The sequence below is a fragment of the Stegodyphus dumicola genome, chromosome 11 (genome assembly GCF_044657685.1).
Source record: "Stegodyphus dumicola isolate Sdum_Otavi_A_Nest chromosome 11, ASM4465768v1".
Classification (NCBI taxonomy): domain Eukaryota; kingdom Metazoa; phylum Arthropoda; class Arachnida; order Araneae; family Eresidae; genus Stegodyphus; species Stegodyphus dumicola.
Genome location: NC_140778.1, coordinates 167,879,616 through 167,998,086, shown reverse-complemented (window position 1 = coordinate 167,998,086; position 118,471 = coordinate 167,879,616). Strand labels below are relative to the sequence as shown.

The 118,471-nt window shown below is 49.1% G+C and overlaps 1 protein-coding gene, 2 non-coding genes and 21 pseudogenes across 3 annotated transcripts; all 24 read right to left on the bottom strand.

Moving 5' to 3' along the window:
• Nucleotides 1–2,336: 2,336 nt before the first annotated feature.
• Nucleotides 2,337–2,486, bottom strand: LOC146994797 (U2 spliceosomal RNA; annotated as a pseudogene).
• Nucleotides 2,487–4,290: 1,804 nt separating this feature from the next.
• Nucleotides 4,291–4,464, bottom strand: LOC146994796 (U2 spliceosomal RNA; annotated as a pseudogene).
• Nucleotides 4,465–10,281: 5,817 nt separating this feature from the next.
• LOC146994795 (U2 spliceosomal RNA) lies at nt 10,282–10,431 on the bottom strand (annotated as a pseudogene).
• Nucleotides 10,432–12,234: 1,803 nt separating this feature from the next.
• LOC146994794 (U2 spliceosomal RNA) lies at nt 12,235–12,408 on the bottom strand (annotated as a pseudogene).
• Nucleotides 12,409–18,229: 5,821 nt separating this feature from the next.
• On the bottom strand, nt 18,230–18,379 carry LOC146994793 (U2 spliceosomal RNA; annotated as a pseudogene).
• A 1,804-nt stretch (nt 18,380–20,183) lies between these two features.
• Nucleotides 20,184–20,357, bottom strand: LOC146994792 (U2 spliceosomal RNA; annotated as a pseudogene).
• Nucleotides 20,358–26,180: 5,823 nt separating this feature from the next.
• Nucleotides 26,181–26,330, bottom strand: LOC146994791 (U2 spliceosomal RNA; annotated as a pseudogene).
• Nucleotides 26,331–28,238: 1,908 nt separating this feature from the next.
• Nucleotides 28,239–28,431, bottom strand: LOC146994790 (U2 spliceosomal RNA). Its single transcript, XR_015044230.1, has one exon. It is a non-coding gene; the product is annotated as a U2 spliceosomal RNA (small nuclear RNA).
• Nucleotides 28,432–30,329: 1,898 nt separating this feature from the next.
• Nucleotides 30,330–30,525, bottom strand: LOC146994789 (U2 spliceosomal RNA). The gene has a single exon (XR_015044295.1). It is a non-coding gene; the product is annotated as a U2 spliceosomal RNA (small nuclear RNA).
• Nucleotides 30,448–36,059, bottom strand: LOC146994788 (uncharacterized). Its single transcript, XM_085826213.1, has one exon. It carries the CDS (start codon nt 35,349–35,351, stop codon nt 30,729–30,731), a length of 4,623 nt encoding a protein of 1,540 aa, XP_085682339.1. The 5' UTR covers nt 35,352–36,059; the 3' UTR covers nt 30,448–30,728.
• Nucleotides 35,942–36,065, bottom strand: LOC146994787 (U2 spliceosomal RNA; annotated as a pseudogene).
• A 1,907-nt stretch (nt 36,066–37,972) lies between these two features.
• On the bottom strand, nt 37,973–38,146 carry LOC146994786 (U2 spliceosomal RNA; annotated as a pseudogene).
• A 5,823-nt stretch (nt 38,147–43,969) lies between these two features.
• On the bottom strand, nt 43,970–44,119 carry LOC146994785 (U2 spliceosomal RNA; annotated as a pseudogene).
• Nucleotides 44,120–46,017: 1,898 nt separating this feature from the next.
• LOC146994784 (U2 spliceosomal RNA) lies at nt 46,018–46,191 on the bottom strand (annotated as a pseudogene).
• A 7,649-nt stretch (nt 46,192–53,840) lies between these two features.
• On the bottom strand, nt 53,841–54,021 carry LOC146994783 (U2 spliceosomal RNA; annotated as a pseudogene).
• Nucleotides 54,022–65,032: 11,011 nt separating this feature from the next.
• LOC146994782 (U2 spliceosomal RNA) lies at nt 65,033–65,213 on the bottom strand (annotated as a pseudogene).
• Nucleotides 65,214–78,425: 13,212 nt separating this feature from the next.
• Nucleotides 78,426–78,599, bottom strand: LOC146994781 (U2 spliceosomal RNA; annotated as a pseudogene).
• A 5,660-nt stretch (nt 78,600–84,259) lies between these two features.
• LOC146994780 (U2 spliceosomal RNA) lies at nt 84,260–84,441 on the bottom strand (annotated as a pseudogene).
• Nucleotides 84,442–89,952: 5,511 nt separating this feature from the next.
• LOC146994779 (U2 spliceosomal RNA) lies at nt 89,953–90,056 on the bottom strand (annotated as a pseudogene).
• A 1,913-nt stretch (nt 90,057–91,969) lies between these two features.
• LOC146994778 (U2 spliceosomal RNA) lies at nt 91,970–92,143 on the bottom strand (annotated as a pseudogene).
• Nucleotides 92,144–98,019: 5,876 nt separating this feature from the next.
• On the bottom strand, nt 98,020–98,168 carry LOC146994777 (U2 spliceosomal RNA; annotated as a pseudogene).
• A 1,908-nt stretch (nt 98,169–100,076) lies between these two features.
• LOC146994776 (U2 spliceosomal RNA) lies at nt 100,077–100,257 on the bottom strand (annotated as a pseudogene).
• An 11,476-nt stretch (nt 100,258–111,733) lies between these two features.
• Nucleotides 111,734–111,883, bottom strand: LOC146994775 (U2 spliceosomal RNA; annotated as a pseudogene).
• A 1,908-nt stretch (nt 111,884–113,791) lies between these two features.
• On the bottom strand, nt 113,792–113,967 carry LOC146994774 (U2 spliceosomal RNA; annotated as a pseudogene).
• Nucleotides 113,968–118,471: the final 4,504 nt, after the last annotated feature.

Sequence of the window (118,471 nt, the reverse complement as noted above, 5' to 3'; positions counted from 1 at the left end):
CGGCGATGGGCAATAGGCAGTGTGCACACCAGTTCCGAGTGCTAGCAACATCTATGCCATGTGTGTACAAGAGGTGTCTGCAGAGCGAGTGGCGGAGTTGGGTCCAGCGTTTCGAATGGAATGTCCTATGGCAGTCCCTTTCGGTGCAGTGGAGTGTGTCTTGCATCGGGAAGAGTAGATGGACAATAGAGTCACGTCGGCAGGATGTCTCTGGGCAGGACTCATGATTCTCCACATGAGTGGGCATAGGCAAAGGCTCCCTCACTGACAGGTTCTGCAATGGCCTGCTAGGACGTGGGCCAGGTGCAATTTGCTCAGTAGAAGTCGTAGCAGCATGTGAGCGTATTACATTGCTGTCTGGTGCGGGCAATTCAGTAGAGAGCAGATCAGTCCTTTCTGAGGGAGTGAGGCATAGGATGAGGACGTCCGCATCAGTCGTGTCTCCAGCGCTGGAGGTAGTATCCAAGCGTGTCTGGCAGGGTACTTGAGGTGCGACATCGGATTCACCAGGTAGGTCTTTACTAGGCGAAGTGGTCACCGGGACAGTGGCAGTTAAAGCAGGTTGAGGAGCAGCGTCTGTTGAGCCAGAGGCAGTGCAGTCCGTGTGGACGGGGCCTGGTGCAGGAGCAGCGGGCGGTGAAGAAGCGGCGTCAGTCAGTGTCTCAGGAGTTGAGGAGGTAAAGTCATCGTCTCCAGGAGAGGTGGGAGGCGGAGCCTGTCTGTGACGGAGGTGACGATGGGACCGCAGCTGTTTCTTATTCAGGCAGGAGCGACCACAATCCGGGCAGGTGACGGCAGACGCCAGTTGAGGTGTGGAAGCATTAGTCTTTGGTCCAGGTATGACGGTGGGAGTAGAATTCCTGGCCGGGAGGGTGAAGTATGGTGTCGACGGGATTGACGTCTCCGAAGGTGGCAGCAAGTTCCTTGTGTTCTCCGCAGGAAACACCTTGGATTTAGCAGGTACGTTGGACGTCAGAGACTCCGTCCCCGCGGTGGAGGTGATCACTGCGCAGAGAGGACCGGTTGAAGCAGGATGAGCAGAACTCTCTCTCATGGATGGCGAAGAAAGAGCTTCAGCGTAAGTGCGTGGGGGTGAGATCGTGAGTGTGTTCGATGAGCAGGCATGACCAGCCGCCGTCCGAGCCCGTGTATGATGACATACGGGCGAGATCAATGACCCAGGAATGCTCGCAGCTACCCTTCTGTCAGGAGGTGGGTGGAGCTGACTGTCTTTCTCCTGCACGTGCGTCCTTGTATGCCTTCTGAGGCCCCTTCTGCTCGTACACTCCAATCCGCAGACGTAGCATGCGAATGTAGACTGGGGTGTGGTGGGCGTGTCCTTGGCAGAGGAGGACGTGTGAGCAGACTTGGCGAGTGATGAACCCTCTGGTGTCCTTCGTTCACTAGGTTGACAAGTGACCACAGGTAGGAGCGGTGTGTAGCCAGAAGTCTTGGCTTGAATTCTATCCAACAGTTGGCGTAACTGTCCACCTTTGGAAAGGGGCGGTCCAGAGGGTGTAACGAAAGCTGGCACGTGTCTGGGCAAGGAGGACGACCCGGTGGGCGTGGCTTCACTAGTGGCGATACTCCCGTAGTAGTAGGTGGGCACACTCCTGGCAGACGAGCCGGCTCCGGGCAGGCAAGGCGTGGCACTAGGGACCACAGCGGCGACTCCAGGATGAGCAGTGGCACTAGAAGATGCAGGAACAGCTCTGGAACCTCCAGTGGCAATTTCGGGAGAGGCACTCGCTCCAAGGGCAGGAATAGCTCCGGCAGATCCAGCGACGACACAAGAGTTTCCATCGGAGGATCCATGGTCTGCAGCGGCGACTTGGGAAGTAGCCGGAACGGATTGGATCAATTCAGGGACAGATGCAACCGGGAAGGCTCCGGCCGTCACAGGGATGTCTTCAGAAGCTCCAGGGTAGGCAGGAATGGCCTCAGACAATCCGGGGGCCTCAGCTTCTGCATCAGGCGCACCAGGAGAGGCTCCAATAGATCCAGGGATGGCTTGGGAAGCATCAGCGGCTGATCCCGGAGCAAGAGGGACGACTCCATTGGATCCAGGGATAGCTCCAGCGGGAACGGCGGGCACTCCATGGTCAACAGCTGCTCCAGGGACTCCATGAACAGCACGGGAACAGGTTCCAATGGATCCAGCAACAGGACCTCCAGCGGGAACGGCAGGCACTCCACGGTCAACAGCTACAACAGGAACGTCTCCAGGGACTCCATGCACCGTATGGGAACCTGCTCCGGCATCCAGGACTCCAAAACTGGCTTCAGGAGGCGGTGAGCGTCTTCCAGGGCTCCGAACTCCAGGCGGTGGGCGGCCTCGGCGGTGGGCGAGGCCTAGAAACAGGAAACATCTTTAGCCACCAGTCTACCTGTAAAAACAGTAAGAAGTGACCAAAAAAGATGAAAAAGTATCGGCAACTTGACCGATTTACTACACTTTGATCTTAGCCAAAAGGCCGAGAAGCGATGCAGAATTCTCTGGCGTGATGAATTCACTTTCAATTTTTCATATTTCAAAAGTCCTGAGCATTCGTGCAGGGGGAGAAGGGGGTGCAGAAGACTCAGGTTAGCGAGTGCTGCTTGGGGGGTTTTTATGATATGTCGTTATTTCATCCTCCTCCTGTGTTACAAAAATAGAGGTGTACAAGGATGACCAATTTCTGTCTAGTCAAGTGGATCATTTTGCGGTCCTTTCTAATGTTCCCATTCTGGAGGCGTCAGTCCCCTCCTCCTTGGGCGGGGCTAGTTTTAAAAAGCCAAGGACGTCAAAAGTTCATTTCATTCAAGATTCAATTGCAAATTTTATTCTTACTACAGCAAATGAACCACAAAAAGTTAATCCGATCTCAACGCGAAATCGCTACAGTCAATAACAGCAGTAAGTAAACAACTGAATTCCGGTGTTTTCCTCCAGCTTTTATAAGCTTATGCACCATGCAACATAATATTCTCGTATTTTCTCAATTTTTTTTCAGATGGGAAAAGAGGACAATGAAATATTCATGAAAGTGTTCATTTCTCTGGAGTAGCTTCCTCCTCCGAAAAATCTCATTCTTCACTGCAGGTGAATATAAAACAAATGTAATTACAAAGGCAATAAAAATAGCAAAACCAAAAATAAATAAATAAATATTCCTGGAGTTATCGAATGCCCATGCTTGGGAAGAAATTATTTTTTGTGATTAAACAAATATTGAGACAGTAAAATTTATCAGCGAAAACTGCATTACATAATGCCAGAGTTTGATTGACACAAACTCGACATGCACAGTCCAGCACATGGTTTCCAACTCAGAGATACTCTCTCTCTCTCTTCAGTTCAAACGTTGCACTTGAAAACACAGAGTGAAATATTAGGAACTTAAAACAATTAAACAAACAGAAAAATTACAAAAAACACTTTACAAATTCATTTGTAATATGTACAATAAAACAGTACTTTTTAATTTACAATTAATGATTACTTTGTATTCTACACTTCCACACTAGTGGCGGGCAAGCCATCTCAAAACTCAGAATAAACTGCTTCCTGCATAGTGCAGCCATCTATTGGCATTTTCCCGTTTGTTAATATTAATGTGCCAACAAAATAAATGAATGAATGAATAAAAACATAAATACAACAATCCTTAACAATAATTGTAGACCATTACAATTAGCTGGCGTTTAGAAATCATACAGAGACAAACAAAACATTAGGAAACAGACAGAAAAATCTTTGTTGCTGCAGTGTGCCTACAAACATTTTACACCCTTTTGAGAGTTATTTACAATAAAAAGGCTCGTGTGTTGAAAGAAGCAATGTGTATACGCGTGCTGTAGTGGGAAAGATCTGGCAAATGTGAATAGGAATTCTCTCAAACTTACATGAAATGAGACAAAAATGTTACTGCAAATGAAATTTGAGTGATATTTCGAGGCCGATCTTCCTTCAATCAGTCAGACAGAATGAGTAAGTTGTTAACAGTACGGGGAAAAAAATGTGGATTTTATGGGATTTCTGTAAATACGAATAAAACTTCGTATTTACAGAAACCAGAACTTGACACTGAAAAGAACGAGGGTTAAACCCGAGGCTCCAGAATGTTCCCATTCCGAGGAAAAGAACGAGGGGCCCGAGCAATAGCAAGTTAAAAAAAAGGCAGGTCGCCGCACACTCGTACAAAGGTATGATGTTGTCAGACCTTCGGTTTTCTGAAATTTGAAGGGGCCATTTTAAAAGGACGTTTTCCTGAGGATGCAGTGGGTGAGTGAAGTTTCTGCTTTTTGGATATATTGTGGGCCGTATCCTGCAAGTAGTGCCATAGCAGGCCAACCCGTGGCGAGGGCGGAATAAATTCCTAACCACAAGACTATCTGCAAAAATTAGTTTAATATCTTGACGTCATGTCGACGTCGTATCAGATATTAAGCTGATAAGAACAGATGTTTTTTATTGAACAATATTTTTGGCCACTTTACAGAAGAATGATATTTGCGTGGCAGAAATATCATTTTACAATTCTATTATACATTAATTTTCTATTTACAATTATTTACAGAGCGAAGCAGATATGTACAACAACTATTTTCAGAACCAAGCACTTATGTACAACATACTAGGTTTTTCTTTCTACTTACATATTTCGGGGGTTTGTACTTTGTGAACACTTAATCGGATAGTTCAGTGAGTCCATGTTAAATTTACCAGTTCTCCTGTCTGACGTCCGTGAGATGCTCCACATAGATATCCCTTGATTTACTTATTGTTTCACTTACGATGAGCTTTCGCATAAGTGATGCGTACTTCCTGCTGCAGATCCTGCTGAGAACTTTATCGTTGTTTGGATCCCATGATCCTAGTGCTCCGATTACAATTGCTTCTACGCGCACATCGTTGTATGTAGATTTCAGTGCTTCGATTAGCGGACGGTACTTGTTCATCTTCTCTCGGCGAGCAGCATCAAATGAAGACCGACGGTTGTCAAAAGCAACTGTTATGTCTAGGATGAGGCATGCGTTGTCTCTTGTTAGGATGATGTCCGGGCGTAGCGGGAGTCCTCTGACTGGCCGGTTCTCGGAGAGGAGCTGCCACCTTCCACTGGCTGCCTTTTTAATCCTCTCTACCACTGCATTGTGCCTCGCTTGGTAGAGACGGCTGTATCTCATGCAGTGGCAGAGGACATGCGGGAGGGTCTCGAGCTCAAAGTTGCATCTTCTGCAGCCACGGGAGCCATTCACATTGCGACGAACACCGTTCAGGGGGACGAGGTTTAGCCTTGCACGATGTATAAATCGCCAGTCGGCGAATCGTGTAAATGCCCCGTTCCGGAAAAAGTGAGAGCTTGCTTTGGCAGCCGCTGCGCATTCCATCGCCTTGCCCTGGTTGGGATAAGTGATGAGTTTCTCTGCGCGGGATTTCTTGATGGCATTCCGCAGGGTGCGGAATACAAGGCGTCGCTTGCCGGCTGTTATGGTGGTACCGTCATGAGAGATCTCCACAGTGTGGTCGTCAGAAATTGTCCACGTGACTTTTAGGCGACGGGCTGCGCTTCTGGCCGCGGACCAAACTGATGAAATTGGGTTGGAGGTGCTCCTGGGAAAGTCTTCGTCACATCCCGAAAGGAAAGCTGCAATCTCAGAGAAGGAAGGAACCCTTTTCAGTCGTCCACTTACAAGTCGCGTAAGGTCCTCCCAAGCGAGCTGTTGTATCCCAGGGTCCAATGAAGTGAGCAACTTGAAAGCGCTGTCAATCCTTGCTATATCTGAGCTTTCGGCAGCCAGCGGGATACCAAAGCATGCAGATTCCTTCGCGCCGTAAAGATATTCATTTGCCGCCTCGGGAGGTAGGTTGAGAGTCCTCTTTAGTAGCGGGCGCACATGTGAGTCAATCTTTGCCCAGTCGGTTTTCTTCAACCGGGCCGTCCTCATATCAAAATCCATTGATGGAAACACAAAGGATTTGAGCGCGTCAATGCGCTGCCAGGGAGCAAGTGGCGAATTCAGGATCATCTCGCATTTCTGTAGGTAAGTATTGAGTGCCTCGATGTCCGGTGGTTGGTTGAATCCAATTGGTTTCCCCAAAAATTCCTCACCTTCACCCTCACGAAGACACCTGATGGCAGTGCCGTCGATCGAGAACTGAGAGTGGCGGACACCCGTTGGGCGAGCTCCGGAGATATGTAGGGAGAAGCATTTTCTGGGGTTGATGTAGAGGCCAAGCTTTCCAACCAGGTTGTGCGTCAGATTGAGTTGAGTTTGCAGCTCCGCAGGGGAGGGCGCGAGTAGCAGTAGGTCGTCGGCATACGCCAGTATGCGGTGTAGAGGACTTTGCCCTTGGACTGCGACAAGTATCGGGTTGATGGTCAAGTTGAACAACAGCCCACTTAGGGGGCAACCCTGACGTACTCCGATGTCAATTGGAATTGGATCCGTGGGGCCTTCCTCTGTGAAGACGCGTGTGGACGCATCCGTGTACAGCTCCTGTATCAGCTCGGTGAAATGATTCCCAACTCCAGAGGCTCGAAGCGCAGCAAAAATTGCATCGTGGGGCACGGATCCGAAGGCATTGGATAGGTCCAATGACGCCAGGCAGGTGTCAGATTGGCTGGTCCGTGCTAGCTGGATTCTCTGCTGAACAACGAAGTTATTTTCAAACACCCCGTCGAAGGGTAGAAATCCCTTCTGTGACGGGGAGAGGATGCAGTTGTCGATGAGCCAAGAAGTGAACCGTCGTGCCAGGCAACCACAGAACAGCTTGGCAATCGTAACACTCAGCGAGATAGGACGCCAGTTTTTGATGTTATACGGGTCACCCCCTTTGGGTAACAGGATAGTACGAGAGTCTTTCCAAGCTGCAGGGACTTTCCTAGCTTTCAAGCAGATGTTGAAGATGGCTGCGAGTACTGTACAGTCCGGATCAACGGCCTTCCAATGGTTGTATGAGAGTCGATCGTGTCCGGGTGCCGAGTTTTCAGCTGAATAGAGTTTCCTTGCGATCTCTGCAGGAGAAAATGGAGAGAGGTCAAGTTCTCTGGGGAGAGGGGATGGTGAGGTGTACACTGAGGTGTCAACTCGGTTGTTGCATAGGGCAGCAGCAAAGTGATCTTGTATATCCTGTCTTCCAATTGGGCATCTCTGTGAATCATCCCCGCAAATCAGTCGGACCGCTCTGCGTCGGTTACGACGGTAGAGTTTCTGGAGCAACTTTGGGTCATCACGTATCTTGGCGGAATTGTTGTTGTTTCCAGTTACATCCTCGCTAGCGGGAGGAAGACGAACTGCACTCGCGGCGGCCATCAAGATCTCGTCAAGTAACGTGGAAAAGGCATCCCACTGCTCAGTGGTCATCGGGTCGGAAAACTCTTCCAGTCGTTCTACGAAGTGTTCAAGGGGGGACGTGACTTGTATTTCTACACCACCCAGTGGAGATCTCTCGGCATCATCCGATACGGCTTCTGGAACCGGTGAGTCGGGTGTAACTGTAGGACCGGTAGGTGAAGGCGAATCCGGGAAGGACGGCTCCGGGGAGTGTTCTTCAAAGGAAGGGTTGGTTCCCAGATTGTCAGTCAAAGGCGCATCAACCTGTGGGGTAGTCCTCATGTCTGTTCCTGGAGGTGCGGCATCCTCTTGATAGGGCAAGGTATTAGGGTCTGTTGCACTTGTCGATTGGTAGGCAGTGGAAGGTCCATCAGTTCTAGCATCATCTTGGCGAGATGTACGGAATCGTGCAGTCCGTGCCTGTCGTCTTGCCGAGGTGGAGGGAAGGAGAGGCGTCACTAGAGGTGGCTGGAGTAAGCGCTGCCGTTCACGTCGGTGGCGTGCTTGGTGGTTAAGGAATCCACCCCGTGTTTGGCATGAGAAGTCGCACTGGGTACATCTCCAACGATGTTGAATGCCCGATTCGACGACTACGGGCCGGTCTCTAAAGCATTGATGGGTCGAGACCTTAACGGCGATGGGCAATAGGCAGTGTGCACACCAGTTCCGAGTGCTAGCAACATCTATGCCATGTGTGTACAAGAGGTGTCTGCAGAGCGAGTGGCGGAGTTGGGTCCAGCGTTTCGAATGGAATGTCCTATGGCAGTCCCTTTCGGTGCAGTGGAGTGTGTCTTGCATCGGGAAGAGTAGATGGACAATAGAGTCACGTCGGCAGGATGTCTCTGGGCAGGACTCATGATTCTCCACATGAGTGGGCATAGGCAAAGGCTCCCTCACTGACAGGTTCTGCAATGGCCTGCTAGGACGTGGGCCAGGTGCAATTTGCTCAGTAGAAGTCGTAGCAGCATGTGAGCGTATTACATTGCTGTCTGGTGCGGGCAATTCAGTAGAGAGCAGATCAGTCCTTTCTGAGGGAGTGAGGCATAGGATGAGGACGTCCGCATCAGTCGTGTCTCCAGCGCTGGAGGTAGTATCCAAGCGTGTCTGGCAGGGTACTTGAGGTGCGACATCGGATTCACCAGGTAGGTCTTTACTAGGCGAAGTGGTCACCGGGACAGTGGCAGTTAAAGCAGGTTGAGGAGCAGCGTCTGTTGAGCCAGAGGAAGTGCAGTCCGTGTGGACGGGGCCTGGTGCAGGAGCAGCGGGCGGTGAAGAAGCGGCGTCAGTCAGTGTCTCAGGAGTTGAGGAGGTAAAGTCATCGTCTCCAGGAGAGGTGGGAGGCGGAGCCTGTTTGTGACGGAGGTGACGATGGGACCGCAGCTGTTTCTTATTCAGGCAGGAGCGACCACAATCCGGGCAGGTGACGGCAGACGCCAGTTGAGGTGTGGAAGCATTAGTCTTTGGTCCAGGTATGACGGTGGGAGTAGAATTCCTGGCCGGGAGGGTGAAGTATGGTGTCGACGGGATTGACGTCTCCGAAGGTGGCAGCAAGTTCCTTGTGTTCTCCGCAGGAAACACCTTGGATTTAGCAGGTACGTTGGACGTCAGAGACTCCGTCCCCGCGGTGGAGGTGATCACTGCGCAGAGAGGACCGGTTGAAGCAGGATGAGCAGAACTCTCTCTCATGGATGGCGAAGAAAGAGCTTCAGCGTAAGTGCGTGGGGGTGAGATCGTGTGTTCGATGAGCAGGCATGACCAGCCGCCGTCCGAGCCCGTGTATGATGACATACGGGCGAGATCAATGACCCAGGAATGCTCGCAGCTACCCTTCTGTCAGGAGGTGGGTGGAGCTGACTGTCTTTCTCCTGCACGTGCGTCCTTGTATGCCTTCTGAGGCCCCTTCTGCTCGTACACTCCAATCCGCAGACGTAGCATGCGAATGTAGACTGGGGTGTGGTGGGCGTGTCCTTGGCAGAGGAGGACGTGTGAGCAGACTTGGCGAGTGATGAACCCTCTGGTGTCCTTCGTTCACTAGGTTGACAAGTGACCACAGGTAGGAGCGGTGTGTAGCCAGAAGTCTTGGCTTGAATTCTATCCAACAGTTGGCGTAACTGTCCACCTTTGGAAAGGGGCGGTCCAGAGGGTGTAACGAAAGCTGGCACGTGTCTGGGCAAGGAGGACGACCGGGTGGGCGTGGCTTCACTAGTGGCGATACTCCCGTAGTAGTAGGTGGGCACACTCCTGGCAGACGAGCCGGCTCCGGGCAGGCAAGGCGTGGCACTAGGGACCACAGCGGCGACTCCAGGATGAGCAGTGGCACTAGAAGATGCAGGAACAGCTCTGGAACCTCCAGTGGCAATTTCGGGAGAGGCACTCGCTCCAAGGGCAGGAATAGCTCCGGCAGATCCAGCGACGACACAAGAGTTTCCATCGGAGGATCCATGGTCTGCAGCGGCGACTTGGGAAGTAGCCGGAACGGATTGGATCAATCCAGGGACAGATGCAACCGGGAAGGCTCCGGCCGTCACAGGGATGTCTTCAGAAGCTCCAGGGTAGGCAGGAATGGCCTCAGACAATCCGGGGGCCTCAGCTTCTGCATCAGGCGCACCAGGAGAGGCTCCAATAGATCCAGGGATGGCTTGGGAAGCATCAGCGGCTGATCCCGGAGCAAGAGGGACGACTCCATTGGATCCAGGGATAGCTCCAGCGGGAACGGCGGGCACTCCATGGTCAACAGCTGCTCCAGGGACTCCATGAACAGCACGGGAACAGGTTCCAATGGATCCAGCAACAGGACCTCCAGCGGGAACGGCAGGCACTCCACGGTCAACAGCTACAACAGGAACGTCTCCAGGGACTCCATGCACCGTATGGGAACCTGCTCCGGCATCCAGGACTCCAAAACTGGCTTCAGGAGGCGGTGAGCGTCTTCCAGGGCTCCGAACTCCAGGCGGTGGGCGGCCTCGGCGGTGGGCGAGGCCTAGAAACAGGAAACATATTTAGCCACCAGTCTACCTGTAAAAACAGTAAGAAGTGACCAAAAAAGATGAAAAAGTATCGGCAACTTGACCGATTTACTACACTTTGATCTTAGCCAAAAGGCCGAGAAGCGATGCAGAATTCTCTGGCGTGATGAATTCACTTTCAATTTTTCATATTTCAAAAGTCCTGAGCATTCGTGCAGGGGGAGAAGGGGGTGCAGAAGACTCAGGTTAGCGAGTGCTGCTTGGGGGGTTTTTATGATATGTCGTTATTTCATCCTCCTCCTGTGTTACAAAAATAGAGGTGTACAAGGATGACCAATTTCTGTCTAGTCAAGTGGATCATTTTGCGGTCCTTTCTAATGTTCCCATTCTGGAGGCGTCAGTCCCCTCCTCCTTGGGCGGAGCTAGTTTTAAAAAGCCAAGGACGTCAAAAGTTCATTTCATTCAAGATTCAATTGCAAATTTTATTCTTACTACAGCAAATGAACCACAAAAAGTTAATCCGATCTCAACGCGAAATCGCTACAGTCAATAACAGCAGTAAGTAAACAACTGAATTCCGGTGTTTTCCTCCAGCTTTTATAAGCTTATGCACCATGCAACATAATATTCTCGTATTTTCTCAATTTTTTTTCAGATGGGAAAAGAGGACAATGAAATATTCATGAAAGTGTTCATTTCTCTGGAGTAGCTTCCTCCTCCGAAAAATCTCATTCTTCACTGCAGGTGAATATAAAACAAATGTAATTACAAAGGCAATAAAAATAGCAAAACCAAAAATAAATAAATAAATATTCCTGGAGTTATCGAATGCCCATGCTTGGGAAGAAATTATTTTTTGTGATTAAACAAATATTGAGACAGTAAAATTTATCAGCCAAAACTGCATTACATAATGCCAGAGTTTGATTGACACAAACTCGACATGCACAGTCCAGCACATGGTTTCCAACTCAGAGATACTCTCTCTCTCTCTTCAGTTCAAACGTTGCACTTGAAAACACAGAGTGAAATATTAGGAACTTAAAACAATTAAACAAACAGAAAAATTACAAAAAACACTTTACAAATTCATTTGTAATATGTACAATAAAACAGTACTTTTTAATTTACAATTAATGATTACTTTGTATTCTACACTTCCACACTAGTGGCGGGCAAGCCATCTCAAAACTCAGAATAAACTGCTTCCTGCATAGTGCAGCCATCTATTGGCATTTTCCCGTTTGTTAATATTAATGTGCCAACAAAATAAATGAATGAATGAATAAAAACATAAATACAACAATCCTTAACAATAATTGTAGACCATTACAATTAGCTGGCGTTTAGAAATCATACAGAGACAAACAAAACATTAGGAAACAGACAGAAAAATCTTTGTTGCTGCAGTGTGCCTACAAACATTTTACACCCTTTTGAGAGTTATTTACAATAAAAAGGCTCGTGTGTTGAAAGAAGCAATGTGTATACGCGCGCTGTAGTGGGAAAGATCTGGCAAATGTGAATAGGAATTCTCTCAAACTTACATGAAATGAGACAAAAATGTTACTGCAAATGAAATTTGAGTGATATTTCGAGGCCGATCTTCCTTCAATCAGTCAGACAGAATGAGTAAGTTGTTAACAGTACGGGGAAAAAAATGTGGATTTTATGGGATTTCTGTAAATACGAATAAAACTTCGTATTTACAGAAACCAGAACTTGACACTGAAAAGAACGAGGGTTAAACCCGAGGCTCCAGAATGTTCCCATTCCGAGGAAAAGAACGAGGGGCCCGAGCAATAGCAAGTTAAAAAAAGGCAGGTCGCCGCACACTCGTACAAAGGTATGATGTTGTCAGACCTTCGGTTTTCTGAAATTTGAAGGGGCCACTTTAAAAGGACGTTTTCCTGAGGATGCAGTGGGTGAGTGAAGTTTCTGCTTTTTGGATATATTGTGGGCCGTATCCTGCAAGTAGTGCCATAGCAGGCCAACCCGTGGCGAGGGCGGAATAAATTCCTAACCACAAGCCTATTTGCAAAAATTAGTTTAATATCTTGACGTCATGTCGACGTCGTATCAGATATTAAGCTGATAAGAACAGATGTTTTTTATTGAACAATATTTTTGGCCACTTTACAGAAGAATGATATTTGCGTGGCAGAAATATCATTTTACAATTCTATTATACATTAATTTTCTATTTACAATTATTTACAGAGCGAAGCAGATATGTACAACAACTATTTTCAGAACCAAGCACTTATGTACAACATACTAGGTTTTTCTTTCTACTTACATATTTCGGGGGTTTGTACTTTGTGAACACTTAATCGGATAGTTCAGTGAGTCCATGTTAAATTTACCAGTTCTCCTGTCTGACGTCCGTGAGATGCTCCACATAGATATCCCTTGATTTACTTATTGTTTCACTTACGATGAGCTTTCGCATAAGTGATGCGTACTTCCTGCTGCAGATCCTGCTGAGAACTTTATCGTTGTTTGGATCCCATGATCCTAGTGCTCCGATTACAATTGCTTCTACGCGCACATCGTTGTATGTAGATTTCAGTGCTTCGATTAGCGGACGGTACTTGTTCATCTTCTCTCGGCGAGCAGCATCAAATGAAGACCGACGGTTGTCAAAAGCAACTGTTATGTCTAGGATGAGGCATGCGTTGTCTCTTGTTAGGATGATGTCCGGGCGTAGCGGGAGTCCTCTGACTGGCCGGTTCTCGGAGAGGAGCTGCCACCTTCCACTGGCTGCCTTTTTAATCCTCTCTACCACTGCATTGTGCCTCGCTTGGTAGAGACGGCTGTATCTCATGCAGTGGCAGAGGACATGCGGGAGGGTCTCGAGCTCAAAGTTGCATCTTCTGCAGCCACGGGAGCCATTCACATTGCGACGAACACCGTTCAGGGGGACGAGGTTTAGCCTTGCACGATGTATAAATCGCCAGTCGGCGAATCGTGTAAATGCCCCGTTCCGGAAAAAGTGAGAGCTTGCTTTGGCAGCCGCGGCGCATTCCATCGCCTTGCCCTGGTTGGGATAAGTGATGAGTTTCTCTGCGCGGGATTTCTTGATGGCATTCCGCAGGGTGCGGAATACAAGGCGTCGCTTGCCGGCTGTTATGGTGGTACCGTCATGAGAGATCTCCACAGTGTGGTCGTCAGAAATTGTCCACGTGACTTTTAGGCGACGGGCTGCGCTTCTGGCCGCGGACCAAACTGATGAAATTGGGTTGGAGGTGCTCCTGGGAAAGTCTTCGTCACATCCCGAAAGGAAAGCTGCAATCTCAGAGAAGGAAGGAACCCTTTTCAGTCGTCCACTTACAAGTCGCGTAAGGTCCTCCCAAGCGAGCTGTTGTATCCCAGGGTCCAATGAAGTGAGCAACTTGAAAGCGCTGTCAATCCTTGCTATATCTGAGCTTTCGGCAGCCAGCGGGATACCAACGCATGCAGATTCCTTCGCGCCGTAAAGATATTCATTTGCCGCCTCGGGAGGTAGGTTGAGAGTCCTCTTTAGTAGCGGGCGCACATGTGAGTCAATCTTTGCCCAGTCGGTTTTCTTCAACCGGGCCGTCCTCATATCAAAATCCATTGATGGAAACACAAAGGATTTGAGCGCCTCAATGCGCTGCCAGGGAGCAAGTGAGGAATTCAGGACCATCTCGCATTTCTGTAGGTAAGTATTGAGTGCCTCGATGTCCGGTGGTTGGTTGAATCCAATTGGTTTCCCCAAAAATTCCTCACCTTCACCCTCACGAAGACACCTGATGGCAGTGCCGTCGATCGAGAACTGAGAGTGGCGGACACCCGTTGGGCGAGCTCCGGAGATATGTAGGGAGAAGCATTTTCTGGGGTTGATGTAGAGGCCAAGCTTTCCAACCAGGTTGTGCGTCAGATTGAGTTGAGTTTGCAGCTCCGCAGGGGAGGGCGCGAGTAGCAGTAGGTCGTCGGCATACGCCAGTATGCGGTGTAGAGGACTTTGTCCTTGGACTGCGACAAGTATCGGGTTGATGGTCAAGTTGAACAACAGCCCACTTAGGGGGCAACCCTGACGTACTCCGATGTCAATTGGAATTGGATCCGTGGGGCCTTCCTCTGTGAAGACGCGTGTGGACGCATCCGTGTACAGCTCCTGTATCAGCTCGGTGAAATGATTCCCAACTCCAGAGGCTCGAAGCGCAGCAAAAATTGCATCGTGGGGCACGGATCCGAAGGCATTGGATAGGTCCAATGACGCCAGGCAGGTGTCAGATTGGCTGGTCCGTGCTAGCTGGATTCTCTGCTGAACAACGAAGTTATTTTCAAACACCCCGTCGAAGGGTAGAAATCCCTTCTGTGACGGGGAGAGGATGCAGTTGTCGATGAGCCAAGAAGTGAACCGTCGTGCCAGGCAACCACAGAACAGCTTGGCAATCGTAACACTCAGCGAGATAGGACGCCAGTTTTTGATGTTATACGGGTCACCCCCTTTGGGTAACAGGATAGTACGAGAGTCTTTCCAAGCTGCAGGGACTTTCCTAGCTTTCAAGCAGATGTTGAAGATGGCTGCGAGTACTGTACAGTCCGGATCAACGGCCTTCCAATGGTTGTATGAGAGTCGATCGTGTCCGGGTGCCGAGTTTTCAGCTGAATAGAGTTTCCTTGCGATCTCTGCAGGAGAAAATGGAGAGAGGTCAAGTTCTCTGGGGAGAGGGGATGGTGAGGTGTACACTGAGGTGTCAACTCGGTTGTTGCATAGGGCAGCAGCAAAGTGATCTTGTATATCCTGTCTTCCAATTGGGCATCTCTGTGAATCATCCCCGCAAATCAGTCGGACCGCTCTGCGTCGGTTACGACGGTAGAGTTTCTGGAGCAACTTTGGGTCATCACGTATCTTGGCGGAATTGTTGTTGTTTCCAGTTACATCCTCGCTAGCGGGAGGAAGACGAACTGCACTCGCGGCGGCCATCAAGATCTCGTCAAGTAACGTGGAAAAGGCATCCCACTGCTCAGTGGTCATCGGGTCGGAAAACTCTTCCAGTCGTTCTACGAAGTGTTCAAGGGGGGACGTGACTTGTATTTCTACACCACCCAGTGGAGATCTCTCGGCATCATCCGATACGGCTTCTGGAACCGGTGAGTCGGGTGTAACTGTAGGACCGGTAGGTGAAGGCGAATCCGGGAAGGACGGCTCCGGGGAGTGTTCTTCAAAGGAAGGGTTGGTTCCCAGATTGTCAGTCAAAGGCGCATCAACCTGTGGGGTAGTCCTCATGTCTGTTCCTGGAGGTGCGGCATCCTCTTGATAGGGCAAGGTATTAGGGTCTGTTGCACTTGTCGATTGGTAGGCAGTGGAAGGTCCATCAGTTCTAGCATCATCTTGGCGAGATGTACGGAATCGTGCAGTCCGTGCCTGTCGTCTTGCCGAGGTGGAGGGAAGGAGAGGCGTCACTAGAGGTGGCTGGAGTAAGCGCTGCCGTTCACGTCAATGGCGTGCTTGGTGGTTAAGGAATCCACCCCGTGTTTGGCATGAGAAGTCGCACTGGGTACATCTCCAACGATGTTGAATGCCCGATTCGACGACTACGGGCCGGTCTCTAAAGCATTGATGGGTCGAGACCTTAACGGCGATGGGCAATAGGCAGTGTGCACACCAGTTCCGAGTGCTAGCAACATCTATGCCATGTGTGTACAAGAGGTGTCTGCAGAGCGAGTGGCGGAGTTGGGTCCAGCGTTTCGAATGGAATGTCCTATGGCAGTCCCTTTCGGTGCAGTGGAGTGTGTCTTGCATCGGGAAGAGTAGATGGACAATAGAGTCACGTCGGCAGGATGTCTCTGGGCAGGACTCATGATTCTCCACATGAGTGGGCATAGGCAAAGGCTCCCTCACTGACAGGTTCTGCAATGGCCTGCTAGGACGTGGGCCAGGTGCAATTTGCTCAGTAGAAGTCGTAGCAGCATGTGAGCGTATTACATTGCTGTCTGGTGCGGGCAATTCAGTAGAGAGCAGATCAGTCCTTTCTGAGGGAGTGAGGCATAGGATGAGGACGTCCGCATCAGTCGTGTCTCCAGCGCTGGAGGTAGTATCCAAGCGTGTCTGGCAGGGTACTTGAGGTGCGACATCGGATTCACCAGGTAGGTCTTTACTAGGCGAAGTGGTCACCGGGACAGTGGCAGTTAAAGCAGGTTGAGGAGCAGCGTCTGTTGAGCCAGAGGAAGTGCAGTCCGTGTGGACGGGGCCTGGTGCAGGAGCAGCGGGCGGTGAAGAAGCGGCGTCAGTCAGTGTCTCAGGAGTTGAGGAGGTAAAGTCATCGTCTCCAGGAGAGGTGGGAGGCGGAGCCTGTCTGTGACGGAGGTGACGATGGGACCGCAGCTGTTTCTTATTCAGGCAGGAGCGACCACAATCCGGGCAGGTGACGGCAGACGCCAGTTGAGGTGTGGAAGCATTAGTCTTTGGTCCAGGTATGACGGTGGGAGTAGAATTCCTGGCCGGGAGGGTGAAGTATGGTGTCGACGGGATTGACGTCTCCGAAGGTGGCAGCAAGTTCCTTGTGTTCTCCGCAGGAAACACCTTGGATTTAGCAGGTACGTTGGACGTCAGAGACTCCGTCCCCGCGGTGGAGGTGATCACTGCGCAGAGAGGACCGGTTGAAGCAGGATGAGCAGAACTCTCTCTCATGGATGGCGAAGAAAGAGCTTCAGCGTAAGTGCGTGGGGGTGAGATCGTGAGTGTGTTCGATGAGCAGGCATGACCAGCCGCCGTCCGAGCCCGTGTATGATGACATACGGGCGAGATCAATGACCCAGGAATGCTCGCAGCTACCCTTCTGTCAGGAGGTGGGTGGAGCTGACTGTCTTTCTCCTGCACGTGCGTCCTTGTATGCCTTCTGAGGCCCCTTCTGCTCGTACACTCCAATCCGCAGACGTAGCATGCGAATGTAGACTGGGGTGTGGTGGGCGTGTCTTTGGCAGAGGAGGACGTGTGAGCAGACTTGGCGAGTGATGAACCCTCTGGTGTCCTTCGTTCACTAGGTTGACAAGTGACCACAGGTAGGAGCGGTGTGTAGCCAGAAGTCTTGGCTTGAATTCTATCCAACAGTTGGCGTAACTGTCCACCTTTGGAAAGGGGCGGTCCAGAGGGTGTAACGAAAGCTGGCACGTGTCTGGGCAAGGAGGACGACCCGGTGGGCGTGGCTTCACTAGTGGCGATACTCCCGTAGTAGTAGGTGGGCACACTCCTGGCAGACGAGCCGGCTCCGGGCAGGCAAGGCGTGGCACTAGGGACCACAGCGGCGACTCCAGGATGAGCAGTGGCACTAGAAGATGCAGGAACAGCTCTGGAACCTCCACTGGCAATTTCGGGAGAGGCACTCGCTCCAAGGGCAGGAATAGCTCCGGCAGATCCAGCGACGACACAAGAGTTTCCATCGGAGGATCCATGGTCTGCAGCGGCGACTTGGGAAGTAGCCGGAACGGATTGGATCAATCCAGGGACAGATGCAACCGGGAAGGCTCCGGCCGTCACAGGGATGTCTTCAGAAGCTCCAGGGTAGGCAGGAATGGCCTCAGACAATCCGGGGGCCTCAGCTTCTGCATCAGGCGCACCAGGAGAGGCTCCAATAGATCCAGGGATGGCTTGGGAAGCATCAGCGGCTGATCCCGGAGCAAGAGGGACGACTCCATTGGATCCAGGGATAGCTCCAGCGGGAACGGCGGGCACTCCATGGTCAACAGCTGCTCCAGGGACTCCATGAACAGCACGGGAACAGGTTCCAATGGATCCAGCAACAGGACCTCCAGCGGGAACGGCAGGCACTCCACGGTCAACAGCTACAACAGGAACGTCTCCAGGGACTCCATGCACCGTATGGGAACCTGCTCCGGCATCCAGGACTCCAAAACTGGCTTCAGGAGGCGGTGAGCGTCTTCCAGGGCTCCGAACTCCAGGCGGTGGGCGGCCTCGGCGGTGGGCGAGGCCTAGAAACAGGAAACATCTTTAGCCACCAGTCTACCTGTAAAAACAGTAAGAAGTGACCAAAAAAGATGAAAAAGTATCGGCAACTTGACCGATTTACTACACTTTGATCTTAGCCAAAAGGCCGAGAAGCGATGCAGAATTCTCTGGCGTGATGAATTCACTTTCAATTTTTCATATTTCAAAAGTCCTGAGCATTCGTGCAGGGGGAGAAGGGGGTGCAGAAGACTCAGGTTAGCGAGTGCTGCTTGGGGGGTTTTTATGATATGTCGTTATTTCATCCTCCTCCTGTGTTACAAAAATAGAGGTGTACAAGGATGACCAATTTCTGTCTAGTCAAGTGGATCATTTTGCGGTCCTTTCTAATGTTCCCATTCTGGAGGCGTCAGTCCCCTCCTCCTTGGGCGGGGCTAGTTTTAAAAAGCCAAGGACGTCAAAAGTTCATTTCATTCAAGATTCAATTGCAAATTTTATTCTTACTACAGCAAATGAACCACAAAAAGTTAATCCGATCTCAACGCGAAATCGCTACAGTCAATAACAGCAGTAAGTAAACAACTGAATTCCGGTGTTTTCCTCCAGCTTTTATAAGCTTATGCACCATGCAACATAATATTCTCGTATTTTCTCAATTTTTTTTCAGATGGGAAAAGAGGACAATGAAATATTCATGAAAGTGTTCATTTCTCTGGAGTAGCTTCCTCCTCCGAAAAATCTCATTCTTCACTGCAGGTGAATATAAAACAAATGTAATTACAAAGGCAATAAAAATAGCAAAACCAAAAATAAATAAATAAATATTCCTGGAGTTATCGAATGCCCATGCTTGGGAAGAAATTATTTTTTGTGATTAAACAAATATTGAGACAGTAAAATTTATCAGCGAAAACTGCATTACATAATGCCAGAGTTTGATTGACACAAACTCGACATGCACAGTCCAGCACATGGTTTCCAACTCAGAGATACTCTCTCTCTCTCTTCAGTTCAAACGTTGCACTTGAAAGCACAGAGTGAAATATTAGGAACTTAAAACAATTAAACAAACAGAAAAATTACAAAAAACACTTTACAAATTCATTTGTAATATGTACAATAAAACAGTACTTTTTAATTTACAATTAATGATTACTTTGTATTCTACACTTCCACACTAGTGGCGGGCAAGCCATCTCAAAACTCAGAATAAACTGCTTCCTGCATAGTGCAGCCATCTATTGGCATTTTCCCGTTTGTTAATATTAATGTGCCAACAAAATAAATGAATGAATGAATAAAAACATAAATACAACAATCCTTAACAATAATTGTAGACCATTACAATTAGCTGGCGTTTAGAAATCATACAGAGACAAACAAAACATTAGGAAACAGACAGAAAAATGTTTGTTGCTGCAGTGTGCCTACAAACATTTTACACCCTTTTGAGAGTTATTTACAATAAAAAGGCTCGTGTGTTGAAAGAAGCAATGTGTATACGCGTGCTGTAGTGGGAAAGATCTGGCAAATGTGAATAGGAATTCTCTCAAACTTACATGAAATGAGACAAAAATGTTACTGCAAATGAAATTTGAGTGATATTTCGAGGCCGATCTTCCTTCAATCAGTCAGACAGAATGAGTAAGTTGTTAACAGTACGGGGAAAAAAATGTGGATTTTATGGGATTTCTGTAAATACGAATAAAACTTCGTATTTACAGAAACCAGAACTTGACACTGAAAAGAACGAGGGTTAAACCCGAGGCTGCAGAATGTTCCCATTCCGAGGAAAAGAACGAGGGGCCCGAGCAATAGCAAGTTAAAAAAAAGGCAGGTCGCCGCACACTCGTACAAAGGTATGATGTTGTCAGACCTTCGGTTTTCTGAAATTTGAAGGGGCCATTTTAAAAGGACGTTTTCCTGAGGATGCAGTGGGTGAGTGAAGTTTCTGCTTTTTGGATATATTGTGGGCCGTATCCTGCAAGTAGTGCCATAGCAGGCCAACCCGTGGCGAGGGCGGAATAAATTCCTAACCACAAGACTATCTGCAAAAATTAGTTTAATAACTTGACGTCATGTCGACGTCGTATCAGATATTAAGCTGATAAGAACAGATGTTTTTTATTGAACAATATTTTTGGCCACTTTACAGAAGAATGATATTTGCGTGGCAGAAATATCATTTTACAATTCTATTATACATTAATTTTCTATTTACAATTATTTACAGAGCGAAGCAGATATGTACAACAACTATTTTCAGAACCAAGCACTTATGTACAACATACTAGGTTTTTCTTTCTACTTACATATTTCGGGGGTTTGTACTTTGTGAACACTTAATCGGATAGTTCAGTGAGTCCATGTTAAATTTACCAGTTCTCCTGTCTGACGTCCGTGAGATGCTCCACATAGATATCCCTTGATTTACTTATTGTTTCACTTACGATGAGCTTTCGCATAAGTGATGCGTACTTCCTGCTGCAGATCCTGCTGAGAACTTTATCGTTGTTTGGATCCCATGATCCTAGTGCTCCGATTACAATTGCTTCTACGCGCACATCGTTGTATGTAGATTTCAGTGCTTCGATTAGCGGACGGTACTTGTTCATCTTCTCTCGGCGAGCAGCATCAAATGAAGACCGACGGTTGTCAAAAGCAACTGTTATGTCTAGGATGAGGCATGCGTTGTCTCTTGTTAGGATGATGTCCGGGCGTAGCGGGAGTCCTCTGACTGGCCGGTTCTCGGAGAGGAGCTGCCACCTTCCACTGGCTGCCTTTTTAATCCTCTCTACCACTGCATTGTGCCTCGCTTGGTAGAGACGGCTGTATCTCATGCAGTGGCAGAGGACATGCGGGAGGGTCTCGAGCTCAAAGTTGCATCTTCTGCAGCCACGGGAGCCATTCACATTGCGACGAACACCGTTCAGGGGGACGAGGTTTAGCCTTGCACGATGTATAAATCGCCAGTCGGCGAATCGTTTAAATGCCCCGTTCCGGAAAAAGTGAGAGCTTGCTTTGGCAGCCGCTGCGCATTCCATCGCCTTGCCCTGGTTGGGATAAGTGATGAGTTTCTCTGCGCGGGATTTCTTGATGGCATTCCGCAGGGTGCGGAATACAAGGCGTCGCTTGCCGGCTGTTATGGTGGTACCGTCATGAGAGATCTCCACAGTGTGGTCGTCAGAAATTGTCCACGTGACTTTTAGGCGACGGGCTGCGCTTCTGGCCGCGGACCAAACTGATGAAATTGGGTTGGAGGTGCTCCTGGGAAAGTCTTCGTCACATCCCGAAAGGAAAGCTGCAATCTCAGAGAAGGAAGGAACCCTTTTCAGTCGTCCACTTACAAGTCGCGTAAGGTCCTCCCAAGCGAGCTGTTGTATCCCAGGGTCCAATGAAGTGAGCAACTTGAAAGCGCTGTCAATCCTTGCTATATCTGAGCTTTCGGCAGCCAGCGGGATACCAAAGCATGCAGATTCCTTCGCGCCGTAAAGATATTCATTTGCCGCCTCGGGAGGTAGGTTGAGAGTCCTCTTTAGTAGCGGGCGCACATGTGAGTCAATCTTTGCCCAGTCGGTTTTCTTCAACCGGGCCGTCCTCATATCAAAATCCATTGATGGAAACACAAAGGATTTGAGCGCGTCAATGCGCTGCCAGGGAGCAAGTGGCGAATTCAGGATCATCTCGCATTTCTGTAGGTAAGTATTGAGTGCCTCGATGTCCGGTGGTTGGTTGAATCCAATTGGTTTCCCCAAAAATTCCTCACCTTCACCCTCACGAAGACACCTGATGGCAGTGCCGTCGATCGAGAACTGAGAGTGGCGGACACCCGTTGGGCGAGCTCCGGAGATATGTAGGGAGAAGCATTTTCTGGGGTTGATGTAGAGGCCAAGCTTTCCAACCAGGTTGTGCGTCAGATTGAGTTGAGTTTGCAGCTCCGCAGGGGAGGGCGCGAGTAGCAGTAGGTCGTCGGCATACGCCAGTATGCGGTGTAGAGGACTTTGCCCTTGGACTGCGACAAGTATCGGGTTGATGGTCAAGTTGAACAACAGCCCACTTAGGGGGCAACCCTGACGTACTCCGATGTCAATTGGAATTGGATCCGTGGGGCCTTCCTCTGTGAAGACGCGTGTGGATGCATCCGTGTACAGCTCCTGTATCAGCTCGGTGAAATGATTCCCAACTCCAGAGGCTCGAAGCGCAGCAAAAATTGCATCGTGGGGCACGGATCCGAAGGCATTGGATAGGTCCAATGACGCCAGGCAGATGTCAGATTGGCTGGTCCGTGCTAGCTGGATTCTCTGCTGAACAACGAAGTTATTTTCAAACACCCCGTCGAAGGGTAGAAATCCCTTCTGTGACGGGGAGAGGATGCAGTTGTCGATGAGCCAAGAAGTGAACCGTCGTGCCAGGCAACCACAGAACAGCTTGGCAATCGTAACACTCAGCGAGATAGGACGCCAGTTTTTGATGTTATGCGGGTCACCCCCTTTGGGTAACAGGATAGCACGAGAGTCTTTCCAAGCTGCAGGGACTTTCCTAGCTTTCAAGCAGATGTTGAAGATGGCTGCGAGTACTGTACAGTCCGGATCAACGGCCTTCCAATGGTTGTATGAGAGTCGATCGTGTCCGGGTGCCGAGTTTTCAGCTGAATAGAGTTTCCTTGCGATCTCTGCAGGAGAAAATGGAGAGAGGTCAAGTTCTCTGGGGAGAGGGGATGGTGAGGTGTACACTGAGGTGTCAACTCGGTTGTTGCATAGGGCAGCAGCAAAGTGATCTTGTATATCCTGTCTTCCAATTGGGCATCTCTGTGAATCATCCCCGCAAATCAGTCGGACCGCTCTGCGTCGGTTACGACGGTAGAGTTTCTGGAGCAACTTTGGGTCATCACGTATCTTGGCGGAATTGTTGTTGTTTCCAGTTACATCCTCGCTAGCGGGAGGAAGACGAACTGCACTCGCGGCGGCCATCAAGATCTCGTCAAGTAACGTGGAAAAGGCATCCCACTGCTCAGTGGTCATCGGGTCGGAAAACTCTTCCAGTCGTTCTACGAAGTGTTCAAGGGGGGACGTGACTTGTATTTCTACACCACCCAGTGGAGATCTCTCGGCATCATCCGATACGGCTTCTGGAACCGGTGAGTCGGGTGTAACTGTAGGACCGGTAGGTGAAGGCGAATCCGGGAAGGACGGCTCCGGGGAGTGTTCTTCAAAGGAAGGGTTGGTTCCCAGATTGTCAGTCAAAGGCGCATCAACCTGTGGGGTAGTCCTCATGTCTGTTCCTGGAGGTGCGGCATCCTCTTGATAGGGCAAGGTATTAGGGTCTGTTGCACTTGTCGATTGGTAGGCAGTGGAAGGTCCATCAGTTCTAGCATCATCTTGGCGAGATGTACGGAATCGTGCAGTCCGTGCCTGTCGTCTTGCCGAGGTGGAGGGAAGGAGAGGCGTCACTAGAGGTGGCTGGAGTAAGCGCTGCCGTTCACGTCGGTGGCGTGCTTGGTGGTTAAGGAATCCACCCCGTGTTTGGCATGAGAAGTCGCACTGGGTACATCTCCAACGATGTTGAATGCCCGATTCGACGACTACGGGCCGGTCTCTAAAGCATTGATGGGTCGAGACCTTAACGGCGATGGGCAATAGGCAGTGTGCACACCAGTTCCGAGTGCTAGCAACATCTATGCCATGTGTGTACAAGAGGTGTCTGCAGAGCGAGTGGCGGAGTTGGGTCCAGCGTTTCGAATGGAATGTCCTATGGCAGTCCCTTTCGGTGCAGTGGAGTGTGTCTTGCATCGGGAAGAGTAGATGGACAATAGAGTCACGTCGGCAGGATGTCTCTGGGCAGGACTCATGATTCTCCACATGAGTGGGCATAGGCAAAGGCTCCCTCACTGACAGGTTCTGCAATGGCCTGCTAGGACGTGGGCCAGGTGCAATTTGCTCAGTAGAAGTCGTAGCAGCATGTGAGCGTATTACATTGCTGTCTGGTGCGGGCAATTCAGTAGAGAGCAGATCAGTCCTTTCTGAGGGAGTGAGGCATAGGATGAGGACGTCCGCATCAGTCGTGTCTCCAGCGCTGGAGGTAGTATCCAAGCGTGTCTGGCAGGGTACTTGAGGTGCGACATCGGATTCACCAGGTAGGTCTTTACTAGGCGAAGTGGTCACCGGGACAGTGGCAGTTAAAGCAGGTTGAGGAGCAGCGTCTGTTGAGCCAGAGGCAGTGCAGTCCGTGTGGACGGGGCCTGGTGCAGGAGCAGCGGGCGGTGAAGAAGCGGCGTCAGTCAGTGTCTCAGGAGTTGAGGAGAAAAAGTCATCGTCTCCAGGAGAGGTGGGAGGCGGAGCCCGTCTGTGACGGAGGTGACGATGGGACCGCAACTGTTTCTTATTCAGGCAGGAGCGACCACAATCCGGGCAGGTGACGGCAGACGCCAGTTGAGGTGTGGAAGCATTAGTCTTTGGTCCAGGTATGACGGTGGGAGTAGAATTCCTGGTCGGGAGGGTGAAGTATGGTGTCGACGGGATTGACGTCTCCGAAGGTGGCAGCAAGTTCCTTGTGTTCTCCGCAGGAAACACCTTGGATTTAGCAGGTACGTTGGACGTCAGAGACTCCGTCCCCGCGGTGGAGGTGATCACTGCGCAGAGAGGACCGGTTGAAGCAGGATGAGCAGAACTCTCTCTCATGGATGGCGAAGAAAGAGCTTCAGCGTAAGTGCGTGGGGGTGAGATCGTGAGTGTGTTCGATGAGCAGGCATGACCAGCCGCCGTCCGAGCCCGTGTATGATGACATACGGGCGAGATCAATGACCCAGGAATGCTCGCAGCTACCCTTCTGTCAGGAGGTGGGTGGAGCTGACTGTCTTTCTCCTGCACGTGCGTCCTTGTATGCCTTCTGAGGCCCCTTCTGCTCGTACACTCCAATCCGCAGACGTAGCATGCGAATGTAGACTGGGGTGTGGTGGGCGTGTCCTTGGCAGAGGAGGACGTGTGAGCAGACTTGGCGAGTGATGAACCTTCTGGTGTCCTTCGTTCACTAGGTTGACAAGTGACCACAGGTAGGAGCGGTGTGCAGCCAGAAGTCTTGGCTTGAATTCTATCCAACAGTTGGCGTAAGTGTCCACCTTTGGAAAGGGGCGGTCCAGAGGGTGTAACGAAAGCTGGCACGTGTCTGGGCAAGGAGGACGACCCGGTGGGCGTGGCTTCACTAGTGGCGATACTCCCGTAGTAGTAGGTGGGCACACTCCTGGCAGACGAGCCGGCTCCGGGCAGGCAAGGCGTGGCACTAGGGACCACAGCGGCGACTCCAGGATGAGCAGTGGCACTAGAAGATGCAGGAACAGCTCTGGAACCTCCAGTGGCAATTTCGGGAGAGGCACTCGCTCCAAGGGCAGGAATAGCTCCGGCAGATCCAGCGACGACACAAGAGTTTCCATCGGAGGATCCATGGTCTGCAGCGGCGACTTGGGAAGTAGCCGGAACGGATTGGATCAATCCAGGGACAGATGCAACCGGGAAGGCTCCGGCCGTCACAGGGATGTCTTCAGAAGCTCCAGGGTAGGCAGGAATGGCCTCAGACAATCCGGGGGCCTCAGCTTCTGCATCAGGCGCACCAGGAGAGGCTCCAATAGATCCAGGGATGGCTTGGGAAGCATCAGCGGCTGATCCCGGAGCAAGAGGGACGACTCCATTGGATCCAGGGATAGCTCCAGCGGGAACGGCGGGCACTTCATGGTCAACAGCTGCTCCAGGGACTCCATGAACAGCACGGGAACAGGTTCCAATGGATCCAGCAACAGGACCTCCAGCGGGAACGGCAGGCACTCCACGGTCAACAGCTACAACAGGAACGTCTCCAGGGACTCCATGCACCGTATGGGAACCTGCTCCGGCATCCAGGACACCAAAACTGGCTTCAGGAGGCGGTGAGCGTCTTCCAGGGCTCCGAACTCCAGGCGGTGGGCGGGGCCTCGGCGGTGGGCGAGGCCTAGAAACAGGAAACATCTTTAACCACCAGTCTACCTGTAAAAACAGTAAGAAGTGACCAAAAAAGATGAAAAAGTATCGGTAACTCGACCGATTTACTACACTTTGATCTTAGCCAAAAGGCCGAGAAGCGATGCAGAATTCTCTGGCGTGATGAATTCACTTTCAATTTTTCATATTTCAAAAGTCCTGAGCATTCGTGCAGGGGGAGAAGGGGGTGCAGAAGACTCAGGTTAGCGAGTGCTGCTTGGGGGTTTTTTATGATATGTCGTTATTTCATCCTCCTCCTGTGTTACAAAAAAAGAGGTGTACAAGGATGACCAATTTCTGTCTAGTCAAGTGGATCATTTTGCGGTCCTTTCTAATGTTCCCATTCTGGAGGCGTCAGTCCCCTCCTCCTTGGGCGGGGCTAGTTTTAAAAAGCCAAGGACGTCAAAAGTTCATTTCATTCAAGATTCAATTGCAAATTTTATTCTTACTACAGCAAATGAACCACAATGCTGAAATATCCTCACAGATATTTCTACAATATCGCAATAACTTACAGTAGTTATATTGGACGTTTTACGGAAACGTTGGCCGGAACAAAATTCAAAGTAGAAAAAGTTAATCCGATCTCAACGCGAAATCGCTACAGTCAATAACAGCAGTAAGTAAACAACTGAATTCCGGTGTTTTCCTCCAGCTTTTATAAGCTTATGCACCATGCAACATAATATTCTCGTATTTTCTCAATTTTTTTTCAGATGGGAAAAGAGGACAATGAAATATTCATGAAAGTGTTCATTTCTCTGGAGTAGCTTCCTCCTCCGAAAAATCTCATTCTTCACTGCAGGTGAATATAAAACAAATGTAATTACAAAGGCAATAAAAATAGCAAAACCAAAAATAAATAAATAAATATTCCTGGAGTTATCGAATGCCCATGCTTGGGAAGAAATTATTTTTTGTGATTAAACAAATATTGAGACAGTAAAATTTATCAGCCAAAACTGCATTACATAATGCCAGAGTTTGATTGACACAAACTCGACATGCACAGTCCAGCACATGGTTTCCAACTCAGAGATACTCTCTCTCTCTCTTCAGTTCAAACGTTGCACTTGAAAACACAGAGTGAAATATTAGGAACTTAAAACAATTAAACAAACAGAAAAATTACAAAAAACACTTTACAAATTCATTTGTAATATGTACAATAAAACAGTACTTTTTAATTTACAATTAATGATTACTTTGTATTCTACACTTCCACACTAGTGGCGGGCAAGCCATCTCAAAACTCAGAATAAACTGCTTCCTGCATAGTGCAGCCATCTATTGGCATTTTCCCGTTTGTTAATATTAATGTGCCAACAAAATAAATGAATGAATGAATAAAAACATAAATACAACAATCCTTAACAATAATTGTAGACCATTACAATTAGCTGGCGTTTAGAAATCATACAGAGACAAACAAAACATTAGGAAACAGACAGAAAAATCTTTGTTGCTGCAGTGTGCCTACAAACATTTTACACCCTTTTGAGAGTTATTTACAATAAAAAGGCTCGTGTGTTGAAAGAAGCAATGTGTATACGCGCGCTGTAGTGGGAAAGATCTGGCAAATGTGAATAGGAATTCTCTCAAACTTACATGAAATGAGACAAAAATGTTACTGCAAATGAAATTTGAGTGATATTTCGAGGCCGATCTTCCTTCAATCAGTCAGACAGAATGAGTAAGTTGTTAACAGTACGGGGAAAAAAATGTGGATTTTATGGGATTTCTGTAAATACGAATAAAACTTCGTATTTACAGAAACCAGAACTTGACACTGAAAAGAACGAGGGTTAAACCCGAGGCTCCAGAATGTTCCCATTCCGAGGAAAAGAACGAGGGTCCCGAGCAATAGCAAGTTAAAAAAAAGGCAGGTCGCCGCACATTCGTACAAAGGTATGATGTTGTCAGACCTTCGGTTTTCTGAAATTTGAAGGGGCCATTTTAAAAGGACGTTTTCCTGAGGATGCAGTGGGTGAGTGAAGTTTCTGCTTTTTGGATATATTGTGGGCCGTATCCTGCAAATAGTGCCATAGCAGGCCAACCCGTGGCGAGGGCGGAATAAATTCCTAACCACAAGCCTATCTGCAAAAATTAGTTTAATATCTTGACGTCATGTCGACGTCGTATCAGATATTAAGCTGATAAGAACAGATACTACACTTTGATCTTAGCCAAAAGGCCGAGAAGCGATGCAGAATTCTCTGGCGTGATGAATTCACTTTCAATTTTTCATATTTCAAAAGTCCTGAGCATTCGTGCAGGGGGAGAAGGGGGTGCAGAAGACTCAGGTTAGCGAGTGCTGCTTGGGGGTTTTTTATGATATGTCGTTATTTCATCCTCCTCCTGTGTTACAAAAAAAGAGGTGTACAAGGATGACCAATTTCTGTCTAGTCAAGTGGATCATTTTGCGGTCCTTTCTAATGTTCCCATTCTGGAGGCGTCAGTCCCCTCCTCCTTGGGCGGGGCTAGTTTTAAAAAGCCAAGGACGTCAAAAGTTCATTTCATTCAAGATTCAATTGCAAATTTTATTCTTACTACAGCAAATGAACCACAATGCTGAAATATCCTCACAGATATTTCTACAATATCGCAATAACTTACAGTAGTTATATTGGACGTTTTACGGAAACGTTGGCCGGAACAAAATTCAAAGTAGAAAAAGTTAATCCGATCTCAACGCGAAATCGCTACAGTCAATAACAGCAGTAAGTAAACAACTGAATTCCGGTGTTTTCCTCCAGCTTTTATAAGCTTATGCACCATGCAACATAATATTCTCGTATTTTCTCAATTTTTTTTCAGATGGGAAAAGAGGACAATGAAATATTCATGAAAGTGTTCATTTCTCTCGAGTAGCTTCCTCCTCCGAAAAATCTCATTCTTCACTGCAGGTGAATATAAAACAAATGTAATTACAAAGGCAATAAAAATAGCAAAACCAAAAATAAATAAATAAATATTCCTGGAGTTATCGAATGCCCATGCTTGGGAAGAAATTATTTTTTGTGATTAAACAAATATTGAGACAGTAAAATTTATCAGCCAAAACTGCATTACATAATGCCAGAGTTTGATTGACACAAACTCGACATGCACAGTCCAGCACATGGTTTCCAACTCAGAGATACTCTCTCTCTCTCTTCAGTTCAAACGTTGCACTTGAAAACACAGAGTGAAATATTAGGAACTTAAAACAATTAAACAAACAGAAAAATTACAAAAAACACTTTACAAATTCATTTGTAATATGTACAATAAAACAGTACTTTTTAATTTACAATTAGTGATTACTTTGTATTCTACACTTCCACACTAGTGGCGGGCAAGCCATCTCAAAACTCAGAATAAACTGCTTCCTGCATAGTGCAGCCATCGATTGGCATTTTCCCGTTTGTTAATATTAATGTGCCAACAAAATAAATGAATGAATGAATAAAAACATAAATACAACAATCCTTAACAATAATTGTAGACCATTACAATTAGCTGGCGTTTAGAAATCATACAGAGACAAACAAAACATTAGGAAACAGACAGAAAAATCTTTGTTGCTGCAGTGTGCCTACAAACATTTTACACCCTTTTGAGAGTTATTTACAATAAAAAGGCTCGTGTGTTGAAAGAAGCAATGTGTATACGCGCGCTGTAGTGGGAAAGATCTGGCAAATGTGAATAGGAATTCTCTCAAACTTACATGAAATGAGACAAAAATGTTACTGCAAATGAAATTTGAGTGATATTTCGAGGCCGATCTTCCTTCAATCAGTCAGACAGAATGAGTAAGTTGTTAACAGTACGGGGAAAGAAATGTGGATTTTATGGGATTTCTGTAAATACGAATAAAACTTCGTATTTACAGAAACCAGAACTTGACACTGAAAAGAACGAGGGTTAAACCCGAGGCTCCAGAATGTTCCCATTCCGAGGAAAAGAACGAGGGGCCCGAGTTAAAAAAAAGGCAGGTCGCCGCACACTCGTACAAAGGTATGATGTTGTCAGACCTTCGGTTTTCTGAAATTTGAAGGGGCCATTTTAAAAGGACGTTTTCCTGAGGATGCAGTGGGTGAGTGAAGTTTCTGCTTTTTGGATATATTGTGGGCCGTATCCTGCAAGTAGTGCCATAGCAGGCCAACCCGTGGCGAGGGCGGAATAAATTCCTAACCACAAGCCTATCTGCAAAAATTAGTTTAATATCTTGACGTCATGTCGACGTCGTATCAGATATTAAGCTGATAAGAACAGATTTTTTATATTTTCAATATTTCATGCCATTTTACAAAGCTATTGTTCTGATCATGGCACATCAGACAATAACGCACGCAGTGCGATTTTGATAATAATAGCATGAGTAAGATAAAGAGAAATTATAAAAAAATTGTCAAAATTTAGATTAGATATTTACATTAAACAAAGAATATTTACAGATGTGATGTGTACAGTTCCACACAGTATATACATGTAGTATAACTTTTTCAGGAGTGTCCATCTTTAATTTGTCTGCTGGGTCTGGCGAATTCCGGTAAGATGTTCGATGTATATATCCCTGGAATGTCTTATCGTCTCGCTGACGATGAGTTTTCTCATCAGGTTTGCATATTTATTTGAGCATAGTCTCCTGATGATCTTGTCGTTTTCTGGGTCCCATGATCCGAGCATACCAACAATGATAGCTTCGACGCGAACACTTCGGTAGGAACGGCGAAAGAGGTCGACGAGGGGAAGATATTTGTCCTCCTTGGCCTTCCTAGCGTCCCGAAAAGCTTGCCTCCGGTTTTCAAAGGGGACTGTGACGTCAATAATAATGCAGCAGTCATCCTTGGACAACACAAGGTCAGGCTTGAGGGAAGTCCCGGCAACGGTCTGGTTTTCATGTAGTACGTGCCATCTTCCGGAAGCGGCGTCTTTTATCCTTTTGACGATAGCGTTATGACGTTGCTGGTAGATTCTGGAGTTCCTCATGCAATGCCCAAGAACATGTGGAAGGGTCTCATCGGGGCAACGGCAGCGGCGACATCCCCTGCGTGAACGATCCCAGGGCTTGGCAGCATTCAAAGGTACCAGGTTAAGCCTGGCACGATGAACAAACCTCCAGTCGGCGAAGCGCAGAAAGGAACCATCTTGGAAAAAGTGTGAACTAGCCGGCGCAGCGGAGACACACTCCATGGCCTTTCCTTGATTTGGAAGCTGAATAAGATCCTGGAGCCTGGATGACCTTCTGAGGTGCCGAAAGGAGCTGAAGATGGTATTTCTGCCACTGGGGAAGATGGTGGACGTCCCACAGGAGATGGAAGGAGAGCCATCAGCATCCAGTGTCCAGGAAACGTGAAGACGGCGCGAGGCAGCACGTGCGGCGGACCAAAGAGAAGAGATGGGGTTGCAGGTGGCCGTGAACGGAGCTTCGTCCGAGGCGGAAAGGAACTGACTGACAAGTGCTGGGGAGGGCTCAAGATGAATCCGTGCCTTGATGTAGTTTCGCAGATCGTCCCAGGCAAGTTGGCGAACCAGGGGGTCCTTGGAGCAGAGTAACTTGAAAGCTCCATCCACAGCAGCAATGTCAGCATCCTCGGCAGCGATTGGAATCCCAAAAGCACCCTGTCCGGAAAGACCATAAAGATAATTGTTGGAGGCTTCCGGAGGAAGATTAAGGGTACGCTTGATGGCAGGCTTCAGGAAGTCATCTATCTTCTTCCAGTCCCCCTTCGAGAGCTGAGATGTTCTCATGTGAAAGAGGAGCGAAGGAAAGAAGAAGGTCTTTAGGGCGTTGATCCGTTGCCACGGAGCAAGCTTGGAATTCACAATGTCTTGGGCCAGAGAGAGGAAGTCCCGGAGCTGAGCACGAGCGGGGGGGAGATGGAACCCAATTGGCTTTCCCAGAAACCTGAAGAAGTCGCATTCCTTAAGGACAGGGATGGGAGTACTGTCAATGCAAAAGGTGGTCGGAAGAACCCTTGATCTGCGGACAGCAGAGAAGTGTAAGGAGCAACACTTCCTGGGGTTAAGGGCGAGACCAAGTCTTGTGCAGGCAGCATGAACTCTGTGGAGATTTTCTTGCAAGATGTCAGGAGATGGGGCCAGCAGAAGGATATCGTCAGCGTATGCCAGGATGGGCGGAACAGATGACGAAGTGTCAATACTGCGCAGGACAGGGTCAATAACAAGATTGAACAAGAGACCACTAAGGGGGCATCCTTGGCGTACACCGGCATTGATGTCCACAGGGCCAGACGTACCATCACTGGAGAGAAAGGTAGTGCTCGATCCACTGTAAAAAGACTTGATCAGAGAGACAAAGTCCTCACCAACTCCAGAGGAGGCGAGAGCAGAGAAGATGGCCAAGTGAGAGACGGAACCGAAGGCATTCGAAATATCTAAGGAAGCGAGGCAGAGACTGGATCTGGAACGTCGGGTAAGCTGTAGCTGACTGCTGACAATGAAGTTGTGCTCGAATACTCCATCATGAGCCATAAAGCCCTTCTGGCACGGACTAAGCACATCATTGGATGACAACCAGTTCGACAGGCGACGAGCCAAGCAGCCGGCAAAGAGTCTGGATATAGAAGAACTCAGGGCGATGGGTCTCCAGTTGTCAATATTATCTGCGTCACCATGCTTGTGGATCATGAAGGTGCGAGATAACTTCCAGGCAGGAAGAATCTTCTTGAACTTCATGCAGATGTTGAAGATGGCACATAGAGCTTTACAATCAGGATCAACTTCCTTCCAATGCAGAAAAGAGAGCCGGTCAGGGCCGGGCGCAGAATTCTCACAGGCAAGGAGTTTAGAACGAACTTCCATTGGAGAAAACGGTGACCAGTCCAGAGGAGGGCGATCCGCAGGGCACTGAGTGAAGATTGTAACATCGGCATCACGATGGGAGTACTTGTCAGTGAAGTAGGAAGCAAGTACTTCAGCAGGGATGGAGCAGAAGGAGGAAGAGTTAGAAGTGATCAATCGAAGAGCTCTTCTTCTGTTAGTACGATAAATCCGCTGGATAACTCGAGGATTGGAAGCATCAGGAGGGCGTCTGGCAACAGAGCCCGAGAAAGGCACAGGAGGCGGGAGCTTCACAAACTCTGCAGAAGAAGAGATGATGTAGTCGAGGCAGACCACGAACTCAGACCAGGACTCATCATTCACAGGCGAAGTCAGAAGGCGGGTGAGAGTGTCATTAAATTGTAGAAGCGGCGACTCGGGTGGCAGCAAGACATCAGTGGACGAGATCGGAGGTGAATCTTCTGCAGTCCCAGGAGGCGGGACAGAGTCAGAATCAGGCTGGAAATCCAACAAAGTGTCATCCATGGGAGCGGAAAGAGAGAGAGCAGGCGAAGAGCCTGAAGGCGAGGTCTGCAGAGAGGGAGTCCCAATGATCCGGGCAGGAGCGACGAAGTCCTGAGCAGGAGGAGAGGTGGAGCCAGTAGTGAGCGTCTGGGCTGGCGAAGTGTGGGCAGGCACAGCAAACAGGTCGGACACTCCAGACGGGCATGGAGGCGGGATGGGGCCAGAACAAGTCGGAAACGGCACAGAAGCTGAAGAAAGAGCAGGGGGAACATCAACGACAGGCGGAGGAGTCGTGCTGGAGTCACTGACGACAGGCGTGGTAGCGGCAGGAGCGCGTGACATGGAGGTGGTCAGTGGAGGCCGACGCGTAGTCCTTGATCTTTGAGACACAGGCCGAGGAAGGGGAATGGCATTCGACTCAGCATTTCGGGAAGCCCGTTGATGAAACGAGACGTGATTGAAGAGTCCCTTCTTGGATGGGCAGGAAAACGAGCATTCCGAACATTTCCAGCTAAAGGAGGCACCGGACGGGATCACAGTGGGAGAGTCTCTAAAATAGGAGTGCGTGGAAACCTTGTTAACGAGCAACGATGAGCAGAGACAACACCATTTCATGGTCGTCAGAATGGGAAGCTGATGCTCTTGAAGAAGGTGACGTACAAGAGACTTCTTCATCCGGGACCAAGAAGCACACTTGAACTGAAGACGGCAGTTCACCTCCGGGCAATCGAAGACATCTTTGACGGGGAAGACCAGATGAAGAAAGGAGTCGATACGGCATGTAGACGGCGGGCCCTGCGGTCCAATAGGAGGAGGCTCCAACGAGGTGGACGGTGATGTGCTGGTGTCGCGAAGTGCATTAGAAGCAGGTAGCGAAGAAGTACCAACATCGGTAAAGTCATTCTCTCCCGGAGAGGCAGAGAGCCTGGTCAGTCCATGACGACGATATCTGTGGAAACGTAACTGCTTCTTGTTCAGGCAGGGTCTACCACATTCAGGACACGGAAAAGTCGGAGATGTAGGAACCGAAGCATCTTCAGGGGTGCAGGAAACCAGGTGAGGCAGAGTCATGGAAGCAGGAGTCCCAGAAGTAGGCTGACCGGCAGGCGCAGATTCCTGATGCAAGCAGGGCGTATCTGTGGACGACGAGGCAGCAGCGGAAAGAACCATGGCAGGCGGCGAAGTGAGGGAGGAGCATGCATGGCCGGCGGCTGCACGAGCACGCGTATGATGGCAAACAGGAGAGTGAGCAGGCAGGTCAGAAACAGTGTCAACAGTCGTCTGAACAGTCCCAGAGTGGGCGGAGTCATGCGTCAGCATGTGAGTCTGCAGGCGTTTCGCATTCGAGAAGATCATACCGCAAACATAGCAAGAAAACTCCGAATGGCAGTCAGGAGTCCCGACAGGAACACGGTCATCATCCAGGCAAGCATGTGAGGAAGCCAAGCGAGGCGATGTGTCAGTCACAGCACTGGATGAAGGGCCCAGTAGCAAGGTTTCAGCGTGGGAAAGGACCGGTGAGGGAGTCTTAGCAGTGATTCTCGCAAGCAGCTGGCGCAGGTGACCACTTCGCAGCAGGGGTGGTCCAGACGTTGTGACGGAAGCAGCCACATGTCGACTAGGCACAGAGCATGAAGTACCAGCAGGGGGCGTGGCATCAGTTGCAGGCGTGTGAACAACACTGGAAGATGAAGGTCGCGCAGGGGACTTCCACGAAGCATAGTCATCAACCGGCACCAGAAGTGGCGTCGTAGGCATCGGCGGTAATCCAGGAGCAGTCGGAGAGCGAATCCGAGGAGGCCTCTCAGGCACTGGAAGGTCTTGTGAAGACATACCTGCATGGGAGTCACAGACAGGGCACAGACAAGTAGAACTGGCAAGATCAAAGCCGCACCAGAGAGCAAGAGCGTTCGACGGAACCAAGGGTCGACCTTAAAAAAAAAAATAGGAAGGGAGAAGAGAGAGACGGGTCGAGGAGGATAAGAAGACAGAGCGAAGAGGAAGAAACGAAGGAGTATACACGCCCACCACAAAGGGTAGGGTAGCGGAGAGGAAGAAAAGAGCTAATCACAACGAGAAAGACACTGCAAGCAGTGCTTTCCGAAATGAAAAGCGAGAAGTAATAGAAAAGAGACCACTTCCTTACTGAAAGAACTGTAAAACAGCCGAGACAGAAAGAAAAGGGGAGGGAAAGGAGAGACCCGTACAAACACCAAAGTAAGCTGCACGCAGCTTATTCAGTGGAGACGGGAAAGAACCGCTCACTCACAGGCAACCTGCTCGCTCGCAGGGGACAGGAAAGGGCCCCATTGAACGCAAGTGAAGAACGTATTCGAACCATCAAGCGTCAATGGGAAAAGAGGGAAATAAAGCAAAAAACATACTTACAGACCGCGTTGGCTCCGCCTTAGCTCCGCCCTCCAGAAGAGTGAAGTTAGTCCATCAGCATAGTCACCACTGTAAAAGTAAAAATAAAATAAGTGCACAAATTAAGCTGATAAGAACAGATACTACACTTTGATCTTAGCCAAAAGGCCGAGAAGCGATGCAGAATTCTCTGGCGTGATGAATTCACTTTCAATTTTTCATATTTCAAAAGTCCTGAGCATTCGTGCAGGGGGAGAAGGGGGTGCAGAAGACTCAGGTTAGCGAGTGCTGCTTGGGGGTTTTTATGATATGTCGTTATTTCATCCTCCTCCTGTGTTACAAAAAAAGAGGTGTACAAGGATGACCAATTTCTGTCTAGTCAAGTGGATCAATTTGCGGTCCTTTCTAATGTTCCCATTCTGGAGGCGTCAGTCCCCTCCTCCTTGGGCGGGGCTAGTTTTAAAAAGCCAAGGACGTCAAAAGTTCATTTCATTCAAGATTCAATTGCAAATTTTATTCTTACTACAGCAAATGAACCACAATGCTGAAATATCCTCACAGATATTTCTACAATATCGCAATAACTTACAGTAGTTATATTGGACGTTTTACGGAAACGTTGGCCGGAACAAAATTCAAAGTAGAAAAAGTTAATCCGATCTCAACGCGAAATCGCTACAGTCAATAACAGCAGTAAGTAAACAACTGAATTCCGGTGTTTTCCTCCAGCTTTTATAAGCTTATGCACCATGCAACATAATATTCTCGTATTTTCTCAATTTTTTTTCAGATGGGAAAAGAGGACAATGAAATATTCATGAAAGTGTTCATTTCTCTGGAGTAGCTTCCTCCTCCGAAAAATCTCATTCTTCACTGCAGGTGAATATAAAACAAATGTAATTACAAAGGCAATAAAAATAGCAAAACCAAAAATAAATAAATAAATATTCCTGGAGTTATCGAATGCCCATGCTTGGGAAGAAATTATTTTTTGTGATTAAACAAATATTGAGACAGTAAAATTTATCAGCCAAAACTGCATTACATAATGCCAGAGTTTGATTGACACAAACTCGACATGCACAGTCCAGCACATGGTTTCCAACTCAGAGATACTCTCTCTCTCTCTTCAGTTCAAACGTTGCACTTGAAAACACAGAGTGAAATATTAGGAACTTAAAACAATTAAACAAACAGAAAAATTACAAAAAACACTTTACAAATTCATTTGTAATATGTACAATAAAACAGTACTTTTTAATTTACAATTAATGATTACTTTGTATTCTACACTTCCACACTAGTGGCGGGCAAGCCATCTCAAAACTCAGAATAAACTGCTTCCTGCATAGTGCAGCCATCGATTGGCATTTTCCCGTTTGTTAATATTAATGTGCCAACAAAATAAATGAATGAATGAATAAAAACATAAATACAACAATCCTTAACAATAATTGTAGACCATTACAATTAGCTGGCGTTTAGAAATCATACAGAGACAAACAAAACATTAGGAAACAGACAGAAAAATCTTTGTTGCTGCAGTGTGCCTACAAACATTTTACACCCTTTTGAGAGTTATTTACAATAAAAAGGCTCGTGTGTTGAAAGAAGCAATGTGTATACGCGCGCTGTAGTGGGAAAGATCTGGCAAATGTGAATAGGAATTCTCTCAAACTTACATGAAATGAGACAAAAATGTTACTGCAAATGAAATTTGAGTGATATTTCGAGGCCGATCTTCCTTCAATCAGTCAGACAGAATGAGTAAGTTGTTAACAGTACGGGGAAAAAAATGTGGATTTTATGGGATTTCTGTAAATACGAATAAAACTTCGTATTTACAGAAACCAGAACTTGACACTGAAAAGAACGAGGGTTAAACCCGAGGCTCCAGAATGTTCCCATTCCGAGGAAAAGAACGAGGGGCCCGAGCAATAGCAAGTTAAAAAAAAGGCAGGTCGCCGCACACTCGTACAAAGGTATGATGTTGTCAGACCTTCGGTTTTCTGAAATTTGAAGGGGCCATTTTAAAAGGACGTTTTCCTGAGGATGCAGTGGGTGAGTGAAGTTTCTGCTTTTTGGATATATTGTGGGCCGTATCCTGCAAGTAGTGCCATAGCAGGCCAACCCGTGGCGAGGGCGGAATAAATTCCTAACCACAAGCCTATCTGCAAAAATTAGTTTAATATCTTGACGTCATGTCGACGTCGTATCAGATATTAAGCTGATAAGAACAGATGTTTTTTATTGAACAATATTTTTGGCCACTTTACAGAAGAATGATATTTGCGTGGCAGAAATATCATTTTAGAATTCTATTATACATTAATTTTCTATTTACAATTATTTACAGAGCGAAGCAGATATGTACAACAACTATTTTCAGAACCAAGCACTTATGTACAACATACTAGGTTTTTCTTTCTACTTACATATTTCGGGGGTTTGTACTTTGTGAACACTTAATCGGATAGTTCAGTGAGTCCATGTTAAATTTACCAGTTCTCCTGTCTGACGTCCGTGAGATGCTCCACATAGATATCCCTTGATTTACTTATTGTTTCACTTACGATGAGCTTTCGCATAAGTGATGCGTACTTCCTGCTGCAGATCCTGCTGAGAACTTTATCGTTGTTTGGATCCCATGATCCTAGTGCTCCGATTACAATTGCTTCTACGCGCACATCGTTGTATGTAGATTTCAGTGCTTCGATTAGCGGACGGTACTTGTTCATCTTCTCTCGGCGAGCAGCATCAAATGAAGACCGACGGTTGTCAAAAGCAACTGTTATGTCTAGGATGAGGCATGCGTTGTCTCTTGTTAGGATGATGTCCGGGCGTAGCGGGAGTCCTCTGACTGGCCGGTTCTCGGAGAGGAGCTGCCACCTTCCACTGGCTGCCTTTTTAATCCTCTCTACCACTGCATTGTGCCTCGCTTGGTAGAGACGGCTGTATCTCATGCAGTGGCAGAGGACATGCGGGAGGGTCTCGAGCTCAAAGTTGCATCTTCTGCAGCCACGGGAGCCATTCACATTGCGACGAACACCGTTCAGGGGGACGAGGTTTAGCCTTGCACGATGTATAAATCGCCAGTCGGCGAATCGTGTAAATGCCCCGTTCCGGAAAAAATGAGAGCTTGCTTTGGCAGCCGCTGCGCATTCCATCGCCTTGCCCTGGTTGGGATAAGTGATGAGTTTCTCTGCGCGGGATTTCTTGATGGCATTCCGCAGGGTGCGGAATACAAGGCGTCGCTTGCCGGCTGTTATGGTGGTACCGTCATGAGAGATCTCCACAGTGTGGTCGTCAGAAATTGTCCACGTGACTTTTAGGCGACGGGCTGCGCTTCTGGCCGCGGACCAAACTGATGAAATTGGGTTGGAGGTGCTCCTGGGAAAGTCTTCGTCACATCCCGAAAGGAAAGCTGCAATCTCAGAGAAGGAAGGAACCCTTTTCAGTCGTCCACTTACAAGTCGCGTAAGGTCCTCCCAAGCGAGCTGTTGTATCCCAGGGTCCAATGAAGTGAGCAACTTGAAAGCGCTGTCAATCCTTGCTATATCTGAGCTTTCGGCAGCCAGCGGGATACCAAAGCATGCAGATTCCTTCGCGCCGTAAAGATATTCATTTGCCGCCTCGGGAGGTAGGTTGAGAGTCCTCTTTAGTAGCGGGCGCACATGTGAGTCAATCTTTGCCCAGTCGGTTTTCTTCAACCGGGCCGTCCTCATATCAAAATCCATTGATGGAAACACAAAGGATTTGAGCGCGTCAATGCGCTGCCAGGGAGCAAGTGGCGAATTCAGGATCATCTCGCATTTCTGTAGGTAAGTATTGAGTGCCTCGATGTCCGGTGGTTGGTTGAATCCAATTGGTTTCCCCAAAAATTCCTCACCTTCACCCTCACGAAGACACCTGATGGCAGTGCCGTCGATCGAGAACTGAGAGTGGCGGACACCCGTTGGGCGAGCTCCGGAGATATGTAGGGAGAAGCATTTTCTGGGGTTGATGTAGAGGCCAAGCTTTCCAACCAGGTTGTGCGTCAGATTGAGTTGAGTTTGCAGCTCCGCAGGGGAGGGCGCGAGTAGCAATAGGTCGTCGGCATACGCCAGTATGCGGTGTAGAGGACTTTGCCCTTGGACTGCGACAAGTATCGGGTTGATGGTCAAGTTGAACAACAGCCCACTTAGGGGGCAACCCTGACGTACTCCGATGTCAATTGGAATTGGATCCGTGGGGCCTTCCTCTGTGAAGACGCGTGTGGACGCATCCGTGTACAGCTCCTGTATCAGCTCGGTGAAATGATTCCCAACTCCAGAGGCTCGAAGCGCAGCAAAAATTGCATCGTGGGGCACGGATCCGAAGGCATTGGATAGGTCCAATGACGCCAGGCAGGTGTCAGATTGGCTGGTCCGTGCTAGCTGGATTCTCCGCTGAACAACGAAGTTATTTTCAAACACCCCGTCGAAGGGTAGAAATCCCTTCTGTGACGGAGAGAGGATGCAGTTGTCGATGAGCCAAGAAGTGAACCGTCGTGCCAGGCAACCACAGAACAGCTTGGCAATCGTAACACTCAGCGAGATAGGACGCCAGTTTTTGATGTTATGCGGGTCACCCCCTTTGGGTAACAGGATAGTACGAGAGTCTTTCCAAGCTGCAGGGACTTTCCTAGCTTTCAAGCAGATGTTGAAGATGGCTGCGAGTACTGTACAGTCCGGATCAACGGCCTACCAATGGTTGTATGAGATTCGATCGTGTCCGGGTGCCGAGTTTTCAGCTGAATAGAGTTTCCTTGCGATCTCTGCAGGAGAAAATGGAGAGAGGTCAAGTTCTCTGGGGAGAGGGGATGGTGAGGTGTACACTGAGGTGTCAACTCGGTTGTTGCATAGGGCAGCAGCAAAGTGAACTTGTATATCCTGTCTTCCAATTGGGCATCTCTGTGAATCATCCCCGCAAATCAGTCGGACCGCTCTGCGTCGGTTACGACGGTAGAGTTTCTGGAGCAACTTTGGGTCATCACGTATCTTGGAGGAATTGTTGTTGTTTCCAGTTACATCCTCGCTAGCGGGAGGAAGACGAACTGCACTCGCGGCGGCCATCAAGATCTCGTCAAGTAACGTGGAAAAGGCATCCCACTGCTCAGTGGTCATCGGGTCGGAAAACTCTTCCAGTCGTTCTACGAAGTATTCAAGGGGGGACGTGACTTGTATTTCTACACCACCCAGTGGAGATCTCTCGGCATCATCCGATACGGCTTCTGGAACCGGTGAGTCGGGTGTAACTGTAGGACCGGTAGGTGAAGGCGAATCCGGGAAGGACGGCTCCGGGGAGTGTTCTTCAAACGAAGGGTTGGTTCCCAGATTGTCAGTCAAAGGCGCATCAACCTGTGGGGTAGTCCTCATGTCTGTTCCTGGAGGTGCGGCATCCTCTTGATAGGGCAAGGTATTAGGGTCTGTCGCACTTGTCGATTGGTAGGCAGTGGAAGGTCCATCAGTTCTAGCATCATCTTGGCGAGATGTACGGAATCGTGCAGTCCGTGCCTGTCGTCTTGCCGAGGTGGAGGGAAGGAGAGGCGTCACTAGAGGTGGCTGGAGTAAGCGCTGCCGTTCACGTCGGTGGCGTGCTTGGTGGTTAAGGAATCCACCCCGTGTTTGGCATGAGAAGTCGCACTGGGTACATCTCCAACGATGTTGAATGCCCGATTCGACGACTACGGGCCGGTCTCTAAAGCATTGATGGGTCGAGACCTTAACGGCGATGGGCAATAGGCAGTGTGCACACCAGTTCCGAGTGCTAGCAACATCTATGCCATGTGTGTACAAGAGGTGTCTGCAGAGCGAGTGGCGGAGTTGGGTCCAGCGTTTCGAATGGAATGTCCTATGGCAGTCCCTTTCGGTGCAGTGGAGTGTGTCTTGCATCGGGAAGAGTAGATGGACAATAGAGTCACGTCGGCAGGATGTCTCTGGGCAGGACTCATGATTCTCCACATGAGTGGGCATAGGCAAAGGCTCCCTCACTGACAGGTTCTGCAATGGCCTGCTAGGACGTGGGCCAGGTGCAATTTGCTCAGTAGAAGTCGTAGCAGCATGTGAGCGTATTACATTGCTGTCTGGTGCGGGCAATTCAGTAGAGAGCAGATCAGTCCTTTCTGAGGGAGTGAGGCATAGGATGAGGACGTCCGCATCAGTCGTGTCTCCAGCGCTGGAGGTAGTATCCAAGCGTGTCTGGCAGGGTACTTGAGGTGCGACATCGGATTCACCAGGTAGGTCTTTACTAGGCGAAGTGGTCACCGGGACAGTGGCAGTTAAAGCAGGTTGAGGAGCAGCGTCTGTTGAGCCAGAGGCAGTGCAGTCCGTGTGGACGGGGCCTGGTGCAGGAGCAGCGGGCGGTGAAGAAGCGGCGTCAGTCAGTGTCTCAGGAGTTGAGGAGGTAAAGTCATCGTCTCCAGGAGAGGTGGGAGGCGGAGCCTGTCTGTGACGGAGGTGACGATGGGACCGCAGCTGTTTCTTATTCAGGCAGGAGCGACCACAATCCGGGCAGGTGACGGCAGACGCCAGTTGAGGTGTGGAAGCATTAGTCTTTGGTCCAGGTATGACGGTGGGAGTAGAATTCCTGGCCGGGAGGGTGAAGTATGGTGTCGACGGGATTGACGTCTCCGAAGGTGGCAGCAAGTTCCTTGTGTTCTCCGCAGGAAACACCTTGGATTTAGCAGGTACGTTGGACGTCAGAGACTCCGTCCCCGCGGTGGAGGTGATCACTGCGCAGAGAGGACCGGTTGAAGCAGGATGAGCAGAACTCTCTCTCATGGATGGCGAAGAAAGAGCTTCAGCGTAAGTGCGTGGGGGTGAGATCGTGAGTGTGTTCGATGAGCAGGCATGACCAGCCGCCGTCCGAGCCCGTGTATGATGACATACGGGCGAGATCAATGACCCAGGAATGCTCGCAGCTACCCTTCTGTCAGGAGGTGGGTGGAGCTGACTGTCTTTCTCCTGCACGTGCGTCCTTGTATGCCTTCTGAGGCCCCTTCTGCTCGTACACTCCAATCCGCAGACGTAGCATGCGAATGTAGACTGGGGTGTGGTGGGCGTGTCCTTGGCAGAGGAGGACGTGTGAGCAGACTTGGCGAGTGATGAACCCTCTGGTGTCCTTCGTTCACTAGGTTGACAAGTGACCACAGGTAGGAGCGGTGTGCAGCCAGAAGTCTTGGCTTGAATTCTATCCAACAGTTGGCGTAACTGTCCACCTTTGGAAAGGGGCGGTCCAGAGGGTGTAACGAAAGCTGGCACGTGTCTGGGCAAGGAGGACGACCCGGTGGGCGTGGCTTCACTAGTGGCGATACTCCCGTAGTAGTAGGTGGGCACACTCCTGGCAGACGAGCCGGCTCCGGGCAGGCAAGGCGTGGCACTAGGGACCACAGCGGCGACTCCAGGATGAGCAGTGGCACTAGAAGATGCAGGAACAGCTCTGGAACCTCCAGTGGCAATTTCGGGAGAGGCACTCGCTCCAAGGGCAGGAATAGCTCCGGCAGATCCAGCGACGACACAAGAGTTTCCATCGGAGGATCCATGGTCTGCAGCGGCGACTTGGGAAGTAGCCGGAACGGATTGGATCAATCCAGGGACAGATGCAACCGGGAAGGCTCCGGCCGTCACAGGGATGTCTTCAGAAGCTCCAGGGTAGGCAGGAATGGCCTCAGACAATCCGGGGGCCTCAGCTTCTGCATCAGGCGCACCAGGAGAGGCTCCAATAGATCCAGGGATGGCTTGGGAAGCATCAGCGGCTGATCCCGGAGCAAGAGGGACGACTCCATTGGATCCAGGGATAGCTCCAGCGGGAACGGCGGGCACTCCATGGTCAACAGCTGCTCCAGGGACTCCATGAACAGCACGGGAACAGGTTCCAATGGATCCAGCAACAGGACCTCCAGCGGGAACGGCAGGCACTCCACGGTCAACAGCTACAACAGGACCGTCTCCAGGGACTCCATGCACCGTATGGGAACCTGCTCCGGCATCCAGGACTCCAAAACTGGCTTCAGGAGGCGGTGAGCGTCTTCCAGGGCTCCGAACTCCAGGCGGTGGGCGGGGCCTCGGCGGTGGGCGAGGCCTAGAAACAGGAAACATCTTTAACCACCAGTCTACCTGTAAAAACAGTAAGAAGTGACCAAAAAAGATGAAAAAGTATCGGTAACTCGACCGATTTACTACACTTTGATCTTAGCCAAAAGGCCGAGAAGCGATGCAGAATTCTCTGGCGTGATGAATTCACTTTCAATTTTTCATATTTCAAAAGTCCTGAGCATTCGTGCAGGGGGAGAAGGGGGTGCAGAAGACTCAGGTTAGCGAGTGCTGCTTGGGGGGTTTTTATGATATGTCGTTATTTCATCCTCCTCCTGTGTTACAAAAAAAGAGGTGTACAAGGATGACCAATTTCTGTCTAGTCAAGTGGATCATTTTGCGGTCCTTTCTAATGTTCCCATTCTGGAGGCGTCAGTCCCCTCCTCCTTGGGCGGGGCTAGTTTTAAAAAGCCAAGGACGTCAAAAGTTCATTTCAATCAAGATTCAATTGCAAATTTTATTCTTACTACAGCAAATGAACCACAATGCTGAAATATCCTCACAGATATTTCTACAATATCGCAATAACTTACAGTAGTTATATTGGACGTTTTACGGAAACGTTGGCCGGAACAAAATTCAAAGTAGAAAAAGTTAATCCGATCTCAACGCGAAATCGCTACAGTCAATAACAGCAGTAAGTAAACAACTGAATTCCGGTGTTTTCCTCCAGCTTTTATAAGCTTATGCACCATGCAACATAATATTCTCGTATTTTCTCAATTTTTTTTCAGATGGGAAAAGAGGACAATGAAATATTCATGAAAGTGTTCATTTCTCTGGAGTAGCTTCCTCCTCCGAAAAATCTCATTCTTCACTGCAGGTGAATATAAAACAAATGTAATTACAAAGGCAATAAAAATAGCAAAACCAAAAATAAATAAATAAATATTCCTGGAGTTATCGAATGCCCATGCTTGGGAAGAAATTATTTTTTGTGATTGAACAAATATTGAGACAGTAAAATTTATCAGCCAAAACTGCATTACATAATGCCAGAGTTTGATTGACACAAACTCGACATGCACAGTCCAGCACATGGTTTCCAACTCAGAGATACTCTCTCTCTCTCTTCAGTTCAAACGTTGCACTTGAAAACACAGAGTGAAATATTAGGAACTTAAAACAATTAAACAAACAGAAAAATTACAAAAAACACTTTACAAATTCATTTGTAATATGTGCAATAAAACAGTACTTTTTAATTTACAATTAATGATTACTTTGTATTCTACACTTCCACACTAGTGGCGGGCAATCCATCTCAAAACTCAGAATAAACTGCTTCCTGCATAGTGCAGCCATCTATTGGCATTTTCCCGTTTGTTAATATTAATGTGCCAACAAAATAAATGAATGAATGAATAAAAACATAAATACAACAATCCTTAACAATAATTGTAGACCATTACAATTAGCTGGCGTTTAGAAATCATACAGAGACAAACAAAACATTAGGAAACAGACAGAAAAATCTTTGTTGCTGCAGTGTGCCTACAAACATTTTACACCCTTTTGAGAGTTATTTACAATAAAAAGGCTCGTGTGTTGAAAGAAGCAATGTGTATACGCGCGCTGTAGTGGGAAAGATCTGGCAAATGTGAATAGGAATTCTCTCAAACTTACATGAAATGAGACAAAAATGTTACTGCAAATGAAATTTGAGTGATATTTCGAGGCCGATCTTCCTTCAATCAGTCAGACAGAATGAGTAAGTTGTTAACAGTACGGGGAAAGAAATGTGGATTTTATGGGATTTCTGTAAATACGAATAAAACTTCGTATTTACAGAAACCAGAACTTGACACTGAAAAGAACGAGGGTTAAACCCGAGGCTCCAGAATGTTCCCATTCCGAGGAAAAGAACGAGGGGCCCGAGTTAAAAAAAAGGCAGGTCGCCGCACACTCGTACAAAGGTATGATGTTGTCAGACCTTCGGTTTTCTGAAATTTGAAGGGGCCATTTTAAAAGGACGTTTTCCTGAGGATGCAGTGGGTGAGTGAAGTTTCTGCTTTTTGGATATATTGTGGGCCGTATCCTGCAAGTAGTGCCATAGCAGGCCAACCCGTGGCGAGGGCGGAATAAATTCCTAACCACAAGCCTATCTGCAAAAATTAGTTTAATATCTTGACGTCATGTCGACGTCGTATCAGATATTAAGCTGATAAGAACAGATGTTTTTTATTGAACAATATTTTTGGCCACTTTACAGAAGAATGATATTTGCGTGGCAGAAATATCATTTTACAATTCTATTATACATTAATTTTCTATTTACAATTATTTACAGAGCGAAGCAGATATGTACAACAACTATTTTCAGAACCAAGCACTTATGTACAACATACTAGGTTTTTCTTTCTACTTACATATTTCGGGGGTTTGTACTTTGTGAACACTTAATCGGATAGTTCAGTGAGTCCATGTTAAATTTACCAGTTCTCCTGTCTGACGTCCGTGAGATGCTCCACATAGATATCCCTTGATTTACTTATTGTTTCACTTACGATGAGCTTTCGCATAAGTGATGCGTACTTCCTGCTGCAGATCCTGCTGAGAACTTTATCGTTGTTTGGATCCCATGATCCTAGTGCTCCGATTACAATTGCTTCTACTCGCACATCGTTGTATGTAGATTTCAGTGCTTCGATTAGCGGACGGTACTTGTTCATCTTCTCTCGGCGAGCAGCATCAAATGCAGACCGACGGTTGTCAAAAGCAACTGTTATGTCTAGGATGAGGCATGCGTTGTCTCTTGTTAGGATGATGTCCGGGCGTAGCGGGAGTCCTCTGACTGGCCGGTTCTCGGAGAGGAGCTGCCACCTTCCACTGGCTGCCTTTTTAATCCTCTCTACCACTGCATTGTGCCTCGCTTGGTAGAGACGGCTGTATCTCATGCAGTGGCAGAGGACATGCGGGAGGGTCTCGAGCTCAAAGTTGCATCTTCTGCAGCCACGGGAGCCATTCACATTGCGACGAACACCGTTCAAGGGGACGAGGTTTAGCCTTGCACGATGTATAAATCGCCAGTCGGCGAATCGTGTAAATGCCCCGTTCCGGAAAAAGTGAGAGCTTGCTTTGGCAGCCGCTGCGCATTCCATCGCCTTGCCCTGGTTGGGATAAGTGATGAGTTTCTCTGCGCGGGATTTCTTGATGGCATTCCGCAGGGTGCGGAATACAAGGCGTCGCTTGCCGGCTGTTATGGTGGTACCGTCATGAGAGATCTCCACAGTGTGGTCGTCAGAAATTGTCCACGTGACTTTTAGGCGACGGGCTGCGCTTCTGGCCGCGGACCAAACTGATGAAATTGGGTTGGAGGTGCTCCTGGGAAAGTCTTCGTCACATCCCGAAAGGAAAGCTGCAATCTCAGAGAAGGAAGGAACCCTTTTCAGTCGTCCACTTACAAGTCGCGTAAGGTCCTCCCAAGCGAGCTGTTGTATCCCAGGGTCCAATGAAGTGAGCAACTTGAAAGCGCTGTCAATCCTTGCTATATCTGAGCTTTCGGCAGCCAGCGGGATACCAAAGCATGCAGATTCCTTCGCGCCGTAAAGATATTCATTTGCCGCCTCGGGAGGTAGGTTGAGAGTCCTCTTTAGTAGCGGGCGCACATGTGAGTCAATCTTTGCCCAGTCGGTTTTCTTCAACCGGGCCGTCCTCATATCAAAATCCATTGATGGAAACACAAAGGATTTGAGCGCGTCAATGCGCTGCCAGGGAGCAAGTGGCGAATTCAGGATCATCTCGCATTTCTGTAGGTAAGTATTGAGTGCCTCGATGTCCGGTGGTTGGTTGAATCCAATTGGTTTCCCCAAAAATTCCTCACCTTCACCCTCACGAAGACACCTGATGGCAGTGCCGTCGATCGAGAACTGAGAGTGGCGGACACCCGTTGGGCGAGCTCCGGAGATATGTAGGGAGAAGCATTTTCTGGGGTTGATGTAGAGGCCAAGCTTTCCAACCAGGTTGTGCGTCAGATTGAGTTGAGTTTGCAGCTCCGCAGGGGAGGGCGCGAGTAGCAGTAGGTCGTCGGCATATGCCAGTATGCGGTGTAGAGGACTTTGCCCTTGGACTGCGACAAGTATCGGGTTGATGGTCAAGTTGAACAACAGCCCACTTAGGGGGCAACCCTGACGTACTCCGATGTCAATTGGAATTGGATCCGTGGGGCCTTCCTCTGTGAAGACGCGTGTGGACGCATCCGTGTACAGCTCCTGTATCAGCTCGGTGAAATGATTCCCAACTCCAGAGGCTCGAAGCGCAGCAAAAATTGCATCGTGGGGCACGGATCCGAAGGAATTGGATAGGTCCAATGACGCCAGGCAGATGTCAGATTGGCTGGTCCGTGCTAGCTGGATTCTCTGCTGAACAACGAAGTTATTTTCAAACACCCCGTCGAAGGGTAGAAATCCCTTCTGTGACGGGGAGAGGATGCAGTTGTCGATGAGCCAAGAAATGAACCGTCGTGCCAGGCAACCACAGAACAGCTTGGCAATCGTAACACTCAGCGAGATAGGACGCCAGTTTTTGATGTTATGCGGGTCACCCCCTTTGGGTAACAGGATAGTACGAGAGTCTTTCCAAGCTGCAGGGACTTTCCTAGCTTTCAAGCAGATGTTGAAGATGGCTGAGAGTACTGTACAGTCCGGATCAACGGCCTTCCAATGGTTGTATGAGAGTCGATCGTGTCCGGGTGCCGAGTTTTCAGCTGAATAGAGTTTCCTTGCGATCTCTGCAGGAGAAAATGGAGAGAGGTCAAGTTCTCTGGGGAGAGGGGATGGTGAGGTGTACACTGAGGTGTCAACTCGGTTGTTGCATAGGGCAGCAGCAATGTGATCTTGTATATCCTGTCTTCCAATTGGGCATCTCTGTGAATCATCCCCGCAAATCAGTCGGACCGCTCTGCGTCGGTTACGACGGTAGAGTTTCTGGAGCAACTTTGGGTCATCACGTATCTTGGCGGAATTGTTGTTGTTTCCAGTTACATCCTCGCTAGCGGGAGGAAGACGAACTGCACTCGCGGCGGCCATCAAGATCTCGTCAAGTAACGTGGAAAAGGCATCCCACTGCTCAGTGGTCATCGGGTCGGAAAACTCTTCCAGTCGTTCTACGAAGTGTTCAAGGGGGGACGTGACTTGTATTTCTACACCACCCAGTGGAGATCTCTCGGCATCATCCGATACGGCTTCTGGAACCGGTGAGTCGGGTGTAACTGTAGGACCGGTAGGTGAAGGCGAATCCGGGAAGGACGGCTCCGGGGAGTGTTCTTCAAAGGAAGGGTTGGTTCCCAGATTGTCAGTCAAAGGCGCATCAACCTGTGGGGTAGTCCTCATGTCTGTTCCTGGAGGTGCGGCATCCTCTTGATAGGGCAAGGTATTAGGGTCTGTTGCACTTGTCGATTGGTAGGCAGTGGAAGGTCCATCAGTTCTAGCATCATCTTGGCGAGATGTACGGAATCGTGCAGTCCGTGCCTGTCGTCTTGCCGAGGTGGAGGGAAGGAGAGGCGTCACTAGAGGTGGCTGGAGTAAGCGCTGCCGTTCACGTCGGTGGCGTGCTTGGTGGTTAAGGAATCCACCCCGTGTTTGGCATGAGAAGTCGCACTGGGTACATCTCCAACGATGTTGAATGCCCGATTCGACGACTACGGGCCGGTCTCTAAAGCATTGATGGGTCGAGACCTTAACGGCGATGGGCAATAGGCAGTGTGCACACCAGTTCCGAGTGCTAGCAACATCTATGCCATGTGTGTACAAGAGGTGTCTGCAGAGCGAGTGGCGGAGTTGGGTCCAGCGTTTCGAATGGAATGTCCTATGGCAGTCCCTTTCGGTGCAGTGGAGTGTGTCTTGCATCGGGAAGAGTAGATGGACAATAGAGTCACGTCGGCAGGATGTCTCTGGGCAGGACTCATGATTCTCCACATGAGTGGGCATAGGCAAAGGCTCCCTCACTGACAGGTTCTGCAATGGCCTGCTAGGACGTGGGCCAGGTGCAATTTGCTCAGTAGAAGTCGTAGCAGCATGTGAGCGTATTACATTGCTGTCTGGTGCGGGCAATTCAGTAGAGAGCAGATCAGTCCTTTCTGAGGGAGTGAGGCATAGGATGAGGACGTCCGCATCAGTCGTGTCTCCAGCGCTGGAGGTAGTATCCAAGCGTGTCTGGCAGGGTACTTGAGGTGCGACATCGGATTCACCAGGTAGGTCTTTACTAGGCGAAGTGGTCACCGGGACAGTGGCAGTTAAAGCAGGTTGAGGAGCAGCGTCTGTTGAGCCAGAGGCAGTGCAGTCCGTGTGGACGGGGCCTGGTGCAGGAGCAGCGGGCGGTGAAGAAGCGGCGTCAGTCAGTGTCTCAGGAGTTGAGGAGGTAAAGTCATCGTCTCCAGGAGAGGTAGGAGGCGGAACCTGTCTGTGACGGAGGTGACAATGGGACCGCAGCTGTTTCTTATTCAGGCAGGAGCGACCACAATCCGGGCAGGTGACGGCAGACGCCAGTTGAGGTGTGGAAGCATTAGTCTTTGGTCCAGGTATGACGGTGGGAGTAGAATTCCTGGCCGGGAGGGTGGAGTATGGTGTCGACGGGATTGACGTCTCCGAAGGTGGCAGCAAGTTCCTTGTGTTCTCCGCAGGAAACACCTTGGATTTAGCAGGTACGTTGGACGTCAGAGACTCCGTCCCCGCGGTGGAGGTGATCACTGCGCAGAGAGGACCGGTTGAAGCAGGATGAGCAGAACTCTCTCTCATGGATGGCGAAGAAAGAGCTTCAGCGTAAGTGCGTGGGGGTGAGATCGTGAGTGTGTTCGATGAGCAGGCATGACCAGCCGTAGTCCGAGCCCGTGTATGATGACATATGGGCGAGATCAATGACCCAGGAATGCTCGCAGCTACCCTTCTGTCAGGAGGTGGGTGGAGCTGACTGTCTTTCTCCTGCACGTGCGTCCTTGTATGCCTTCTGAGGCCCCTTCTGCTCGTACACTCCAATCCGCAGACGTAGCATGCGAATGTAGACTGGGGTGTGGTGGGCGTGTCCTTGGCAGAGGAGGACGTGTGAGCAGACTCGGCGAGTGATGAACCCTCTAGTGTCCTTCGTTCACTAGGTTGACAAGTGACCACAGGTAGGAGCGGTGTGCAGCCAGAAGTCTTGGCTTGAATTCTATCCAACAGTTGGCGTAAGTGTCCACCTTTGGAAAGGGGCGGTCCAGAGGGTGTAACGAAAGCTGGCACGTGTCTGGGCAAGGAGGACGACCCGGTGGGCGTGGCTTCACTAGTGGCGATACTCCCGTAGTAGTAGGTGGGCACACTCCTGGCAGACGAGCCGGCTCCGGGCAGGCAAGGCGTGGCACTAGGGACCACAGCGGCGACTCCAGGATGAGCAGTGGCACTAGAAGATGCAGGAACAGCTCTGGAACCTCCAGTGGCAATTTCGGGAGAGGCACTCGCTCCAAGGGCAGGAATAGCTCCGGCAGATCCAGCGACGACACAAGAGTTTCCATCGGAGGATCCATGGTCTGCAGCGGCGACTTGGGAAGTAGCCGGAACGGATTGGATCAATCCAGGGACAGATGCAACCGGGAAGGCTCCGGCCGTCACAGGGATGTCTTCAGAAGCTCCAGGGTAGGCAGGAATGGCCTCAGACAATCCGGGGGCCTCAGCTTCTGCATCAGGCGCACCAGGAGAGGCTCCAATAGATCCAGGGATGGCTTGGGAAGCATCAGCGGCTGATCCCGGAGCAAGAGGGACGACTCCATTGGATCCAGGGATAGCTCCAGCGGGAACGGCGGGCACTCCATGGTTAACAGCTGCTCCAGGGACTCCATGAACAGCACGGGAACCGGTTCCAATGGATCCAGCAACAGGACCTCCAGCGGGAACGGCAGGCACTTCACGGTCAACAGCTACAACAGGAACGTCTCCAGGGACTCCATGCACCGTATGGGAACCTGCTCCGGCATCCAGGACTCCAAAACTGGCTTCAGGAGGCGGTGAGCGTCTTCCAGGGCTCCGAACTCCAGGCGGGGGGAGAAGGGGGTGCAGAAGACTCAGGTTAGCGAGTGCTGCTTGGGGGTTTTTTATGATATGTCGTTATTTCATCCTCCTCCTGTGTTACAAAAAAAGAGGTGTACAAGGATGACCAATTTCTGTCTAGTCAAGTGGATCATTTTGCGGTCCTTTCTAATGTTCCCATTCTGGAGGCGTCAGTCCCCTCCTCCTTGGGCGGGGCTAGTTTTAAAAAGCCAAGGACGTCAAAAGTTCATTTCATTCAAGATTCAATTGCAAATTTTATTCTTACTACAGCAAATGAACCACAATGCTGAAATATCCTCACAGATATTTCTACAATATCGCAATAACTTACAGTAGTTATATTGGACGTTTTACGGAAACGTTGGCCGGAACAAAATTCAAAGTAGAAAAAGTTAATCCGATCTCAACGCAAAATCGCTACAGTCAATAACAGCAGTAAGTAAACAACTGAATTCCGGTGTTTTCTTCCAGCTTTTATAAGCTTATGCACCATGCAACATAATATTCTCGTATTTTATCAATTTTTTTTCAGATGGGAAAAGAGGACAATGAAATATTCATGAAAGTGTTCATTTCTCTGGAGTAGCTTCCTCCTCCGAAAAATCTCATTCTTCACTGCAGGTGAATATAAAACAAATGTAATTACAAAGGCAATAAAAATAGCAAAACCAAAAATAAATAAATAAATATTCCTGGAGTTATCGAATGCCCATGCTTGGGAAGAAATTATTTTTTGTGATTAAACAAATATTGAGACAGTAAAATTTATCAGCCAAAACTGCATTACATAATGCCAGAGTTTGATTGACACAAACTCGACATGCACAGTCCAGCACATGGTTTCCAACTCAGAGATACTCTCTCTCTCTCTTCAGTTCAAACGTTGCACTTGAAAACACAGAGTGAAATATTAGGAACTTAAAACAATTAAACAAACAGAAAAATTACAAAAAACACTTTACAAATTCATTTGTAATATGTACAATAAAACAGTACTTTTTAATTTACAATTAATGATTACTTTGTATTCTACACTTCCACACTAGTGGCGGGCAAGCCATCTCAAAACTCAGAATAAACTGCTTCCTGCATGGTGCAGCCATCTATTGGCATTTTCCCGTTTGTTAATATTAATGTGCCAACAAAATAAATGAATGAATGAATAAAAACATAAATACAACAATCCTTAACAATAATTGTAGACCATTACATTTAGCTGGCGTTTAGAAATCATACAGAGACAAACAAAACATTAGGAAACAGACAGAAAAATCTTTGTTGCTGCAGTGTGCCTACAAACATTTTACACCCTTTTGAGAGTTATTTACAATAAAAAGGCTCGTGTGTTGAAAGAAGCAATGTGTATACGCGCGCTGTAGTGGGAAAGATCTGGCAAATGTGAATAGGAATTCTCTCAAACTTACATGAAATGAGACAAAAATGTTACTGCAAATGAAATTTGAGTGATATTTCGAGGCCGATCTTCCTTCAATCAGTCAGACAGAATGAGGAAGTTGTTAACAGTACGGGGAAAAAAATGTGGATTTTATGGGATTTCTGTAAATACGAATAAAACTTCGTATTTACAGAAACCAGAACTTGACACTGAAAAGAACGAGGGTTAAACCCGAGGCTCCAGAATGTTCCCATTCCGAGGAAAAGAACGAGGGGCCCGAGCAATAGCAAGTTAAAAAAAAGGCAGGTCGCCGCACACTCGTACAAAGGTATGATGTTGTCAGACCTTCGGTTTTCTGAAATTTGAAGGGGCCATTTTAAAAGGACGTTTTCCTGAGGATGCAGTGGGTGAGTGAAGTTTCTGCTTTTTGGATATATTGTGGGCCGTATCCTGCAAGTAGTGCCATAGCAGGCCAACCCGTGGCGAGGGCGGATTAAATTCCTAACCACAAGCCTATCTGCAAAAATTAGTTTAATATCTTGACGTCATGTCGACGTCGTATCAGATATTAAGCTGATAAGAACAGATTCTTTATTTAAAATATTCCATGCCATTTTACACAGCATTGATCTGATCATGGCGTGTCAGACAATGACGCACGCAGTGCGATTTTCGTTATTAATAAATAATATAAAGAATTTCGACAAAAAGATAAAACAATGAAGACGTAACAATATAATTTCTTTAACGTTATTTACAATAAAATATTTAGCATTATGTACATCACTGGTTGTTTTGATTGTTTTGGCGTGTGCCTGTTAAATGTTCGATATAAATGTCTCTCGATGCCCGGATGGTTTCGCTAACAATAAGTTTGCGCATTAAGTTTGCATACTTATTTGTGCAGAGACGTCTCACAACTCTGTCATTTGCCGGATCCCATGATCCTAGAGCACCAACAACAATGGCCTCGGTACGAACATTTCTAAACTTTCTTCTTAGAAGGTCGGCAACAGGACGATATTTGGTCTCCTTCTCAGTTCTTGCATGTTGAAAAGAGGCGAGTCGATTCTCAAAGGCGACGGTCACATCAATAATGAGGCAAGAGTCGTCTTTGGAAAGGACAAGATCGGGTCTCAGGGAAGATCCTTCAATAGCCAGATTCTCAGAAAGGACGTTCCAGCGACCAGAAGCAGCATCCTTTAACCTCTTGACGATGGAATTGTGCCTGTTCTGGTAGAGCCGCGAATACTTCATGCAATGACAGATTACATGAGGCAGAGTCTCCTCTGGAAAGGGGCAGCGACGACATGCACGGCGAGTGCGATCCCATGGTTTGGAGGCGTTCAGTGGCACGAGGTTGAGGCGGGCGCGGTGGATAAAGCGCCAGTCGGCAAAGCGAATGAACGATCCCTCATGGAAGAAGTGTGAGCTTGCACGTGCAGCCGAAACGCATTCCATGGATTTTCCTTGACTTGGGAGATTCACCAAATCTTGGAGCCTGCAAGATCTTCTAAGGTGACGAAAGGATTTGAAAATAGAGTTCCTGTTGCTAGGAAAGATGGTAGAATTCCCACAGGAGATGGAAGAGCAGCCGTCGTTGTCAAAGCTCCAGGAGATGTTAAGGCGGCGAGAGGCAGCGCGGGCAGCAGACCATAGTGAAGAGGTGGGGTTGCTGGTGGCGGCGAATGGTCCCTCATCCGATGCAGAAAGGAACTGGCTGACGATAGAAGGAGATGGAGACAGCTGGATCCGAGCGCGAATGTATCCACAAAGATCATCCCAAGCAAGCTTGCGAACGAGTGGGTCCCTAGATGTTAGGAGCTTAAACGCACCGTCCACAGCAGCAATGTCGGAGTCTTCGGCGGCAAGAGGGAAACCGAAGGAACCTTTCCCGGAGAGGCCGTAGAGATAGTTATTGGAGGCTTCTGGGGGGAGGTTCAGGGTCCTTTTAATGGCAGTCTTGAGGAGATCGTCGATCTTTTTCCAGTCAGTTTTGGAGAACTGAGACGTCCTCATGTGAAACAGGAGCGACGGGAAGAAGAAGGTCTTAAGAGCATCAATCCGTTGCCAGGGTGCCAGCTTAGATTCAGAAATACACTTGGCCAGTGACAAGAAGTCGCGGAGTTGGGCACGTGCAGGCGGGAGGTTGAAGCCAATGGGCTTACCAAGAAACTTGAAGAATTCACCCTCTTTAAGTGCAGGAATTGGAACTTCAGAGATGTAGAAGGCAGTCGGAAGAACACGGGAGGAGCGAACAGCAGAGAAGTGGAAGGAGCGGCACTTCTTGGGGTTCAGCAAGAGATTGAGCCTGGAACATGCATCTTGGACCCGGAGGAGGTCATGCTGGAGTGCTTCAGGAGAAGGCGCCAACAGGAGGAAGTCATCAGCGTAGGCCAGAATCTTTGGAACCGGAGACATCGATTCAACACAGCGAAGGACGGGGTCGATGACAAGGTTGAATAGGAGTCCGCTAAGTGGGCAGCCTTGGCGAACCCCAGCGTGGATGTCGACAGGACAGGACGTGCCATCACTTGACAAGAAGGAGGTGGTAGAGCCACTGTAGAAGGACCTGATGAGGGAAGAGAAGTCGTCACCAACACCGGAGTCAGAGAGAGCAGCATAGATGGCTGAGTGTGGCACGGATCCAAAGGCATTAGAAATGTCTAAGGATGCTAAGCACAATTCAGACCTGGATCGACGAGCTAATTGGAGTTGACTGTGGAGGATGAAATTGTGTTCAAAGACACCATCATGAGCAAGGAAACCTTTCTGGCAGGGGCTGAGAACGTCGTGTGTAGAAAGCCAGCTGGAGAAACGACGTGCCATGCAACCAGCAAAGAGCCTTGAGATGCACGAGCTAAGGGCGATGGGTCGCCAGTTGTCAATAACGGAGGGGTCCCCATCCTTGAAGATAAGAAACGTGCGAGAGGACTTCCAAGAGGCCGGAATGCGTCGCAGCTTCAAGCAGATGTTAAAAATAGCACAAAGTGCCTTGCATTCGGGGTCGACATCTCTCCAGTGTCTGTAAGAAAGCCGATCAGGGCCAGGCGCGGAATTTTCACAAGCCATCAGCTTGGAACGCACTTCAGAAGGGGAGAACGGCGACATGTCAACAGGAGGACGATCAGAAGCATGCTGGCAGAAGATGGAAGTGTCTGCATCCCGTGGAGAGTACTTTTCAGAGAAGTGGGCAGCAAGATCTTCCGCAGGAATCGCACAGAAAGAGGAGTCACGTTGGGTGATGAGTCGGAGGGCTCTCCGACGATTCATCCGGTAGATCCTCTGTATGACACGGGGATTGGAGGCGTCCGGTGTGCGGCGAAACCCAGACTCTTCAGGAGGCACAGGTGGAGGGAGCTTGACAGTATCAGAGGCAGAGGAGATGATGGCATCAAGGCAGGTCTCGAATTCGGACCAGGTGTTATTGTCATCTGGAGCAGAGGAGAGGCGCTGGAGGGTCTCGCTGAACTGCAGCAGTGGGGAATCATCCGGAAGCAGGGTGTCAATGGAGGGAACAGTCGCGGAGTCACGAAGGCTACCGGAAGGAACGGAGAATCCATCATCAAGGAAGCTTGAATTGAGAAAGTCGTCCGCTGGAGCAGAGAGCGAGAGAGCCGGCGAGGAAAGTGCAGGAGAGACTGGAGAAGCAGAAGGAGATGATCTTCTGGCAGGAGAAGCAGGAGTACCAGGTGAAGAAGTAGGAGATGAGTGAGGACGCTCTGGAGAGACTGCAGCAGAAGGAACAGGAGGCGAGGGTGCGGCAGTCGAGGCAAGAGCATCATTCATAGGAACGGCGGGTACAGCAGGCGGAGGAGCAGGCACCGTGGAAGCAGCAGCAGGAGAAACCTGGGTAGGTTGTTGGCGTGGTCTTCTCGGTCTTTGAGGGACAGGAAGAGGGAGAGCAATATTATCAGAGGTAGCATTACGTTCAGCTCGCTGATGGAAGGCAGAGTGGTTGAAGAGACCTTTTCTGGAAGGACAGGAGAAGGGACACACTGAACATTTCCACCGGAACGAAGCACCAGACGAGAGGACAGTAGGAGAAGAACGGAAGCAGGAATGGGAAGACACCTTGTTCACCAAGAGCATGCAACAGTGACTGCACCATTTCATGCAGGAAGAGATGGGAAGCTGATGCTCCTGGAGAAGGTGGCGTGTGAGAGACTTCTTCATCCTTGACCAGGAGTTGGACCTAAATAGAAGGCTGCAGTTTACTTCCGTGCAGGAGAAGACGTCGTTGACAGGAAAGACGAGATGCAGCGTAGAGTCGACCCGACAAGTGGAATCAGGACCCTGAGGGCCGATGTAGGTGGTGTCAAGGCCAGGAGAACTGGGAGGAGGCGAAGTTCTGGGGGCGGCAGTCGGAGAATCAGAAGCAGGAAGCCGGAAATCACGAGGAGAGTCAGAGCTGGGAGAGGATCTGTGACGTCGGTACCAGTGGAAGCGCAGCTGTTTCTTGTTGATACAGGACATTCCACAGTCACCACAGATGATCAAGGCAGGCGGAGGAGGAGAAGGGGAAACGGAGGTGCTGGCATCCGGCAGACAGGAGGACACGGCAGTCGGATCACTGGCGCAAGATGAGGAACCTGGGGCAGACGTCACAGGGCAGACAGGAGGCAAGATGTCGCCGCTAGGTGCAGGGACAACTGTGCAATCAGGAGACATCGTGGAAGGAGATCCAGGAGGAGGCGGTCCAGAGCAGGTATGTTTGACAGCAGCACGCGAACGAGTGTGGTGGCACACTGGCGAGTCAGAGGAAACATCAAAGAGAGAAGAGGCAGGCGAGTCAGACGAAGATCCAGTGGGATGAAGATCCAAGGTGGGAGACTGTGAAGAGCGGGGTCCAGGAGGTGAGCCACAAGAGCGACGGTAAACTGAGTCAGGCGACCTTTCGTAGATCTTTGCTAGGAGTTGCCTGAGATTACCACCTCGTAGCAGTGGAGGACCGGAAGGCGTGGCAGCCGCAGCAACATGTCGGACAGGAGGTCTTGAGCTGGAACGCATAGCAGAAGCATGGTTTTCAACAGGCAGACAGGTGACAGAGCAGGGCTGAGGTGACGACACAGCAAGAGAGGAGCGCATATCCACAGCAGGTATCGTAGAAGCCGTAGGCAACATCCGAGGTAGGCTAGGAGTTGTTGGCGACGGGATTCTGGGCGGACGAACCGGAACTGGAATGTAGTCACTCGAGGAGCCGGCATCATTCGGTGGTCCAGGCATAGCTGAAAAAAAATGGAGAGAAACACAGCAGCACAAAAAGCAAGAACAAAGCACTTTTGGCAAGATCAAACATAAAACAGTCAGAGGGCAAGAGCAACTGTCGAAGCTTTGGGTGGATCTGGTAGGAAAAAAAAAAAAAAAAAAAAAAAAAAAAAAAAAAAAAACATAACCAGGGTAGGCGGAGAAACTAGCGCGTGCAACTAGCCGATTTGGATGGAAATTGGTGTCGAGCTAAGGATTCACTCAACCGAGTGGCCTGTCTGCTAAGACACCAATGGAGGTAAGTCCCTGGACCCACGACGAACTGGGGGTCGAGGCACCTATCGAGACTAAATACTCGAAAGGAAAAACCATTGACAGGAGAGCAAAGACGATGACCAGGACTTGGAAGATTACGCCCCACTAAAGGCCGTACCCAGCCGGGTGTCCTTTTCACATGGATGGGTAATCGGAAGCTTACTCGATCCCTGACCTGTGGCAGAACACAGGCTAAGGGCTCACGGCTACTCCGGGACACTAATCCGAGTAAGCATAAAAACCAACCAGTTAGATCGAAACTAACCTGGACATGGGAAAAATAAATAAAACGAAACAAACGATAGCGGAAGGAGCAAAGAGATAGGGATGAAATAAAGGAAAGACCACGCCCACCATAATAGTGAGTTTGTGCAAAGGAAAAAATAAGGGCTCAACGAAAGCATTTTAACACTAAATAGCGAAAAAATACTAAAGAAGAACAAGAATAGACAGGAAAGAGGTAGAAAAAGTTAGACCCCACCCATCACATGGATTAACCGAAAACGGCTAGTTCGGTGATAGCGGGAAAAGACACCTGCACGCTCACAGGGAAAGGAAAGGTTCCTACTGACGCAAGTAAAGGTCACCAACCCATCAAGCATCAGTAGGAGAAAAAGAGACAAAAAAAAGCAAAACTTACCAAAGATCCACCTTGGCTCCGCCCTCCGGACGAGGCAACTACTCTATCAGCATATCCACCGGTGAACCTATAAAAATAAATCAAACCGGCAAATTAAGCTGATAAGAACAGATTTTTTATATTTTCAATATTTCATGCCATTTTACAAAGCTATTGTTCTGATCATGGCACATCAGACAATAACGCACGCAGTGCGATTTTGATAATAATAGCATGAGTAAGATAAAGAGAAATTATAAAAAAATTGTCAAAATTTAGATTAGATATTTACATTAAACAAAGAATATTTACAGATGTGATGTGTACAGTTCCACACAGTATATACATGTAGTATAACTTTTTCAGGAGTGTCCATCTTTAATTTGTCTGCTGGGTCTGGCGAATTCCGGTAAGATGTTCGATGTATATATCCCTGGAATGTCTTATCGTCTCGCTGACGATGAGTTTTCTCATCAGGTTTGCATATTTATTTGAGCATAGTCTCCTGATGATCTTGTCGTTTTCTGGGTCCCATGATCCGAGCATACCAACAATGATAGCTTCGACGCGAACACTTCGGTAGGAACGGCGAAAGAGGTCGACGAGGGGAAGATATTTGTCCTCCTTGGCCTTCCTAGCGTCCCGAAAAGCTTGCCTCCGGTTTTCAAAGGGGACTGTGACGTCAATAATAATGCAGCAGTCATCCTTGGACAACACAAGGTCAGGCTTGAGGGAAGTCCCGGCAACGGTCTGGTTTTCATGTAGTACGTGCCATCTTCCGGAAGCGGCGTCTTTTATCCTTTTGACGATAGCGTTATGACGTTGCTGGTAGATTCTGGAGTTCCTCATGCAATGCCCAAGAACATGTGGAAGGGTCTCATCGGGGCAACGGCAGCGGCGACATCCCCTGCGTGAACGATCCCAGGGCTTGGCAGCATTCAAAGGTACCAGGTTAAGCCTGGCACGATGAACAAACCTCCAGTCGGCGAAGCGCAGAAAGGAACCATCTTGGAAAAAGTGTGAACTAGCCCGCGCAGCGGAGACACACTCCATGGCCTTTCCTTGATTTGGAAGCTGAATAAGATCCTGGAGCCTGGATGACCTTCTGAGGTGCCGAAAGGAGCTGAAGATGGTATTTCTGCCACTGGGGAAGATGGTGGACGTCCCACAGGAGATGGAAGGAGAGCCATCAGCATCCAGTGTCCAGGAAACGTGAAGACGGCGCGAGGCAGCACGTGCGGCGGACCAAAGAGAAGAGATGGGGTTGCTGGTGGCCGTGAACGGAGCTTCGTCCGAGGCGGAAAGGAACTGACTGACAAGTGCTGGGGAGGGCTCAAGATGAATCCGTGCCTTGATGTAGTTTCGCAGATCGTCCCAGGCAAGTTGGCGAACCAGGGGGTCCTTGGAGCAGAGTAACTTGAAAGCTCCATCCACAGCGGCAATGTCAGCATCCTCGGCAGCGATTGGAATCCCAAAAGCACCCTGTCCGGAAAGACCATAAAGATAATTGTTGGAGGCTTCCGGAGGAAGATTAAGGGTACGCTTGATGGCAGGCTTCAGGAAGTCATCTATCTTCTTCCAGTCCCCCTTCGAGAGCTGAGATGTTCTCATGTGAAAGAGGAGCGAAGGAAAGAAGAAGGTCTTTAGGGCGTTGATCCGTTGCCACGGAGCAAGCTTGGAATTCACAATGTCTTGGGCCAGAGAGAGGAAGTCCCGGAGCTGAGCACGAGCGGGGGGGAGATGGAACCCAATTGGCTTTCCCAGAAACCTGAAGAAGTCGCATTCCTTAAGGACAGGGATGGGAGTACTGTCAATGCAAAAGGTGGTCGGAAGAACCCTTGATCTGCGGACAGCAGAGAAGTGTAAGGAGCAACACTTCCTGGGGTTAAGGGCGAGACCAAGTCTTGTGCAGGCAGCATGAACTCTGTGGAGATTTTCTTGCAAGATGTCAGGAGATGGGGCCAGCAGAAGGATATCGTCAGCGTATGCGAGGATGGGCGGAACAGATGACGAAGTGTCAATACTGCGCAGGACAGGGTCAATAACAAGATTGAACAAGAGACCACTAAGGGGGCATCCTTGGCGTACACCGGCATTGATGTCCACAGGGCCAGACGTACCATCACTGGAGAGAAAGGTAGTGCTCGATCCACTGTAAAAAGACTTGATCAGAGAGACAAAGTCCTCACCAACTCCAGAGGAGGCGAGAGCAGAGAAGATGGCCAAGTGAGAGACGGAACCGAAGGCATTCGAAATATCTAAGGAAGCGAGGCAGAGACTGGATCTGGAACGTCGGGTAAGCTGTAGCTGACTGCTGACAATGAAGTTGTGCTCGAATACTCCATCATGAGCCATAAAGCCCTTCTGGCACGGACTAAGCACATCATTGGATGACAACCAGTTCGACAGGCGACGAGCCAAGCAGCCGGCAAAGAGTCTGGATATAGAAGAACTCAGGGCGATGGGTCTCCAGTTGTCAATATTATCTGCGTCACCATGCTTGTGGATCATGAAGGTGCGAGATAACTTCCAGGCAGGAGGAATCTTCTTGAACTTCATGCAGATGTTGAAGATGGCACATAGAGCTTTACAATCAGGATCAACTTCCTTCCAATGCAGAAAAGAGAGCCGGTCAGGGCCGGGCGCAGAATTCTCACAGGCAAGGAGTTTAGAACGAACTTCCATTGGAGAAAACGGTGACCAGTCCAGAGGAGGGCGATCCGCAGGGCACTGAGTGAAGATTGTAACATCGGCATCACGATGGGAGTACTTGTCAGTGAAGTAGGAAGCAAGTACTTCAGCAGGGATGGAGCAGAAGGAGGAAGAGTTAGAAGTGATCAATCGAAGAGCTCTTCTTCTGTTAGTACGATAAATCCGCTGGATAACTCGAGGATTGGAAGCATCAGGAGGGCGTCTGGCAACAGAGCCCGAGAAAGGCACAGGAGGCGGGAGCTTCACAAACTCTGCAGAAGAAGAGATGATGTAGTCGAGGCAGACCACGAACTCAGACCAGGACTCATCATTCACAGGCGAAGTCAGAAGGCGGGTGAGAGTGTCATTAAATTGTAGAAGCGGCGACTCGGGTGGCAGCAAGACATCAGTGGACGAGATCGGAGGTGAATCTTCTGCAGTCCCAGGAGGCGGGACAGAGTCAGAATCAGGCTGGAAATCCAACAAAGTGTCATCCATGGGAGCGGAAAGAGAGAGAGCAGGCGAAGAGCCTGAAGGCGAGGTCTGCAGAGAGGGAGTCCCAATGATCCGGGCAGGAGCGACGAAGTCCTGAGCAGGAGGAGAGGTGGAGCCAGTAGTGAGCGTCTGGGCTGGCGAAGTGTGGGCAGGCACAGCAAACAGGTCGGACACTCCAGACGGGCATGGAGGCGGGATGGGGCCAGAACAAGTCGGAAACGGCACAGAAGCTGAAGAAAGAGCAGGGGGAACATCAACGACAGGCGGAGGAGTCGTGCTGGAGTCACTGACGACAGGCGTGGTAGCGGCAGGAGCGCGTGACATGGAGGTGGTCAGTGGAGGCCGACGCGTACTACACTTTGATCTTAGCCAAAAGGCCGAGAAGCGATGCAGAATTCTCTGGCGTGATGAATTCACTTTCAATTTTTCATATTTCAAAAGTCCTGAGCATTCGTGCAGGGGGAGAAGGGGGTGCAGAAGACTCAGGTTAGCGAGTGCTGCTTGGGGGTTTTTTATGATATGTCGTTATTTCATCCTCCTCCTGTGTTACAAAAAAAGAGGTGTACAAGGATGACCAATTTCTGTCTAGTCAAGTGGATCATTTTGCGGTCCTTTCTAATGTTCCCATTCTGGAGGCGTCAGTCCCCTCCTCCTTGGGCGGGGCTAGTTTTAAAAAGCCAAGGACGTCAAAAGTTCATTTCATTCAAGATTCAATTGCAAATTTTATTCTTACTACAGCAAATGAACCACAATGCTGAAATATCCTCACAGATATTTCTACAATATCGCAATAACTTACAGTAGTTATATTGGACGTTTTACGGAAACGTTGGCCGGAACAAAATTCAAAGTAGAAAAAGTTAATCCGATCTCAACGCGAAATCGCTACAGTCAATAACAGCAGTAAGTAAACAACTGAATTCCGGTGTTTTCCTCCAGCTTTTATAAGCTTATGCACCATGCAACATAATATTATCGTATTTTCTCAATTTTTTTTCACATGGGAAAAGAGGACAATGAAATATTCATGAAAGTGTTCATTTCTCTGGAGTAGCTTCCTCCTCCGAAAAATCTCATTCTTCACTGCAGGTGAATATAAAACAAATGTAATTACAAAGGCAATAAAAATAGCAAAACCAAAAATAAATAAATAAATATTCCTGGAGTTATCGAATGCCCATGCTTGGGAAGAAATTATTTTTTGTGATAAAACAAATATTGAGACAGTAAAATTTATCAGCCAAAACTGCATTACATAATGCCAGAGTTTGATTGACACAAACTCGACATGCACAGTCCAGCACATGGTTTCCAACTCAGAGATACTCTCTCTCTCTCTTCAGTTCAAACGTTGCACTTGAAAACACAGAGTGAAATATTAGGAACTTAAAACAATTAAACAAACAGAAAAATTACAAAAAACACTTTACAAATTCATTTGTAATATGTACAATAAAACAGTACTTTTTAATTTACAATTAATGATTACTTTGTATTCTACACTTCCACACTAGTGGCGGGCAAGCCATCTCAAAACTCAGAATAAACTGCTTCCTGCATAGTGCAGCCATCTATTGGCATTTTCCCGTTTGTTAATATTAATGTGCCAACAAAATAAATGAATGAATGAATAAAAACATAAATACAACAATCCTTAACAATAATTGTAGACCATTACAATTAGCTGGCGTTTAGAAATCATACAGAGACAAACAAAACATTAGGAAGCAGACAGAAAAATCTTTGTTGCTGCAGTGTGCCTACAAACATTTTACACCCTTTTGAGAGTTATTTACAATAAAAAGGCTCGTGTGTTGAAAGAAGCAATGTGTATACGCGCGCTGTAGTGGGAAAGATCTGGCAAATGTGAATAGGAATTCTCTCAAACTTACATGAAATGAGACAAAAATGTTACTGCAAATGAAATTTGAGTGATATTTCGAGTCCGATCTTCCTTCAATCAGTCAGACAGAATGAGTAAGTTGTTAACAGTACGGGGAAAAAAATGTGGATTTTATGGGATTTCTGTAAATACGAATAAAACTTCGTATTTACAGAAACCAGAACTTGACACTGAAAAGAACGAGGGTTAAACCCGAGGCTCCAGAATGTTTCCATTCCGAGGAAAAGAACGAGGGGCCCGAGCAATAGCAAGTTAAAAAAAAGGCAGGTCGCCGCACACTCGTACAAATGTATGATGTTGTCAGACCTTCGGTTTTCTGAAATTTGAAGGGGCCATTTTAAAAGGACGTTTTCCTGAGGATGCAGTGGGTGAGTGAAGTTTCTGCTTTTTGGATATATTGTGGGCCGTATCCTGCAAGTAGTGCCATAGCAGGCCAACCCGTGGCGAGGGCGGACTTAATTCCTAACCACAAGCCTATCTGCAAAAATTAGTTTAATATCTTGACGTCATGTCGACGTCGTATCAGATATTAAGCTGATAAGAACAGATTCTTTATTTAAAATATTCCATGCCATTTTACACAGCATTGATCTGATCATGGCGTGTCAGACAATGACGCACGCAGTGCGATTTTCGTTATTAATAAATAATATAAAGAATTTCGACAAAAAGATAAAACAATGAAGACGTAACAATATAATTTCTTTAACGTTATTTACAATAAAATATTTAGCATTATGTACATCACTGGTTGTTTTGATTGTTTTGGCGTGTGCCTGTTAAATGTTCGATATAAATGTCTCTCGATGCCCGGATGGTTTCGCTAACAATAAGTTTGCGCATTAAGTTTGCATACTTATTTGTGCAGAGACGTCTCACAACTCTGTCATTTGCCGGATCCCATGATCCTAGAGCACCAACAACAATGGCCTCGGTACGAACATTTCTAAACTTTCTTCTTAGAAGGTCGGCAACAGGACGATATTTGGTCTCCTTCTCAGTTCTTGCATGTTGAAAAGAGGCGAGTCGATTCTCAAAGGCGACGGTCACATCAATAATGAGGCAAGAGTCGTCTTTGGAAAGGACAAGATCGGGTCTCAGGGAAGATCCTTCAATAGCCAGATTCTCAGAAAGGACGTTCCAGCGACCAGAAGCAGCATCCTTTAACCTCTTGACGATGGAATTGTGCCTGTTCTGGTAGAGCCGCGAATACTTCATGCAATGACAGATTACATGAGGCAGAGTCTCCTCTGGAAAGGGGCAGCGACGACATGCACGGCGAGTGCGATCCCATGGTTTGGAGGCGTTCAGTGGCACGAGGTTGAGGCGGGCGCGGTGGATAAAGCGCCAGTCGGCAAAGCGAATGAACGATCCCTCATGGAAGAAGTGTGAGCTTGCACGTGCAGCCGAAACGCATTCCATGGATTTTCCTTGACTTGGGAGATTCACCAAATCTTGGAGCCTGCAAGATCTTCTAAGGTGACGAAAGGATTTGAAAATAGAGTTCCTGTTGCTAGGAAAGATGGTAGAATTCCCACAGGAGATGGAAGGGCAGCCGTCGTTGTCAAAGCTCCAGGAGATGTTAAGGCGGCGAGAGGCAGCGCGGGCAGCAGACCATAGTGAAGAGGTGGGGTTGCTGGTGGCGGCGAATGGTCCCTCATCCGATGCAGAAAGGAACTGGCTGACGATAGAAGGAGATGGAGACAGCTGGATCCGAGCGCGAATGTATCCACAAAGATCATCCCAAGCAAGCTTGCGAACGAGTGAGTCCCTAGATGTTAGGAGCTTAAACGCACCGTCCACAGCAGCAATGTCGGAGTCTTCGGCGGCAAGAGGGACACCGAAGGAACCTTTCCCGGAGAGGCCGTAGAGATAGTTATTGGAGGCTTCTGGGGGGAGGTTCAGGGTCCTTTTAATAGCAGGCTTGAGGAGATCGTCGATCTTTTTCCAGTCAGTTTTGGAGAACTGAGACGTCCTCATGTGAAACAGGAGCGACGGGAAGAAGAAGGTCTTAAGAGCATCAATCCGTTGCCAGGGTGCCAGCTTAGATTCAGAAATACACTTGGCCAGTGACAAGAAGTCGCGGAGTTGGGCACGTGCAGGCGGGAGGTTGAAGCCAATGGGCTTACCAAGAAACTTGAAGAATTCACCCTCTTTAAGTGCAGGAATTGGAACTTCAGCGATGTAGAAGGCAGTCGGAAGAACACGGGAGGAGCGAACAGCAGAGAAGTGGAAGGAGCGGCACTTCTTGGGGTTCAGCAAGAGATTGAGCCTGGAACATGCATCTTGGACCCGGAGGAGGTCATGCTGGAGTGCTTCAGGAGAAGGCGCCAACAGGAGGAGGTCATCAGCATAGGCCAGAATCTTTGGAACCGGAGACATCGATTCAACACAGCGAAGGACGGGGTCGATGACAAGGTTGAATAGGAGTCCGCTAAGTGGGCAGCCTTGGCGAACCCCAGCGTGGATGTCGACAGGACAGGACGTGCCATCACTTGACAAGAAGGAGGTGGTAGAGCCACTGTAGAAGGACCTGATGAGGGAAGAGAAGTCGTCACCAACACCGGAGTCAGAGAGAGCAGCATAGATGGCTGAGTGTGGCACGGATCCAAAGGCATTAGAAATGTCTAAGGATGCTAAGCACAATTCAGACCTGGATCGACGAGCTAATTGGAGTTGACTGTGGAGGATGAAATTGTGTTCAAAGACACCATCATGAGCAAGGAAACCTTTCTGGCAGGGGCTGAGAACGTCGTGTGTAGAAAGCCAGCTGGAGAAACGACGTGCCATGCAACCAGCAAAGAGCCTTGATATGCACGAGCTAAGGGCGATGGGTCGCCAGTTGTCAATAACGGAGGGGTCCCCATCCTTGAAGATAAGAAACGTGCGAGAGGACTTCCAAGAGGCCGGAATGCGTCGCAGCTTCAAGCAGATGTTAAAAATAGCACAAAGTGCCTTGCATTCGGGGTCGACATCTCTCCAGTGTCTGTAAGAAAGCCGATCAGGGCCAGGCGCGGAATTTTCACAAGCCATCAGCTTGGAACGCACTTCAGAAGGGGAGAACGGCGACATGTCAACAGGAGGACGATCAGAAGCATGCTGGCAGAAGATGGAAGTGTCTGCATCCCGTGGAGAGTACTTTTCAGAGAAGTGGGCAGCAAGATCTTCCGCAGGAATCGCACAGAAAGAGGAGTCACGTTGGGTGATGAGTCGGAGGGCTCTCCGACGATTCATCCGGTAGATCCTCTGTATGACACGGGGATTGGAGGCGTCCGGTGTGCGGCGAAACCCAGACTCTTCAGGAGGCACAGGTGGAGGGAGCTTGACAGTATCAGAGGCAGAGGAGATGATGGCATCAAGGCAGGTCTCGAATTCGGACCAGGTGTTATTGTCATCTGGAGCAGAGGAGAGGCGCTGGAGGGTCTCGCTGAACTGCAGCAGTGGGGAATCATCCGGAAGCAGGGTGTCAATGGAGGGAACAGTCGCGGAGTCACGAAGGCTACCGGAAGGAACGGAGAATCCATCATCAAGGAAGCTTGAATTGAGAAAGTCGTCCGCTGGAGCAGAGAGCGAGAGAGCCGGCGAGGAAAGTGCAGGAGAGACTGGAGAAGCAGAAGGAGATGATCTTCTGGCAGGAGAAGCAGGAGTACCAGGTGAAGAAGTAGGAGATGAGTGAGGACGCTCTGGAGAGACTGCAGCAGAAGGAACAGGAGGCGAGGGTGCGGCAGTCGAGGCAAGAGCATCATTCATAGGAACGGCGGGTACAGCAGGCGGAGGAGCAGGCACCGTGGAAGCAGCAGCAGGAGAAACCTGGGTAGGTTGTTGGCGTGGTCTTCTCGGTCTTTGAGGGACAGGAAGAGGGAGAGCAATATTATCAGAGGTAGCATTACGTTCAGCTCGCTGATGGAAGGCAGAGTGGTTGAAGAGACCTTTTCTGGAAGGACAGGAGAAGGGACACACTGAACATTTCCACCGGAACGAAGCACCAGACGAGAGGACAGTAGGAGAAGAACGGAAGCAGGAATGGGAAGACACCTTGTTCACCAAGAGCATGCAACAGTGACTGCACCATTTCATGCAGGAAGAGATGGGAAGCTGATGCTCCTGGAGAAGGTGGCGTGTGAGAGACTTCTTCATCCTTGACCAGGAGTTGGACCTAAATAGAAGGCTGCAGTTTACTTCCGTGCAGGAGAAGACGTCGTTGACAGGAAAGACGAGATGCAGCGTAGAGTCGACCCGACAAGTGGAATCAGGACCCTGATGGCCGATGTAGGTGGTGTCAAGGCCAGGAGAACTGGGAGGAGGCGAAGTTCTGGGGGCGGTAGTCGGAGAATCAGAAGCAGGAAGCCGGAAATCACGAGGAGAGTCAGAGCTGGGAGAGGATCTGTGACGTCGGTACCAGTGGAAGCGCAGCTGTTTCTTGTTGATACAGGACATTCCACAGTCACCACAGATGATCAAGGCAGGCGGAGGAGGAGAAGGGGAAACGGAGATGCTGGCATCCGGCAGACAGGAGGACACGGCAGTCGGATCACTGGCGCAAGATGAGGAACCTGGGGCAGACGTCACAGGGCAGACAGGAGGCAAGATGTCGCCGCTAGGTGCAGGGACAACTGTGCAATCAGGAGACATCGTGGAAGGAGATCCAGGAGGAGGCGGTCCAGAGCAGGTATGTTTGACAGCAGCACGCGAACGAGTGTGGTGGCACACTGGCGAGTCAGAGGAAACATCAAAGAGAGAAGAGGCAGGCGAGTCAGACGAAGATCCAGTGGGATGAAGATCCAAGGTGGGAGACTGTGAAGAGCGGGGTCCAGGAGGTGAGCCACAAGAGCGACGGTAAACTGAGTCAGGCGACCTTTCGTAGATCTTTGCTAGGAGTTGCCTGAGATTACCACCTCGTAGCAGTGGAGGACCGGAAGGCGTGGCAGCCGCAGCAACATGTCGGACAGGAGGTCTTGAGCTGGAACGCATAGCAGAAGCATGGTTTTCAACAGGCAGACAGGTGACAGAGCAGGGCTGAGGTGACGACACAGCAAGAGAGGTATCCACAGCAGGTATCGTAGAAGCCGTAGGCAACATCCGAGGTAGGCCAGGAGTTGTTGGCGACGGGATTCTGGGCGGACGAACCGGAACTGGAATGTAGTCACTCGAGGAGCCGGCATCATTCGGTGGTCCAGGCATAGCTGAAAAAAATGGAGAGAAACACAGCAGCACAAAAAGCAAGAACAAAGCACTTTTGGCAAGATCAAACATAAAACAGTCAGAGGGCAAGAGCAACTGTCGAAGCTTTGGGTGGATCTGGTAGGGAAAAAAAAAAAAAAAAAAAAACATAACCAGGGTAGGCGGAGAAACTAGCGCGTGCAACTAGCCGATTTGGATGGAAATTGGTGTCGAGCTAAGGATTCACTCAGCCGAGTGGCCTGTCTGCTAAGACACCAATGGAGGTAAGTCCCTGGACCCACGACGAACTGGGGGTCGAGGCACCTATCGAGACTAAATACTCGAAAGGAAAAACCATTGACAGGAGAGCAAAGACGATGACCAGGACTTGGAAGATTACGCCCCACTAAAGGCCGTACCCAGCCGGGTGTCCTTTTCACATGGATGGGTAATCGGAAGCTTACTCGATCCCTGACCTGTGGCAGAACACAGGCTAAGGGCTCACGGCTACTCCGGGACACTAATCCGAGTAAGCATAAAAACCAACCAGTTAGATCGAAACTAACCTGGACATGGGAAAAATAAATAAAACGAAACAAACGATAGCGGAAGGAGCAAAGAGATAGGGATGAAATAAAGGAAAGACCACGCCCACCATAATAGTGAGTTTGTGCAAAGGAAAAAATAAGGGCTCAACGAAAGCATTTTAACACTAAATATGGAAAAAATACTAAAGAAGAGCAAGAATAGACAGGAAAGAGGTAGAAAAAGTTAGACCCCACCCATCACATGGATTAACCGAAAACGGCTAGTTCGGTGATAGCGGGAAAAGACACCTGCACGCTCACAGGGAAAGGAAAGGTTCCTACTGACGCAAGTAAAGGTCACCAACCCATCAAGCATCAGTAGGAGAAAAAGAGACAAAATAAAGCAAAACTTACCAAAGATCCACCTTGGCTCCGCCCTCCGGACGAGGCAACTACTCTATCAGCATATCCACCGGTGAACCTATAAAAATAAATCAAACCGGCAAATTAAGCTGATAAGAACAGATGTTTTTTATTGAACAATATTTTTGGCCACTTTACAGAAGAATGATATTTGCGTGGCAGAAATATCATTTTACAATTCTATTATACATTAATTTTCTATTTACAATTATTTACAGAGCGAAGCACATATGTACAACAACTATTTTCAGAACCAAGCACTTATGTACAACATACTAGGTTTTTCTTTCTACTTACATATTTCGGGGGTTTGTACTTTGTGAACACTTAATCGGATAGTTCAGTGAGTCCATGTTAAATTTACCAGTTCTCCTGTCTGACGTCCGTGAGATGCTCCACATAGATATCCCTTGATTTACTTATTGTTTCACTTACGATGAGCTTTCGCATAAGTGATGCGTACTTCCTGCTGCAGATCCTGCTGAGAACTTTATCGTTGTTTGGATCCCATGATCCTAGTGCTCCGATTACAATTGCTTCTACGCGCACATCGTTGTATGTAGATTTCAGTGCTTCGATTAGCGGACGGTACTTGTTCATCTTCTCTCGGCGAGCAGCATCAAATGAAGACCGACGGTTGTCAAAAGCAACTGTTATGTCTAGGATGAGGCATGCGTTGTCTCTTGTTAGGATGATGTCCGGGCGTAGCGGGAGTCCTCTGACTGGCCGGTTCTCGGAGAGGAGCTGCCACCTTCCACTGGCTGCCTTTTTAATCCTCTCTACCACTGCATTGTGCCTCGCTTGGTAGAGACGGCTGTATCTCATGCAGTGGCAGAGGACATGCGGGAGGGTCTCGAGCTAAAAGTTGCATCTTCTGCAGCCACGGGAGCCATTCACATTGCGACGAACACCGTTCAGGGGGACGAGGTTTAGCCTTGCACGATGTATAAATCGCCAGTCGGCGAATCGTGTAAATGCCCCGTTCCGGAAAAAGTGAGAGCTTGCTTTGGCAGCCGCTGCGCATTCCATCGCCTTGCCCTGGTTGGGATAAGTGATGAGTTTCTCTGCGCGGGATTTCTTGATGGCATTCCGCAGGGTGCGGAATACAAGGCGTCGCTTGCCGGCTGTTATGGTGGTACCGTCATGAGAGATCTCCACAGTGTGGTCGTCAGAAATTGTCCACGTGACTTTTAGGCGACGGGCTGCGCTTCTGGCCGCGGACCAAACTGATGAAATTGGGTTGGAGGTGCTCCTGGGAAAGTCTTCGTCACATCCCGAAAGGAAAGCTGCAATCTCAGAGAAGGAAGGAACCCTTTTCAGTCGTCCACTTACAAGTCGCGTAAGGTCCTCCCAAGCGAGCTGTTGTATCCCAGGGTCCAATGAAGTGAGCAACTTGAAAGCGCTGTCAATCCTTGCTATATCTGAGCTTTCGGCAGCCAGCGGGATACCAAAGCATGCAGATTCCTTCGCGCCGTAAAGATATTCATTTGCCGCCTCGGGAGGTAGGTTGAGAGTCCTCTTTAGTAGCGGGCGCACATGTGAGTCAATCTTTGCCCAGTCGGTTTTCTTCAACCGGGCCGTCCTCATATCAAAATCCATTGATGGAAACACAAAGGATTTGAGCGCGTCAATGCGCTGCCAGGGAGCAAGTGGCGAATTCAGGATCATCTCGCATTTCTGTAGGTAAGTATTGAGTGCCTCGATGTCCGGTGGTTGGTTGAATCCAATTGGTTTCCCCAAAAATTCCTCACCTTCACCCTCACGAAGACACCTGATGGCAGTGCCGTCGATCGAGAACTGAGAGTGGCGGACACCCGTTGGGCGAGCTCCGGAGATATGTAGGGAGAAGCATTTTCTGGGGTTGATGTAGAGGCCAAGCTTTCCAACCAGGTTGTGCGTCAGATTGAGTTGAGTTTGCAGCTCCGCAGGGGAGGGCGCGAGTAGCAGTAGGTCGTCGGCATACGCCAGTATGCGGTGTAGAGGACTTTGCCCTTGGACTGCGACAAGTATCGGGTTGATGGTCAAGTTGAACAACAGCCCACTTAGGGGGCAACCCTGACGTACTCCGATGTCAATTGGAATTGGATCCGTGGGGCCTTCCTCTGTGAAGACGCGTGTGGACGCATCCGTGTACAGCTCCTGTATCAGCTCGGTGAAATGATTCCCAACTCCAGAGGCTCGAAGCGCAGCAAAAATTGCATCGTGGGGCACGGATCCGAAGGCATTGGATAGGTCCAATGACGCCAGGCAGGTGTCAGATTGGCTGGTCCGTGCTAGCTGGATTCTCTGCTGAACAACGAAGTTATTTTCAAACACCCCGTCGAAGGGTAGAAATCCCTTCTGTGACGGGGAGAGGATGCAGTTGTCGATGAGCCAAGAAGTGAACCGTCGTGCCAGGCAACCACAGAACAGCTTGGCAATCGTAACACTCAGCGAGATAGGACGCCAGTTTTTGATGTTATGCGGGTCACCCCCTTTGGGTAACAGGATAGTACGAGAGTCTTTCCAAGCTGCAGGGACTTTCCTAGCTTTCAAGCAGATGTTGAAGATGGCTGCGAGTACTGTACAGTCCGGATCAACGGCCTTCCAATGGTTGTATGAGAGTCGATCGTGTCCGGGTGCCGAGTTTTCAGCTGAATAGAGTTTCCTTGCGATCTCTGCAGGAGAAAATGGAGAGAGGTCAAGTTCTCTGGGGAGAGGGGATGGTGAGGTGTACACTGAGGTGTCAACTCGGTTGTTGCATAGGGCAGCAGCAAAGTGATCTTGTATATCCTGTCTTCCAATTGGGCATCTCTGTGAATCATCCCCGCAAATCAGTCGGACCGCTCTGCGTCGGTTACGACGGTAGAGTTTCTGGAGCAACTTTGGGTCATCACGTATCTTGGCGGAATTGTTGTTGTTTCCAGTTACATCCTCGCTAGCGGGAGGAAGACGAACTGCACTCGCGGCGGCCATCAAGATCTCGTCAAGTAACGTGGAAAAGGCATCCCACTCCTCAGTGGTCATCGGGTCGGAAAACTCTTCCAGTCGTTCTACGAAGTGTTCAAGGGGGGACGTGACTTGTATTTCTACACCACCCAGTGGAGATCTCTCGGCATCATCCGATACGGCTTCTGGAACCGGTGAGTCGGGTGTAACTGTAGGACCGGTAGGTGAAGGCGAATCCGGGAAGGACGGCTCCGGGGAGTGTTCTTCAAAGGAAGGGTTGGTTCCCAGATTGTCAGTCAAAGGCGCATCAACCTGTGGGGTAGTCCTCATGTCTGTTCCTGGAGGTGCGGCATCCTCTTGATAGGGCAAGGTATTAGGGTCTGTTGCACTTGTCGATTGGTAGGCAGTGGAAGGTCCATCAGTTCTAGCATCATCTTGGCGAGATGTACGGAATCGTGCAGTCCGTGCCTGTCGTCTTGCCGAGGTGGAGGGAAGGAGAGGCGTCACTAGAGGTGGCTGGAGTAAGCGCTGCCGTTCACGTCGGTGGCGTGCTTGGTGGTTAAGGAATCCACCCCGTGTTTGGCATGAGAAGTCGCACTGGGTACATCTCCAACGATGTTGAATGCCCGATTCGACGACTACGGGCCGGTCTCTAAAGCATTGATGGGTCGAGACCTTAACGGCGATGGGCAATAGGCAGTGTGCACACCAGTTCCGAGTGCTAGCAACATCTATGCCATGTGTGTACAAGAGGTGTCTGCAGAGCGAGTGGCGGAGTTGGGTCCAGCGTTTCGAATGGAATGTCCTATGGCAGTCCCTTTCGGTGCAGTGGAGTGTGTCTTGCATCGGGAAGAGTAGATGGACAATAGAGTCACGTCGGCAGGATGTCTCTGGGCAGGACTCATGATTCTCCACATGAGTGGGCATAGGCAAAGGCTCCCTCACTGACAGGTTCTGCAATGGCCTGCTAGGACGTGGGCCAGGTGCAATTTGCTCAGTAGAAGTCGTAGCAGCATGTGAGCGTATTACATTGCTGTCTGGTGCGGGCAATTCAGTAGAGAGCAGATCAGTCCTTTCTGAGGGAGTGAGGCATAGGATGAGGACGTCCGCATCAGTCGTGTCTCCAGCGCTGGAGGTAGTATCCAAGCGTGTCTGGCAGGGTACTTGAGGTGCGACATCGGATTCACCAGGTAGGTCTTTACTAGGCGAAGTGGTCACCGGGACAGTGGCAGTTAAAGCAGGTTGAGGAGCAGCGTCTGTTGAGCCAGAGGCAGTGCAGTCCGTGTGGACGGGGCCTGGTGCAGGAGCAGCGGGCGGTGAAGAAGCGGTGTCAGTCAGTGTCTCAGGAGTTGAGGAGGTAAAGTCATCGTCTCCAGGAGAGGTGGGAGGCGGAGCCTGTCTGTGACGGAGGTGACGATGGGACCGCAGCTGTTTCTTATTCAGGCAGGAGCGACCACAATCCGGGCAGGTGACGGCAGACGCCAGTTGAGGTGTGGAAGCATTAGTCTTTGGTCCAGGTATGACGGTGGGAGTAGAATTCCTGGCCGGGAGGGTGAAGTATGGTGTCGACGGGATTGACGTCTCCGAAGGTGGCAGCAAGTTCCTTGTGTTCTCCGCAGGAAACACCTTGGATTTAGCAGGTACGTTGGACGTCAGAGACTCCGTCCCCGCGGTGGAGGTGATCACTGCGCAGAGAGGACCGGTTGAAGCAGGATGAGCAGAACTCTCTCTCATGGATGGCGAAGAAAGAGCTTCAGCGTAAGTGCGTGGGGGTGAGATCGTGAGTGTGTTCGATGAGCAGGCATGACCAGCCGCCGTCCGAGCCCGTGTATGATGACATACGGGCGAGATCAATGACCCAGGAATGCTCGCAGCTACCCTTCTGTCAGGAGGTGGGTGGAGCTGACTGTCTTTCTCCTGCACGTGCGTCCTTGTATGCCTTCTGAGGCCCCTTCTGCTCGTACACTCCAATCCGCAGACGTAGCATGCGAATGTAGACTGGGGTGTGGTGGGCGTGTCCTTGGCAGAGGAGGACGTGTGAGCAGACTTGGCGAGTGATGAACCCTCTGGTGTCCTTCGTTCACTAGGTTGACAAGTGACCACAGGTAGGAGCGGTGTGCAGCCAGAAGTCTTGGCTTGAATTCTATCCAACAGTTGGCGTAAGTGTCCACCTTTGGAAAGGGGCGGTCCAGAGGGTGTAACGAAAGCTGGCACGTGTCTGGGCAAGGAGGACGACCCGGTGGGCGTGGCTTCACTAGTGGCGATACTCCCGTAGTAGTAGGTGGGCACACTCCTGGCAGACGAGCCGGCTCCGGGCAGGCAAGGCGTGGCACTAGGGACCACAGCGGCGACTCCAGGATGAGCAGTGGCACTAGAAGATGCAGGAACAGCTCTGGAAACTCCAGTGGCAATTTCGGGAGAGGCACTCGCTCCAAGGGCAGGAATAGCTCCGGCAGATCCAGCGACGACACAAGAGTTTCCATCGGAGGATCCATGGTCTGCAGCGGCGACTTGGGAAGTAGCCGGAACGGATTGGATCAATCCAGGGACAGATGCAACCGGGAAGGCTCCGGCCGTCACAGGGATGTCTTCAGAAGCTCCAGGGTAGGCAGGAATGGCCTCAGACAATCCGGGGGCCTCAGCTTCTGCATCAGGCGCACCAGGAGAGGCTCCAATAGATCCAGGGATGGCTTGGGAAGCATCAGCGGCTGATCCCGGAGCAAGAGGGACGACTCCATTGGATCCAGGGATAGCTCCAGCGGGAACGGCGGGCACTCCATGGTCAACAGCTGCTCCAGGGACTTACTACACTTTGATCTTAGCCAAAAGGCCGAGAAGCGATGCAGAATTCTCTGGCGTGATGAATTCACTTTCAATTTTTCATATTTCAAAAGTCCTGAGCATTCGTGCAGGGGGAGAAGGGGGTGCAGAAGACTCAGGTTAGCGAGTGCTGCTTGGGGGTTTTTTATGATATGTCGTTATTTCATCCTCCTCCTGTGTTACAAAAAAAGAGGTGTACAAGGATGACCAATTTCTGTCTAGTCAAGTGGATCATTTTGCGGTCCTTTCTAATGTTCCCATTCTGGAGGCGTCAGTCCCCTCCTCCTTGGGCGGGGATAGTTTTAAAAAGCCAAGGACGTCAAAAGTTCATTTCATTCAAGATTCAATTGCAAATTTTATTCTTACTACAATAAATGAACCACAATGCTGAAATATCCTCACAGATATTTCTACAATATCGCAATAACTTACAGTAGTTATATTGGACGTTTTACGGAAACGTTGGCCGGAACAAAATTCAAAGTAGAAAAAGTTAATCCGATCTCAACGCGAAATCGCTACAGTCAATAACAGCAGTAAGTAAACAACTGAATTCCGGTGTTTTCCTCCAGCTTTTATAAGCTTATGCACCATGCAACATAATATTCTCGTATTTTCTCAATTTTTTTTCAGATGGGAAAAGAGGACAATGAAATATTCATGAAAGTGTTCATTTCTCTGGAGTAGCTTCCTCCTCCGAAAAATCTCATTCTTCACTGCAGGTGAATATAAAACAAATGTAATTACAAAGGCAATAAAAATAGCAAAACCAAAAATAAATAAATAAATATTCCTGGAGTTATCGAATGCCCATGCTTGGGAAGAAATTATTTTTTGTGATAAAACAAATATTGAGACAGTAAAATTTATCAGCCAAAACTGCATTACATAATGCCAGAGTTTGATTGACACAAACTCGACATGCACAGTCCAGCACATGGTTTCCAACTCAGAGATACTCTCTCTCTCTCTTCAGTTCAAACGTTGCACTTGAAAACACAGAGTGAAATATTAGGAACTTAAAACAATTAAACAAACAGAAAAATTACAAAAAACACTTTACAAATTCATTTGTAATATGTACAATAAAACAGTACTTTTTAATTTACAATTAATGATTACTTTGTATTCTACACTTCCACACTAGTGGCGGGCAAGCCATCTCAAAACTCAGAATAAACTGCTTCCAGCATAGTGCAGCCATCTATTGGCATTTTCCCGTTTGTTAATATTAATGTGCCAACAAAATAAATGAATGAATGAATAAAAACATAAATACAACAATCCTTAACAATAATTGTAGACCATTACAATTAGCTGGCGTTTAGAAATCATACAGAGACAAACAAAACATTAGGAAACAGACAGAAAAATCTTTGTTGCTGCAGTGTGCCTACAAACATTTTACACCCTTTTGAGAGTTATTTACAATAAAAAGGCTCGTGTGTTGAAAGAAGCAATGTGTATACGCGCGCTGTAGAGGGAAAGATCTGGCAAATGTGAATAGGAATTCTCTCAAACTTACATGAAATGAGACAAAAATGTTACTGCAAATGAAATTTGAGTGATATTTCGAGTCCGATCTTCCTTCAATCAGTCAGACAGAATGAGTAAGTTGTTAACAGTACGGGGAAAAAATGTGGATTTTATGGGATTTCTGTAAATACGAATAAAACTTCGTATTTACAGAAACCAGAACTTGACACTGAAAAGAACGAGGGTTAAACCCGAGGCTCCAGAATGTTCCCATTCCGAGGAAAAGAACGAGGGGCCCGAGCAATAGCAAGTTAAAAAAAAGGCAGGTCGCCGCACACTCGTACAAAGGTATGATGTTGTCAGACCTTCGGTTTTCTGAAATTTGAAGGGGCCATTTTAAAAGGACGTTTTCCTGAGGATGCAGTGGGTGAGTGAAGTTTCTGCTTTTTGGATATATTGTGGGCCGTATCCTGCAAGTAGTGCCATAGCAGGCCAACCCGTGGCGAGGGCGGACTAAATTCCTAACCACAAGCCTATCTGCAAAAATTAGTTTAATATCTTGACGTCATATCGACGTCGTATCAGATATTAAGCTGATAAGAACAGATGTTTTTTATTGAACAATATTTTTGGCCACTTTACAGAAGAATGATATTTGCGTGGCAGAAATATCATTTTACAATTCTATTATACATTAATTTTCTATTTACAATTATTTACAGAGCGAAGCAGATATGTACAACAACTATTTTCAGAACCAAGCACTTATGTACAACATACTAGGTTTTTCTTTCTACTTACATATTTCGGGGGTTTGTACTTTGTGAACACTTAATCGGATAGTTCAGTGAGTCCATGTTAAATTTACCAGTTCTCCTGTCTGACGTCCGTGAGATGCTCCACATAGATATCCCTTGATTTACTTATTGTTTCACTTACGATGAGCTTTCGCATAAGTGATGCGTACTTCCTGCTGCAGATCCTGCTGAGAACTTTATCGTTGTTTGGATCCCATGATCCTAGTGCTCCGATTACAATTGCTTCTACGCGCACATCGTTGTATGTAGATTTCAGTGCTTCGATTAGCGGACGGTACTTGTTCATCTTCTCTCGGCGAGCAGCATCAAATGAAGACCGACGGTTGTCAAAAGCAACTGTTATGTCTAGGATGAGGCATGCGTTGTCTCTTGTTAGGATGATGTCCGGGCGTAGCGGGAGTCCTCTGACTGGCCGGTTCTCGGAGAGGAGCTGCCACCTTCCACTGGCTGCCTTTTTAATCCTCTCTACCACTGCATTGTGCCTCGCTTGGTAGAGACGGCTGTATCTCATGCAGTGGCAGAGGACATGCGGGAGGGTCTCGAGCTCAAAGTTGCATCTTCTGCAGCCACGGGAGCCATTCACATTGCGACGAACACCGTTCAGGGGGACGAGGTTTAGCCTTGCACGATGTATAAATCGCCAGTCGGCGAATCGTGTAAATGCCCCGTTCCGGAAAAAGTGAGAGCTTGCTTTGGCAGCCGCTGCGCATTCCATCGCCTTGCCCTGGTTGGGATAAGTGATTAGTTTCTCTGCGCGGGATTTCTTGATGGCATTCCGCAGGGTGCGGAATACAAGGCGTCGCTTGCCGGCTGTTATGGTGGTACCGTCATGAGAGATCTCCACAGTGTGGTCGTCAGAAATTGTCCACGTGACTTTTAGGCGACGGGCTGCGCTTCTGGCCGCGGACCAAACTGATGAAATTGGGTTGGAGGTGCTCCTGGGAAAGTCTTCGTCACATCCCGAAAGGAAAGCTGCAATCTCAGAGAAGGAAGGAACCCTTTTCAGTCGTCCACTTACAAGTCGCGTAAGGTCCTCCCAAGCGAGCTGTTGTATCCCAGGGTCCAATGAAGTGAGCAACTTGAAAGCGCTGTCAATCCTTGCTATATCTGAGCTTTCGGCAGCCAGCGGGATACCAAAGCATGCAGATTCCTTCGCGCCGTAAAGATATTCATTTGCCGCCTCGGGAGGTAGGTTGAGAGTCCTCTTTAGTAGCGGGCGCACATGTGAGTCAATCTTTGCCCAGTCGGTTTTCTTCAACCGGGCCGTCCTCATATCAAAATCCATTGATGGAAACACAAAGGATTTGAGCGCGTCAATGCGCTGCCAGGGAGCAAGTGGCGAATTCAGGATCATCTCGCATTTCTGTAGGTAAGTATTGAGTGCCTCGATGTCCGGTGGTTGGTTGAATCCAATTGGTTTCCCCAAAAATTCCTCACCTTCACCCTCACGAAGACACCTGATGGCAGTGCCGTCGATCGAGAACTGAGAGTGGCGGACACCCGTTGGGCGAGCTCCGGAGATATGTAGGGAGAAGCATTTTCTGGGGTTGATGTAGAGGCCAAGCTTTCCAACCAGGTTGTGCGTCAGATTGAGTTGAGTTTGCAGCTCCGCAGGGGAGGGCGCGAGTAGCAGTAGGTCGTCGGCATACGCCAGTATGCGGTGTAGAGGACTTTGCCCTTGGACTGCGACAAGTATCGGGTTGATGGTCAAGTTGAACAACAGCCCACTTAGGGGGCAACCCTGACGTACTCCGATGTCAATTGGAATTGGATCCGTGGGGCCTTCCTCTGTGAAGACGCGTGTGGACGCATCCGTGTACAGCTCCTGTATCAGCTCGGTGAAATGATTCCCAACTCCAGAGGCTCGAAGCGCAGCAAAAATTGCATCGTGGGGCACGGATCCGAAGGCATTGGTTAGGTCCAATGACGCCAGGCAGGTGTCAGATTGGCTGGTCCGTGCTAGCTGGATTCTCTGCTGAACAACGAAGTTATTTTCAAACACCCCGTCGAAGGGTAGAAATCCCTTCTGTGACGGGGAGAGGATGCAGTTGTCGATGAGCCAAGAAGTGAACCGTCGTGCCAGGCAACCACAGAACAGCTTGGCAATCGTAACACTCAGCGAGATAGGACGCCAGTTTTTGATGTTATGCGGGTCACCCCCTTTGGGTAACAGGATAGTACGAGAGTCTTTCCAAGCTGCAGGGACTTTCCTAGCTTTCAAGCAGATGTTGAAGATGGCTGCGAGTACTGTACAGTCCGGATCAACGGCCTTCCAATGGTTGTATGAGAGTCGATCGTGTCCGGGTGCCGAGTTTTCAGCTGAATAGAGTTTCCTTGCGATCTCTGCAGGAGAAAATGGAGAGAGGTCAAGTTCTCTGGGGAGAGGGGATGGTGAGGTGTACACTGAGGTGTCAACTCGGTTGTTGCATAGGGCAGCAGCAAAGTGATCTTGTATATCCTGTCTTCCAATTGGGCATCTCTGTGAATCATCCCCGCAAATCAGTCGGACCGCTCTGCGTCGGTTACGACGGTAGAGTTTCTGGAGCAACTTTGGGTCATCACGTATCTTGGCGGAATTGTTGTTGTTTCCAGTTACATCCTCGCTAGCGGGAGGAAGACGAACTGCACTCGCGGCGGCCATCAAGATCTCGTCAAGTAACGTGGAAAAGGCATCCCACTGCTCAGTGGTCATCGGGTCGGAAAACTCTTCCAGTCGTTCTACGAAGTGTTCAAGGGGGGACGTGACTTGTATTTCTACACCACCCAGTGGAGATCTCTCGGCATCATCCGATACGGCTTCTGGAACCGGTGAGTCGGGTGTAACTGTAGGACCGGTAGGTGAAGGCGAATCCGGGAAGGACGGCTCCGGGGAGTGTTCTTCAAAGGAAGGGTTGGTTCCCAGATTGTCAGTCAAAGGCGCATCAACCTGTGGGGTAGTCCTCATGTCTGTTCCTGGAGGTGCGGCATCCTCTTGATAGGGCAAGGTATTAGGGTCTGTTGCACTTGTCGATTGGTAGGCAGTGGAAGGTCCATCAGTTCTAGCATCATCTTGGCGAGATGTACGGAATCGTGCAGTCCGTGCCTGTCGTCTTGCCGAGGTGGAGGGAAGGAGAGGCGTCACTAGAGGTGGCTGGAGTAAGCGCTGCCGTTCACGTCGGTGGCGTGCTTGGTGGTTAAGGAATCCACCCCGTGTTTGGCATGAGAAGTCGCACTGGGTACATCTCCAACGATGTTGAATGCCCGATTCGACGACTACGGGCCGGTCTCTAAAGCATTGATGGGTCGAGACCTTAACGGCGATGGGCAATAGGCAGTGTGCACACCAGTTCCGAGTGCTAGCAACATCTATGCCATGTGTGTACAAGAGGTGTCTGCAGAGCGAGTGGCGGAGTTGGGTCCAGCGTTTCAAATGGAATGTCCTATGGCAGTCCCTTTCGGTGCAGTGGAGTGTGTCTTGCATCGGGAAGAGTAGATGGACAATAGAGTCACGTCGGCAGGATGTCTCTGGGCAGGACTCATGATTCTCCTACACTTTGATCTTAGCCAAAAGGCCGAGAAGCGATGCAGAATTCTCTGGCGTGATGAATTCACTTTCAATTTTTCATATTTCAAAAGTCCTGAGCATTCGTGCAGGGGGAGAAGGGGGTGCAGAAGACTCAGGTTAGCGAGTGCTGCTTGGGGGTTTTTTATGATATGTCGTTATTTCATCCTCCTCCTGTGTTACAAAAAAAGAGGTGTACAAGGATGACCAATTTCTGTCTAGTCAAGTGGATCATTTTGCGGTCCTTTCTAATGTTCCCATTCTGGAGGCGTCAGTCCCCTCCTCCTTGGGCGGGGCTAGTTTTAAAAAGCCAAGGACGTCAAAAGTTCATTTCATTCAAGATTCAATTGCAAATTTTATTCTTACTACAGCAAATGAACCACAATGCTGAAATATCCTCACAGATATTTCTACAATATCGCAATAACTTACAGTAGTTATATTGGAAGTTTTACGGAAACGTTGGCCGGAACAAAATTCAAAGTAGAAAAAGTTAATCCGATCTCAACGCGAAATCGCTACAGTCAATAACAGCAGTAAGTAAACAACTGAATTCCGGTGTTTTCCTCCAGCTTTTATAAGCTTATGCACCATGCAACATAATATTCTCGTATTTTCTCAATTTTTTTCAGATGGGAAAAGAGGACAATGAAATATTCATGAAAGTGTTCATTTCTCTGGAGTAGCTTCCTCCTCCGAAAAATCTCATTCTTCACTGCAGGTGAATATAAAACAAATGTAATTACAAAGGCAATAAAAATAGCAAAACCAAAAATAAATAAATAAATATTCCTGGAGTTATCGAATGCCCATGCTTGGGAAGAAATTATTTTTTGTGATTAAACAAATATTGAGACAGTAAAATTTATCAGCCAAAACTGCATTACATAATGCCAGAGTTTGATTGACACAAACTCGACATGCACAGTCCAGCACATGGTTTCCAACTCAGAGATACTCTCTCTCTCTCTTCAGTTCAAACGTTGCACTTGAAAACACAGAGTGAAATATTAGGAACTTAAAACAATTAAACAAACAGAAAAATTACAAAAAACACTTTACAAATTCATTTGTAATATGTACAATAAAACAGTACTTTTTAATTTACAATTAATGATTACTTTGTATTCTACACTTCCACACTAGTGGCGGGCAAGCCATCTCAAAACTCAGAATAAACTGCTTCCTGCATAGTGCAGCCATCTATTGGCATTTTCCCGTTTGTTAATATTAATGTGCCAACAAAATAAATGAATGAATGAATAAAAACATAAATACAACAATCCTTAACAATAATTGTAGACCATTACAATTAGCTGGCGTTTAGAAATCATACAGAGACAAACAAAACATTAGGAAACAGACAGAAAAATCTTTGTTGCTGCAGTGTGCCTACAAACATTTTACACCCTTTTGAGAGTTATTTACAATAAAAAGGCTCGTGTGTTGAAAGAAGCAATGTGTATACGCGCGCTGTAGTGGGAAAGATCTGGCAAATGTGAATAGGAATTCTCTCAAACTTACATGAAATGAGACAAAAATGTTACTGCAAATGAAATTTGAGTGATATTTCGAGGCCGATCTTCCTTCAATCAGTCAGACAGAATGAGTAAGTTGTTAACAGTACGGGGAAAAAAATGTGGATTTTATGGGATTTCTGTAAATACGAATAAAACTTCGTATTTACAGAAACCAGAACTTGACACTGAAAAGAACGAGGGTTAAACCCGAGGCTCCAGAATGTTCCCATTCCGAGGAAAAGAACGAGGGGCCCGAGCAATAGCAAGTTAAAAAAAGGCAGGTCGCCGCACACTCGTACAAAGGTATGATGTTGTCAGACCTTCGGTTTTCTGAAATTTGAAGGAGCCATTTTAAAAGGACGTTTTCCTGAGGATGCAGTGGGTGAGTGAAGTTTCTGCTTTTTGGATATATTGTGGGCCGTATCCTGCAAGTAGTGCCATAGCAGGCCAACCCGTGGCGAGGGCGGAATAAATTCCTAACCACAAGCCTATCTGCAAAAATTAGTTTAATATCTTGACGTCATGTCGACGTCGTATCAGATATTAAGCTGATAAGAACAGAGTAAAACGTTTTATTCAGGAAATGATATGTGCTATTTACAGAGATATTGAAGTCACCAGCACAAGTAACCCAATAACGCACGCAGTGCGGTTTTTTCTTCTACATTTTATTTACAAATGAGTTTATGAAATTTTTGATGGACAAAGGAATATTTACAGGTATATACATAACGTGTGAAATAGTACATTGCCATACATCAGCTAGTCAAAGGTATATGTCGTCTCAGGCATAGAGAGTCACTGGATTATGTCGTTGATGGCATAGAGAGTCACTGGGATTAGACTAATCACGTGGGAGGACTGACTGTAGGGAAGTCACGGCTACATCTGGGAGTGATCAGAGCGGAGCTTCGGTTGTGTGCTGTCGCGGATTTTGCCGGTATTGCCATGGAACTTGTCGCTCACCAGTGAGGTGCTCCACGTAAATGTCGCGGGACGCGCGAATGGTGTCACTGACCACATGTTTCCTTAACGTCTTGGTATATTTGTCCGAGCAGAGGCGGCGCATCACACGGTCATTTTTAGTGTCCCAGGCACCCAGGGCTCCGGCCACGATTGCTTCAACTCTAACTTAGCTGTACCGCTGACGGAGAACCTCGGCAGTCGGTGTGTACTTCAATTCCTTTTCCCGTCGAGCACTGTCAAAGGCCTGGAGCCTATTGTCAAAGGCCACTGTCACATCGATGATAAGTGCAGAATCATCACGTGTAAGGACAAGGTCGGGACGGAGGGGAAGGTCAGCGAGGTTCTGGTTTTCACTGGCAATAGTCCAGCGTCCTCGTGCAGCTTTCTTGATCCTTTCCACAATGGCATTGTGCCTCTGCTGGAACAGACGACTGTACCGCATGCAGTGGCACACGACATGTGGAAGGGTCTCGGCAGGATGGTTGCAGCGGCGGCATCCGCGTTGTCCTCGGAATCTTCGTCTAGCGGCATTGAGCGGGACAAGGTTGAGTCTGGCCCGGTGGATAAACCTCCAGTCCGCAAACCTTGTGAAAGTCCCCTCACGGAAGAAGTGACAGCTGGCCTTCGACGCCGCAGCACACTCAATAGCCTTCCCTTGATTGGGATAGGCACTGAGCTTGGATGCACGATCAGCTCTGAGAGCATTTCTCAGTGTGTGGAAAACCAGGTGCCTCTTAGATGGGCCAAGAACACAATCATTGAGGCAGAGGGAGATGGAGTGGTCACTGTCAATGGTCCAGCGAACACCAAGGCGGCGTGAGGCAGCACGGGCGGCAGACCAGGCAGAAGACGAGGTGTTGCAGGTGCCATGAAACGGGCCTGAGTCCGAGGCAGACAGGAAGGCAGCCATCTCTTCAGTAGAGGGCACGTGGCGAATCCTAGCAGCGAGGAACCGGCTGAAGTCATCCCATGCGAGGGCTTTGACACCCTGGTCACGTGAGGATAGAAGCTTGAACACGCCGTCCACGCGGGCGATGTCGGAGTCTTCCTTGGCCAGCGGGATCCCAAGACATGCAGCAGATGAGGCCCCGTACAGGTACTCATTTGCAGCTTCAGGAGGGATGTTAAGGGTCTCCTTCAGTAGGGGGCGTGCAAAGTCGTCAATACGAGCCCAGTCACCTTTACGAAGACGGCGGGTCCTCATGTCAAACATGAGTGCTGGGAAGAAGAAGGACTTGAGTGCATCAATCCGCTGCCAAGGAGCTAACTTTGAAGTCAGGATGGCGTTGCAAGTTCGCAAGTACCCATGGAGAGCATTATTGTCCGGTGGAAGCTGGAATCCAATGGGTTTTCCGAGAAAAAGCCCATGGTCTCCGTCCAAAAGGTGACGAAATGGCGTGTCTCCAATCTTGAAGGAGGAGGCGCGCGTGCCCACGGGCTGTCGTCCAGAGATGTGCAAGGAGAAGCACTTAAGTGGGTTGAAGGTCAGAGAGATCTTGCTCGCAAGGTCCACAACTTTGTCAATGTGCTCCTGAAGCAAGGCAGGGGAGTCGGCGAGGAGCAGCAGGTCATCCGCGTAGGCCAAGATGTTGTGAGAGACGGAAGATGACTGGATGGCACGTATAATTGGGTCCAAGGCAATGTTGAAAAGCAGTCCACTCAGCGGACACCCTTGCCTGACACCACTTGTGATGGCAACAGGGGCAGAGGGGCCATCTGGGCAGAGGAACCTCAGTGACGGAGTCGGAGTAAAAGGAGCGAACAATGTCAACCAGAGCTTGACCAGCACCACAAGCTCGGAGGGCGGCGAGGATGGCGCAATGCGGGACCGAGCCAAAAGCATTGGACAGGTCCAGCGAGGCGATGCAGACATCCGCCTTCTTGCTCTTAGCAGATCTAATACGCTCTTCAAGAGCAAAGTTGTGCTCGAACACCCCGTCGTAGGGGAGGAAGCCTTTCTGTGAGGGAGATAGGATGTTAAACTCCAGGATCCACTCAGTGAGCCTGCGCGCAAGGCATCCAGAGAAGAGCTTGGCGATCGTCGAGCTGAGGGCAATGGGCCTCCAGTTGGTGATCTCTTGCTGGTCTCCCTTCTTATGAATCAAGATCGACGAGGTGTTCTTCCAGGCGTCCGGGACACGTCGGGCCTTTAAGCAGGTGTTGAAGATGACCGTCAGAACTTTACCTTCTGGATCAAGGGTCCGCCAGTGATGAGAGGTCAGGCGATCAGGGCCGGGTGCCGAGTTCTCAGCAGCACGCAGACGATTGCACACTTCCGCAGGGGAGAACTGTGAGCAGTCCACTTCGAACTCGGGGCGTACAGAGGCATCATAGATGGAGGTGTCAATGTTGGCGAGAGGAGGCGGAGCGGAGAAGAAGTGATACACAGACTCAGCATCAAAGGGAGAGGAAGGGGAGTCACCAGCAGTGATGACACGAAGAGCTTTTCTTCTGTTTCTGCGGTAGAGGCGTTGCAGCGACTTCGGATCTGATGGAGCAGGACGCGGAGGGCGGCGGGCAGACCCAGATGTACGAGGAGGGAGCTTGAGGAACTCATGCGCAAAGGAGGAGATTTCTTCAAGCAGCTCTTCAAATTCCCTCCAGTTAGGCGAAGGACCGTGATTGAGGATGGAGAGCAGACGAGGTCGGAAGGAGAGTAGAGGGAAGTTATCCTCAGCAGGAACGTCAGCAGTGGTGGGGTCCTCAGGCGGAAGCTCGTCGTCAGAGTCGGCAGCAATGTCAACTGCAGGGCTGATGTTGAGAGGCAGCGACACTGGAGGTGAAGATCCAGGCGGAGAGGAACTAGCAGCAGACGAAGGAACAGCGGCGATGTCATCCGGTGGGCGGCAAGAGGCAGTAGGGTTACCCGAGGCAGGAGAAGCACTGGGGACACGAGCGGCATCAGGTGGCGTAGCAGACGGATGAGGCAGAATCGGCAAAGCAGGTTCTGGAGGCACGCTGACAGCAGGCGACGTCTGTGGGCGACGGCGTCGACGTGAAGAGGTAGTACGCTCCGGAGGTTGGACCTGAGCAGGGGCCTGGCGCTGGCGCTCCCGACGGTGACGGGCCTGGTGGTTCAGGAAGCCACCTCTGGTCTGGCAGGAGAAATCACAGGTAGTGCACCTCCAGCGGTGAGCGATGCCAGATGGGATGATGACAGGGTGGTCCCGAAAGCAGGAGTGTGCAGATACCTTCGTAGCGATGGACTGCCGACAGTGAGCGCACCAATTAGTAGTGCTAGAGACATCCACTCCATGAGAGTAGTGTAGGTGGCGGCAGAGTGAGTGGCGTAGTTGGGACCACTGCCGTGCATGGAACGTCCGGATGCAGCTGGTCTCAGTGCAATGCAGCGTGTCCGAGACAGGGAATACCAGGTGGACAGTCCGGTCCTTGCGGCACGTGGTCTCAGGGAAGACAGCAGAATGAGGAACATCCGCAGGTCTCTCGGTGATCATCGGCACGTCAGGAAGGGAGGGCAGAACATCTGGCGGTCTAATGGCAGCAGGTACATCATCGGTGGAAACAGAGGAGTCCAGGGACGGTGCAGCAGCGGGATGCTGGCCAGAGAGAGACTGGGGCACATGACTAGGCTTAACAGAGTCGCTCCTCGGGGAACACATGGTGGTGGCAGGCAGCAGAGCAGGAGAGACATCCGATGGCAGAGGACTTACAGGTCTGGACTGGAGCGGAGACGGCACAGGCAAAGGATTCGACGAATCAGCAAGAATCTCGGCATACGTTCTTCCAGGTGTAGTCGGCGGAGCAGATATCGAAGCACAGGCATGGCCGGCAGCGATGCGAGCACGAGTATGGTGGCATTCCGGAGATTCAGCAGGTGGGTCAGGTGGTAGGTCCTGTGTGTGATCAGCATTCACACGTCGAGGACTGTCAGACGAGGAGCCGTGTGTCAGCGCATGTTTCTGGAGGCGCTTCCTTTTGGAAAAGATGTGCCCACAGACATAGCAAGGGAACGACGAGAAGCGTCGACGCTTGTCAGAGGGATCTCTGTCGTCCTTCAAGCAGGCGCGGGAAGAACTCTGGCCAGGAGACACATCGATGGTGGAGGCAGGAGGCGAACCAGAAGGCAGTCCATCAGGAGAGGAGCGAACGGGTGGAGGCGACTTGGCGGTAATCCGTGCCAGGAGTTGTCTCATGTGACCATTCCTTAGTAGCGGAGGACCAAGAGGTGTAACCACAGCAGCAACATGACGAGCAGGTAAAGGCCGGGCAGACGAACTAGCAGCAGGAGAGGTACCCGACGTAGACAGTGGTCCAACAGGAGAAGGAGAGGCAGCCAGGAGAGAGGCCACGGGCCGTGGTGTAGAGTCCCGGAGAGGTGAGGCAGTTGGCGCTAGCTGAAAAGTGGATGGCATCTCAGGAAGTCCTGGAGTCGTAGGGGAGGGAATCCGTGGCGGTCTTTCAGGAAGTGGCAGGCACGGTGTAGACGAACGTCCTGGCATCGCTGGATTTCAGAGCTAAAAGGCAAGCAAAGGCAAAGCAAACAAAAACAGAGGCAAATTTCAGCTGAAGAGGCAAGATCAAAGCGAGGCAGTGGGAGGAGCTTCGATTGGAGCTTTGGTGGAAAAAAAAGAGGAGGAAGGGGAAAGGAAAATAACAACGAGAAATAGGAAAAAAAAAGATGAGGAAAGAAAAAGAAAAGAAGGGAAAGAGCAAAAAGAAAAGGAAGGAAAGAGCAAAGAAGAAGCCACGCCCACCCAAAAGAGTGAGGTAGCGGAAAGGAAATTTGAGGGCTTATCAAAACAGGAAACACACCGTAAACGGAGTATTTCTGAAATGAAAAGCGAGAAGAGATAGAAAAGAAACCATTTCTCACTAGAAACGACTGCAAAACAGCCGAAGCAGTAAGAAAGGTGAAGAGAAAGTTAGGCCCCGCCCAGCACCGTAATATACTGCAAGCAGTATATTCAGTGTAGACGGGAAAGAACCTGCTCGCTCACAGGCAACCTGCACGCTCACAGGTGAAAGGGCCCCATTAAACGCAAGTAAAGAACGTGTTCGAACCATCAAGCGTCAATGGGAGGGGAGAGAGAGAGAGAAAGAAAGCAAAACTTACGTAGGGTACACCTCGGCTCCGCTTTCAGCTCCGTCCACCAGACGAGTAAACTACTCCATCAGCATGGTCTGCACATCTAAAAAATAAAAACAAAATAAAACGTCAGATTAAGCTGATAAGAACAGATACTACACTTTGATCTTAGCCAAAAGGCCGAGAAGCGATGCAGAATTCTCTGGCGTGATGAATTCACTTTCAATTTTTCATATTTCAAAAGTCCTGAGCATTCGTGCAGGGGGAGAAGGGGGTGCAGAAGACTCAGGTTAGCGAGTGCTGCTTGGGGGGTTTTTATGATATGTCGTTATTTCATCCTCCTCCTGTGTTACAAAATAAGAGGTGTACAAGGATGACCAATTTCTGTCTAGTCAAGTGGATCATTTTGCGGTCCTTTCTAATGTTCCCATTCTGGAGGCGTCAGTCCCCTCCTCCTTGGGCGGGGCTAGTTTTAAAAAGCCAAGGACGTCAAAAGTTCATTTCATTCAAGATTCAATTGCAAATTTTATTCTTACTACAGCAAATGAACCACAATGCTGAAATATCCTCACAGATATTTCTACAATATCGCAATAACTTACAGTAGTTATATTGGGCGTTTTACGGAAACGTTGGCCGGAACAAAATTCAAAGTAGAAAAAGTTAATCCGATCTCAACGCGAAATCGCTACAGTCAATAACAGCAGTAAGTAAACAACTGAATTCCGGTGTTTTCCTCCAGCTTTTATAAGCTTATGCACCATGCAACATAATATTCTCGTATTTTCTCAATTTTTTTTCAGATGGGAAAAGAGGACAATGAAATAAATATTCATGAAAGTGTTCATTTCTCTGGAGTAGCTTCCTCCTCCGAAAAATCTCATTCTTCACTGCAGGTGAATATAAAACAAATGTAATTACAAAGGCAATAAAAATAGCAAAACCAAAAATAAATAAATAAATATTCCTGGAGTTATCGAATGCCCATGCTTGGGAAGAAATTATTTTTTTGTGATTAAACAAATATTGAGACAGTAAAATTTATCAGCCAAAACTGCATTACATAATGCCAGAGTTTGATTGACACAAACTCGACATGCACAGTCCAGCACATGGTTTCCAACTCAGAGATACTCTCTCTCTCTCTTCAGTTCAAACGTTGCACTTGAAAACACAGAGTGAAATATTAGGAACTTAAAACAATTAAACAAACAGAAAAATTACAAAAAACACTTTACAAATTCATTTGTAATATGTACAATAAAACAGTACTTTTTAATTTACAATTAATGATTACTTTGTATTCTACACTTCCACACTAGTGGCCGGCAAGCCATCTCAAAACTCAGAATAAACTGCTTCCTGCATAGTGCAGCCATCTATTGGCATTTTCCCGTTTGTTAATATTAATGTGCCAACAAAATAAATGAATGAATGAATAAAAACATAAATACAACAATCCTTAACAATAATTGTAGACCATTACAATTAGCTGGCGTTTAGAAATCATACAGAGACAAACAAAACATTAGGAAACAGACAGAAAAATCTTTGTTGCTGCAGTGTGCCTACAAACATTTTACACCCTTTTGAGAGTTATTTACAATAAAAAGGCTCGTGTGTTGAAAGAAGCAATGTGTATACGCGCGCTGTAGTGGGAAAGATCTGGCAAATGTGAATAGGAATTCTCTCAAACTTACATAAAATGAGACAAAAATGTTACTGCAAATGAAATTTGAGTGATATTTCGAGGCCGATCTTCCTTCAATCAGTCAGACAGAATGAGTAAGTTGTTAACAGTACGGGGAAAAAAATGTGGATTTTATGGGATTTCTGTAAATACGAATAAAACTTCGTATTTACAGAAACCAGAACTTGACACTGAAAAGAACGAGGGTTAAGCCCGAGGCTCCAGAATGTTCCCATTCCGAGGAAAAGAACGAGGGGCCCGAGCAATAGCAAGTTAAAAAAAAGGCAGGTCGCCGCACACTCGTACAAAGGTATGATGTTGTCAGACCTTCGGTTTTCTGAAATTTGAAGGGGCCATTTTAAAAGGACGTTTTCCTGAGGATGCAGTGGGTGAGTGAAGTTTCTGCTTTTTGGATATATTGTGGGCCGTATCCTGCAAGTAGTGCCATAGCAGGCCAACCCGTGGCGAGGGCGGAATAAATTCCTAACCACAAGCCTATCTGCAAAAATTAGTTTAATATCTTGACGTCATGTCGACGTCGTATCAGATATTAAGCTGATAAGAACAGATGTTTTTTATTGAACAATATTTTTGGCCACTTTACAGAAGAATGATATTTGCGTGGCAGAAATATCATTTTACAATTCTATTATACATTAATTTTCTATTTACAATTATTTACAGAGCGAAGCAGATATGGACAACAACTATTTTCAGAACCAAGCACTTATGTACAACATACTAGGTTTTTCTTTCTACTTACATATTTCGGGGGTTTGTGCTTTGTGAACACTTAATCGGATAGTTCATTGAGTCCATGTTAAATTTACCAGTTCTCCTGTCTGACGTCCGTGAGATGCTCCACATAGATATCCCTTGATTTACTTATTGTTTCACTTACGATGAGCTTTCGCATAAGTGATGCGTACTTCCTGCTGCAGATCCTGCTGAGAACTTTATCGTTGTTTGGATCCCATGATCCTAGTGCTCCGATTACAATTGCTTCTACTCGCACATCGTTGTATGTAGATTTCTGTGCTTCGATTAGCGGACGGTACTTGTTCATCTTCTCTCGGCGAGCAGCATCAAATGAAGACCGACGGTTGTCAAAAGCAACTGTTATGTCTAGGATGAGGCATGCGTTGTCTCTTGTTAGGATGATGTCCGGGCGTAGCGGGAGTCCTCTGACTGGCCGGTTCTCGGAGAGGAGCTGCCACCTTCCACTGGCTGCCTTTTTAATCCTCTCTACCACTGCATTGTGCCTCGCTTGGTAGAGACGGCTGTATCTCATGCAGTGGCAGAGGACATGCGGGAGGGTCTCGAGCTCAAAGTTGCATCTTCTGCAGCCACGGGAGCCATTCACATTGCGACGAACACCGTTCAGGGGGACGAGGTTTAGCCTTGCACGATGTATAAATCGCCAGTCGGCGAATCGTGTAAATGCCCCGTTCCGGAAAAAGTGAGAGCTTGCTTTGGCAGTCGCTGCGCATTCCATCGCCTTGCCCTGGTTGGGATAAGTGATGAGTTTCTCTGCGCGGGATTTCTTGATGGCATTCCGCAGGGTGCGGAATACAAGGCGTCGCTTGCCGGCTGTTATGGTGGTACCGTCATGAGAGATCTCCACAGTGTGGTCGTCAGAAATTGTCCACGTGACTTTTAGGCGACGGGCTGCGCTTCTGGCCGCGGACCAAACTGATGAAATTGGGTTGGAGGTGCTCCTGGGAAAGTCTTCGTCACATCCCGAAAGGAAAGCTGCAATCTCAGAGAAGTAAGGAACCCTTTTCAGTCGTCCACTTACAAGTCGCGTAAGGTCCTTCCAAGCGAGCTGTTGTATCCCAGGGTCCAATGAAGTGAGCAACTTGAAAGCGCTGTCAATCCTTGCTATATCTGAGCTTTCGGCAGCCAGCGGGATACCAAAGCATGCAGATTCCTTCGCGCCGTAAAGATATTCATTTGCCGCCTCGGGAGGTATGTTGAGAGTCCTCTTTAGTAGCGGGCGCACATGTGAGTCAATCTTTGCCCAGTCGGTTTTCTTCAACCGGGCCATCCTCATATCAAAATCCATTGATGGAAACACAAAGGATTTGAGCGCGTCAATGCGCTGCCAGGGAGCAAGTGGCGAATTCAGGATCATCTCGCATTTCTGTAGGTAAGTATTGAGTGCCTCGATGTCCGGTGGTTGGTTGAATCCAATTGGTTTCCCCAAAAATTCCTCACCTTCACCCTCACGAAGACACCTGATGGCAGTGCCGTCGATCGAGAACTGAGAGTGGCGGACACCCGTTGGGCGAGCTCCGGAGATATGTAGGGAGAAGCATTTTCTGGGGTTGATGTAGAGGCCAAGCTTTCCAACCAGGTTGTGCGTCAGATTGAGTTGAGTTTGCAGCTCCGCAGGGGAGGGCGCGAGTAGCAGTAGGTCGTCGGCATACGCCAGTATGCGGTGTAGAGGACTTTGCCCTTGGACTGCGACAAGTATCGGGTTGATGGTCAAGTTGAACAACAGCCCACTTAGGGGGCAACCCTGACGTACTCCGATGTCAATTGGAATTGGATCCGTGGGGCCTTCCTCTGTGAAGACGCGTGTGGACGCATCCGTGTACAGCTCCTGTATCAGCTCGGTGAAATGATTCCCAACTCCAGAGGCTCGAAGCGCAGCAAAAATTGCATCGTGGGGCACGGATCCGAAGGCATTGGATAGGTCCAATGACGCCAGGCAGATGTCAGATTGGCTGGTCCGTGCTAGCTGGATTCTCTGCTGAACAACGAAGTTATTTTCAAACACCCCGTCGAAGGGTAGAAATCCCTTCTGTGACGGGGAGAGGATGCAGTTGTCGATGAGCCAAGAAGTGAACCGTCGTGCCAGGCAACCACAGAACAGCTTGGCAATCGTAACACTCAGCGAGATAGGACGCCAGTTTTTGATGTTATGCGGGTCACCCCCTTTGGGTAACAGGATAGTACGAGAGTCTTTCCAAGCTGCAGGGACTTTCCTAGCTTTCAAGCAGATGTTGAAGATGGCTGCGAGTACTGTACAGTCCGGATCAACGGCCTTCCAATGGTTGTATGAGAGTCGATCGTGTCCGGGTGCCGAGTTTTCAGCTGAATAGAGTTTCCTTGCGATCTCTGCAGGAGAAAATGGAGAGAGGTCAAGTTCTCTGGGAGAGGGGATGGTGAGGGTGGACAGCTGAGGGTGGGGCAACTCGGGTGTGGCAAGGCGAGCAGGCAACGAAGTGTCTTGGCATAGCGTGCTAGGTCGATGGGGGCTGGAAGGAAGGTGATCTTGTATCAAAGTGATCTTGTATATCCTGTCTTCCAATTGGGCATCTCTGTGAATCATCCCCGCAAATCAGTCGGACCGCTCTGCGTCGGTTTCTGGAGCAACTTTGGGTCATCACGTATCTTGGCGGAATTGTTGTTGTTTCCAGTTACATCCTCGCTAGCGGGAGGAAGACGAACTGCACTCGCGGCGGCCATCAAGATCTCGTCAAGTAACGTGGAAAAGGCATCCCACTGCTCAGTGGTCATCGGGTCGGAAAACTCTTCCAGTCGTTCTACGAAGTGTTCAAGGGGGGACGTGACTTGTATTTCTACACCACCCAGTGGAGATCTCTCGGCATCATCCGATACGGCTTCTGGGACCGGTGAGTCGGGTGTAACTGTAGGACCGGTAGGTGAAGGCGAATCCGGGAAGGACGGCTCCGGGGAGTGTTCTTCAAAGGAAGGGTTGGTTCCCAGATTGTCAGTCAAAGGCGCATCAACCTGTGGGGTAGTCCTCATGTCTGTTCCTGGAGGTGCGGCATCCTCTTGATAGGGCAAGGTATTAGGGTCTGTTGCACTTGTCGATTGGTAGGCAGTGGAAGGTCCATCAGTTCTAGCATCATCTTGGCGAGATGTACGGAATCGTGCAGTCCGTGCCTGTCGTCTTGCCGAGGTGGAGGGAAGGAGAGGCGTCACTAGAGGTGGCTGGAGTAAGCGCTGCCGTTCACGTCGGTGGCGTGCTTGGTGGTTAAGGAATCCACCCCGTGTTTGGCATGAGAAGTCGCACTGGGTACATCTCCAACGATGTTGAATGCCCGATTCGACGACTACGGGCCGGTCTCTAAAGCATTGATGGGTCGAGACCTTAACGGCGATGGGCAATAGGCAGTGTGCACACCAGTTCCGAGTGCTAGCAACATCTATGCCATGTGTGTACAAGAGGTGTCTGCAGAGCGAGTGGCGGAGTTGGGTCCAGCGTTTCGAATGGAATGTCCTATGGCAGTCCCTTTCGGTGCAGTGGAGTGTGTCTTGCATCGGGAAGAGTGGATGGACAATAGAGTCACGTCGGCAGGATGTCTCTGGGCAGGACTCATGATTCTCCACATGAGTGGGCATAGGCAAAGGCTCCCTCACTGACAGGTTCTGCAATGGCCTGCTAGGACGTGGGCCAGGTGCAATTTGCTCAGTAGAAGTCGTAGCAGCATGTGAGCGTATTACATTGCTGTCTGGTGCGGGCAATTCAGTAGAGAGCAGATCAGTCCTTTCTGAGGGAGTGAGGCATAGGATGAGGACGTCCGCATCAGTCGTGTCTCCAGCGCTGGAGGTAGTATCCAAGCGTGTCTGGCAGGGTACTTGAGGTGCGACATCGGATTCACCAGGTAGGTCTTTACTAGGCGAAGTGGTCACCGGGACAGTGGCAGTTAAAGCAGGTTGAGGAGCAGCGTCAGTTGAGCCAGAGGCAGTGCAGTCCGTGTGGACGGGGCCTGGTGCAGGAGCAGCGGGCGGTGAAGAAGCGGCGTCAGTCAGTGTCTCAGGAGTTGAGGAGGTAAAGTCATCGTCTCCAGGAGAGGTGGGAAGCGGAGCCTGTCTGTGACGGAGGTGACGATGGGACCGCAGCTGTTTCTTATTCAGGCAGGAGCGACCACAATCCGGGCAGGTGACGGCAGACGCCAGTTGAGGTGTGGAAGCATTAGTCTTTGGTCCAGGTATGACGGTGGGAGTAGAATTCCTGGCCGGGAGGGTGGAGAATGGTGTCGACGGGATTGACGTCTCCGAAGGTGGCAGCAAGTTCCTTGTGTTCTCCGCAGGAAACACCTTGGATTTAGCAGGTACGTTGGACGTCAGAGACTCCGTCCCCGCGGTGGAGGTGATCACTGCGCAGAGAGGACCGGTTGAAGCAGGATGAGCAGAACTCACTCTCATGAATGGCGAAGAAAGAGCTTCAGCGTAAGTGCGTGGGGGTGAGATCGTGAGTGTGTTCGATGAGCAGGCATGACCAGCCGCCGTCCGAGCCCGTGTATGATGACATACGGGCGAGATCAATGACCCAGGAATGCTCGCAGCTACCCTTCTGTCAGGAGGTGGGTGGAGCTGACTGTCTTTCTCCTGCACGTGCGTCCTTGTATGCCTTCTGAGGCCCCTTCTGCTCGTACACTCCAATCCGCAGACGTAGCATGCGAATGTAGACTGGGGTGTGGTGGGCGTGTCCTTGGCAGAGGAGGACGTGTGAGCAGACTCGGCGAGTGATGAACCCTCTAGTGTCCTTCGTTCACTAGGTTGACAAGTGACCACAGGTAGGAGCGGTGTGCAGCCAGAAGTCTTGGCTTGAATTCTATCCAACAGTTGGCGTAAGTGTCCACCTTTGGAAAGCGGCGGTCCAGAGGGTGTAACGAAAGCTGGCACGTGTCTGGGCAAGGAGGACGACCCGGTGGGCGTGGCTTCACTAGTGGCGATACTCCCGTAGTAGTAGGTGGGCACACTCCTGGCAGACGAGCCGGCTCCGGGCAGGCAAGGCGTGGCACTAGGGACCACAGCGGCGACTCCAGGATGAGCAGTGGCACTAGAAGATGCAGGAACAGCTCTGGAACCTCCAGTGGCAATTTCGGGAGAGGCACTCGCTCCAAGGGCAGGAATAGCTCCGGCAGATCCAGCGACGACACAAGAGTTTCCATCGGAGGATCCATGGTCTGCAGCGGCGACTTGGGAAGTAGCCGGAACGGATTGGATCAATCCAGGGACAGATGCAACCAGGAAGGCTCCGGCTGTCACAGGGATTTCTTCAGAAGCTCCAGGGTAGGCAGGAATGGCCTCAGACAATCCGGGGGCCTCAGCTTCTGCATCAGGCGCACCAGGAGAGGCTCCAATAGATCCAGGGATGGCTTGGGAAGCATCAGCGGCTGATCCCGGAGCAAGAGGGACGACTCCATTGGATCCAGGGATAGCTCCAGCGGGAACGGCGGGCACTCCATGGTCAACAGCTGCTCCAGGGACTCCATGAACAGCACGGGAACCGGTTCCAATGGATCCAGCAACAGGACCTCCAGCGGGAACGGCAGGCACTTCACGGTCAACAGCTACAACAGGAACGTCTCCAGGGACTCCATGCACCGTATGGGAACCTGCTCCGGCATCCAGGACTCCAAAACTGGCTTCAGGAGGCGGTGAGCGTCTTCCAGGGCTCCGAACTCCAGGCGGTGGGCGGGGCCTCGGCGGTGGGCGAGGCCTAGAAACAGGAAACATCTTTAGCCACCAGTCTACCTGTAAAAACAGTATAAAGTGACCAAAAAAGATGAAAAATATCGGCAACTCGACCGATTTACTACACTTTGATCTTAGCCAAAAGGCCGAGAAGCGATGCAGAATTCTCTGGCGTGATGAATTCACTTTCAATTTTTCATATTTCAAAAGTCCTGAGCATTCGTGCAGGGGGAGAAGGGGGTGCAGAAGACTCAGGTTAGCGAGTGCTGCTTGGGGGTTTTTTATGATATGTCGTTATTTCATCCTCCTCCTGTGTTACAAAAAAAGAGGTGTACAAGGATGACCAATTTCTGTCTAGTCAAGTGGATCATTTTGCGGTCCTTTCTAATGTTCCCATTCTGGAGGCGTCAGTCCCCTCCTCCTTGGGCGGGGCTAGTTTTAAAAAGCCAAGGACGTCAAAAGTTCATTTCATTCAAGATTCAATTGCAAATTTTATTCTTACTACAGCAAATGAACCACAATGCTGAAATATCCTCACAGATATTTCTACAATATCGCAATAACTTACAGTAGTTATATTGGACGTTTTACGGAAACGTTGGCCGGAACAAAATTCAAAGTAGAAAAAGTTAATCCGATCTCAACGCGAAATCGCTACAGTCAATAACAGCAGTAAGTAAACTACTGAATTCTGGTGTTTTCCTCCAGCTTTTATAAGCTTATGCACCATGCAACATAATATTCTCGTATTTTCTCAATTTTTTTTCAGATGGGAAAAGAGGACAATGAAATATTCATGAAAGTGTTCATTTCTCTGGAGTAGCTTCCTCCTCCGAAAAATCTCATTCTTCACTGCAGGTGAATATAAAACAAATGTAATTACAAAGGCAATAAAAATAGCAAAACCAAAAATAAATAAATAAATATTCCTGGAGTTATCGAATGCCCATGCTTGGGAAGAAATTATTTTTTGTGATTAAACAAATATTGAGACAGTAAAATTTATCAGCCAAAACTGCATTACATAATGCCAGAGTTTGATTGACACAAACTCGACATGCACAGTCCAGCACATGGTTTCCAACTCAGAGATACTCTCTCTCTCTCTTCAGTTCAAACGTTGCACTTGAAAACACAGAGTGAAATATTAGGAACTTAAAACAATTAAACAAACAGAAAAATTACAAAAAACACTTTACAAATTCATTTGTAATATGTACAATAAAACAGTACTTTTTAATTTACAATTAATGATTACTTTGTATTCTACACTTCCACACTAGTGGCGGGCAAGCCATCTCAAAACTCAGAATAAACTGCTTCCTGCATAGTGCAGCCATCTATTGGCATTTTCCCGTTTGTTAATATTAATGTGCCAACAAAATAAATGAATGAATGAATAAAAACATAAATACAACAATCCTTAACAATAATTGTAGACCATTACAATTAGCTGGCGTTTAGAAATCATACAGAGACAAACAAAACATTAGGAAACAGACAGAAAAATCTTTGTTGCTGCAGTGTGCCTACAAACATTTTACACCCTTTTGAGAGTTATTTACAATAAAAAGGCTCGTGTGTTGAAAGAAGCAATGTGTATACGCGCGCTGTAGTGGGAAAGATCTGGCAAATGTGAATAGGAATTCTCTCAAACTTACATGAAATGAGACAAAAATGTTACTGCAAATGAAATTTGAGTGATATTTCGAGGCCGATCTTCCTTCAATCAGTCAGACAGAATGAGTAAGTTGTTAACAGTACGGGGAAAGAAATGTGGATTTTATGGGATTTCTGTAAATACGAATAAAACTTCGTATTTACAGAAACCAGAACTTGACACTGAAAAGAACGAGGGTTAAACCCGAGGCTCCAGAATGTTCCCATTCCGAGGAAAAGAACGAGGGGCCCGAGCAATAGCAAGATAAAAAAAAGGCAGGTCGCCGCACACTCGTACAAAGGTATGATGTTGTCAGACCTTCGGTTTTCTGAAATTTGAAGGGGCCATTTTAAAAGGACGTTTTCCTGAGGATGCAGTGGGTGAGTGAAGTTTCTGCTTTTTGGATATATTGTGGGCCGTATCCTGCAAGTAGTGCCATAGCAGGCCAACCCGTGGCGAGGGCGGAATAAATTCCTAACCACAAGCCTATCTGCAAAAATTAGTTTAATATCTTGACGTCATGTCGACGTCGTATCAGATATTAAGCTGATAAGAACAGATTCTTTATTTAAAATATTCCATGCCATTTTACACAGCATTGATCTGATCATGGCGTGTCAGACAATGACGCACGCAGTGCGATTTTCGTTATTAATAAATAATATAAAGAATTTCGACAAAAAGATAAAACAATGAAGACGTAACAATATAATTTCTTTAACGTTATTTACAATAAAATATTTAGCATTATGTACATCACTGGTTGTTTTGATTGTTTTGGCGTGTGCCTGTTAAATGTTCGATATAAATGTCTCTCGATGCCCGGATGGTTTCGCTAACAATAAGTTTGCGCATTAAGTTTGCATACTTATTTGTGCAGAGACGTCTCACAACTCTGTCATTTGCCGGATCCCATGATCCTAGAGCACCAACAACAATGGCCTCGGTACGAACATTTCTAAACTTTCTTCTTAGAAGGTCGGCAACAGGACGATATTTGGTCTCCTTCTCAGTTCTTGCATGTTGAAAAGAGGCGAGTCGATTCTCAAAGGCGACGGTCACATCAATAATGAGGCAAGAGTCGTCTTTGGAAAGGACAAGATCGGGTCTCAGGGAAGATCCTTCAATAGCCAGATTCTCAGAAAGGACGTTCCAGCGACCAGAAGCAGCATCCTTTAACCTCTTGACGATGGAATTGTGCCTGTTCTGGTAGAGCCGCGAATACTTCATGCAATGACAGATTACATGAGGCAGAGTCTCCTCTGGAAAGGGGCAGCGACGACATGCACGGCGAGTGCGATCCCATGGTTTGGAGGCGTTCAGTGGCACGAGGTTGAGGCGGGCGCGGTGGATAAAGCGCCAGTCGGCAAAGCGAATGAACGATCCCTCATGGAAGAAGTGTGAGCTTGCACGTGCAGCCGAAACGCATTCCATGGATTTTCCTTGACTTGGGAGATTCACCAAATCTTGGAGCCTGCAAGATCTTCTAAGGTGACGAAAGGATTTGAAAATAGAGTTCCTGTTGCTAGGAAAGATGGTAGAATTCCCACAGGAGATGGAAGGGCAGCCGTCGTTGTGAAAGCTCCAGGAGATGTTAAGGCGGCGAGAGGCAGCGCGGGCAGCAGACCATAGTGAAGAGGTGGGGTTGCTGGTGGCGGCGAATGGTCCCTCATCCGATGCAGAAAGGAACTGGCTGACGATAGAAGGAGATGGAGACAGCTGGATCCGAGCGCGAATGTATCCACAAAGATCATCCCAAGCAAGCTTGCGAACGAGTGGGTCCCTAGATGTTAGGAGCTTAAACGCACCGTCCACAGCAGCAATGTCGGAGTCTTCGGCGGCAAGAGGGACACCGAAGGAACCTTTCCCGGAGAGGCCGTAGAGATAGTTATTGGAGGCTTCTGGGGGGAGGTTCAGGGTCCTTTTAATGGCAGGCTTGAGGAGATCGTCGATCTTTTTCCAGTCAGTTTTGGAGAACTGAGACGTCCTCATGTGAAACAGGAGCGACGGGAAGAAGAAGGTCTTAAGAGCATCAATCCGTTGCCAGGGTGCCAGCTTAGATTCAGAAATACACTTGGCCAGTGACAAGAAGTCGCGGAGTTGGGCACGTGCAGGCGGGAGGTTGAAGCCAATGGGCTTACCAAGAAACTTGAAGAATTCACCCTCTTTAAGTGCAGGAATTGGAACTTCAGAGATGTAGAAGGCAGTCGGAAGAACACGGGAGGAGCGAACAGCAGAGAAGTGGAAGGAGCGGCACTTCTTGGGGTTCAGCAAGAGATTGAGCCTGGAACATGCATCTTGGACCCGGAGGAGGTCATGCTGGAGTGCTTCAGGAGAAGGCGCCAACAGGAGGAGGTCATCAGCATAGGCCAGAATCTTTGGAACCGGAGACATCGATTCAACACAGCGAAGGACGGGGTCGATGACAAGGTTGAATAGGAGTCCGCTAAGTGGGCAGCCTTGGCGAACCCCAGCGTGGATGTCGACAGGACAGGACGTGCCATCACTTGACAAGAAGGAGGTGGTAGAGCCACTGTAGAAGGACCTGATGAGGGAAGAGAAGTCGTCACCAACACCGGAGTCAGAGAGAGCAGCATAGATGGCTGAGTGTGGCACGGATCCAAAGGCATTAGAAATGTCTAAGGATGCTAAGCACAATTCAGACCTGGATCGACGAGCTAATTGGAGTTGACTGTGGAGGATGAAATTGTGTTCAAAGACACCATCATGAGCAAGGAAACCTTTCTGGCAGGGGCTGAGAACGTCGTGTGTAGAAAGCCAGCTGGAGAAACGACGTGCCATGCAACCAGCAAAGAGCCTTGAGATGCACGAGCTAAGGGCGATGGGTCGCCAGTTGTCAATAACGGAGGGGTCCCCATCCTTGAAGATAAGAAACGTGCGAGAGGACTTCCAAGAGGCCGGAATGCGTCGCAGCTTCAAGCAGATGTTAAAAATAGCACAAAGTGCCTTGCATTCGGGGTCGACATCTCTCCAGTGTCTGTAAGAAAGCCGATCAGGGCCAGGCGCGGAATTTTCACAAGCCATCAGCTTGGAACGCACTTCAGAAGGGGAGAACGGCGACATGTCAACAGGAGGACGATCAGAAGCATGCTGGCAGAAGATGGAAGTGTCTGCATCCCGTGGAGAGTACTTTTCAGAGAAGTGGGCAGCAAGATCTTCCGCAGGAATCGCACAGAAAGAGGAGTCACGTTGGGTGATGAGTCGGAGGGCTCTCCGACGATTCATCCGGTAGATCCTCTGTATGACACGGGGATTGGAGGCGTCCGGTGTGCGGCGAAACCCAGACTCTTCAGGAGGCACAGGTGGAGGGCGCTTGACAGTATCAGAGGCAGAGGAGATGATGGCATCAAGGCAGGTCTCGAATTCGGACCAGGTGTTACTGTCATCTGGAGCAGAGGAGAGGCGCTGGAGGGTCTCGCTGAACTGCAGCAGTGGGGAATCATCTGGAAGCAGGGTGTCAATGGAGGGAACAGTCGCGGAGTCACGAAGGCTACCGGAAGGAACGGAGAATCCATCATCAAGGAAGCTTGAATTGAGAAAGTCGTCCGCTGGAGCAGAGAGCGAGAGAGCCGGCGAAGAAAGTTCAGGAGAGACTGGAGAAGCAGAAGGAGATGATCTTCTGGCAGGAGAAGCAGGAGTACCAGGTGAAGAAGTAGGAGATGAGTGAGGACGCTCTGGAGAGACTGCAGCAGAAGGAACAGGAGGCGAGGGTGCGGCAGTCGAGGCAAGAGCATCATTCATAGGAACGGCGGGTACAGCAGGCGGAGGAGCAGGCACCGTGGAAGCAGCAGCAGGAGAAACCTGGGTAGGTTGTTGGCGTGGTCTTCTCGGTCTTTGAGGGACAGGAAGAGGGAGAGCAATATTATCAGAGGTAGCATTACGTTCAGCTCGCTGATGGAAGGCAGAGTGGTTGAAGAGACCTTTTCTGGAAGGACAGGAGAAGGGACACACTGAACATTTCCACCGGAACGAAGCACCAGACGAGAGGACAGTAGGAGAAGAACGGAAGCAGGAATGGGAAGACACCTTGTTCACCAAGAGCATGCAACAGTGACTGCACCATTTCATGCAGGAAGAGATGGGAAGCTGATGCTCCTGGAGAAGGTGGCGTGTGAGAGACTTCTTCATCCTTGACCAGGAGTTGGACCTAAATAGAAGGCTGCAGTTTACTTCCGTGCAGGAGAAGACGTCGTTGACAGGAAAGACGAGATGCAGCGTAGAGTCGACCCGACAAGTGGAATCAGGACCCTGAGGGCCGATGTAGGTGGTGTCAAGGCCAGGAGAACTGGGAGGAGGCGAAGTTCTGGGGGCGGCAGTCGGAGAATCAGAAGCAGGAAGCCGGAAATCATGAGGAGAGTCAGAGCTGGGAGAGGATCTGTGACGTCGGTACCAGTGGAAGCGCAGCTGTTTCTTGTTGATACAGGACATTCCACAGTCACCACAGATGATCAAGGCAGGCGGAGGAGGAGAAGGGGAAACGGAGGTGCTGGCATCCGGCAGACAGGAGGACACGGCAGTCGGATCACTGGCGCAAGATGAGGAACCTGGGGCAGACGTCACAGGGCAGACAGGAGGCAAGATGTCGCCGCTAGGTGCAGGGACAACTGTGCAATCAGGAGACATCGTGGAAGGAGATCCAGGAGGAGGCGGTCCAGAGCAGGTATGTTTGACAGCAGCACGCGAACGAGTGTGGTGGCACACTGGCGAGTCAGAGGAAACATCAAAGAGAGAAGAGGCAGGCGAGTCAGACGAAGATCCAGTGGGATGAAGATCCAAGGTGGGAGAATGTGAAGAGCGGGGTCCAGCAGGTGAGCCACAAGAGTGACGGTAAACTGAGTCAGGCGACCTTTCGTAGATCTTTGCTAGGAGTTGCCTGAGATTACCACCTCGTAGCAGTGGAGGACCGGAAGGCGTGGCAGCCGCAGCAACATGTCGGACAGGAGGTCTTGAGCTGGAACGCATAGCAGAAGCATGGTTTTCAACAGGCAGACAGGTGACAGAGCAGGGCTGAGGTGACGGCACAGCAAGAGAGGAGCGCATATCCACAGCAGGTATCGTAGAAGCCGTAGGCAACATCCGAGGTAGGCCAGGAGTTGTTGGCGACGGGATTCTGGGCGGACGAACCGGAACTGGAATGTAGTCACTCGAGGAGCCGGCATCATTCGGTGGTCCAGGCATAGCTGAAAAAAAAATGGAGAGAAACACAGCAGCACAAAAAGCAAGAACAAAGCACTTTTGGCAAGATCAAACATAAAACAGTCAGAGGGCAAGAGCAACTGTCGAAGCTTTGGGTGGATCTGGTAGGAAAAAAAAACATAACCAGGGTAGGCGGAGAAACTAGCGCGTGCAACTAGCCGATTTGGATGGAAATTGGTGTCGAGCTAAGGATTCACTCAGCCGAGTGGCCTGTCTGCTAAGACACCAATGGAGGTAAGTCCCTGGACCCACGACGAACTGGGGGTCGAGGCACCTACCGAGACTAAATACTCGAAAGGAAAAACCATTGACAGGAAAGCAAAGACGATGACCAGGACTTGGAAGATTACGCCCCACTAAAGGCCGTACCCAGCCGGGTGTCCTTTTCACATGGATGGGTAATCGGAAGCTTACTCGATCCCTGACCTGTGGCAGAACACGGGCTAAGGGCTCACGGCTACTCCGGGACACTAATCCGAGTAAGCATAAAAACCAACCAGTTAGATCGAAACTAACCTGGACATGGGAAAAATAAATAAAACGAAACAAACGATAGCGGAAGGAGCAAAGAGATAGGGATGAAATAAAGGAAAGACCACGCCCACCATAATAGTGAGTTTGTGCAAAGGAAAAAATAAGGGCTCAACGAAAGCATTTTAACACTAAATAGCGAAAAAATACTAAAGAAGAGCAAGAATAGACAGGAAAGAGGTAGAAAAAGTTAGACCCCACCCATCACATGGATTAACCGAAAACGGCTAGTTCGGTGATAGCGGGAAAAGACACCTGCACGCTCACAGGGAAAGGAAAGGTTCCTACTGACGCAAGTAAAGGTCACCAACCCATCAAGCATCAGTAGGAGAAAAAGAGACAAAATAAAGCAAAACTTACCAAAGATCCACCTTGGCTCCGCCCTCCGGACGAGGCAACTACTCTATCAGCATATCCACCGGTGAAACTATAAAAATAAATCAAACCGGCAAATTAAGCTGATAAGAACAGATGTTTTTTATTGAACAATACTTTTGGCCACTTTACAGAAGAATGATATTTGCGTGGCAGAAATATCATTTTACAATTCTATTATACATTAATTTTCTATTTACAATTATTTACAGAGCGAAGCAGATATGTACAACAACTATTTTCAGAACCAAGCACTTATGTACAACATACTAGGTTTTTCTTTCTACTTACATATTTCGGGGGTTTGTACTTTGTGAACACTTAATCGGATAGTTCAGTGAGTCCATGTTAAATTTACCAGTTCTCCTGTCTGACGTCCGTGAGATGCTCCACATAGATATCCCTTGATTTACTTATTGTTTCACTTACGATGAGCTTTCGCATAAGTGATGCGTACTTCCTGCTGCAGATCCTGCTGAGAACTTTATCGTTGTTTGGATCCCATGATCCTAGTGCTCCGATTACAATTGCTTCTACGCGCACATCGTTGTATGTAGATTTCAGTGCTTCGATTAGCGGACGGTACTTGTTCATCTTCTCTCGGCGAGCAGCATCAAATGAAGACCGACGGTTGTCAAAAGCAACTGTTATGTCTAGGATGAGGCATGCGTTGTCTCTTGTTAGGATGATGTCCGGGCGTAGCGGGAGTCCTCTGACTGGCCGGTTCTCGGAGAGGAGCTGCCACCTTCCACTGGCTGCCTTTTTAATCCTCTCTACCACTGCATTGTGCCTCGCTTGGTAGAGACGGCTGTATCTCATGCAGTGGCAGAGGACATGCGGGAGGGTCTCGAGCTCAAAGTTGCATCTTCTGCAGCCACGGGAGCCATTCACATTGCGACGAACACCGTTCAGGGGGACGAGGTTTAGCCTTGCACGATGTATAAATCGCCAGTCGGCGAATCGTGTAAATGCCCCGTTCCGGAAAAAGTGAGAGCTTGCTTTGGCAGCCGCTGCGCATTCCATCGCCTTGCCCTGGTTGGGATAAGTGATGAGTTTCTCTGCGCGGGATTTCTTGATGGCATTCCGCAGGGTGCGGAATACAAGGCGTCGCTTGCCGGCTGTTATGGTGGTACCGTCATGAGAGATCTCCACAGTGTGGTCGTCAGAAATTGTCCACGTGACTTTTAGGCGACGGGCTGCGCTTCTGGCCGCGGACCAAACTGATGAAATTGGGTTGGAGGTGCTCCTGGGAAAGTCTTCGTCACATCCCGAAAGGAAAGCTGCAATCTCAGAGAAGGAAGGAACCCTTTTCAGTCGTCCACTTACAAGTCGCGTAAGGTCCTCCCAAGCGAGCTGTTGTATCCCAGGGTCCAATGAAGTGAGCAACTTGAAAGCGCTGTCAATCCTTGCTATATCTGAGCTTTCGGCAGCCAGCGGGATACCAAAGCATGCAGATTCCTTCGCGCCGTAAAGATATTCATTTGCCGCCTCGGGAGGTAGGTTGAGAGTCCTCTTTAGTAGCGGGCGCACATGTGAGTCAATCTTTGCCCAGTCGGTTTTCTTCAACCGGGCCGTCCTCATATCAAAATCCATTGATGGAAACACAAAGGATTTGAGCGCGTCAATGCGCTGCCAGGGAGCAAGTGGCGAATTCAGGATCATCTCGCATTTCTGTAGGTAAGTATTGAGTGCCTCGATGTCCGGTGGTTGGTTGAATCCAATTGGTTTCCCCAAAAATTCCTCACCTTCACCCTCACGAAGACACCTGATGGCAGTGCCGTCGATCGAGAACTGAGAGTGGCGGACACCCGTTGGGCGAGCTCCGGAGATATGTAGGGAGAAGCATTTTCTGGGGTTGATGTAGAGGCCAAGCTTTCCAACCAGGTTGTGCGTCAGATTGAGTTGAGTTTGCAGCTCCGCAGGGGAGGGCGCGAGTAGCAGTAGGTCGTCGGCATACGCCAGTATGCGGTGTAGAGGACTTTGCCCTTGGACTGCGACAAGTATCGGGTTGATGGTCAAGTTGAACAACAGCCCACTTAGGGGGCAACCCTGACGTACTCCGATGACAATTGGAATTGGATCCGTGGGGCCTTCCTCTGTGAAGACGCGTGTGGACGCATCCGTGTACAGCTCCTGTATCAGCTCGGTGAAATGATTCCCAACTCCAGAGGCTCGAAGCGCAGCAAAAATTGCATCGTGGGGCACGGATCCGAAGGCATTGGTTAGGTCCAATGACGCCAGGCAGGTGTCAGATTGGCTGGTCCGTGCTAGCTGGATTCTCTGCTGAACAACGAAGTTATTTTCAAACACCCCGTCGAAGGGTAGAAATCCCTTCTGTGACGGGGAGAGGATGCAGTTGTCGATGAGCCAAGAAGTGAACCGTCGTGCCAGGCAACCACAGAACAGCTTGGCAATCGTAACACTCAGCGAGATAGGACGCCAGTTTTTGATGTTATGCGGGTCACCCCCTTTGGGTAACAGGATAGTACGAGAGTCTTTCCAAGCTGCAGGGACTTTCCTAGCTTTCAAGCAGATGTTGAAGATGGCTGCGAGTACTGTACAGTCCGGATCAACGGCCTTCCAATGGTTGTATGAGAGTCGATCGTGTCCGGGTGCCGAGTTTTCAGCTGAATAGAGTTTCCTTGCGATCTCTGCAGGAGAAAATGGAGAGAGGTCAAGTTCTCTGGGGAGAGGGGATGGTGAGGTGTACACTGAGGTGTCAACTCGGTTGTTGCATAGGGCAGCAGCAAAGTGATCTTGTATATCCTGTCTTCCAATTGGGCATCTCTGTGAATCATCCCCGCAAATCAGTCGGACCGCTCTGCGTCGGTTACGACGGTAGAGTTTCTGGAGCAACTTTGGGTCATCACGTATCTTGGCGGAATTGTTGTTGTTTCCAGTTACATCCTCGCTAGCGGGAGGAAGACGAACTGCACTCGCGGCGGCCATCAAGATCTCGTCAAGTAACGTGGAAAAGGCATCCCACTGCTCAGTGGTCATCGGGTCGGAAAACTCTTCCAGTCGTTCTACGAAGTGTTCAAGGGGGGACGTGACTTGTATTTCTACACCACCCAGTGGAGATCTCTCGGCATCATCCGATACGGCTTCTGGAACCGGTGAGTCGGGTGTAACGGTAGGACCGGTAGGTGAAGGCGAATCCGGGAAGGACGGCTCCGGGGAGTGTTCTTCAAAGGAAGGGTTGGTTCCCAGATTGTCAGTCAAAGGCGCATCAACCTGTGGGGTAGTCCTCATGTCTGTTCCTGGAGGTGCGGCATCCTCTTGATAGGGCAAGGTATTAGGGTCTGTTGCACTTGTCGATTGGTAGGCAGTGGAAGGTCCATCAGTTCTAGCATCATCTTGGCGAGATGTACGGAATCGTGCAGTCCGTGCCTGTCGTCTTGCCGAGGTGGAGGGAAGGAGAGGCGTCACTAGAGGTGGCTGGAGTAAGCGCTGCCGTTCACGTCGGTGGCGTGCTTGGTGGTTAAGGAATCCACCCCGTGTTTGGCATGAGAAGTCGCACTGGGTACATCTCCAACGATGTTGAATGCCCGATTCGACGACTACGGGCCGGTCTCTAAAGCATTGATGGGTCGAGACCTTAACGGCGATGGGCAATAGGCAGTGTGCACACCAGTTCCGAGTGCTAGCAACATCTATGCCATGTGTGTACAAGAGGTGTCTGCAGAGCGAGTGGCGGAGTTGGGTCCAGCGTTTCGAATGGAATGTCCTATGGCAGTCCCTTTCGGTGCAGTGGAGTGTGTCTTGCATCGGGAAGAGTAGATGGACAATAGAGTCACGTCGGCAGGATGTCTCTGGGCAGGACTCATGATTCTCCACATGAGTGGGCATAGGCAAAGGCTCCCTCACTGACAGGTTCTGCAATGGCCTGCTAGGACGTGGGCCAGGTGCAATTTGCTCAGTAGAAGTCGTAGCAGCATGTGAGCGTATTACATTGCTGTCTGGTGCGGGCAATTCAGTAGAGAGCAGATCAGTCCTTTCTGAGGGAGTGAGGCATAGGATGAGGACGTCCGCATCAGTCGTGTCTCCAGCGCTGGAGGTAGTATCCAAGCGTGTCTGGCAGGGTACTTGAGGTGCGACATCGGATTCACCAGGTAGGTCTTTACTAGGCGAAGTGGTCACCGGGACAGTGGCAGTTAAAGCAGGTTGAGGAGCAGCGTCTGTTGAGCCAGAGGCAGTGCAGTCCGTGTGGACGGGGCCTGGTGCAGGAGCAGCGGGCGGTGAAGAAGCGGCGTCAGTCAGTGTCTCAGGAGTTGAGGAGGTAAAGTCATCGTCTCCAGGAGAGGTGGGAGGCGGAGCCTGTCTGTGACGGAGGTGACGATGGGACCGCAGCTGTTTCTTATTCAGGCAGGAGCGACCACAATCCGGGCAGGTGACGGCAGACGCCAGTTGAGGTGTGGAAGCATTAGTCTTTGGTCCAGGTATGACGGTGGGAGTAGAATTTCTGGCCGGGAGGGTGAAGTATGGTGTCGACGGGATTGACGTCTCCGAAGGTGGCAGCAAGTTCCTTGTGTTCTCCGCAGGAAACACCTTGGATTTAGCAGGTACGTTGGACGTCAGAGACTCCGTCCCCGCGGTGGAGGTGATCACTGCGCAGAGAGGACCGGTTGAAGCAGGATGAGCAGAACTCTCTCTCATGGATGGCGAAGAAAGAGCTTCAGCGTAAGTGCGTGGGGGTGAGCTCGTGAGTGTGTTCGATGAGCAGGCATGACCAGCCGCCGTCCGAGCCCGTGTATGATGACATACGGGCGAGATCAATGACCCAGGAATGCTCGCAGCTACCCTTCTGTCAGGAGGTGGGTGGAGCTGACTGTCTTTCTCCTGCACGTGCGTCCTTGTATGCCTTCTGAGGCCCCTTCTGCTCGTACACTCCAATCCGCAGACGTAGCATGCGAATGTAGACTGGGGTGTGGTGGGCGTGTCCTTGGCAGAGGAGGACGTGTGAGCAGACTTGGCGAGTGATGAACCCTCTGGTGTCCTTCGTTCACTAGGTTGACAAGTGACCACAGGTAGGAGCGGTGTGCAGCCAGAAGTCTTGGCTTGAATTCTATCCAACAGTTGGCGTAAGTGTCCACCTTTGGAAAGGGGCGGTCCAGAGGGTGTAACGAAAGCTGGCACGTGTCTGGGCAAGGAGGACGACCCGGTGGGCGTGGCTTCACTAGTGGCGATACTCCCGTAGTAGTAGGTGGGCACACTCCTGGCAGACGAGCCGGCTCCGGGCAGGCAAGGCGTGGCACTAGGGACCACAGCGGCGACTCCAGGATGAGCAGTGGCACTAGAAGATGCAGGAACAGCTCTGGAACCTCCAGTGGCAATTTCGGGAGAGGCACTCGCTCCAAGGGCAAGAATAGCTCCGGCAGATCCAGCGACGACACAAGAGTTTCCATCGGAGGATCCATGGTCTGCAGCGGCGACTTGGGAAGTAGCCGGAACGGATTGGATCAATCCAGGGACAGATGCAACCGGGAAGGCTCCGGCCGTCACAGGGATGTCTTCAGAAGCTCCAGGGTAGGCAGGAATGGCCTCAGACAATCCGGGGGCCTCAGCTTCTGCATCAGGCGCACCAGGAGAGGCTCCAATAGATCCAGGGATGGCTTGGGAAGCATCAGCGGCTGATCCCGGAGCAAGAGGGACGACTCCATTGGATCCAGGGATAGCTCCAGCGGGAACGGCGGGCACTCCATGGTCAACAGCTGCTCCAGGGACTCCATGAACAGCACGGGAACAGGTTCCAATGGATCCAGCAACAGGACCTCCAGCGGGAACGGCAGGCACTCCACGGTCAACAGCTACAACAGGAACGTCTCCAGGGACTCCATGCACCGTATGGGAACCTGCTCCGGCATCCAGGACTCCAAAACTGGCTTCAGGAGGCGGTGAGCGTCTTCCAGGGCTCCGAACTCCAGGCGGTGGGCGGGGCCTCGGCGGTGGGCGAGGCCTAGAAACAGGAAACATCTTTAGCCACCAGTCTACCTGTAAAAACAGTAAGAAGTGACCAAAAAAGATGAAAAAGTATCGGCAACTCGACCGATTTACTACACTTTGATCTTAGCCAAAAGGCCGAGAAGCGATGCAGAATTCTCTGGCGTGATGAATTCACTTTCAATTTTTCATATTTCAAAAGTCCTGAGCATTCGTGCAGGGGGAGAAGGGGGTGCAGAAGACTCAGGTTAGCGAGTGCTGCTTGGGGGGTTTTTATGATATGTCGTTATTTCATCCTCCTCCTGTGTTACAAAAAAAGAGGTGTACAAGGATGACCAATTTCTGTCTAGTCAAGTGGATCATTTTGCGGTCCTTTCTAATGTTCCCATTCTGGAGGCGTCAGTCCCCTCCTCCTTGGGCGGGGCTAGTTTTAAAAAGCCAAGGACGTCAAAAGTTCATTTCATTCAAGATTCAATTGCAAATTTTATTCTTACTACAGCAAATGAACCACAATGCTGAAATATCCTCACAGATATTTCTACAATATCGCAATAACTTACAGTAGTTATATTGGACGTTTTACGGAAACGTTGGCAGGAACAAAATTCAAAGTAGAAAAAGTTAATCCGATCTCAACGCGAAATCGCTACAGTCAATAACAGCAGTAAGTAAACAACTGAATTCCGGTGTTTTCCTCCAGCTTTTATAAGCTTATGCACCATGCAACATAATATTCTCGTATTTTCTCAATTTTTTTTTCAGATGGGAAAAGAGGACAATGAAATATTCATGAAAGTGTTCATTTCTCTGGAGTAGCTTCCTCCTCCGAAAAATCTCATTCTTCACTGCAGGTGAATATAAAACAAATGTAATTACAAAGGCAATAAAAATAGCAAAACCAAAAATAAATAAATAAATATTCCTGGAGTTATCGAATGCCCATGCTTGGGAAGAAATTATTTTTTGTGATTAAACAAATATTGAGAGAGTAAAATTTATCAGCCAAAACTGCATTACATAATGCCAGAGTTTGATTGACACAAACTCGACATGCACAGTCCAGCACATGGTTTCCAACTCAGAGATACTCTCTCTCTCTCTTCAGTTCAAACGTTGCACTTGAAAACACAGAGTGAAATATTAGGAACTTAAAACAATTAAACAAACAGAAAAATTACAAAAAACACTTTACAAATTCATTTGTAATATGTACAATAAAACAGTACTTTTTAATTTACAATTAATGATTACTTTGTATTCTACACTTCCACACTAGTGGCGGGCAAGCCATCTCAAAACTCAGAATAAACTGCTTCCTGCATAGTGCAGCCATCGATTGGCATTTTCCCGTTTGTTAATATTAATGTGCCAACAAAATAAATGAATGAATGAATAAAAACATAAATACAACAATCCTTAACAATAATTGTAGACCATTACAATTAGCTGGCGTTTAGAAATCATACAGAGACAAACAAAACATTAGGAAACAGACAGAAAAATCTTTGTTGCTGCAGTGTGCCTACAAACATTTTACACCCTTTTGAGAGTTATTTACAATAAAAAGGCTCGTGTGTTGAAAGAAGCAATGTGTATACGCGCGCTGTAGTGGGAAAGATCTGGCAAATGTGAATAGGAATTCTCTCAAACTTACATGAAATGAGACAAAAATGTTACTGCAAATGAAATTTGAGTGATATTTCGAGGCCGATCTTCCTTCAATCAGTCAGACAGAATGAGTAAGTTGTTAACAGTACGGGGAAAAAAATGTGGATTTTATGGGATTTCTGTAAATACGAATAAAACTTCGTATTTACAGAAACCAGAACTTGACACTGAAAAGAACGAGGGTTAAACCCGAGGCTCCAGAATGTTCCCATTCCGAGGAAAAGAACGAGGGGCCCGAGCAATAGCAAGTTAAAAAAAGGCAGGTCGCCGCACACTCGTACAAAGGTATGATGTTGTCAGACCTTCGGTTTTCTGAAATTTGAAGGGGCCATTTTAAAAGGACGTTTTCCTGAGGATGCAGTGGGTGAGTGAAGTTTCTGCTTTTTGGATATATTGTGGGCCGTATCCTGCAAGTAGTGCCATAGCAGGCCAACCCGTGGCGAGGGCGGAATAAATTCCTAACCACAAGCCTATCTGCAAAAATTAGTTTAATATCTTGACGTCATGTCGACGTCGTATCAGATATTAAGCTGATAAGAACAGATTCTTTATTTAAAATATTCTATGCCATTTTACACAGCATTGATCTGATCATGGCGTGTCAGACAATGACGCACGCAGTGCGATTTTCGTTATTAATAAATAATATAAAGAATTTCGACAAAAAGATAAAACAATGAAGACGTAACAATATAATTTCTTTAACGTTATTTACAATAAAATATTTAGCATTATGTACATCACTGGTTGTTTTGATTGTTTTGGCGTGTGCCTGTTAAATGTTCGATATAAATGTCTCTCGATGCCCGGATGGTTTCGCTAACAATAAGTTTGCGCATTAAGTTTGCATACTTATTTGTGCAGAGACGTCTCACAACTCTGTCATTTGCCGGATCCCATGATCCTAGAGCACCAACAACAATGGCCTCGGTACGAACATTTCTAAACTTTCTTCTTAGAAGGTCGGCAACAGGACGATATTTGGTCTCCTTCTCAGTTCTTGTATGTTGAAAAGAGGCGAGTCGATTCTCAAAGGCGACGGTCACATCAATAATGAGGCAAGAGTCGTCTTTGGAAAGGACAAGATCGGGTCTCAGGGAAGATCCTTCAATAGCCAGATTCTCAGAAAGGACGTTCCAGCGACCAGAAGCAGCATCCTTTAACCTCTTGACGATGGAATTGTGCCTGTTCTGGTAGAGCCGCGAATACTTCATGCAATGACAGATTACATGAGGCAGAGTCTCCTCTGGAAAGGGGCAGCGACGACATGCACGGCGAGTGCGATCCCATGGTTTGGAGGCGTTCAGTGGCACGAGGTTGAGGCGGGCGCGGTGGATAAAGCGCCAGTCGGCAAAGCGAATGAACGATCCCTCATGGAAGAAGTGTGAGCTTGCACGTGCAGCCGAAACGCATTCCATGGATTTTCCTTGACTTGGGAGATTCACCAAATCTTGGAGCCTGCAAGATCTTCTAAGGTGACGAAAGGATTTGAAAATAGAGTTCCTGTTGCTAGGAAAGATGGTAGAATTCCCACAGGAGATGGAAGAGCAGCCGTCGTTGTCAAAGCTCCAGGAGATGTTAAGGCGGCGAGAGGCAGCGCGGGCAGCAGACCATAGTGAAGAGGTGGGGTTGCTGGTGGCGGCGAATGGTCCCTCATCCGATGCAGAAAGGAACTGGCTGACGATAGAAGGAGATGGAGACAGCTGGATCCGAGCGCGAATGTATCCACAAAGATCATCCCAAGCAAGCTTGCGAACGAGTGGGTCCCTAGATGTTAGGAGCTTAAACGCACCGTCCACAGCAGCAATGTCGGAGTCTTCGGCGGCAAGAGGGAAACCGAAGGAACCTTTCCCGGAGAGGCCGTAGAGATAGTTATTGGAGGCTTCTGGGGGGAGGTTCAGGGTCCTTTTAATGGCAGGCTTGAGGAGATCGTCGATCTTTTTCCAGTCAGTTTTGGAGAACTGAGACGTCCTCATGTGAAACAGGAGCGACGGGAAGAAGAAGGTCTTAAGAGCATCAATCCGTTGCCAGGGTGCCAGCTTAGATTCAGAAATACACTTGGCCAGTGACAAGAAGTCGCGGAGTTGGGCACGTGCAGGCGGGAGGTTGAAGCCAATGGGCTTACCAAGAAACTTGAAGAATTCACCCTCTTTAAGTGCAGGAATTGGAACTTCAGAGATGTAGAAGGCAGTCGGAAGAACACGGGAGGAGCGAACAGCAGAGAAGTGGAAGGAGCGGCACTTCTTGGGGTTCAGCAAGAGATTGAGCCTGGAACATGCATCTTGGACCCGGAGGAGGTCATGCTGGAGTGCTTCAGGAGAAGGCGCCAACAGGAGGAGGTCATCAGCATAGGCCAGAATCTTTGGAACCGGAGACATCGATTCAACACAGCGAAGGACGGGGTCGATGACAAGGTTGAATAGGAGTCCGCTAAGTGGGCAGCCTTGGCGAACCCCAGCGTGGATGTCGACAGGACAGGACGTGCCATCACTTGACAAGAAGGAGGTGGTAGAGCCACTGTAGAAGGACCTGATGAGGGAAGAGAAGTCGTCACCAACACCGGAGTCAGAGAGAGCAGCATAGATGGCTGAGTGTGGCACGGATCCAAAGGCATTAGAAATGTCTAAGGATGCTAAGCACAATTCAGACCTGGATCAACGAGCTAATTGGAGTTGACTGTGGAGGATGAAATTGTGTTCAAAGACACCATCATGAGCAAGGAAACCTTTCTGGCAGGGGCTGAGAACGTCGTGTGTAGAAAGCCAGCTGGAGAAACGACGTGCCATGCAACCAGCAAAGAGCCTTGAGATGCACGAGCTAAGGGCGATGGGTCGCCAGTTGTCAATAACGGAGGGGTCCCCATCCTTGAAGATAAGAAACGTGCGAGAGGACTTCCAAGAGGCCGGAATGCGTCGCAGCTTCAAGCAGATGTTAAAAATAGCACAAAGTGCCTTGCATTCGGGGTCGACATCTCTCCAGTGTCTGTAAGAAAGCCGATCAGGGCCAGGCGCGGAATTTTCACAAGCCATCAGCTTGGAACGCACTTCAGAAGGGGAGAACGGCGACATGTCAACAGGAGGACGATCAGAAGCATGCTGGCAGAAGATGGAAGTGTCTGCATCCCGTGGAGAGTACTTTTCAGAGAAGTGGGCAGCAAGATCTTCCGCAGGAATCGCACAGAAAGAGGAGTCACGTTGGGTGATGAGTCGGAGGGCTCTCCGACGATTCATCCGGTAGATCCTCTGTATGACACGGGGATTGGAGGCGTCCGGTGTGCGGCGAAACCCAGACTCTTCAGGAGGCACAGGTGGAGGGAGCTTGACAGTATCAGAGGCAGAGGAGATGATGGCATCAAGGCAGGTCTCGAATTCGGACCAGGTGTTACTGTCATCTGGAGCAGAGGAGAGGCGCTGGAGGGTCTCGCTGAACTGCAGCAGTGGGGAATCATCTGGAAGCAGGGTGTCAATGGAGGGAACAGTCGCGGAGTCACGAAGGCTACCGGAAGGAACGGAGAATCCATCATCAAGGAAGCTTGAATTGAGAAAGTCGTCCGCTGGAGCAGAGAGCGAGAGAGCCGGCGAAGAAAGTGCAGGAGAGACTGGAGAAGCAGAAGGAGATGATCTTCTGGCAGGAGAAGCAGGAGTACCAGGTGAAGAAGTAGGAGATGAGTGAGGACGCTCTGGAGAGACTGCAGCAGAAGGAACAGGAGGCGAGGGTGCGGCAGTCGAGGCAAGAGCATCATTCATAGGAACGGCGGGTACAGCAGGCGGAGGAGCAGGCACCGTGGAAGCAGCAGCAGGAGAAACCTGGGTAGGTTGTTGGCGTGGTCTTCTCGGTCTTTGAGGGACAGGAAGAGGGAGAGCAATATTATCAGAGGTAGCATTACGTTCAGCTCGCTGATGGAAGGCAGAGTGGTTGAAGAGACCTTTTCTGGAAGGACAGGAGAAGGGACACACTGAACATTTCCACCGGAACGAAGCACCAGACGAGAGGACAGTAGGAGAAGAACGGAAGCAGGAATGGGAAGACACCTTGTTCACCAAGAGCATGCAACAGTGACTGCACCATTTCATGCAGGAAGAGATGGGAAGCTGATGCTCCTGGAGAAGGTGGCGTGTGAGAGACTTCTTCATCCTTGACCAGGAGTTGGACCTAAATAGAAGGCTGCAGTTTACTTCCGTGCAGGAGAAGACGTCGTTGACAGGAAAGACGAGATGCAGCGTAGAGTCGACCCGACAAGTGGAATCAGGACCCTGAGGGCCGATGTAGGTGGTGTCAAGGCCAGGAGAACTGGGAGGAGGCGAAGTTCTGGGGGCGGCAGTCGGAGAATCAGAAGCAGGAAGCCGGAAATCATGAGGAGAGTCAGAGCTGGGAGAGGATCTGTGACGTCGGTACCAGTGGAAGCGCAGCTGTTTCTTGTTGATACAGGACATTCCACAGTCACCACAGATGATCAAGGCAGGCGGAGGAGGAGAAGGGGAAACGGAGGTGCTGGCATCCGGCAGACAGGAGGACACGGCAGTCGGATCACTGGCGCAAGATGAGGAACCTGGGGCAGACGTCACAGGGCAGACAGGAGGCAAGATGTCGCCGCTAGGTGCAGGGACAACTGTGCAATCAGGAGACATCGTGGAAGGAGATCCAGGAGGAGGCGGTCCAGAGCAGGTATGTTTGACAGCAGCACGCGAACGAGTGTGGTGGCACACTGGCGAGTCAGAGGAAACATCAAAGAGAGAAGAGGCAGGCGAGTCAGACGAAGATCCAGTGGGATGAAGATCCAAGGTGGGAGACTGTGAAGAGCGGGGTCCAGGAGGTGAGCCACAAGAGCGACGGTAAACTGAGTCAGGCGACCTTTCGTAGATCTTTGCTAGGAGTTGCCTGAGATTACCACCTCGTAGCAGTGGAGGACCGGAAGGCGTGGCAGCCGCAGCAACATGTCGGACAGGAGGTCTTGAGCTGGAACGCATAGCAGAAGCATGGTTTTCAACAGGCAGACAGGTGACAGAGCAGGGCTGAGGTGACGGCACAGCAAGAGAGGAGCGCATATCCACAGCAGGTATCGTAGAAGCC

What these genes read in the sequence shown, in the direction of transcription:
- LOC146994788 (XM_085826213.1), bottom strand. Translation starts at nt 35,351, where the DNA reads ATGTCTTCACAAGACCTTCCAGTGCCTGAGAGGCCTCCTCGGATTCGC.